Here is a 144,179-nt window from a genome sequence, read left to right on the forward strand (position 1 = left end):
ATACGTGTTGAAGATACCAGATCGCGTTCAATCTAAAGAAGTTTCTATTTTGTGTCCCTTTTGGGATCCTGCTAGGGCATGTGGTGTGTAGATAGGGATTGATGGTAGAACCCACAAAGATTACGGTGATAATCAACCTAGACGTGCCAAGGAATGTGAAACAAGCTCGTACAACCCTGGGGCATACCGGATACTATATGAAGTTCATAAAGATCTATGCCCAGATCCCTGTGCCCATCTAGAAATTGTTGAAAAAGCATGCTACATTCTGCTGGAATGATGAATGCCAAAAGAGCTTGGACGTGTTGAAAGAGAAAATGGTCACTGCACCAATCCTAGTCTTCTTGGACTGGAAGAAGGAATTTCATGTGCATGTGGATGCCTCATGTACAGGGCTGGGGGCCGTGTTGACATAGGTGGGTGAGGGGGAATCGAACCATCCTATAGCATTCGAGAGGAGGAATTTGTCCAAGGCTGAGAAGAACTATTCCACTACAGAGCATGAAGGACTAGCCATGGTATACCGCTGCAAACGTTTAGGCACTATTTACTGGGTGGAAATTTTAGGATATATACGGATCATTCTACGTTAAAATACCTGGTTAATAAGCTTGTTTTGGGGGGGAATATCTATAGGTGGTTGTTATTATTCCAAGATTATGATTTTGAAGTTATTGTGAAGCCTGGATGATTGAACATGGGACTAGATCATCTGTCGCGCATCGAAATGGGAGAGGAGCCCACTAATTTGGAGGAAGGACTGCCTGACGCATAGCTCTTTGTGGTACATGTCGCGGACAGTCACTTTGAAGATATCATACAATTCCTGACAACGGGGACTGCTCCAGAAGGGTATACAAGCCAGTAGAAGGAGTTAGTAGTGCACATAACAGACTTCTCCATCATTGCAGGACATTTGTACAAAATGGGGTTGGATGAAATATTGCGACGCCATGTACCTGACTTTGAGTGAAGCAGAATCCTTGTAGAGGCTCATGGAGGAGCTCCAGGAGGAAATTATGCAAGAAAAGCAACAACACAGAAGGTTCTGCATGCTGGATTGTCGTGGCCAAATTTGCATAAGGATGCGAATTGTAGGGCCTGTGACTCATGTCAAAGGACTGACAGGCCATCACGGAGGGATGAACTACTATTGATACTACATGTGACATTACAACCATTCGAGAAATGGGCGATTGAATTTGTGGGACCAATTCAGCTTCCGGGAAATAAAACAGGTGCGCTGTACATCATCACCGCGATAGAGTACTTGATCAGGTGGGTAGAGGCGCAACTTGTGAAGGACTGTACCAACATGACAGTAATGGATTTTCTTTTTGAATACATATTGATGAGATTTGGTTGCCCAAAGATCTTGATGAGTGATTTCGTTACGCAATTCCTTAATGAAACAATCAACGCGTTGACGGAATAATTTTAGGTGTATCATCAAAAGAGCACGTCTTATCACCCCCAGGCCAATTAGATGGTGGAAGCATTCAATAAAATATTGGAGAACGCACTGAAAAAGGTCTGCGATGCTCAGAGAAGTCACTGGGATGTGTGCATATGAGTAGTGCTATGGGCCTATAGAAAGACTTGCAAGAAGTTGACTGGGCAAACGCCTTTTTGACATGTCTATGGCATAGAAGCTGTGATGCCAATAGAATAAATTGTACCTTGTCTGCGCATAGATGCACTCACAGGAATAGTGGACCGTGGAGCCTTGGAAGAGAGGCTTGTGCAGCTAGCAGATCTTGAGGAGGACCGATTTCTAGTTGGATTTCATTAACAAGTTCAAAAGGAGTGCGAAAAGGCATGGCATGATTGACACATTAAACTGCGCACCTTCAAGGTAAATGATCTAGTTTTGCTATATGACAACAAGTTTGATAAATTTCCAGGGAAATTTAGGATGCACTGGCTGGGGCCCTATGTCATCAAAGAGATTACCGACGGTGGAGCAGTTCAGTTGGTTAAGTTAAATGGGGAGCCCTTCCCAGGAAAGGTGAATGGTAGCTGATTGAAGCCATACACTGGTGATTCAGCTAGGTGACTATATGAAGGAAGCATAGTCTTAGTGCTCCAAGCAGCTGAAAGGAGGCACGGTACTATAAACTGTTAGCTACCTATACCAATAGGTTTCATATTTCATGATTGACTATAGAAGTTCCAAATATGCTCTGCTTTGATCATGCAAAGATCCCATATTTCCAAAGGAGTGCAAGGTGTGCAAATAGCTTAATGTGTCCCAATTTTGATGGATGGTCCAACAGTCTAATCTGGATCATTCCATGGTTTAAATTTGCAGTTGTAGATTAGAGAAGAAAGTCTGTCCAAACTGTTTAATCTTGGCAGACAAGTAGCTTAGGTAGAGAAATTAAGGTTCCCAATTGCTTAATCTGGGACCTTGGAAGAAATAAGGGTAGAAGTAGATAGAAAAACAAAAGAAAAAGCCAAAGAAAAGAAAAGGCAAGTAAGGGTCTGCAAGTCCAAGTGCACCCTCCAAGAAGAAACAAAAAATGCTAGGCAAAGTAGCTGGGTAAGTAGTTGGGGTTGCATAAAGGTTATCTTTACCATTGCAAATGTGTTAACAATGTTTACCAGAGCAAAGTCAATCAGTTGGCAAGGCGTTCTTCTTCATCAAGTTACTGCAGAAAGCATGACTGACTTCCCTTTTCCCTTTTCCATGTCATTTACTAACATTCCCTCATCACTTGAGATTCATGGAAGAATTATGGTTTCATGGTGGTTCTTAGTCTTTTTTAGAAGCCACATTTCTTGTCTAAAATCTTTTCATTTTGATCTACTCCCTAAACTAAGTGAGTTTCAAGTAAACTTAGTGTTTTCCCCCTCCATTCACTCCCCCCATCCATATTAACTCTAACTCTATTATGTAAATCCCCTATATTGCCTTTCCCCTACTAGTATTAACACCATGGTGTATAAACCCCAAATTTTGTATAAATATCCCTCCCCTTGGCATTATAGCCATATGTTCTCTAAAAGGGATCAAATGACACCTGGTCATGTTGATAAACCTAAACCTAGCCTTCCTCCCCCTTTCTGAATCCATTGTTAAACCCATTGCACCCCATTTGCAAATATAAACCCTATACAAGCCCCTTTTTGACCCATAACCCCTTTGAAATCATGAAAAATCCAAAAAAAAAAAACCCACTTCCGCCCCTTAAACCAAAGTCCCGGCGCATATATTTGTTTTTCGAAACATATTGAAAAACCTACCAAACCACCACACCCCGATGGTCTTCAACCTAAGCGCGCATCCCGAAAATAAATGTTAAATAATACCGCCCCCGCCATACCCACCGATCACTTCGTTGATCCGGCAGCCGTCCGATCGGAGCTTGAACATCCAACGACTCTTATCGCATCGGAGCGGCTCCGACGTCCACCGTTTACCCGCCGTACCCACCGATCACCTCACTGCCCCGACAGCCGTTGGATCTGGCCCTCCAGATCTGATGGTCCTCACTGATATCGGAGCGGGTCTCACATCCGACCGATATCGTCCGATGTCCGTAAAAAGGTTACGTCACGCGGCAGCCACGCGTCCCCGCCACAGCCCGTCGGAGGTACGTCTGACAGATACCTCCCCCGTACCATGAGCGGTGCAATATGAAACCACTGGCGGTTTCCGGTTTTTGTTTCCCCGCCTATACTACGTCAGCTCCCCGTCACCCCACGTCACTGCCACGATGTCGTCACGTCAACCTTTGCGCTCAACCATTGGCCGATCTGTCATGCCACTTCATCATCCCCCTGGACCAATCAGAGCCCGCCACCTGGCCTGATGACATCATGCTGACGTCATCTGACCCTGACCCCACCTACGACGTCATGCTGACGTCAGCAGAAAAACGCGCCAAAAGTCCAAAAAACCAATATTATAGTGAAATTTCGCGTTTTTTCCATTTTTCTTCCAAAAAGAGTTTGTTGCGCCTGCATGCAATTTTTACGTCCGCAGTCCACCAACCTACAGAACCTGACCAGGGGACCTCCGGAGCACCAATCCTGCCTGCATATACGACCTTCGCTTGCTGTTTGCCAGGTATTTCTCGTTATCTTCCCTCCGTACGCCTGGAATTGTCTATAAATCACTCAGAAAGATTAAAGGACGCTAAAACTCATAAATTCACCGGCGAGTTCGCCCTGCAGAGCCTCTATTGTCAACTACCACCTCGAAAACTACTAGTCGAGCCTTGTTTTACCTACATTTTATTGAAAAACTAAGTTCTGTCTGCGCAATCGCGGCAGACTCATTCAAACCAAATTTAACCACTGAGAGAGACAAGGAAAGGCCAAACATTGGTCCTAGTTGCACTATAAATAGTATTTCAACTGCTATTTCCCAGAGCCACTCTCTGTTCCTGATAATCTCACCTCCCTGGTACAGAGGCATTCCTCTGTACTGTCCTGCTCAATCAAAATCACTTTGCACTCAACCCAAAATCCTCTTTTACAATGGAGACACCTGTAGTACTAAATGTTCAACCTCTGAATGCCCCTCAAAAGAACTTGAAATGGCAAACCTTGGCAGATATGGATTACCAAATTACAGAAGAGAAGCTTATGAGCAGCAAATTCCACATTCAGCTGTTGAATGAGTTGAAAGCCAAGCATGAAAATGGGACAGATATATTGGGCTTATGGGACTCTTTCCTCCCTATTTTTAAGCTCCCTCAGGTCAACCAGTTCCCTGAACTAATCCACCTCTGTGCTGAACAATATGATGTTTCTCAGAGAGCTGTGGTTGACCCATCTGGTTCAGTACTTTTCTATGTTACCCCTCAAGCTATCAGAGACATGCTTTGCTTCAACCCTCAGAAGAAGCTGGTTCCTTTATCACTGGTAAATTTGATAAAACAAGGGGATAAACTCACAGATGCTCAAATTGCCAAATTTAATCAATTATACATCAAAACTAACATTGTGATGGGCCCTCCAATTCTTCATGTATACCTCAATGAGCTGGGCAGAGACCTTGCAGATATGATTTCTCCCATCTTGGGATATAGTTCAATTGAGCATATTGATGCAACTGTGCTGGTATTAATGCTCATGTTTGCTCCTGGCAAGTCACCAATCTGCTATGACTACGCCACCTACATATCAGACAAGATTCATGAGCAATTGATTAATTTAAGGAGAGATAGGATGTTCAGATACACCTCCTACATTTACCATTTGATCTTGTACCATCGACATGAGAAGTTTCACTTTTCAATCAAAAGAATGGATGCCCAAGGCAATCCCAGATCAGTGGTCTACTGGTCATCTGTCTTCCACATTACACCTGAGTCTCCATACACTTACTGTGAATTCATGGATCTGTTCATCCATCCAACTATGGCAATGCTGATGAGCTCACCTCCTCCGAGACTCACTGATGACATGCAGAGAATTCTTCAGCTATCCAAAGTTTATAGCATTGGGGATTGGTACTTCTACCAAAACCACACTGTCATCAGGATATATGGATGTGATCTACCTCCTTTCAAATTACCCAAGTATGTGCCTATGAGGCTACTTGCCCTAGAGTACTTTAGGCAATTTGGCAGAGTTGATGTGCTTCATTTTTCAGGAAAAGGCAAAAAGGCACAGTTAAAAGTGAAAAGCCAACTTGGCCATTTTATCTATAATGAGAGGGAGCAAGGATGGAGGGAAGCAGAGAGAATGCTTGAGGCCCTTGGCCTGCAAACCAGTTTCATATGGGTACCCTATGACCCTAATCATTTTATAACAATGAGGAGGCTCAAATATAAGTTGTCTGCCTATGATCATCATAGTATCCCTCACATTGAAAAATATGCTAATCAAGACAAATGGAGGAGAGGGACCCTAGAAGAGCCTGTATCACAAGAAGAGCTAAATCTGAGGGCAGTAAGGAATCTAAAGAAGTTGGTTGACCTTGAGCTTTGTTCACAGGTATTCACACTTCCAAGTACACAAACGGGAGCAGCTGAATCCTCCTCAACTGCCAAGCAGCAAACTACCAAGGCCACTGAGAATATATCCAGCAGAGGCAAAGAAAAGAAAATGGAGACAGAGCAGACAGATAAAGAAGAGCAACAACAGCAACAAGATCTGCAGCAAGAGGAAGGGCAACATGACAGACAGCAGCCCTTACAGCAGGAGAGAGTAATTGATACTCCAACTTCCACTGAGCAACAGGCTCAAAACATAGTGCCTCCTAGGCTAGAAGTCACCACTGATGCCTCGGTCCTCCAAACTCCTCAAAAGGAGGACTTAAGCAGAAAGAGGGATAGAGAAACTCCCCTCACTTCATCTATCGACCAGGGAGAAAAGAGACAAAGATTAAATGATTTTTCAGAGGAGGATATAGCAATAAGACAGGCATTGGGCATGGGCCCACCCAGCAGAGAAGCTTCAGCAAGTTCCTTCCAGCAGGAACAGGACAGGACTATGGGAGGGGAGGTCAGCTCCTCCAGCCAACAAAAATAAGGACAAATAAGCATCAAACAGCAATTTATAGACATCAAAAGGAGGAATGATCCTATCAAAATACAGCTGTACAATCACCTGCTAAACATGGCTCCTACTAATCAGCAGAGACTTATGTCTGCCTTTGATGTAGGTGAAGGCAAAATGATTATGAGCCATTTTTTGCCCACAGCACTGCAGCCCCAATCTGCCTCAGATTACCTCAGGACCAACCTGGAGGTCATGGCCAAAGACATACACCCAATGGACAAAATTGAACTGCACAAACAAACTGGTGAGATGGTGTATGCCTCCTTAGCAGATGAAACATTGGAAAATTATAAGCTAAAGAGCAGCCTCAATGCCACAACCTCTCAACTGGAATTGGAGAAGGCATCATCCCACGCGAAGGACAACAGAATAAGGTCCCTGGAAGACATAATCGTTGAAATTGGGCATGATCCCAAAGATATTTCAGGAATACAGGAAATCTTGAAGTTGAGGGATGCTGACATGGCTGCCATGAGGAAGAAAATCAAACTCCCAGCCACCATGCACCCTCAGACAGATGAGGTAGCCCAACAAAGGCAGGAGAAAGATACCATAGATTTGTTGATCTCCATTTATAAAGAGCTTGTTCAAGCACAAGAGAAATTAGGAGAATCAGAGGCTGCAAAGGCAGCATTGCAAGCAGCATTAAAACAAAGAGAAGAGGGTCAGACCTCTCAGCCTCCTCCTCAAATCGTAAATCTTGAGGAAACTGCTCCTATCACTGCTCCTCCTCCTCAACAGACTGAACAGACAGCAACATCTACTTCAGCAGTGCCAACAACTACAGAGCAGGCCCAAAGCCTGGATATGCAAAAGCTGAAGAATGAAATCCGAATCCTGGAAGCTCAAATGACAGAGTTGAATGAGACCAGGGATAAGTTGGCCAAGGTAAACGACAGACATGATAAATTAAAGAGAGAGGTGGCAGAAAAGGGCAGGGAAATCAAAGCCCTCAAAGACAAGATCAAAGAGCTAGAGAATGAGCTCAAGTTAGACAAGGTGGTGGCTGAGATTAAAATAGTGCTGTGGGCTAACATTGGTCAATCTATCAATGAGAAATGGCCATATATTGAGACAATCCATGAGCAATTAGAGCTCATCCCAAAGGCACAGAAGGAGATTTACAGATCAAGAGCTTCATTGGGCAATATGCCTGAAGTGGCCACCAGAATGATCAATGTACTTAACCATAGAACAAGTTCTCAGTTGGCTACCATGGGAATTACAAACAGAACTGAGACTATCCAAATGGTCAAAAGGGTTCTCACACTGAGAAACTTAGTGCAAACATTGGAGAGAAGAACCCAGGATATGCAGACTGAGGTGAACAAGTTTTTGGAAAAGTTTCAAGTGTTAGAAAGCAGAGGACTCCCTGGCTTACTGAACAGCGCAGGAAGATTGTTCACACATGACCAGTATGCTAAAAGGGTCAATACATTTGCCACTAGCCAGATCAATGATAAGCCCAACACCTCAGAGAAAACAGGGCCAGCCACAGGACAGTCTCTTTACAACAGGGTCGAGAATCTGTTTTTTATAATGAATGAGATCAATCACCTGTTTGGGGTGGCTCCCAATTTCTTCAAGTACACAGAGGCAGAGGAGACAATGGATGCTATTCTTAGGCATCAACTCCCTACACAAGAATGGTGGACAAACGCAATACAGAAGATTTTGTAAACAGGGAGTCACTTAACAATTTTGTTTCTTAAAAATATCAGTGGTCATGCAAAGCAAAGTTTAACAAAATCAGCATGCACGGCGGATTAAAGCTGAGCCAACTCAGCAGATGGATCGGCCAACAAAGCAGAGATAGAAGACTACAGCTGGCAGGGCCGAAAAAATACAGCGCAGCAAGAAATAAAAGCGCATTTATCAGCATTAAAGCTAAGCGTTGCAACCGACTCAATGACCTCCAAAGGTCAAAATTATCCTCTGACAGACATAAAGGGCATTTATGCTGCATTTAAAGTTGTAATAACTTCTTCTCTACTTTCTGAACAAATTTTTGAAGATATTTTCTCTCTCAGATGACTCAATGCCTGAGATATTTTGTATACGCATTCCTATAAAGCCCCCTTCGCATGAGCTTGCAAGGGTTGTTGTTGATTTCTCCAAAAGAAATTCTTATGCTGTAATCCTTTCAGAAGTTTAATAAAGAAAGCGATGGAATTTCTCGGATTTCTGAAGTGTTGGATGCGTTCTGGTGTCTGTTGATAACTGCTGGATTCCTGTGTATTTCACCATACAATAAGTCTCTGTAACTCTCTCTGTCAATTAGTTGTTTTGTTAAAATCCATATATGTTGTCTGATTTTCAATACTAAGCAACAATGAAAAAGAATAACTTTCAGGATTTATTCACTGAGTACCCTGAGTTCAATCTGCGTTGTTTATGAATGTTTTCTTCAGCTGTAATCTAGATAAGTGTAATTCTTAATTGCTGCACTTTCAGAATACACCTTTCACAGTGGCCTTTGTCACAGGAATTCAAGTTTTGCTCCTGTGCAGTGTGTTCACCTTCACCTCACCAACTTAATAGAAAATTCTTAATTGCTTTCTGTTGGTTGACATACATCACCATTTAAGCTAATTTTGTTTGTCTAAAATACACAATAGGCCCTGCAGTTTGAACACCACCAATCCAGCGTATCAAACCATTTCACAACTCCAGACTCCATTGCCCAATGGTATTTCACTATGTAAACACTATATCATAAGACCTAAAAGAAATCCTTCAACCAAAACATAAACCAAAACCTGAGCATAATAGCTAGCCTAAAAACATCATCATAACAGAGACAAATCATAAAGAGAGAGCCCTCTCTGATCACAGTTTGGCTAGAAGCTGTGATCCAAAGATTGGTTAGTGGTTACCCCGGCCGTATTCTCTTGGGAGTCATAGGGAACAACCTGGGTGTTAACATAATTGGCGACTCCACTGGGGACTTTTTAGGATTCGTTAAATTGCTATTTATCTTCCATAGCTACCATCAAGCCTGAAATCAGCCAAGAGGCCTTAAAACTGTTTCTGCTATCACAGTGACAGCTTTAGGGAAGAGCTTATTTAGGGAATCTTCATCTTAGCTTTGAAATATACATAACCATTCCAAAATCTTCATCCAGTCCTTCCAGATAATAAAATTTCCTACAAAATCCTAAAAAACAATTAGAAGCTGGCTCCTAAGAAAAATCCACGGCATACTAGGGCAAATCCCGACCCTAATCCACCTATCATTGTTCATAATCCAAATACCATCCCAAGAAACATTAGGAGGCAGCAAAGGCAGGAGCAGCCTGCTGACTTAACCCCTCGTACAGTTCATCCCAACCCCATTTCTACTCCAATAAAAGTCCTTTTTAGGTCTACCCCTAGTTCCCCTAGTTCACCATCCACATCTCAAAGTCCCCCTCTCACATCTTCATCCACTGCACATATCCCCTTGAACCACACTTTAGGTTCAGCTTCACCTGTTACCCCTGTGGTACCCACTGTTCCTATTATCCCAACAGCACCTATTAATACACCCAACCCTCCAAATATGGCTAACAGATATGCTCCCTTGCGAATACCAGCTAATGCTGCAGCTCTACCTCAAGACTACCAAACCAAAATCTCATATTTTGACTCCAATGGCCCTTTGACAGCTGTCCAGCATGCGAAGAAGATGCAAGACCATTTTGAGACCTATGAAATAGATGATGACAGTGTCAGAATGAGGATGTTTGTTCAAAGCCTAACTGGGGATGTAAGAACTTGGTTTAGATCCCTGAATGCAAACTCCATTGCAACTCCTGATGATCTGTATCAAGCCTTTACCACCAGATGGGAGAAGAAGAAAGATCCCCTGCACATACTTGCTGAATATGAGACAATCAAGAGAGGTCCGCAAGAGACCGTTCTGGAGTATTGTGCTAGATTCAACAATGTGTACAATGCAATACCACAAAACCTCAGACCTCCTCCTGATTTGGCCTTGTACAAATTCCCTGATGGATTTGATCCTGACATGGCATATCAGTTGAAGGAAAGAGAACCTGAAACCCTTGAAGACGCCCAGAAGGCTGCTGTCACAGTAGAAGCAAACCTGATTGCCAAAAGAAACAGGGCAAGGTTAGAAAAGAGAAGCATATACAAAGAAGAAACTACAGCCTTTGATCAAAAACTTGATGCAATACTTAATGGTATGAAAAGGTTGGGTGATAGGGTAGAATCAGTGGAGAGAAAAGCATCATGGGAAGCACCACAAAATAATCCTCCTAGGAATCCAAATTTTAGGAGAAATCCAAACCCAAACGTTGGCAAGACCAGTGCTGACCAGGACATAAGACCCCCTTTCCAAGAAAATTATGCAGAAACTTCCACATCAGTTGAGCCCAATGAAGATCCTGAGATTAATTTAATGGGTCTAGATGGTGAAAGTCAAGTTTTCTTAACACAAGAAGATCAAGAAGATGATGAAATCAAACTATTCCAAACTAAATCAGGTGAATCCTTTGACTTCAAACAAGGCTATGACACTGTTGTTTATGAAGTCCATAAACAGTACAAGCTAAGGAGCAGAACTGTGAATGTCAACCAGCCTGAAAAGAAAAAGGATAATCAGCAGCCTGAAAGAGTTATAGTCATTGAACCTAATGACAAAATGACTTCACATACAGAAGAAGTGATTGTTGAAGAAATCACTGAGCCACTGTCCTTAAGACAGCAGTCTCTGGACACTTCATCTTCTCATCCTAATTTAAATGTTACTCCTCAAGAGATGAGTAAAAAGGATAAATCTCAAAGTCAAGATAAAAATCTAGAAGGAGACTTAGTGAACAAGGAAAGAACTGTCACCTATAACCCCAAGACCCAAGCTGAGAAACCTTTTGATCTTGAAACAGAAATTGGCAAAATAAAAATAGCTATTCCTCTCTTAGAACTTGCCAAGCATGACAGCTATAAATTGCAAATCAAAAGGTCCCTTCAACTCACTAGCAACAAAGATGATGTCAATGTACTGGATGACACCCCAGAACTCCTGTTTGGCCCAGAAGTGGATGGAAAAACAGTAGTCACAGGGGTACTGCCTTTTTATGTCAGTTTACATATTCATGACAAAATACTACATAATGCAATGTTTGACTCAGGTGGCTCTCACAATCTTATGCCAAAAGCAGTCATGGAGAGATTGAATTGAGACATAACAAGACCATACAAGGATCTGTTTTCCTTTGACTCCAGCCAAGTCAAGTGTCTAGGTCTCATAAAAGACTTATGTGTCTCTCTAGTTCAATACCCAAACAAGACAATCCTAATGGATGTGGTAGTTGCTGATATCCCACCTAAGTATGGAATGCTGTTATCAAGATCATGGGGAGCCAAACTCCAAGGTTCCCTACAATTAGACATGTCATATGCTACCATCTCTGTGTTTGGGCAACCAAAAAGACTGTACAGAGAAACACTAATGAAGTACATGGTCAGCAGTGAAGAAAAACCTCAAAATTTTCCTATATATGCTGTCCATTCAGACATAGACTCATACATTCTCTTCAATAATACAACTACTCCCTCAAAAGGTGAAGTTGAAACCAAGATGTTCATACAAGAGGAAGATGAAAATGAGAGTAATATCACTCATAAAGCAACAGTCAATCAAACATTAGATAGTGCTGCTGCCTTAGTTGTCAAAAACATTCAATTAAATGATGAGACTGCCCTAGGAGACAAGCTAGAGAAAAAACCACAATTGCTACTCACATTACCAGCTCATGAACATATCATCAAATCTCCTTCCCAACAGGACATTCTATGGTTCCTTGAATTTGATGGTGCAGTTAACAAATTAGGAGCAGGGGCTGGAGTTTGGGTACACAATAAAGAAAATAGCTATGCAGAAGGCAGAGCCTATAGATTGAATTTCAGATGTACTAATAACATGGCAGAATATGAAGCTCTTTTACTAGGCCTCAAGTTAGTAAAGTTCTTAAAAGCTGCTAGGGTTTCAATCATGGGTGATTCAGATTTAGTTATTCAACAAGTAAAAGGAAACTTTGTCACCAATGACAAAAGACTAAGAACTTATAGGTCTGCTGTTGCTGAGGTACTAAACTCCTTCTTGGAATTCCAAATCACCAAGATTTCTAGGACCCACAACCTACATGCTCATAGTTTAGCCACCTTTGCAAGTACCTGCAAGCTGCCTTTTGAGCCCCATCATTGTTTTATAGCTGAGATAAAACACAGACCCTCCATCCCAAACAATGTTAAAGATTGGCAAGTATTTGAGGATGACAAGCAAATAAACAATTTTTTGACTTTGCAGCAAGAATTTTCAGGACTAAATATTGACAATGACAGAGCAAGTCAATCACAAATACTTGAGATAGCAAGTCAATCACAAATACAGTTTCAACATACTGCTAAGCCAATATCACCTAGAACTGCAAAACAAATGCTGAATCCAACTATTTTCAATATAGAAAACATCCAGCAAATTCAACAAATTGACTGGGAAGAGGGAGTATCCAATGCTGAAACTGAAATCATTAAGCTAAAAGACAATTTTCTACCAACAGGCCTAACCCCTCTAGAAGACATCTTTGACTCAAATGATATTCCCAGAAAACCAAAAATGCAGCCCCTGAATGCAGCCATTGAAGAGTGCAACATAGGTACAATTGACAAACCCAAGATAATTAAATTATCTGCTTCCTTACCTCCTGACCAAAAGCCAAAATACATTGACCTCTTCAAAGAGTTCCAGGATGTTTTTGCATGGAGTTATGAGGACCTAAAGTCCTATGACACCTCTGTAATCCAACACACCATCCCTCTCAAACCTGATCAAAAGCCCTTTAAACAGAAACTGAGGAGAATCAATCCTATGCTTCTCCCAGCAATGGAACAAGAGGTACATAAAATGTTCAAAGCAGGCATCATAGCACCAATCAGATTCTCTGAATGGATTTCCAACTTAGTCCCTACAAGAAAGAAGACAAGTGAGATCAGGCTTTGTGTGGACTTAAGGAATCTAAACCAAGTATCCTTAAAGGACAACTACCCCTTACCCAAGATGGATCACATTCTTCAAAGGGTGGTGGGGGCCTCAAGGATCTCATTACTGGATGGATTTTCAGGTTTTAACCAGATCTTAGTTCACCCTGATGATCAGGACAAAACAGCATTTACAACCCCATGGGGAACTTTCAAATATGTAAAGATGCCTTTTGGATTGAAGAATGCAGGGGCAACATTTCAAAGAGCAATGGATATTGCCTTTGCCAAGGAAATTCATGACTTCTTAGTCATTTATCTAGATGACCTAACGCCTTTCTCAAAATCAGACCAAGAACACATAAAACATTTGAGACAGATCTTCCTAAAATGCAGAAAATATGGAATCTCCTTGAATCCCAAGAAGTCCCTCTTTGGTTTAGAAGAAGGCAAGCTCTTAGGACACATCATCTCAAAATATGGCATTAGAATTGACCCAGATAGGATACAAGCTATCCTGCAAATGCCTCACCCAAGGAATGTCAAAGAATTACAAGGATTCTTGGGAAAAATCAATTTCTTGAGAAGGTTCATCCCAAACCTAGCAGAGCTAACCAGATTATTAAATAACATGCTGAAAAAGGACTCAAAAGTGAAGTGGACTGTTGAAGCCAATCAAGCATTTGAAAGTATAAAATTGGCCCTTACCAAAACCCCAGTCTTGACCAATCCTCAGTTTGACAGAGAGTTTATTATTTTTTCTTTCGCCTCCCAGCATACTATTGCTGCTGTTTTATTACAAAAAGATGACCAAGGTAAGGAGAAGCCAATTGCTTTCTTTAGCAGAGCTCTCAGAGATGCACCTTTGAAGTATCAAATTATGGAAAAACAAGCTTATGCTTTAGTCAAAGCAATCAAAGACTTTAGGATTTATATCCTTTATTCCCATGTCAAAGCATATGTGCCAAGTCCTATTGTCAAAGACATTCTCACCCAAGAAAATTTAGAGGGCAGAAGAGGAAAATGGATTGCTAACATACTAGAGTTTGACATTGAAATAAAACCTACAAAACTAATAAAAGGGCAAGGCTTGGCCAAATTAATGACAGAAACAAATTTTCAAGCCTTAAACATCAATCAGCTGGACAGTGAAACAGAGTTGGCGACTCCAAAGATCAATGTAGCCTTTGAACAATCCCCCTGGTACTCTGATATCTGTTATGTGTTACAAAACCTGTGTGCTCCCCCAGGACTGTCCAAAACTAAGTGTAGGTTCTTAAAAATGAAAACATCAAGATTTTGTGTAATGGATGGCAATTTGCTTTGGAAAAACCATGAAGGTATATTGCTGCACTGTTTAATGGAAAATGAAACTAACAATATCATGCGAGAGTTTCATGCAGGAGACTGTGGTGGACATTTGTACTGGAAGTCCACTGTGGACAAAATACTGAGGGCTGGTTATTACTGGCCCACCATGTTCTCTGATGTCAAGAAATTCACAACTTCATGTCACAAATGCCAAGTGTTTGAGGGCAAAAGACAGTTGCTGCCACTCCCCTTAAGACCCATTGCAACAGAGAGACCTTTTCAACAATGGGGCTTGGACTTCATTGGGGAAATTCATCCCTCATCTTCAGGCCAACATAGATGGATTTTGACAGCCACAGACTACTTCACCAAGTGGATTGAAGCTGCCCCATGCAGACAAGCAAATGATTCAATAATCATTCAGTTTTTGGAGAACAACATACTGGCTAGATTTGGCTGTCCTGACAAAATAATAACAGACAATGCTGCTGCTTTCAGATCCAAGAAAATGGTGAACTTTTGCCATAAATTTCATATTACTTTGGGCCATTCTACTGCATACTATCCCCAAGGAAATGGCCTTGCTGAATCATCAAACAAAAGCCTTGTAAACATTATAAAGAAGGTACTTGAAGAGAACAAAAAGAACTGGCACAAGAAACTAGTCAATGCCTTATGGGCAGATAGACTAACAACAAAAAGATCGATTGGGACCAGCCCATATGAGTTGGTTTATGGACTAGAAGCCAAATTTCCCTCTTCACTAGGAGTACCTGTTATGAAGCTTCTTCAAGAAAGCCAAGCAGAACCAAATGATATGCAAAGAAGGATAAATCAAATCATATGTCTGCAGCAAACCAGAGATCAAGTTTTCGGCAGAGCTCAGGTATTACAAGAAAAACTAAAGAAGGCCTTTGACAGAAGAACCAAAGCAGAAAATTTTAATGTTGGTGACAAAGTCCTCAAGTGGGATGCAAGGAGAGAAGACAAAGGAAAACATGGAAAATTTGACTCCCTTTGGAGAGGACCATTTGCTGTCCAAGCAGTACAAGGAAACAACACTTACTTCCTTAAGAGTCTCAATGAAACAGACTTGGATGAAGGTCCTGTGAATGGCAGGATGCTCAAGCACTATTTTGACTATTTCCCATGAGTGCAGCCTGAGGTTCCCTTGTATATATGCAGATGTACATATTATTTTCTGTTTAGATTGTAAAAATGCAGTTTTCCAAGTTTATTGACTGACCAGCAAAAGGTAAATGGAATCAGAGGTCTACCAAGAAGAGAAGCACACAATTTGGGCATCTCAAAGCAGCAAACTTCAAAGATCGGCAAGAGCAGTCAAGAAGCAAGGCAATCTGACCTGCTGTTCTTGGTCTTTCAAATGAAAAACCATCCCCATGTGGAGCCACTGTTAGCTACCTATACCAATAGGTTTCATATTTCATGATTGGCTATAGAAGTTCCAAATATGCTCTGCTTTGATCATGCAAAGATCCCATATTTCCAAAGGAGTGCAAGGTGTGCAAATAGCTTAATGTGTCCCAATTTTGATGGATGGTCCAACAGTCTAATCTGGATCATTCCATGGTTTAAATTTGCAGTTGTAGATTAGAGAAGAAAGTCTGTCCAAACTGTTTAATCTTGGCAGACAAGTAGCTTAGGTAGAGAAATTAAGGTTCCCAATTGCTTAATCTGGGACCTTGGAAGAAATAAGGGTAGAAGTAGATAGAAAAACAAAAGAAAAAGCCAAAGAAAAGAAAAGGCAAGTAAGGGTCTGCAAGTCCAAGTGCACCCTCCAAGAAGAAACAACAAATGCTAGGCAAAGTAGCTGGGTAAGTAGTTGGGGTTGCAGAAAGGTTATCTTTACCATTGCAAATGTGTTAACTATGTTTACCAGAGCAAAGTCAATCAGTTGGCAAGGCGTTCTTCTTCATCAAGTTGCAGCAGAAAGCATGACTGACTTCCCTTTTCCCTTTTCCATGTCATTTACTAACATTCCCTCATCACTTGTGATTCATGGAAGAATTATGGTTTCATGGTGGTTCTTAATCTTTTTTAGAAGCCACATTTCTTGTCTAAAATCTTTTCATTTTGATCTACTCCCTAAACTAAGTGAGTTTCAAGTAAACTTAGTGTTTTCCCCCTCCATTCACTCCCCCCATCCATATTAACTCTAACTCTATTATGTAAATCCCCTATATTGCCTTTCCCCTACTAGTATTAACACCATGGTGTATAAACCCCAAATTTTGTATAAATATCCCTCCCCTTGGCATTATAGCCATATGTTCTCTAAAAGGGATCAAATGACACCTGGTCATGTTGATAAACCTAAACCTAGCCTTCCTCCCCCTTTCTGAATCCATTGTTAAACCCATTGCACCCTATTTGCAAATATAAACCCTATACAAGCCCCTTTTTGACCCATAACCCCTTTGAAATCATGAAAAATCCAAAAAAAAAAAACCCACTTCTGCCCTTAAACCAAAGTCCCGGCGCATATATTTGTTTTTCGAAACATATTGAAAAACCTACCAAACCACCACACCCCGATGGTCTTCAACCTAAGCACGCATCCCGAAAATAAATGTTAAATAATACCGCCCCCGCCATACCCACCGATCACTTCGTTGATCCGGCAGCCGTCCGATCGGAGCTTGAACATCCAATGGCTCTTATCGCATCGGAGCGGCTCCGACGTCCGCCATTTACCCGCCGTACACACCGATCACCTCACTGCCCCGACAGCCGTTGGATCTGGCCCTCCAGATCTGATGGTCCTCATTGATATCGGAGCGGGTCTCACATCCGACCGATATCGTCCGATGTCCGTAAAAAGGTTACGTCACGCGGCAGCCACGCGTCCCCGCCACAGCCCGTCGGAGGTACGTCTGACAGATACCTCCCCCGTACCATGAGCGGTGCGATATGAAACCACTGGCGGTTTCCGGTTTTTGTTTCCCCGCCTATACTACGTCAGCTCCCCGTCACCCCACGTCACTGCCACGATGTCGTCACGTCAACCTTTGCGCTCAACCATTGGCCGATCTGTCATGCCACTTCATCATCCCCCTGGACCAATCAGAGCCCGCCACCTGGCCTGATGACGTCATGCTGACGTCATCTGACCCTGACCCCACCTACGACGTCATGCTGACGTCAGCAGAAAAACGCGCCAAAAGTTCAAAAAACCAATATTATAGTGAAATTTCGCGTTTTTTCCATTTTTCTTCCAAAAAGAGTTTGTTGCGCCTGCATGCAATTTTTACGTCCGCAGTCCACCAACCTGCAGAACCTGACCAGGGGACCTCCGGAGCACCAATCCTGCCTGCATATACGACCTCCGCTTGCTGTTTGCCAGGTATTTCTCGTTATCTTCCCTCCGTACGCCTGGAATTGTCTATAAATCACTCAGAAAGATTAAAGGACGCTAAAACTCATAAATTCACCAGCGAGTTCCCCCTGCAGAGCCTCTATTGTCAACTACCACCTCGAAAACTACTAGCCGAGCCTTGTTTTACCTACATTTTATTGAAAAACTAAGTTCTGTCTGCGCAATCGCGACAGACTCATTCAAATCAAATTTAACCACTGAGAGAGACAAGGAAAGGCCAAACATTGGTCCTAGTTGCACTATAAATAGTATTTCAACTGCTATTTCCCAGAGCCACTCTCTGTTCCTGATAATCTCACCTCCCTGGTACAGAGGCATTCCTCTGTACTGTCCTGCTCAATCAAAATCACTTTGCACTCAACCCAAAATCCTCTTTTACAATGGAGACACCTGTAGTACTAAATGTTCAACCTCTGAATGCCCCTCAAAAGAACTTGAAATGGCAAACCTTGGCAGATATGGATTACCAAATTACAGAAGAGAAGCTTATGAGCAGCAAATTCCACATTCAGCTGTTGAATGAGTTGAAAGCCAAGCATGAAAATGGGACAGATATATTGGGCTTATGGGACTCTTTCCTCCCTATTTTTAAGCTCCCTCAGGTCAACCAGTTCCCTGAACTAATCCACCTCTGTGCTGAACAATATGATGTTTCTCAGAGAGCTGTTGTTGACCCATCTGGTTCAGTACTTTTCTATGTTACCCCTCAAGCTATCAGAGACATGCTTTGCTTCAACCCTCAGAAGAAGCTGGTTCCTTTATCACTGGTAAATTTGATAAAACAAGGGGATAAACTCACAGATGCTCAAATTGCCAAATTTAATCAATTATACATCAAAACTAACATTGTGATGGGCCCTCCAATTCTTCATGTATACCTCAATGAGCTGGGCAGAGACCTTGCAGATATGATTTCTCCCATCTTGGGATATAGTTCAATTGAGCATATTGATGCAACTGTGCTGGTATTAATGCTCATGTTTGCTCCTGGCAAGTCACCAATCTGCTATGACTACGCCACCTACATATCAGACAAGATTCATGAGCAATTGATTAATTTAAGGAGAGATAGGATGTTTAGATACACCTCCTACATTTACCATTTGATCTTGTACCATCGACATGAGAAGTTTCACTTTTCAATCAAAAGAATGGATGCCCAAGGCAATCCCAGATCAGTGGTCTACTGGTCATCTGTCTTCCACATTACACCTGAGTCTCCATACACTTACTGTGAATTCATGGATCTGTTCATCCATCCAACTATGGCAATGCTGATGAGCTCACCTCCTCCGAGACTCACTGATGACATGCAGAGAATTCTTCAGCTGTCCAAAGTTTATAGCATTGGGGATTGGTACTTCTACCAAAACCACACTGTCATCAGGATATATGGATGTGATCTACCTCCTTTCAAATTACCCAAGTATGTGCCTATGAGGCTATTTGCCCTAGAGTACTTTAGGCAATTTGGCAGAGTTGATGTGCTTCATTTTTCAGGAAAAGGAAAAAAGGCACAGTTAAAAGTGAAAAGCCAACTTGGCCATTTTATCTATAATGAGAGGGAGCAAGGATGGAGGGAAGCAGAGAGAATGCTTGAGGCCCTTGGCCTGCAAACCAGTTTCATATGGGTACCCTATGACCCTAATCATTTTATAACAATGAGGAGGCTCAAATATAAGTTGTCTGCCTATGATCATCATAGTATCCCTCACATTGAAAAATATGCTAATCAAGACAAATGGAGGAGAGGGACCCTAGAAGAGCCTGTATCACAAGAAGAGCTAAATCTGAGGGCAGTAAGGAATCTAAAGAAGTTGGCTGACCTTGAGCTTTGTTCACAGGTATTCACACTTCCAAGTACACAAACGGGAGCAGCTGAATCCTCCTCAACTGCCAAGCAGCAAACTACCAAGGCCACTGAGAATATATCCAGCAGAGGCAAAGAAAAGAAAATGGAGACAGAGCAGACAGATAAAGAAGAGCAACAACAGCAACAAGATCTGCAGCAAGAAGAAGGGAAACATGACAGACAACAGCCCTTACAGCAGGAGAGAGTAATTGATACTCCAACTTCCACTGAGCAACAGGCTCAGAACATAGTGCCTCCTAGGCCAGAAGTCACCACTGATGCCTCGGTCCTCCAAACTCCTCAAAAGGAGGACTTAAGCAGAAAGAGGGATAGAGAAACTCCCCTCACTTCATCTATCGACCAGGGAGAAAAGAGACAAAGATTAAATGATTTTTCAGAGGAGGATATAGCAATAAGACAGGCATTGGGCATGGGCCCACCCAGCAGAGAAGCTTCAGCAAGTTCCTTCCAGCAGGAACAGGACAGGACTATGGGAGGGGAGGTCAGCTCCTCCAGCCAACAAAAAGAAGGACAAATAAGCATCAAACAACAATTTATAGACATCAAAAGGAGGAATGATCCTATCAAAATATAGCTGTACAATCACCTGCTAAACATGGCTCCTACTAATCAGCAGAGACTTATGTCTGCCTTTGATGTAGGTGAAGGCAAAATGATTATGAGCCATTTTTTGCCCACAACACTGCAGCCCCAATCTGCCTCAGATTACCTCAGGACCAACCTGGAGGTCATGGCCAAAGACATACACCCAATGGACAAAATTGAACTTCACAAACAAACTGGTGAGATGGTGTATGCCTCCTTAGCAGATGAAACATTGGAAAATTATAAGCTAAAGAGCAGCCTCAATGCCACAGCCTCTCAACTGGAATTGGAGAAGGCATCATCCCAGGCGAAGGACAACAGAATAAGGTCCCTGGAAGACATAATCGTTGAAATTGGGCATGATCCCAAAGATATTTTAGGAATACAGGAAATCTTGAAGTTGAGGGATGCTGACATGGCTGCCATGAGAAAGAAAATCAAACTCCCAGCCACCATGCACCCTCAGACAGATGAGGTAGCCCAACAAAGGCAGGAGAAAGATACCACAGATTTGTTGATCTCCATTTATAAAGAGCTTGTTCAAGCACAAGAGAAATTAGGAGAATCAGAGGCTGCAAAGGCAGCATTGCAAGCAGCATTAAAACAAAGAGAAGAGGGTCAGACCTCTCAGCCTCCTCCTCAAATCGTAAATCTTGAGGAAACTGCTCCTATCACTGCTCCTCCTCCTCAACAGACTGAACAGATAGCAACATCTACTTCAGCAGTGCCAACAACTACAGAGCAGGCCCAAAGCCTGGATATGCAAAAGCTGAAGAATGAAATCCGAATCCTGGAAGCTCAAATGACAGAGTTAAATGAGACCAGGGATAAGTTGGCCAAGGTAAATGACAGACATGATAAATCAAAGAGAGATGTGGCAGAAAAGGGCAGGGAAATCAAAGCCCTCAAAGACAAGATCAAAGAGCTAGAGAATGAGCTCAAGTTAGACAAGGTGGTGGCTGAGATTAAAATAGTGCTGTGGGCTAACATTGGTCAATCTATCAATGAGCAATGGCCATATATTGAGACAATCCATGAGCAATTAGAGCTCATCCCAAAGGCACAGAAGGAGATTTACAGATCAAGAGCTTCATTGGGCAATATGCCTGAAGTGGCCACCAGAATGATCAATGTACTTAACCATAGAACAAGTTCTCAGTTGGCTACCATGGGAATTACAAACAGAACTGAGACTATCCAAATGGTCAAAAGGGTTCTCACACTGAGAAACTTAGTGCAGACATTGGAGAGAAGAACCCAAGATATGCAGACTGAGGTGAACAAGTTTTTGAAAAAGTTTCAAGTGTTAGAAAGCAGAGGACTCCCTGGCTTACTGAACAGCGCAGGAAGATTGTTCACACATGACCAGTATGCTAAAAGGGTCAATACATTTGCCACTAGCCAGATCAATGATAAGCCCAGCACCTCAGAGGAAACAGGGCCAGCCACAGGACAGTCTCTTTACAACAGGGTCGAGAATCTGTTTTTTATAATGAATGAGATCAATCACCTGTTTGGGGTGGCTCCCAATTTCTTCAAGTACACAGAGGCAGAGGAGACAATGGATGCTATTCTTAGGCATCAACTCCCTACGCAAGAATGGTGGACAAACGCAATACAGAAGATTTTGTAAACAGGGAGTCACTTAACAATTTTGTTTCTTAAAAATATCAGTGGTCATGCAAAGCAAAGTTTAACAAAATCAGCATGCACGGCGGATTAAAGCTGAGCCAACTCAGCAGATGGATCGGCCAACAAAGCAGAGATAGAATACTACAGCTGGCAGGGCCGAAAAAATACAGCGCAACAAGAAATAAAAGCGCATTTATCAGCATTAAAGCTAAGCGTTGCAACCTACTCAATGACCTCCAAAGGTCAAAATTATCCTCTGACAGACATAAAGGGCATTTATGCTGCATTTAAAGTTGTAATAACTTCTTCTCTACTTTCTGAACATATTTTTGAAGATATTTTCTCTCTCAGATGACTCAATGCCTTAGATATTTTGTATACGCATTCCTATAAAGCCCCCTTCGCATGAGCTTGCAAGGGTTGTTGTTGATTTCTCCAAAAGAAATTCTTATGCTGTAATCCTTTCAGAAGTTTAATAAAGAAAGCGATGGAATTTCTCGGATTTCTGAAGTGTTGGATGCGTTCTAGCGTCTGTTGATAACTGCTGGATTCCTGAGTATTTCACCATACAATAAGTCTCTGTAACTCTCTCTGTCAATTAGTTGTTTTGTTAAAATCCATATATGTTGTCTGATTTTCAATACTAAGCAACAATGAAAAAGAATAACTTTCAGGATTTATTCACTGAGTACCCTGAGTTCAATCTGCGTTGTTTATGAATGTTTTCTTCAGCTGTAATCTAGATAAGTGTAATTCTTAATTGCTGCACTTTCAGAATACACCTTTCACAGTGGCCTTTGTCACAGGAATTCAAGTTTTGCTCCTGTGCAGTGTGTTCACCTTCACCTCACCAACTTAATAGAAAATTCTTAATTGCTTTCTGTTGGTTGACATACATCACCATTTAAGCTAATTTTGTTTGTCTAAAATACACAATAGGACCTGCAGTTTGAACACCACCAATCCAGCGTATCAAATCATTTCACAACTCCAGACTCCATTGCCCAATGGTATTTCACTATCTAAACACTATATCATAAGACCTAAAAGAAATCCTTCAACCAAAACATAAACCAAAACCTGAGCATAATAGCTAGCCTAAAAACATCATCATAACAGAGACAAATCATAAAGAGAGAGCCCTCTCTGATCACAGTTTGGCTAGAAGCTGTGATCCAAAGATTGGTTAGTGGTTACCCCGGCCGTATTCTCTTGGGAGTCATAGGGAACAACCTGGGTGTTAACATAAACTACACTGCCCGAGTTGTGGAGCTGCACGATGAAGAAACTACGTGGAATGAGGAGATGTCACAGAGACCACACAAATGCATAGAAGGTTATGCCACCTGGGTTAAAACCGCGCAGGTCAGTTGGAAAGTGATTGTTAAAGTAACTTTTCATGATTTGAAGATGAAAAAACAACCAAATGGAGCGGGGGGGGGGGGGGGGGGGACATTTAAGATGAAATTTATGGGCAAGATCCTTGAAAATCTGCCGTCAATCTAGCATTAATGAACTGATTTTGGGGGGAACGGTTCAATTTGAATTCAAAATGGCCTATAAATTACATGTGGCTGCCCAACGAAGAACACTTGGAATTTTGAGAATTGAGTTGTTGAGCTCTCAGACGCATATGAACCATGAATTCTTTGAAGCTCTGATAGCGAGTTCGGTGTTTGAGCAATTGCCAAAGGAGACACAAGAACTGTTGAACAGTGTCATGTCGACAATGAAAGAAATCGTAGATATTGGGGAAGTAGTGACAATCGAAGGGGATGTGCCAAAGGTTGCTATGGAAACAGAGGGAACTACTCTAGAGGTTGTAGAGATAACCAAGTCGCCACGGTCGCCTAGACCAAGGCCTACCCCTACCGAGGAAGGCGTGAAAGGCAAGAAAGGAAATCAGACCACGACACCACTGGTGTGCGAGTCACCTAGGAGAAACCTACCGAAGGACAAGCCCACTGCTTAAGAAAAGGGCAAAACCATTAACGTAGAACTAGAGGAGGAAGAAATTAAGGATATCCCAATGGAAGATGAGGATCTTTGGATATAAATGGAGGATGTTGAAGTTGAGAGGTCTGACCCCATTACTAAATTTCCTGAGTACGTCCCTCTGCACAGGGGCAAGGCCAAGGTGCCGAAGGACATTGACGAGTGCAAGGTCACCATGTCCACACCTCTGTTGCCGGACAAGATTGTTTTTGAAGGACCATGCTTGGGGCAGATTCTAATGTTGAAATTGTAGGACTGGGACTTAGTTGACACTGAGCGATTCCCTCACTTGGTGATAGACCAGTTGATGCACTGCGTCCTCCATAAGACCACTGGGATGATCGCGTTGGAACTGCGGAAGTGGCTCAAAGGAGTGGATAAGGCAGGCTTGCTCAACCTGCTATGGGTGCCGCACTACAATCACACACCCATTACCTTGTTGGTAATCAAGCAGCTACTGTTCTTGGTACATGATGGGTGTCTGTGGATGGAGGAGCCAATACCCATCACTGATAGACTGATCCATAGGATCATGACGCTACTATATTTAGGGGAGAATCCGGCTATGGTGTTTGGTGAAAAGGCAGGTAAACTGGCCCTCGCGGAGGCCATGAAGAAGAAGTTTGGATTAGTAAATAAGCCACACGGCTATACAATTACAAGTATTTCTGACCCTGTGGTCAAAGTGGCCACACAAATATTAGTATGGAAGGTCATGTGAAAGTGTTGCTCCCATGAATAACTGAGGCTCGTCGTAGATCTAGCGGCCCAATGTGTGGAGGTGGCTCAGTTTAATTGGGCACGCTACCTCTGCAGTGAGTTCCTTGCCTTCTTTTGGAATATATCTTTCAAGGCATTTTGTCAAATAATGATTCTTGGTGATCATTGTTTTCTTCACATGCTTGATATCTTTCTTCATTGGCTTCTTCTTAGATAGATAGGTAAACCATCTAATGCTCCTTGTGAGAGCATTGCTTCATTTCCTTTTTTCCAGACTTGTCAACATTTCTTCTTGTTTCTTAGTCAATAATCTTATGCTCCTTATGGGAGCATATTGTTTTGTTGACCATCATTGCATTGTGGTACATTCCTTTGAGCATGTTCTTGGTGAAAGAGATTCTTTCATTCTTGATCATGTTATAGAACTATACCCATGACTTAGTAACATACAAATGATAACATGACTTAAAATTTGATGCATAAATACCTCATCTTGATTCTCCTTTGATCATATTTGGGTGTGGCCCTTCTTGCTTCATCTTATCTTGCCTGAATATCATTATTTTCTTGAAACCCATGAATGGGATTTCCAATGAGACATCTACTTTCCTCTATGAACCTTCTTTGGAAGATTCCATCATAGGATCTTAAAGATCCTTTCCTTGCAAATGTTTCCTTCCTCTTGATGATGTAGGTCTTCTAAGATTCTTATCATGATCAATTTTCTTTCAACATGTATGAGGTTCTATACTAGGTATGCTTCTTCTAAATGAATATCTTCATCTATATATGCCATTCTCCTATATTCTCGAATATATTTCTACTTATGCATTTTTTTTCTTATCATAAATACTACATCTACATGAGTATCTAGAACTTTATGTACATCATGCTGCTAGATTCTAGACGATGTTTCTAGTCATGCAATTTTAATTTATTCCTACATGCTACTATTCTACTCAAAACTTTGAAAGAAGTCTACAAGTAAAAGGTTTGACCTAGTCATATTAGAGATCCCAAGGGTCTTTCCTCTTTTGCTTCTTTCCTTCTTCTTTCATTTCTTGAGTCAAGTGAGATTCTTCCCTCTTTCATTTGTTTTTGTTATCCTTTTTAAGCTTAGGGAAATTCCTTTTGTAATTTCCATATTCTTAGCATCCAAAACATTGGATATTGGACATGACTTTGTTGTTTGTTCTTCATGGACAAAACTTTCCAAATTTTCCCTTTCTTTTGGCTATGGTAGAACATGCTCACTCCTTAGATCCCACATATTCTTTTGCCTTAATTCTAGTTTCCTTTGTTTTGCATAGAGACCACATTTCGCTGAGAGTGGTTTCTTCCTTCTTGGAATGTATGCTAGATGTGAAGTTTTTCCACTCCTCATGTAGAGCATTGAGTACTACAGTTGTCATTTCTTTGTCAGACGTGACTTCTCCAAGCTCTTGAAGTTGATCTCTCATTTTAGATATTTTCATGAAGTAGGGAGATATTTGTTCCTTTGTTATCTTCATCTTGTATAATTCATTCCTCAGGGATATTTCTTCTCTGGTTGTGGATAGTGAGAATAGCTCTAATAGCTTATCATAAATTTCTTTCGTTGTCTCAAACTTGGAGACATAAGGAATGAGAGTGTCTTTGATTGATTCTATCATAATCCTTTGAGCTCTTGGCTCATCCTTATTGTACTTGTCTAAGGCTTGGGTATGTTCCTTAGCAACGATAGTGATATTCCCTTTGACATTATCTAGGAGTTTATTATCCTTGAGTAGTAGATGAGTCCTCTTCTTCCATGCAAGAATTTATTGGTAACTACCAATTTATTTCTTTATTTGCAAAAAGACATTGATGTATATTCAGAAGGGGACATGTACATACTTGATATATTTTGAGATGTAATGGATTTTGTTCCTACTTGAATTCTTGACAACTTTTCTTCTTGGGATCTTAATGTTCTTCAAGTTGCCTTCTCCAAGTGGACTTGCTTGGTGATGATGTTTTCTTTAAGACCTGTAGGTTGATGTAGGTCCTGCTTCAATCTGCTCTCCTTTGTAGGTGCCTTTATATAAGGCTCTTCTTCTATATTTATAGACCTTCTTGATGAATGATGGATTGTATACCGTTCTTGACTTTAAAGTGATTGGGATTTCTTGGCTTGATGCTTCAACTTTGTAAACGCTTCCCCTCGATGAGTGACCCTATCCTTGATGTGTAACCTACCCTCTAATAGCATGTTGAAGATATAGGGCAAAGTAGTGTAGTGTGATTATTTGTTACTTAATAACAATTTGAAGAGTCTTTACTTATATTGTTATCTTATGCTTCTTTTTCCTATTATTAGTGCATATGTGTGTGCTTCATCAAACTGCTAAAAAAGCATAAAAGAAAGGACACGATATGTTGGCTATCTACCAGGACCAAAATCTATCTTCTCTTGAGAGGAGAACCCTTTAATGAATTTCTCTTATTAAAGCTTATAATGATCAATGAAAAACCCTATACCCCTGACAAGGAGATCCTCCAAGCAGAGGTCAAGTCTTCACTCCTTTCTACACCATATATTCTGACACTTCTTTCGACAATTTGTTCTTCTTTCAACTTGTTGGTAACCTTGTTTCTCTTTCTCTAGAGAATATGCTATTGATGAGACCCTTCTTATGACGGTTCCTTTATTCTATCAAGAAATCAACTAACTTGGGTTATTGTAATGTAGGTTTGTTATGAATTCATAAAGGGATGTGATTCTTGCACATGTGACTATTTTATACCATAGAAGACAGTCCCTTCAACTTCGTTCTTGTCCCTTCTTCCTTCATTTGTGAGGGCTTCTCCTACACTCTTAGAGGGAGGCCTTTTAGACCTCAAACTTTAACCCAAAAACTGATAAGGATTGAATTGAAGTATTACTATTCTTATAGTTGCAGATATACCTTCTTCATTCACACATGTGGTTGTATATGACCCTAAGAATAGCCTTCCAATCTTTGATTTTGTCTTCCCTTCCTCGCCGCACTGGAGGCTCCCTTACATTCTTTCTCAGCTTGTCTTCTTCACTTATTTCAGAACTTCCGTTTGCCTCTTTATGAGGGAGTTGAAAACCTCTATATATAGAGGACTATCCCTCCTCTACACTGACATGTAGGCTAAATAGTTTATTTTTTGTAGGCCAAATGGAAGAGTAGATTTCAGATAGTTTGATGGTGGTGCAACATGCGTAAAATAGCTTCTTGATGGTGCCATGATGATTCCTTAGCATAGGAGGAGACTTGAATTTGCTTGGAGGTATTCTGTTGAATTGAATACTTATTTATACAAGGTGTAACATGCCTTTAAGGTATTCAACCTTTTTCTTTTGACTATTTGACTTTCCTATAGCACTTTAATTAGTGTTAGACCTATTTCAATGAGAAAGAAACTCATTGAAATATATTATTAAAATAATATTTCTTTTCTTGAATAAATACAAATATCAAAATTACATTTATGAAGATCAAACCTAGTTACATTTCCTTCAACACTCTGTACATTTTAACCCTAGAAAAAAATTACCTCTATATGAATTTTAAAAACGGAAAAAGAATAATGGAAAGATCATAAAACATAAAACAGATATACACAAATATTTTCCCTCGGTTCCCAAAACCATAACTACCATATTAATTTTTTATTATGTATCTTTCAATGTTATAATACATATATATGCATGTCGAAGCATCCATAAACCCCAATCCATTAACCATGGATTAGAAAATAACCATAGTTCCCTTGACTGGATCTACAAAATACCATGGTCAAAAAACCATCATACACAAAACCATTTGCGAAATCAATGCACAAAACCATAGGTGATCCGAATTGGATCCATGAAAATTATCAAAATGATATGACTGTATCAAATCAAGACAGACTTCAAAAACTTGTGAAGAAAGATCTATCAGGAAGGACCTCTAAACGGTGGCAGTCTGTAGCCAGCAAGGAACAATGAGGACCTCGGTCAAAGCGCTCTGACCGAGGCCCATGGAGACCGTGCAGGATGCAAACTGGCAGTTAGGAAGTCTGGATCAGAAAACGGAGGCCATTTAATGCAAAACCCCTCGAGAAGGAAAGGCCCCGAGTGCTCAGTCGCATGGGAAGTTGCAAAACCATAGGGAAAGTGCTAAAGCGAAAGGCAGGTCCTGCACTCTAAAACCGATAGAATATCGGAGGCACTTTGGGTGGTAAGTGGATTTTGCAGAGAACAAGCGATTCCACACATTGCATGATGCGTGTCCAGCGGATGAGAGAGAAAACTACCTCTCATCATGGGCTAATGGACGAGCAAGTCACCGCGCGATAGGAGCGAACACCATAGGATACCGTTTGAGGAAGAGCTGGCGCAGTTCGTGAGAGTACAAGTGGCCACTTCCCTATGAGACTTTACACAGTGGCGATGACATAGAGGCAAGGAACTACAAGTGAACAATAGCAGGGAATCCGAAGGGGCGGAAGAGGAAGCGAACAGTCATGATACAACTTGGCTTTAATCCATGAATGAATAGACGGAGAATAAGCGAATAAGCGACTGAGAAGAAAGGAGACAAAGAGCCAGAACAGAGAAAAGGAAAAAGCTGAGAACAGAGAGCCAACTTGACCTCCAGAGTTAAGGCAGCATCGAGCAAACAGAAGGCTTGAGAGGTTCGATCAATCCCTGTGAGGATATCTTTCAAGAATTCAGTACCAAATTGGACTCATCCCGTTAAGACCATTTGAGGTCAATAATTGGTAAGGAAGAGTCTATGAACTCAAGTGGCTTGGGGAATCCAAGTACCACCCTGCTAAGCATCATCTGTTCCAGGAGACTCAGATTGAGCTCCTCCTTGTAAAACTCTGTTCAAAGACACAATAAAAGAAGGCCACCACTAAAAGCTCAACCGAAGACATAGCCCTAGAGGATAGGGTGAACTCCTTATTAATTTGTTATGTTCTTGCATTTGCTTACTATGTTCCTCTTACTGTTTTCCATTTTCCAGTGTCTGTGTATTTTGAAATCTGATCGATTTGTTGCCTAAGATAACATAGACACACAACAACACGTGAGTCAGTAATACCTTCATTCATTAATTAATTAACTAAGGTCACTCACGAGTGATTTTCAAATCAAGTGGTATCAAAGCCTTAGGTTGTTAAAGTTAGACAAGCTTGTGTTGGATTTAGCTGTTGAATGCTAACTAGATCAAAGCTCAAATTAGGAAAAGGAGAGTTGGTCAAAAATAATCCTATATTAGGGAGAGTCTACCCTCAGAAGATAATTTCAGAAGAAGGTTCTATGGGGTCAGACCCTCAATTCATAGATATTTTCCTAGCCATAAAGTCCATGGTAGAGGAAATGTATAGGGACTTTAGAAAACACAATGATGGAGATTCGTCAGGCTCCAAAAGGGACAAAGGAGAAGATGAGTCTCAATTCCATGACCACTCAAAAGGTAAAGGGAAAGAAGAAAGCATTCTCACACCTCCTAATAGCCTTGAAAATGAAAAGAAGGCATCTTTGATTAAACTAGATGTTAAATTTGATTTAACTATATATGATGGAGATTTGAATGCAGAAAAGCTAGACAATTGGATTAGACAAATTGATGTTTATTGCAGAATGCAGAGTATCGACTTAGACAATAGAAAGATTCAGCTGGCAAGCCTATGCTTTGGAGGCACTGCCTTGGTTTGGTGGGAAGGTAGGACCTAAGCTGACCTGAAGAGACATGATAAGACTATCTCTATCTGGAGTGAATTTGTTTCTACAATCAAAAAGCAGTTCTATCCATTGGCCTACATACAACAAGCCATGATGAGTTGGAAAACTCTTCGACAGTTGAAAGGGAAAAGTGTACATGGATACACTCAGGAATTTAGAAAGAGAGCATTGACTCTAGGAATCTCGTTAGACTCACCTGAGACTCTGTTGAAGTATATCGGTGGTCTACATAGCTACATGAGGCACACTATCCTCATGTTTAATCCCACTAGTATAGATGAGGTATCTATACAAGCTACTCATATAGAAGCTAGAGGAAAGAATGGAAGTCCAGAAGTTGGGGGATCATCCCAACCCACTGCAAGTAAGAATAAGGAGAAAAGAAAGAAGAAATGGAAAGCAAGGAAGGCTAACACTGCACAGAAAAGCAAGGCTTCATGCACTCACTATAAAAAGGATGGGTATGGTGATGAGAACTGTTGGATTCTACATCTGGAGCTGAGACCTAAGAAGTTCGAGGGAAAGAAGAAGAAGATTGCTACAACTATTCAAAAGTATTTGGGGTCAGACTCAGGAGATGAAACAACTATTGCAGCCACAGGTATAAAAGGTAAGAACTATGAAGCATCTACTAGTAATCCTGCACAATCTACTATTGATGAAGAAAATGAGAGAAAAATACATGAGCTTTTCCATATTCGAGTTATTTCCAAGCATCAAAAGATTGATACTTTGTTTGATAGTGGCTCACAAGTAAATTTAATTTCTGAAGCAATTGTAAAGAAGTTGGGATTAGTAACTACACCTCACAAGAAACCATACCCATTAGGATGGTTGAATGATAAAGCACAAATACAAGTGACTAGACAATGCAAACTCAAGTTTTCTTTTAGGTCAACATTTGTAGATGAGGTTGAGTTAGACATAATTCCTTTGGATATATGTGGAATTGTTTTAGGAAGTCCTTACTTGTAGGACAGAAAAGCTATTTTCGATAGAGTTGAGAACAAGTATCTACTTGTTAAACATGGAATCGAATACTTTGTAAGAGCTCACAAGCTCAAGAATAATTATACTCTCATAAACTCAGGGTAGATGAAACGAATGATAAATTCATTCAAACAATTCTTACTGATGGTTGTAAATGAAAGGAAACCTAATAAAACCAATGTATTTGAGGGTTGTAATTCTAAACAACAAGCTGATTTAGAAAGAGTTGTTTCAGAGTGTGATATCTTGTTTTAAGATCCTAAAGGTCTGCCACCCAAAAAGGAAATAGTACATGATATTATTTTGCAGCAAGATGCTCCATTGCCTAACATTGGAATGTACAGGTTGTCTGCTTTAGAGAATTTTGAAATCAAGAAGCAGGTGTAGGAGTTGCTCGAGAAAGGGTTCATCAGGCCTAGCACATCACCATGTGGGTCACTAATTGTTTTGGTGAGAAAGAAAGATGGCTCGTGGAGAATGTGCATTGATTACTAAGCACTGAATAAGATAACAATTAAAAATCATTATCCCCTTCCTTGCATAGACTTGCAAAGTAGATCCCATCATGTCAGAGTTGCAGAACAAGATGCATGGAAGATTTCTTTCAAAACAAAGCAGGGATTGTATGAGTGGCTGGTTATGCCTTTTGGCTTAACTAATGCTCCTGCTACTTTCTTGAGATTAATAAATTATGTAATCAGACCTTTTCTTGATGATTTTGTTATTGCGTATCTGGATGACATTATGATATTTAGCAAAAACATGTGAAGAACATTTAAAGCATGTTAAGCAGACACTGGATGTTTTGAAAAGAGAAAAAATTCATGTTAAACACTCAAAATGTGGATTTGGCAAAACATCTTTGAATTATTTGGGTCATATAGTAGGGGGTGGTGAATTGAAGATAGATCCCTCTAAGGTGTCAGTCATTGTAAACTGGCCTAAACCCAAATCTGCTACAGAGGTTAGAAGCTTCTTAGGAGTAGCACAATATTGGAGAAAGTTCATTTTTAACTTTTCCTTAATTGCAGCTCCCTTACATGCTTTAATAGGATTGAACAAGGTGTTTCAGTGGGGAGGAAAACAGCAGAAAGCCTTCGACACCTTGAAAGAAAAGATTAGTACAACACCTATACTAGCACTACCTGATCTTCAAAGACCATTTGAGATCCAAATGGATGTTATTGACTATGCCATGGGAGCAGTGTTGACGCAGCACGATAAACCCATATGTTATCATTCTGAGACATTTAATTCTGCAGTAGTTAACTATCCTACATATGAAAAAGAATTGTATGCATTAGTACAGAGTGTGAAAAAGCGGAAACATTACTTAATGGGAAAAGAGACAGCAATACATACTGATCATCAACCACTTCAATATCTACACTCCTAAACTAAGTTTCAGGAATCAAGACACTATAGATGGTTGGGGTTTCTACAACAGTTTCATTTAGTCATCAGATATAAAAAGGGCATACACAATAAAGTTGCAGATATGTTATCTAGACCCAATATAAATGCATCTACTATACTTAAGCATAATTATGTGTTACATGAGAGCTACGTTGAACAATATTATCAAGATATAGATTTCAAAGATGTATATGCAACTTTAAATCAAGGCAAGCGAGTAGAAGAATTGGATTATCATGTAAAGGACCGAATCTTATAACATTGTGGGAAGCTATGCATTCCAAAAACTGAAAGAGTAAAGATAATTTGAGAAGCACACACTTCTCTAATATCAGGTCACTTTGGGGTAAGTAAAACAGTTGCACAGCAGAAAAGATTTCGTCATTGGCCAAAAATGAACGAGACAGTTTCTAGATATGTAAGAGGGTGTACTATGTGTGCTAAAAGCAATCCCACCAATAGAAAACTAGGTTTGTACACTCCATTACCAATTCCTTCTCACCCTTGGGAAAGTGTTTCCATGGATTTTGTTGGAGGACTACCTAAATCTAGGAAAGGTCATGATTATCTGTATGTTGTTGTGGATAGGTTCAGCAAAATGTGTATTTTGATACCTTGTAATAAACAGATTACAGCTGAACAAACTGCAAAACTTTTCTTTCAACATGTATGTTCATTTTGGATTACCCACTTCCATTGTATCTAATCTAGAAACCCGATTTGTGGGGGAATTTTGGTCAAGTCTGTGGGAACTGATGGACACCAAACTGAAGAAAAGAAAAGCTTTTATCCACACACTGATGGCCAGACTGAAGTAGTCAACAAGACAGTTATCCAGTTGCTCAAAGGATATTGTAGAAAACATTCTAAGATTTGGGATGAACATTTATGTTATGTGTAGCATGCTTACAATAGAGAAAAACATTCTTCTACACGGATTCTCCTTTTGAGACCTGTTTTGGTTTCAAACTGGGGTCTCCTTTGGATTCTATTTTTGGTAAAGACACCACAGTTGAGGGACACAGTGATGTAGATAGGGCAACTAGGTTCATTGAGAAAATCCAAGAGATCCACTAGGCAGTATAGGAACAATTGGAAAAGAGCCAAGCCAAATACAAGGCAAGGCATGACAGGCATCGGATGGAGCATAGTTTCCAAGTTGGTGACCAAGTCTGGCTATATATCAGCAAGGATAGGATGCAAGGTGAAGGTAAAAATCTAAAGCCTATCAGGTATGGACCTTTCAAGATACTTGAGAATATTGGTGAGAATTCTTTCCGCCTTGATCTACTAGCTTACATGCAGATCTACTCAGTTGTAAATGCAGATTGCTTGAGATTATTTGAACCTTCACTAATTGAGGATCTCAAACAACAGAGTCAATTGCCTTCTATTGATGACTTGCTACCTGAATATCTTAATGAATTGCAGGAAGGTGAGGATGACACGCGGGGGAGATGTTGAGTACCTCAGAATTGGGCTCAAGGGTTCAAGCCGAGAAGTGCAAAGTGGATAGAGATTGTACAAGTGAGACAATTGTATCCTCACTTAGTCGATGCTTGAAAACAAACTTCTGGTGGTCCAAAAGCTTTTTTTAGTGGGAAGGTCATGATTCGAATTGGATCCATGAAAATTATCAAAATGCTATGACTGTATCAAATCAGGATAGATTTCAAAAACTTGTGAACAAAGAGCTATCAGGAAGGACCTCTGAACAATGGTAGTTTGTAGCCAGCAAGGAACGATGAGGACCTCGGTCAAAGCACGCTGACCAAGGCCCATGGACACTGTACAGGATGCAAACTATCAGTTAGGAAGTTCGGATCAGAAAACAGAGGTCGTTTCTGATGAAAAACCCCCCGAGAAGGAAATTCCCCGAGCGCTCGGTCGCATGGGAAGCTGGGAAACCATAGGGAAAGCGCTAAAGTGAAAGGCAGGTCTCGCACTCCGAAATCGGCGGAATATCGGAGGCACTTTGGGTGGTAAGCGGATTTGGCAGAGAACAAGCAATTCCACACATTGCATGACGCGTGTCCAGTGGATGAGAGAGAAAACCGCCTCTCATCCTGGGCTAATGATTGAGCAAGTCAACCGTGCGATAAGAGCAAACACCATAGGATCTGGGGGCTCCAGATCTAACGGCGGAGATTGCACTTGATTAATGACTGGATTTGGAGGAAGAATTAAGCTGCGACATATTAAAGTTTGAAGTTTAAACTAAAAAACTCCATTATGCATATGAATTTTCCTATAGTCAGGTAGAATTTATTTTTTTCGAGGAAATTGAAGCAAGTGCAATAAAGGGCTAAGGAATTTATATGGCGACAAACTAAACAAGCAGTCAGATGTGAAAAAAAATCTGATTATGGTATAAGTGGAGGCTATTTATTAACCTTTTAAGGTAGATAATATGTACCAAACCAATTGGTTGTTAGAAAAACTATTTTAGACTCGATCCATATAAGTCCTTATGCTTCCCACCGAGCATATCCGAAAATGCTTTCTACAATACTGAAGGATTAATTTTGACTTGGGACACATAAGGATATTGCATACTATTTGGCTAAATTCTTCGAGTGTCAGTATGCCAAAGTTTAACACCAACACCCAGTTGACTTACTTCATCAGTTAGCGATAACTGAATGTGTTAGAGTTGGTCTGGTCGTCCCTTCGTCAGAGATCAAAACTCTTTTTGTATTCCATTTTTAGGTGTCCCATTTTGCTTGATCAGTTGCATTCCATTAGGAGCATGCCATAATCTGACGGAAGGGCTTTGTCATTCATCCCCCTCATGCTATGCACTGCTGGCTCAGGTCTGTTCATCAAAATCAAGTTTTCATGTCTTTTGATCAGCAAGAGTTATTTTCAGTCACTAGGTCTAGGGTTTCACAAAATGTGTCTTCACAATGTCTAATAATGCCAGCAGGCCAAAGGGAAGTTCTACACTTGTTTTTTATTTCATGAATTTCATTGTCATGTTGATGGATTATGGCTGTCCTTCAAAAGTCTGTTTTGAAGAAAAGTCAAACATTTTGTCATTTTTTAATAATTTTCAAAGTTTTCAGTTTTTCAAATATTCAGGCGCAACCCTGGTCTCCTTTGCCAAATGCCATGTAAGCTGTCCCTGCAAAAATTGCCAAAACTTTCATCATTTCAGTGAAAAAATAAAAAAGGAAGTGTGAAAAACAGAGTTGCATTAAAGTGTGAAAAAATGCCAATGTCAAACATTATAAAAAATGGGTTTTGGAGAATAAAAAATCAAAACCATGTCTCCATGTCTTTATAAAGATTTCTCCATGAGGGTCAAGGTCATTTTGAATGCCAAGAGTAAAGAGGTAACATTTCAAAGCAATTGGGTGAGCAAGTGCATGTTTTGGGTGAAGTTGGAGGAAACTTGGCGGGTGCAGCGCATAGAACAGGTGGCACTACGCACTGGGGAGGCGCGGCGCATTGGGAGATATTGTCCAGTGCAAATATGAACGGGAATGGTGCATTGGCAGAGTGTGGTGCGTTGGGTATGCGGCGCGGCGCATACACCTGAAAGCTCGAAACTCGTTCAAAACTTCGCCAAATTGCCATTTAATCGTTTGGATTTTCCAGGTAGGACTGACAACGTAATGTTTCATTCATTTTTGTGCCAATGTGATGGTGGTTTATAGCTGCTATTGGTTGAAATAAAAACTCTCAAACCCCACCTCTAAAATTCCTCAAGCCAATTGCTGTTAGGGTTGCAAACTCATCGTTTTTTTACCAAGGTTCTCCCTCCATCCCATTTTTCCCTTCTTTCCATCACTCCCTTCTCCCTTATTTCATTTCTCCTGAATTTTATTCTTCCATATACCTAAAAATTACTAACTCATATTCCCAATTCCCTTCCACACCTTTACAAATGTAAAAACCCCAAACCCTACCTTAGATAAACTTTCCAAAACCCTCCTACATTTCCCTAAACAAAATGTATCCTAATATTCCCTAAACTCTTCATCTTTTCCCTCCCCTTCCTAACAGTCCCTTGTTGCATTTTTCCCCTTGGTGGTAGAATTTGAATACATCACTAAAAAGAGTAGTTCAACACAGTCTTCCTACACCAGCATCTTTTCTCTAAGGCAGTTGAAAAATAGCAGTCATGGCATCTGAGCATTCATCTGACTATGAAGTGGAAACCCAAAGTGACTCACCCTTGGAAGAATAGGCACCCCAGAGGCCTCATAAAGGTGGCAGACATGTTAGAGAAGAACCGACCACCCTTACAGAATTGCAGGCCTGCCCTCTTGCCATGTTTTGTTTTCAGCATCAGTCATGCTATGAGTTTTGTCAAAAGGTGGCTAGTGTTCAATTTCATCATGAGCTGGCTCGTCTTTTTGTGCTGCACTTACATGGAGATCAAGCTATCTTAGCCGGTGTCACCTTCACACTTACACCAGAATCTGTCTCATTAGCAACCAGCATACTGAACATTGGAGAACCATGGCACAAGAAGCAGAAGATTGACCGGCAGCATTATGAGCCATACATTAAAACTGGTTTCTTGAGGCAGCTCAAGAGAGTGTTCCCATTCTGATATCTGATAGATGAATATGCTCAACTGATGAAGTTGATCATGAATTATTTCAACTGTGAGGGACGGTTCTCTCGTCTCTATGCTTATCACATCAGGTTTCTCATGCATTTCACCAGGGTACGGATGATGAACATTCTGTATTTCATTTGCTGGAACATAGAGAGGATGACCACCCTTGTGCAGCATAAAACACCTCAGCAGCAACTTAACAGTGTCTATCATTTTTCTCTTATTAAGATTTTGGCGGTTCATCAGCTTGGAGTACAGGGCATCACATGGGATGATTTCATCTCCCGTGACTTCTTTAGAGCTTCACGGGGATTATCATAGGTTAAGAATGAAGGTCAACCTTCTCATCAGTATGAGTGCTATGAGATCGCTAGTGTGCCAGTATTCATCACATATCAGAGAGGCACCAAACATTTGTTTGCAGCGGCAAAGCGAGTGTTATCTCCACCCGAGGTGGAAGGGGCCTCATTTCCTCCATCAGCATCATAGGTACAGGACAAAGGCAAGAGGCCAATGCAGGATGAGGGGCCTTCAGGTGAAAGAGAGACCGACTTCATTCTCATTCATGATGATGATACAGATACGGGCCCACAAAGTGCCAAACTTAGGGAGATCATCCAGGAGCAACAAACAGAGATCCAAGCCTTATCCCTTGACTTGGAGAGAGCTAAGTGGACCATGAAATACTTGGAGCAGAGGAACAAATAGCTTGAAGATCAGCAAGCAATCATGGAGCTACAAAACATTCGCGAGCATCGCCAAGCTGCACAAAGGAGAAGAATTGAGCTCACGTCATTGGAGCAAGAGATTAATGAGGATCGGGAGGCTAATCTCGAGAGAGTTAACATGCACTTAGAGAGGCTGTTGGACAAGGCTGATAAGGATCATGCATTGTTGAGACACATGGCTTTCCACTACATGGCACGAAACAAGGTCTGCAAGGCCCGAATCAGGAATTTGAAGGCAAAATTGAGGAAGGCAATAAGGAAGCAAAAGAGGCAAAGGGAGCTTGATCGTCTTCAGATACTGGCTGAAGCCTCTTTAGCCCAGAATAACACTTAATGAAGAAGCTCCAGCCCAAATTTCAAGAAATTTGGGGCATTTTTGACATTTTGGAAATTTTTTGTACAAAAAACAGGGTTTTTCTCCTTGTGCGTCGCGCCACGTGGCGCGCGCTTTTGATAGGAAGCTCCAAATGGAAAAAAAGTTTATATTTTTGGATTTTTCATGAAAAATCATGACTGTTGGTGCATGGCCAAGAATTTTGAGCAAGTTTTGAGTCCCCAGGAAGTTAAAAAACACTCAAAAATGACCTTTCTGCCCCTATTTTGACACACAGGAAGCAATCTTGGGAGATTGAAGTTTTGGAGGGGAAAATTGGCACCAAATTCAGAAATTCCACTTGGGTTAGAAAGTAGACAAGCAATGATTTCCAAAAATAACACTTGGGCTCAATTTGGACTTCAGTAAGTGCCTCAAACTCAGCCTCAAAGTGATGCAATGCACAGAGAAATTGGCGCGGCGCACAGGGGATTTTTGCTCAATTTTTCACCTTCCAGCTCAGAAATTCGGCCAGTTTGACTAGTTTTTCTTTGTGATGTAATTTTTTATCTATCTTGATGTAATTGGATAAACATGGTATAATTTTGGCACTTATTTACTTGTTCTAGAGGATTCATTCACCAAAAAGTGAAAATTTAATGAATGAATCAGTTTCCTACATTATAGAGGCAAGTTGTTTTGATTGCCTAGATTTTAGTGCTTTGTTTAGAATTGGTTGAAACAGATCCTAGAACGATGAACTCAACCCCTAGAGGCAAGGGAATGGATTGGGCTAGTCTATATCATGTAATTCCTATGTCATTTTTAGGGTTGGACACTTGGGATTGCTTTGTCATATCATTGTACATTCTATCTCTGCATATTTTGCTAAGGAAAGACCAGGGTTTTGTAGCACTGTTTGGGATCCATGTGGCTTTATGTTTTGATGGTGTGCTTATCTGAGTAATTGTAAGTTCATTAGTGTTATGTGTATCATTTTCCTCTCTTTTCTTCTGAATTTGAACAAATGAGTGATTAAGGTGGAATCCATTAACTGTTATGCTCTGCCTTTGAATTTGTTTAAATTTTCATGTTTTCATCTGTTTAAGGAGAATTCTTGAGACTGTCTTGCTCTCCTTAGCTCCTCACCAGTCTGATATATCCATCTCACTCACTTTAAAGCATCAAAATGATTGCCTTCCTTGCCCCAATCAGAACTTTGCAGAAATTGTGCCTCATCCCTGAGCCCACTTTGTCTTTCCCTGTTTCCAACACAAAACCCCTAAAAACTCACAACAAACCCTTGTACTTAATACCTAGCCTAAGATTAGCTTTTATTATAGTCATCTCGAGCCCCGTCGATTGTGTTTTGCCGAGATCGACCTGGAGAGAGCCCTCGCCTGTCCTCATAGGGCTAGCTACGAGGCTGAGCATGGTTTGATGTGTACCTAGAACATTGTATTTTCAGCCTGAGACAAATCTAGGCTCTAACATAGTGGCGACCATACTGGGGAAGAAAATGGTTTTCTTGTTTATGTCATTTGTTTTATAAGCTACAGACAGAGCCTAAAGTTATGCCAGGAAGCCTTCGAAATTCTTTTGCTTTGCATTAGCGCAAGTAGATAAATGCTGCTTCAGTCAATCTCCGGTCTAGCTTGTAATCGTGATACTTGACTTGTAAATCGCCCCAGTACATTTGAGAATTCTAAGCTTTTGGATGATAAGTTTAGAATTTGAAAGGATGAACAAGTTGTTTATGTCCCTTTGATTTCTTGAAAATAACATGCTGGCTTCAAAGAGATATACCAGAGCTAATCCAGATCCAAATCCTCCTCCTTTCTACGAAAATCCCAATCTGATTTCAAGAATTGTTCGCCAAGAGAGCTCTGTGACTCCCGTGTTTAAATCTTGTTCATGTCCTGCAATTTTTAAGTATCTTGAAGAGCTTGATTTTGATGAAAAATTTGAATTGTCATTGTTTGAAACCAAATCCGAAAGTTCTCTTGGTTCTATAGTTCCAAATCCTGACTTTGCTGCAGCTCTTGGAGTTGAAAGAAATAATAAATCAATTGATAATTTTATCTTGAAGCACCTCCAAAGTGAAATTCACGCTTCAAATATCGTTGAATTCCTAAAATCCACATCTGCATCCCTCGGATCTTCCATAATGGTATCCACTTCGAAAATCCCTACCGAGCCTCCCTTCATTCCCACCCTTCCCCCGCAGCCTAATATTGCCGATCAAAAGTTTGCTATAAATTCACCTCCATCTACTCCTTCTACATCCAAAATTGCTTCACCTCCACATACACCTCCTCATACACCTCACACATCAGTTGCACCCTCTCCCCCAACATCCCCCAGACCAAATCCACCAAGAGCAATGGCTGCTCGGTTTGCACCACTTGCGTTGCCTCAAGTTTTGGGTGACATGCCCGCAGATTATCAGAGTAAAATTCCTTTGTTTGATGGTACTCCTCAAAGTACCACAGCTCAGCAACATGTGGACAAGATGATGGATTTCTTTGAGCTTCATGAGATTGATGCTGAAAACGTGACCATGAGATTATTCATGTAGACTTTCGCAGGTGAGGTGAGAAAATGGTTCAGAGCTTTGACAACTAGAAGTATTCCCACATTAGAAGAGCTTCAAAGGTAGTTTGTGGATCGCTGGATAGTCAATAAAGATTCTCTTCAGATCACTTCCGAATATACCAAGATCAAGCGGAACGCTGGTGAGTCCGTGCAAGACTATTGTACTAGATTCAATGCGGTTTATAATGCAATTCCTGATGATTTAAAGCCCACTAGAACGTCATCTTTGCTTAAATTCTTGGATGGTTTTGATCCGAACATGTCTTATCAGTTAAGAGAGAGAGATCCAACTACCTTAGAAGAAATGCAGAAAATTGCCATTAGCGTTGAGGCAAATTTGAATGATAAGAGAGCTAGAATGAAAGCTGAAAAGAAAGTCTTAATAAAGGAAGAAGCTTCTACCTCAGATCAGGTGCTACGCAAGGTGGAAAAGATGATTGAAAGGTTAACACTTGATAAGCCTGAACCACAGACCCGGAATCCAAATTTCCATGGACAACAACAACCTCAATTCAAGATCAAACAACATGAGGAGCGAGCACAAGAACCGACATCACAACAGCAGCAAGTAAAGACACCTCTTCAGCAGAATTTTGTTGGTCCCAAATCTGATGATGAAGACCATGTAATAGGGGAAGAAAATCACTTCTTTACTCCTGATGATATGCCCACTTTTATCACTGAAGATGATGAGTATGCAGAAAGTTCAGCTGTACAGCAGGATGCAGATTTTATCTTGGCAAATGATACAGCTCTTGAAGAGGAGTCGGATGAGTATTAGAGAGGGTATATGCATGCCTTGTCTGCCCAGCAGCGTCAGTATTCATTAAGAAACAAAAATTTCCCCATCAATCCAATCTAGAAGAGAAAGGAAGGTCCAGCATGTAAGAATGAGCTGCCTATTGCACCAAATAATGGAAAAGAAGTTGTTGATCCTATGCCTAACAAATCTCCATCAGCAAATGAAAGAGTCAATCAGCCCATTGTACCAAAGGATAAAGCTGAGAAGAAAGAGGTTCCAGCCAAAGAGGTAGAGAAGACTTCCACTTTTAGTTTAGAAAATGAAATTTCTAAATTGAAGGTATCTATTCCCTTGACAGAGCTGATGAGGAACAAAAGTTATAGAGGTCAGGTTTCCAAAATTTTGAATTTTGATCGAATGTTTGATATGGTGAGTGTAGAAGATGATCAACTTGAACTGATTTTTGGACCAGCATTGAATGGTGAGTCTCCAGATAGTGATGTGCGTCCTTTTTATATCAGTTTGAGAGTGCATGAGTTTGTGTTGCATAATGCTATGTTCAATTCTCGCGCCTCCCACAATCTTATGCCGAAGGCTATCATGGAAAAGTTGGGTTTGGACATCACCAAGAAGTACCATGATCTCTATTCGTTTGATTCCAGCAGGGTGAGATGTATTGGGCTCATTAAAGACTTGGTGGTCAGTTTGGATCAGATTCCGGCAAAGAACGTTTTGATGGATGTGGTGGTGGCAGATATACCTCCTAGATTTGGAATGCTTCTTTCCAGATCTTGGGGAGAAAATATCAAAGGAACTATGCAGCTTGATTTCTCCTATGCAACGATTCCTGTGTTTGGCCAAATGAGAAAACTTTATCGGGAGCAGAAAATGAAATACATGATTACAAGCAAGGAGAAACCAATTAATCATCCGATTAATTATGTACATACAAATTTAGAGTCTTTTGTTTTGTATTCAGATAGTTTCAATGAGATTGATAGTTAGTTAGTTGCAGCAGATGATATTCCATAAATAGCAGAGAATTTCAGAGAAGTTTTGAAAAAAGAAAGTCAAGAACAGGGCAATACCATTCAGCGATTGGAAAAGGATAACGAACAGCAAGCAGAAAAAATAGAACAAATAGAATTTCAGCACTTAGAAGAAGAGGAAGATGGCCTGTGGACTATGGATTTCGATGGAGCAGTGGGAAATGATGGTGCTGGAATTGGAATTTGGGTACGCAGTCCTTTTTCTGCTCCAAATAAAGTGCCGAGTAATGTGCGGGTATGTTCTTACAAACTTGCTTTTGATTGCTCAAACAATGAAGCTGAGTATGAGGCTTTGATTGCTGGCCTAAAGATCCTAAGAAAGTTGAATGCTAAGAGGATTGCTATGTATGGCGACTCTGAATTGGTGATTAAGCAAGTTAAAGGCGAATATCAAGCAAAGCATCCTCGGATGCGGGCATACCGGAATGCTGTTCTAGACATTTTGAAGCTGTTTTCATATTACACTTTGACGTGTGTGCCTCGTATTCAAAATAGTATTGCTGATGCACTTGCTAAGGCAGCGAGTAATTTGAAGATTCCTATGAATTCAAGTAATAAATTTGAAATCCATGTGAAACATCATCTGACTGTCCTGGACAATCAGAGATATTGGCAAGTTTTCCAAGATGATGAGGAGATTGATGATTTTCTGCAAAAAAAAAGTAAGTTCAAAGATACCTCAATTGATGTGCAACATGATGATAGAAAAGATGATGTGCAGATCAATCAAATGAAAGTGTTGCAGCTCAAGGATAACGTGATTCCTAAAGGCTTGATACCTTTGGAAGAACTCTTTGATCATGATGACGTAGCCCGCAAACCAATATTGCAGCCAACAGAGAAGGGAGTCGAAGAGGTGAACATTGGAACAACTGAACATCCGAATATGGTAAAACTGTCCAAAACATTGTCACCAAAGGCAAAATCCAAATATATCAGTTTGTTGTCATCTTTTGCCGATGTGTTTGCTTGGGACTATTCTGATTTGAAAACATATGACACCAATATAATTCAGCACACAATTCCTATTAAGCCTAATCAAAAACCTTTCAGACAGAAGTTAAGAAGGCTTAATCCAAAATTGCTGCCATCAATTGAGAAGGAGATAAATAGGTTGTACAAATCAGGAATCATTGTTCCCATCCGTTTTTCAGATTGGATATCTAATTTGGTGCCCGTGCGAAAGAAGACAGGTGAGATCCGTTTGTGTATTGATTTTCAAAATCTCAACAAAGTTTCATTGAAGGATAATTATCCGCTGCCAAAAATGGATCACATACTTCAGCGAGTAGTTGGAGCATCTCGCATGTCACTACTCGATGGCTATTCCGGATATAACCAAATTTTAGTCCATGAAGATGACCGAGACAAAACAACGTTCACCACTCCGTGGGGGACATTTCATTATGCTAAAATGCCTTTCGGTTTGAAGAATGCGGGTGCCACTTTTTAGCGGGAAATGGACTTGGCTTTCGCCAATGAAAAGGATGTCTTTTTGGTTGTGTACCTTGATGCTTTGACCGTGTTTTCCAAATCAGATGAAGAACATTTGTATCATTTGAAAGTTGTTTTTCAAAAGTGTAGAAAATATGGTGTGTCGCTGAATCCTAAGAAGAGCTTGTTTTCCATGGATGAAGGCAAAATTCTTGGGCACATTATCTCAAAGGATGGCATTCGTATTGATCCAGCACATGTGGAAGCGATTCAGCAAATTGGCTTGCCCCGGAATAAGAAGGAGATTCAATCATTTAATGGTAAGATGAATTTTTTGCGCCGCTTTGTTCCTAATCTTGTTGAACATATAAGGGAGATTACAAACATGCTTAAGAAGGATAGCCAAGTGACGTGGACGGAAGAGGCTGTAAAATCTTTCAATTTAGTAAAATTGGCTCTTTCTTCAACCCCAGTTCTAATAAGCCCCGATTATACTCATGATTTTATATTGTTTTAATTTGCTTCGGAGCATACTATGGTAGCTATATTAATGTAGAAAAAAGATGAGCACGAAAGACCCATTGCATTCTTCAGCCGGACTATGAGAGATGCTGCTTTGAGATACAACATTATTGAGAAGCAAGCCCTTGCACTTGTAAGAGCACTAAAAGATTTCCACGCATATATTCTGCATTCTCATATTTTAGCTTATGTTCCTAACGCTGTTGTCAAAGATGTTTTGGTCCAAACAGATCCTGAAGGAAGACGTGGCAAGTGGACTGCAGCTTTGCTGGAATATGATGTGGAGATAAGGCCCACAAAGCTTGTTAAAGGACAGGGATTGGTGAAGTTAATGGCTGAATCAAATCTGCACATCTTGGACATAAATCGAATTGCTGCTATGTTCGATGAAAATGAGCAAGGTCCGTCAATTCAGGTAGCTGAAATCTTTGTTCTCTCTCCATGGTATTCAGATATCATATATGTCTTTCAGAATTTGTCTGTGCCACCGGCTATGGCTAGAAACAAAGCTAGAACTCTTAAATTAAAGGCTGCTAAGTTTTGTATTTTGAATTCTGCACTTTATTGGAAAGATCCTGGTGGCATTTTGTTAAATTGTTTGGTGGAAGAAGGGAAGCAGGCCATGGAGGATTTCCATAAAGGAGATTGTGGTGATCACCTTTTTTGGAAAACAACGGCAAATAAGATTCTGAGAGCTGGATACTATTGGCCGACATTGTTTGCAGATGTATTCAAAACTGTCAGGAGCTATCATAACTGTCAGATTTTTGAAGGAAAGCAGAAATTACAGCCTTTTCCGCTTAAGCCCATTGAGGTGAGTGCTCCTTTTCAGCAGTGGGGGTTGGATTTCATTGGTGAAATTCATCCTTCTTCTTCAGGTCAGCATAGATGGATCCTCATGGCGACAGATTATTTCACGAAGTGGATCGAAGCAATTCCCACTAGGCAAGCTACGGATGCAGTAATAATTTCATTCCTTGAGAATAATATTTTGTCTCGTTTTGGTTGCCCGAATAAGCTAATCATTGATAACGCAACAACTTTTAAGTCAAAAAGGATGGTTGAGTTTTGTAATAAATATCACATTACTTTGGGGCACTCAACGGCCTATCATCCACAAGGCAATGGGTTGGCGGAGTCTTCCAACAAATCTTTGGTTAATATCATTAAGAAGATGCTAGAAATCAACAAGAAGAGTTGGCATAAGAAGTTGGTTCATGCACTTTGGGCAGATCGAGTGAGTCAGAAGAAATCCATTGGTATGTCCCCCTTTGAGCTAGTTTATGGAGTTGATACAGTGTTCCCTACCTCTCTTGCAGCTCCGGTAGTCAAACTTCTTCAGGAGGCTAGTAGTGAAGATGACCCAATGCAGAGAAGACTAAATCAAATGATTCACTTGCAGCAGACACGGGAAGATGTTTTTCAAAACACATTCAAGTTACAGGAGAGAATTAAAAAGATTTATGACAGAAAAGCAAAGGCGGACACATTTCAGTTGGATGATGTGGTTTTAAAGTGCGATGCAAGGAATGAAGAAAAGGGCAAGCACGGTAAATTTGAAAATCTTTGGAAAGGTCCTTTCAATATTGCAGCATATCGAGGTCAGAATGCCTTTCTTTTAAAGGAGATGAATGGGGAAGATTGTCCCGGAGGGCCAGTCAATGGTCGGCTACTCAAGCGGTACCTTTTTTGAGTTATTTCTACTGTTTACATTGTCATTGTAAATACCATTTTATTTCAGTTTCACTGCAAGTGTGTGCTATGATCTTTTCTTCAGTCTGGGGCCCGAAGTGAAGACTATAATTCTGAAGAAATATTTTAGTCTTGAGTTCAGTTTGTCGAGTCAGTTTTTCAGTCATTTGAGTTTCATAATCGAGTTGTTTTGAGTCAAGTTTTAGTTAAATAAATGAGTCAGAGTCTTGTGTTGTTTGTTGAAATAATGACTCCATATCCCAATGGATGAAGGCACTATCTAGCTCTCCCAGAGATTTTCCATTCTTGGCACCTCCAAGGAGCTACCATCCCCATTGGAGCCAATGTTAGAGTCGATCTGGTCATCCCTCCGTTAGAGATCAAAACTCTTTTTTTATTCCATTCTTAGGTGTCCCATTTTGCTCGATCAGTTGCATTCCGTTAGGAGCATGCCATAATCTGACGGAAGGGCTTTGTCATTCATCCCCCCCATGCTATGCACTGCTGGCTTAGGTCTGTTCATCAAAATCAAGTTTTCATGTCTTTTGATCAGCAAGAGTTATTTTCAGTCACTAGGTCTAGGGTTTCACAAAATGTGTCTTCACAATGTCTAATAATGCCAGCAGGCCAGAGGGAGGTTCTACACTTGTTTTTTATTTCATGAATTTCATCGTCATGTTGATGGATTATGACTGTTCTTCAAAACTCTGTTTTGAAGAAAAGTCAAACATTTTGTCCTTTTGTAATAATTTTCAAAGTTTTCAGTTTTTCAAATCTTCAGGCACAACCCTGGTCTCCTTTTCCAAATGCCATGTCAGTTGTCCCTGCAAAAATTGCCAAAAAGTTCATCATTTCAGTGAAAAAATAAAAAAGGAAGTGTGAAAAATAGAGTTGCATTAAAGTGTGAAAAAGTGCCAATGTCAAACATTATAAAAAATGGGTTTTGGAGAATCAAAAATAAAAACCATGTCTCCATGTCTTTATAAATATTTCTCCATGACAGTCAAGGTCATTTTGAATGCCAAGTGTAAAGAGGTAACATTTCAAAGCAATTGGGTGAGCAAGTGCATGTTTTGGGTGAAGTTGGAGGAAACTTGGCGGGTGCGGCGCATAGAACAGGTGGCGCAGTGCACTGGGGAGGCGCGGCGCACTGGGAGAAATTGTCCAGTGCAAATCTGAACGGGCGCGGCGCACTGGCAGAGCACAGCGCGTTGGGTATGCAGCGTGGCGCATACACCTGAAAGCTCGAAACTCATTCAAAACTTCGCCAAATTGCCATTTAATCGTTTGGATTTGCCAGGTAGGACCGCCATCGTAATGTTTCATCCATTTTTGTGCCAATGTGATGGTGGTTTATAGCTGCTATTGGTTGAAATAAAAACTCTCAAACCCCACCTCTAAAATTCCTCAAGCCAATTGTTGTTAGGGTTGCAAATTCATCGTTTTGTTACCAAGGTTCCCCCTCCATCCCATTTTTCCCTTCTTTCCATCACTCCCTTCTCCCTTATTTCATTTCTCCTGAATTTTATTCTTCCCTATCCCTAAAAATTACTAACTCCTATTCCCAATTCCCTTCCACACCTTTACAAATGTAAAAACCCCAAACCCTACCTTAGATAAACTTTCCAAAACCCTCCTACATTTCCCTAAACAAAATGTATCCAAATATTTCCTAAACTCTTCATCTTTTCCCTCCCCTTCCTAAAAGTCCCTTGTTGCATTTTTCCCCTTGGTGGCAAAATTTGAATACATCACTAAAAAGAGCAGTTCAACACAATCTTCCTACACCAGCATCTTTTCTCTAAGGCAGTTGAAAAATAGTAGTCATGGCATCTGAGCATTCATCTGACTATGAAGTGGAAACCCAAAGTGACTCACCCTTGGAAGAACAGGCACCCCAGAGGCCTCATAAAGGTGGCAGACATGTTAGAGAAGAATCGACCACCCTTACAGAATTACAGGCCTGCCCTCTTGCCATGTTTTGTTTTCAGCATTAGTCATGCTATGAGTTTTGTCAAAAGGTGGCTAGTGTTCAATTTCATCATGAGCTGGCTCGTCTTTTTGTGCTGCACTTACATGGAGATCAAGCTATGTTAGCTGGCATCACCTTCACACTTACACCAAAATATGTCTCATTAGCAACCGGCATACTGAACATTGGAGAACCATGGCACAAGAAGCAAAAGATTGACCGGCAACATTATGGGCCATACATTAAAACCGGTTTCTTGAGGCAACTCAAGAGAGTGTTCCCATTCCGATATTTGAAAGATGAATATGCTCCACTGATGAAGTTGATCATGAAATATTTCAGCTGTGAGGGACGGTTCTCTCGTCTCTATGCTTATCACATCAGGTTTCTCATGCATTTCACCAGGGTACGGATGATGAACATTTCGTATTTCATTTTCCGGAACATAGAGAGGATGACCACCCTTGTGCAGCGTAAAACACCTCAACAGCAACTTAACAATGTCTATCATTTTTCTCTTATTAAGATTTTGGTGGTTCATCAGCTTGGAGTACAGGGCATCACATGGGATGATTTCATCTCTCGTGACTTCTTTAGAGCTTCACAGGGATTATCAGAGGTTAAGCATGAAGATCAAACTTCTCATCAGTATGAGCACCATGAAACCGCTAGTGTGCCAATATTCATCACATATCAGAGAGGCACCAAACGTTTGTTTGCAGCGGCAAAGCGAGTGTTATCTTCACCCGAGGTAAAAGGGGCCTCGTTTCCTCCATCAACATCACAGGTACAGGACAAAGGCAAGAGGCCAATGCAGGATGAGGGGCCTTCAGGTGAAAGAGACAACGACTTCATTCTCATTCATGATGATGATACAGATACGGGCCCACAAAGTGCCAAACTTAGGGAGATCATCCAGGAGCAGAAAACAGAGATCCAAGCCTTATCCCTTGACATGGGGAGAGCTAAGTGGACCATGAAATACTTGGAGTAGAGGAACAAACATCTTGAAGATCAGCAAGCAATCATGGAGCTACAAAACATTCGCGAGCATCGCCGAGCTGCACAAAGGAGAAGAATTGAGCTCACGTCATTGGAGCAAGAGATTAATGAGGATCGAGAGGCTAATCTCAAGAGAGTTAACATGCAATTAGAGAGGCTGTTGGACAAGGAAGATAAGGATCATACATTTCTGAGACACATGGCTTTCCACTACATGGCACGAAACAAGGTCTGCAAGGCCCGAATTAGGAATTTGAAGGAAAAATTGAGGAAGGTAATAAGGAAGAAAAAGAGGCAAAGGGAGCTTTATCGTGTTTAGATACTGGCCAAAGCCTATTTAGCCCAGCATAACACTTAATGAAGAAACTCCAGCCCAAATTTCAAGAAATTTGGGGCATTTTTGACATTTTGGAAATTTTTTGTACAAAAAATAGGGTTTTTCTCCCTTTGCGTCGCGCCACGTGGCACGCGCTTTTGATAGGAAGCTCCAAATGGAAAAAAGTTTATATTTTTGGATTTTTCATGAAAAATCATGACTGCTGGTGCATGGCCAAGAAGTTTGGGCAAGTTTTGAGTCCCCAGGAGGTCAAAAAACACTCAAAAATGACCTTTCTGCCCCTATTTTGACACACAGGAAGCAGTCTTGGGAGATTGAAGTTTTGGAGGGGAAAATGGGCACCAAATTCAGAAATTCCACTTGGGTTAGAAAGAAGATAGGCAAGGCTTTCCAAAAGGCACATTTGGGCTCAATTTGGACTCCAGGAAGTGCCTCAAACTCAGCCTCAAAGTGGCACGATGCACAGAGAAATTGGCGCGACGCACAGGGGATTTTTGCTCAATTTTTCACCTTCCAGCTCAGAAATTCGGCCAGTTTGACTAGTTTTGCTTTGTGATGTAATTTTTGATCTATCTTGATGTAATTGGATAAACATGATGTAATTTTGGCACTCATTTACTTGTTCTAGAGGATTTGTTCACCAAAAAGTGAAAATTTAATGAATGAATCAGTTTCCTACATTATAGAGGCAAGTTGTTTTGATTGCCTAGATTTTAGTGCTTTGTTTAGAATTGGTTGAAACAACTCCTAGAATGATAAGCTCGACCCCTAGAGGCAAGGGAATGGGTTTGGCTAGTCTATATCATGTAATTCCTAAGTCATTTTCAGGGTTGGACACTTGGGATTGCTTTGGCATATCATTGTACATTCTATCTCTGCATTTTTTACTAAGGAAAGACTAGGGTTTTGCAGCACTGTTTGGAATCCATGTGTATCATTTTACTCTATTTTCTTCTGAATTTGAACAAATGAGTGATTAAGGTGGAATCCATTAACTGTTATGCTCTGCCTTTGAATTTGTTTAAATTTTCATGTTTTCATCTGTTTAAGGAGAATTCTTGAGACTTTCTTGCTCTCCTTAGCTCCTCACCAGTCTGATCTATCCATCTCACTCACTTTAAAGCATCAAAACGATTGCCTTCCTTGCCCCAATCAGAACTCTGCAGAAACTGTGCCTCATCCCCGAGCCCAATTTGCCTTTCCTTGTTTCCAACACAAAACCCCAAAAAACTCACAACAAACCCTTGTACTTAATACCTAGCCTAAGATTAGCTTTTATTACAGTCATCTCGAGCCCCATCGATTGTCTTTTGCTGAGATCGACCCAGAGAGATCCCTCTCCTGTCCTCGTAGGGCTAGCTACGAGGCTGAGCGTGGTTTGATGTGGACCTAGAACCTTGTCTTTTCAGCCTGAGACAAATCTAGGCTCTAATAGAATGGAAATGGGATATCATTACATTATATTTTATGATAGGTCTACCCAAACATAAGAAGCAAAATGACTCAATTATGGTCCTTGTGTATAAGTTTTGTAAGGTGGCCGATTTTATTAATGTACAATATACATATAAAAATTTGACATTTTTATGAAGGAAATCTTTTGATTTCATGGAATACCTAAAGTAGTCATCTATGATAGGGACATAAGATTAACTTCTACATGTTTGAAAGCTCTTTTCACTAGAATTGGAATACAAATCTAATTTAGTACCTCATATCACCCACAAAGATATGAGGAAACTGAATGGGTGAATCAAATACTAGAAGATATGCTGAGAATGTATGTTATGCAACATCTGGTCAAGTGGGAAGAATATCTCGATTTATTGAGTTTGCATACATTGATAGATCTCATTAATCGTTAACAATGTGTACTTTTGAAGTCTCATATGGAAGAAAATGTAAGACATTTACTAATTAGATCAGTTCATAATATAAATTGATTCTAGGATCTAATATGTTATCTGAAACGGAACATGCAATAAGGAAAGTTCACCAGAATCTTAAAGTTGTTAAAGGTACGTATAAAGCATATGATGATAAAAAAATAACTTATATAGATTTCCGAGTAGGAGATGATGTCGATGTATGCGTTAAACTAAGGAAAATCATGTTGAGATGGGGCGACTGTAAAAAAATAGCCTCGGATATAGTATTCCATACCAAATCTTAGCACATATAGGACCTATATATTATCAACTTGGGTTGCCTAGTCATATACAACTTCATAATGTATTCCAAATTTCACTATTAAAGAAATATGTGTATGACCGTCAACATATTATTAAATGGAAGGATGTACATGTAATTTTTTTTATAAGTATATGTGAACAAGATTGATAATGAATAGCATAACTGATGATAATTTTGTGGTTGTGGACTGTTGAACCTAACAATGAGTTTCTGGTAGATCTCCTACATATACTCTAATGGAGAGAAATAATGATATGAAGGCGAGCTATCACCCTAGTTAAAGTGTAGCGGAGGCACTTTAGCCTCGAAGAGGCCACGTGGGAGGATGAAGGCTTTATGCTAGAGATGTACAACCATGACATATTTCGTGCGAAAGAATAGACACCAAGGATGGTGATTCATATAAGGGGGGGGGGGGGGGGGGGAGATGTCAGACCCCTAGTTACTTAGGATATTACTTTACTTTTTTTCACTTTGGAAAAACTTGGCAAATATTGGGTTGAGATAAAACATAAAAAAACATTATATATATATATATATATATATATATATATATATAAGTTTTGGGGTTAATTTATTTTTTAGCAAAATTTGGTAATCATTGAATTCATACAAAGAGACCTCGAACGATAATGTTATTTTTTTAGACATTTATAGACAGTTACTCCTTTTTTCTCTCTAAAAATAAAAGAAATGGTATCGAGTAGGTTGTTGGAGGAAGAGGAAGAGGAAGAGAGAAATTGAACAAAGAACAACATGTAAGGTTAGGAAGGACACTACAAAGGGTATTCTTGAGTTGGAATGTGAGCTAGTGGAAGCCTTGAACCAAACCTGAGAATTTGAAGGGAAAATCTGGAGGGAATGCAGCCTCGATGCGAGAAGAACGAGAGTATAAAGCAATGTGTATTAATCAAGTATGCAAATAAAAATTTCTCGGTGGAGAGTACTGGATGTAATATCCATACTCAAAGGATGGGTAGAGAGGTCCTTTCTAGAAAGGAATTTCTGATATTTTCAAAATATTAAGATAATGATATTTTCTCTAAGTATAATTATTTTTTAGTTGTTGTAAAAAGGTTTGATATGTTTCTTTTAAGTTGAATGGTAATGAAAGGATGACACCATGTCCTTGCTTGATAAGTTGTTTGAGAAATATTGTCTATTGAAATGAAATGTGTGCTATGAAACAATACCGTAGTTAAAAATGATTTAGGTTCATGAACAATACTTCATGAAAAAAGAAAAAGGAAAATAATCTCTCTCTCTCTCTCTCTCTCTCTCTCTCTCTCTATATATATATATATATATATATATATAGATATATAGTGCATACTCTCTCTCTCTCTCTATATATAGAGATATATAGATATATAGTGCATAAAATTTACATGTTGGTGTAGTGTCGGGTCCTTATTTTAGGAATATAGGGCTCAAGAGACAATGTGTATTTAGAGAAAAGATATGGTCAGTATATCAAGAGAATGTGTGTTCCACATGTAGGACAATATCCTTTAGGAAAGGGGATATTCGATAACGAAATAACAGATAATATAAGGGATTAGATTCTATATTGAAGTGGATTATGTACAAATAAAATGTAGGGGAGTAGTTTGGTAAGTAACCGTGGTTAGTTAGTTGAAAATTCTATTAAGGTACAATAGTGAAACAATAAGGAAACTAACTTGAGGAAAGAAAATAGGTAAAGAATTTCAGAGAAACAACCTACTGTAACGTGCATTATATCCCCTTATCTCAAAGTATGCTATAAAATGAGATTTCAACTGTGGAATTCATTACTTTCCAACCTTATGACTGAGGGTCATGCAACAATTGGTTTAGCCCTGGTCGACCGACTTGGGTTAGTCAACCCAAACTGTTATGAAGTCGCGATATTCCTTCTAAAATCTAGAGAAGAAAAAAAGACTATTTTTGACTAGGGTAGGTCACATATATAATCAAATAAATCTAAATAACAATATATAAAAAAAGTAACAACAAATGTATCTATGAATAGTATATAGTTAGTAATGATAACCAAAATATTAACTGCAAATATCTACTGGAAACCAAACAATAACAATTACCAAATAATGTATTATAAGACAAGTTGTTAAAACCATTAGAAGAGATAAATAAGCATTGATATATATATATATATATATATATATATATATATATATATAGCGAGAGAGAGAGAGAGAGAGAGAGAGAGAGAGAGAGAGATGGAGATATATATATATATATATATATATATATATATATATATATATATATATATATATATATATATATATATATATATATATATATATATATATATATATATATATATATATTTCAAAAAAATTATAGTCCCTTCTCAACCCTAAGTTAGGTTATATAAATAAAGAGTTTTCATAACTTAGTACAGATTGCGAGTTCCTAAAATAGAGATACATAGCCATTTAACACTATGCCAACACAAATATACAAACGATGGTTCAAATGCTATTTAGATTTTTGACCCTTCATTGTCTAATCTAAGTTTTCATCACAGTATATGGAAATTAACCTAGCCATTATTGACCCTGGGGTCGAGTCGAAGAGAAAGCTTTTGGTAAATGGACGAAACTTGTGGCTAAGAAGGTCTAAGTTTTTCCAACACTTTTTAGGCTACATCTGTATAAGGACAAAGGTGAATAGGATTATTCCCTTTACACAATGTACATGGAAACTTAACTTTACCCTTCTTCCCATGAACCTTATGATCACTAGTCGATGTTTTTTCACTAACACGATGTCTAGAAGTTTAAGAAAAAGCATGATGTGAGCCTCTGGATCACACTTATAATACCTTGGGAATATAAGAACAATCTCTAAGAACGTGGCCACCCTTAGATAAATTGTAAGGGAATTTAACTTGGTGGGGATGATTGGAAGGATTTTCCATACTAGTTGCATGTGTAGCAATGGTTTCTTGGTTTCCCCCTGCTAATTTTTCTACTTATTTGTCCTTTTCTTCTTCTTCTTAGCTTCCTCATTACTAGAATCAAGACTTTCACTGGGCGAGGAGGAAGAAAGGGATGAATAAACAACAAGTGATGAAGGAAACGGGTCAACCTTAGGATCAAATTGAGGTTGATGTTGTTCAGGAAGAGGGGAACTTGGTTTAGGAGAAATTTGGACATTCGGAACCATAGGGGTCGAAAACAACCAAAATAGAAAACCAATGGTAAATTAGTGAAGGGACAATGTTGCTATATAAGGAGCACTAATATTTCCAAAATAAGGAAGAGGGAAAAAATTCTCACCGAAGGGGTTTCCTTGATAGGATGACTTGGGAACCATCACAATTAATCTCAACCTAAAATACGCTAAGGAGTTGTTCCATAGTGATGATGTTGTTCCGCGGTGAATTGATTGATTTTAGAAATTAAAGACACAAAATAAAACAAATGAGTAACTAGGAAAAAGGGGTTTACCAAGTCATTGCGAGCTGCAATATACCACCTTGGTGAACTAAGGATTTATGTACGAGCATGAAATCTCCTTGAATGTGATTTTCAGTTTATCAAAAGCAACAAGGGGCTCACCACAAATTCCTCAGGCTAGATTGCATCATATAGTAGAATTCCAAAATATACCCAAAGGTACGTGGAAGCGTAGTCTATAGTATTGTTGTCTAGTGCATAACTATTTGCTAAGAATGTTCCCATATACTTATCATGCATGGAGCACCATCTGATATACCGGAAGGTATGTGGAGAATGATACTATAGACTTATGTACGTGGAATGAGATATGACCCCTGGAATGTAACCCTGGAAAAAATGATAGCTTCTATGTTTAAAGATGTTGGAACATGTCTCTAGCCTAGACCTCTATTGATGTTGTTAAGTTTCAAATTCTCCTTAGTATTGATTCAGTAAATTTTAGAGTTTATCTTGAATTATCATTCGATTTCAAGGCTTAAAAATTGGTGTCACCTGAACATACCTATGATGCAACTAATATGACAAAAATAAATGTTTTCATTTTCCTTTCAATAATGAAATGCCTAACTAAGTAGGGTGAGAAGAAATTAATCAATGATGAAATAGACAAGTGATGCAATAATCGATCTCCTACACTTCACTATTCCAATCAAAATAAAAGCCCTATATGCAAATAAAAGAACTGTTTTTCTTTTCTTTTATTGTAATTTCTCAAATGAAAATAAACATTTGAATGCAACTTGATCGTTGACGAAAATAAAACACACAGGCATTAATTGTAATGTAAAAGTTACTTTCCAGATTCAACCAATCTATGCATACAAACTCGAATTGACAAAAAGAAAGAAAGAACGAAAGAAAATCTTATCAAAAAAGTGATGACACTGAGAGGTGACTAACACCCATACACAATTTACCTACCCCCCTTTCCCCCATTCCCCATTGCCGATTGAGGGGAAAATGTTTTTGCAAAAATGAATGTAAAAACGGTAAAAAATTGTTAAGAAACTGAAATAAACCTTTGAAAAATGACCAAAGGAAAATTCACTCAATTTCACACAAAATCAAGTGTTGTATTAGCCTTAAGGATACGAGGACACACTAAGAGACACTAGCTTGTTGGACAAAACAAAATCAAACAGAAAGGAAAATGAATGTAATTTTGTGCATCTTATAGGATTCAGTGAAGGTGCAGAGAATGCATGAGTGCTCTGCAATGTAGGTACAAAGAAGGAGGAAGGGCACTGAAGCGCTTTGTCTCTAGACAAACATCTACTCTTGGGAAGTTTCAATAAAAATACGAGAAAAACCAAAACAAGCCAAAAGGATGTTTTCCTAAGGTCAATAAATCTCTAAGTGAACCAATCAATATCAATTTAAGAGGTAGCAAGCTTTCCTTTTCTCCTCGCTTGTAATCTACAATTTTAGCTCCAAATGATATAATTATAACTTACACATACAACTAAAACAATAAAATAATCCAAAAAATCTACATAGAATTTAATAATCTCTCTATTCAATGAATCAACATGGGATTGATATACATGAGTGCAAACATGACACAAAAAATATAGGAAAACAAGTTACTTTTTGTATTCAAAAATATAGGAGAGAGTTTAAACCATAAATAGTAGCTGACATTGTAGATATCGACCCGAGTTGACTTTTCCTTCCTTGTGACAAAGCAAACCTCAAGACAAACCATAATTCATGAATATGATAACTCTTCTATATTCAAAGTAGCAAGATAAGGGTATTATCAATCTCCAAAAGCCAACCCAGACCTTATGGGAGGCAGTAAATTTATAGGAGGACTATGGTAGTTTCGAATTTATAATTTGTAGAAATTTTGAATAATATAACACTTATTCACAGAGATTATCCTAATTATACACTATTTGCGAAATGCATGCATAATACATAACCTCCTCTACGTTGATCATCAATTTTGCGGAATTAAAAACAATGAAACATCAATCACATGCGCACATTAACACAATATGTAATGGGGAAAGCATATAGCTGAAAACCTTGAACTATCTATATATTATAATGATAGAGAACATGTAACAATACATAGTACAATACTCCTCACAAGTACTCAGTACTATCTCCACCTGCTACACACAAACTAGCTCAGATCTGAATCAAGTCACAGGTTCAAATCTCCTCCACTATTTTCCTGCCTCTACTGCGCAATCCAATGTGAGAATAGGAATGATCCAAGCTCGTTTTTCCTTGTCTTGTACTGCACAATCCTGATTGGCAATCTCAATCAATGATTGTGCAAATCTCATGCACAGCTATAGTCACAACTGATAGTAGTCTCACTCTGTCACCCACCTCTAACACTTGTCTCCACTGAATTGTCCATGCACTGAGTTAACTGATGTATTATTTAGTTGATTTATGAGTTAATAATTAGTGAATTAATTAATAATTAATTCACATCACTCATCAATAGTGTATTTGGTAGTTAGACTAAATACAACTAGTTCAACTTAGTCAAACTGAACACAACTCCATCAACTACTCAATCAACTCTGCCAAACTCAATCACTTGAGTTCTAACTAAATTCCATCATGCAATAGCTCAACTAACCATAAGAAAAGCGTATTTCCTTCTGGCAGTTTCATGTGCCACATCCGTAGCTCGAACTGAAGTGCTGCAAGAGGATAAGATAATGTTTATAGTCCAAATATTATTAAGAGCTAATAATATTTGATTGTTCTATTTTTAGACTGACAGTCTAAAAATAGACTCCACCCATATGTCTAAAAATAGAAGTCCATCTATTTTTACCAACATGACCAATCATCCATAAAGAGCATCATGCAACTCATAGACCATGATCCATATGTCTAAAAATAGACATAGTCTAAAAATAGACATAGTCTAAAAATAGACTTTGCGCCAAAAATGGCCTGCGGGCCCACTTAGTGAAGGCGACTTCTTTTCACTAAGCTCCATCATCTTGTTGCATTTTCAACACTTCCTCTCAACAAGATATGGATTATCTGCAACCCCTATCCTGCCTCTATGGTATTCGAATTTTCTCCTGGTGAGCGCCTTCGTTAAGATATCAACATCCTGATCCTCCATGGGAATGTATGAAAGTAACATGATTCTCCACTGCACACAATCTCTGATATGATGGTACCTGATGTCAATGTGCTTGGATCTATCATGAAATACTAGATTAGATAAGAGTTTAGTGCAACTCTATTTATCAAAATAAATCACAGTAGGCTCCAAGTGTGACCCGAACAACCCGACCAAGATCTTCCTCATCCATATAGCCTCGCATGCAGCCAAACTTTCTGCCATATACTCGGCCTCTGCTGAACTGAGTGCCACAGATCTCTACTTCCTGATGTACCAAGAAACTACTGTTGACCCGATACCGAAAATCCCTCCAAATGTGCTCTTTCTGTCCGTTGGGCTCCCTGCCCAATCTGTATCCGTGAAGCCACATAGCTTCACCTCATCCTCTTGTCTGTACCACAATCCATATCCCAATGTGCCTCTGAAATAATGCAATACATGCTTGCCTGCCTTCCAGAAGAGCTTGGTTGGCTTAACCATAGCTTGTGAAAGTTGGTTAATAGCATAGCATATATCGGGTCGTGTATTGACCAGATACATAAGTGACCCAACCAACTATCGATAAACAGTGGCATCCACTACCTCTGCTGAAGTAGCATCCTCCTTCCTCCAACCTCCAGGAAGAGGAGTATCAACAGGCTTGCAGCCATGCATGTTGAACTTCTCCAGTATCTCCCAAGCATACTTACCCTAAGAAACAAATAGTCGATCACTGCACTGCCAAATTTCCAATCCCAAGAAATAATGAAGGAGGCCCAAGTCCTTCATCTCAAACTCTCTAGCAAGATCCTCCTTGCATGAAAGTATCAACAACTCATCTCCTATCAAAATCAAATCATCTACATAAAGTACAATGATAAGCAACTTAACCTCCACCACAATCTGGTATGGGTTAGGATCCACCTCACTCTTGGAGAATCCAATTCCAGTGAAATAATTGTCTATCCATGTGTACCAAGCATGAGGTGCTTGTTTCAACCCATACAACGCTCCCTTGAGCCTGCACATATGCGACTCGCTGCTGAAGATCTCGAAACCTTCAGGCTGCTCTATGTACACCTCCTCCTCAATGACTCCATTGAGGAACGCAGTATTCACATCCATCTGATGGATGTACCACCCCATCTGCGCTGAGAGAGAAAGAATCATCCGTATGGAATAATACCTTGCGATAGGTGCAAATGTCTCCTCATAATCGATCCCCTCTATCTGTGAGAAGCCTCGGGAAACAAATCTTGCCTTGTACTTCTCCACACTCCTGTCAGCTGCCTGCTTCACTTTGTAGATCCATCTCCAACCCACCACTGATTTCGCCTCTGGTCTTGGGACAATCTCCCATGCACTGTTTCTGACAATCGAATCATACTCTTCCACCATGGCATCTACCCATGCGGGATCCTCCATAGCTTCCTCGAAAGAGGATGGCTCAGTCACGACACATTTTCTCACAAGAGCCATGTATCCAGTGTACCGATCAGGTGACTTTCTCTGTTTGCGTTGTGTTGTAGGTGGTCCTACAACCTTCTCTGCATCTTGAGCCAGTCGCTCAGCTTCTGTAGTGCACTTTTGCCCTCTGATGGTTGGCGTTGCATGAGTGGTCTCTTCCACTCCATGAACTTCATCTTGTGGTTGATCCATGTCTTGAAGCTCATCCTTAGGAACTAATAGCTCCTCATCTGCATGCAAGTGTGGCTCCCTCTCAAGAGAACACTTCATGGCTTTCTCCTACTGAAATTTGATATCCCATCGCACAACAGTCTTGCGACTATCTGGAAAATACACAGGATAGTTGTGGGGCGTATCAGTGTACCCCACAAATATCCCAACCTCTGCGGCCAGCTCCAGCTTCTTCGTGGCATCCTTCGTCACATGCATGTAAACAGGAGAACCAAAAATCCTCAAATGGGAAATATCAGGCCTCTTACCAGAATAAGCCTCCTCGAGTGTACTCATGCCAAGTATCTTGTGAGGACAACGGTTCTACACATATACTGCAGTATTGCATGCCTCCACCCACAAGTGAAGGGGTAGGCCCTGATCATGCAACATCGCTTGTGCAACACCCACGATCGTTCTGTTCTTCCGCTCAGCAACCCCATTCTGCTGTGGGTTATGGGGAGCTATGAGCTCTCTGCGAATCCCTTCTATGCTGCAGAAGTCCTTGAACTCGCCAGAGACGAATTCACCACCATTGTCGCTCCTAAGAGCCTTCACCTTCTTCCCTGATTCCTTCTCGACCAGTTCTTTGAACTCACAGAACTTTGAGTATGTTCGCTCTTCTTCTACATGCAGAAGATCCAGCACTTTCGAGAGAAATCATCAACAAAGATCACATAGTACCTGTGCTTTACTGTCGAAGCTACTGAGAAAGGTCCACACACATATGTGTGAATTCTCTCAAGGATCGTCGTGGTGCGACTATCCTTCTCGTGAAAGGTGGCTTTCACAAATTTTTCCAAAGTACACCCCTTGCACTGATTTGACTGTGCAAGAGTGCCTTTAGGAAGCCCAATAGAAATCTGCTGCAGTATCTTCAAGGCCCCATGGTGAAGGTGGCCCAATCTCCTGTGCCACAACTTGCCATCATCCCAGCTCACCAATCCTTCTACCTTGCATGCCATTTCTGCGCAACCATCTACATGCAATTGATAAAGGTTCTTGACTCGAACCCCTATCTTCTAGGTTTCTCCAGTTATCTTACTGTGCAGGAAAGCCTTTCCCTCACTGAAAACAACATCATCTCCCTTGTCTTCTAACATCGCCACGGAGATAAGATTCTTCTTCAATCCTGGAACATGCATCACTTCCTTCAATACGAAGGGTTTACCAAACTCCCTCTCAAAGGAAATGGTATCGATACCAGTCGCACTGTATCTACCATCATCGCCCATCTCGATGTGCACTCCAAGATCTTTCTCATCCAGATCAGAAAAAAAATCTCGATCTCTTGTCATGTGAAAAGACGCACCACTATCCAAGAACCATACCGATCCCTTCACACTTGATTTCAAGCTTGCGATCAGTGAAAAATCCAGCTCAAACTCCAAGGCTAAGGCCTCTCCTGCTACAGATCCAGCAGCTTGCTTATTTTTCTTCTTCTGTGGACAATTTGTGGCATAATGTCCGTGCTGGTGATAGTGAAAGCACTTCACCTTGGACATGTCCTGCTTCTTGACTTTTGCACCGGAATGAGAAGCTTGCTTGTTCTTCCCATTCTTTGCTTTGGCAGCCAAAGTGCAATTTTCTTCATTAGATGCTTTTGATGAAGATTCGTCCCTGGTATTCCGCCTGATCTCCTCCTGCACCAGATCAGACCAAAGTCTCTCCCATCCTGGAAATTTCTCCCGACCATTGAAAGAGTCCTGATAGGAATGCCAACTCTTTGGAAGACCAAGGAGAGCCAAGCTCACCAAGTCCTCATCATTGATAGTCACCCCCACACTTCCCAGCTCATCCGGGCATTGAGTGAACTTCGTCAGATACTTGGGTATATTGTCTCCTTTCTCACACTTAATGTTTCCGAGTTTAACCTTGAGTGCCAACTTCCTCTGGTCGCTCTTGCTTTGGAATAAATCTGTCAACGCTTTCCACATCAAGTATGGAGAAGCCTTTCCATGCAGGCTGGATACAATGTGATCCTTCATGCCCTCCAACAGAATACTTCGACACTTTGTTGTCTTCTTTTGCCAAGCCTCAACGTGAGCAACATCAGTAGGCTTTGGGACCTCAGCCTCTATTGACTCCTTCAACCCATTGTCATCTAACACCACCTCCATCCTGTCTTTCCATGCAATATAATTCGAGCTGCCTTCAAGGGCATACTCCAATCGCAATCCGTTGAAAGAAATTTCAACATTGACACCAAGAAAACAATGCTGCAAATTCGAATTCCACCAGCTCCAAAATCAACCACTTCTAATCTAAAATTCGTGAGAACAAAGTATTTCTTGTACAAATATTGACTGTATGGTTATTTACCAGATATCTCACCTTCCAAAAGAAGGATGAACCTAGAGGCTACCTGGCCCGATTACAGACTCTGCCTGAAGAAATAAAATGTAATCACTTTCTGAATAATAGATCTGATGATCAACTCTGCTCCGATACCATGTAGAAATTTTGAATAATATAACACTTATTCAAAAAGATTATCCTGATTATACACTATTTGCGGAATGCATGCATAATACATAACCTCCTCTACGTTGATCATCAATTTTGCGAAATTAAAAACAATGAAACATCAATCGCATGCGCACATTAACACAGTATGTAATGGGGAAAGCATACAGCTGAAAACCCCGAACTATCTGTATATTATAATGATAGAGAACATGTAACAATACATAGTACAATACTCCTCACAAGTACTCAGTACTATCTCCACCTGCTACACACAAACTAGCTTAGATCTGAATCAAGTCACAGGTTCAAATCTCCTCCACTGTTTTCCTACCTCTACTACGCAATCCAATGTGAGAATAGGAATGATCCAAGCTCATTTTCCCTTGGCTTGTACTGTGCAATCCTCATTGGAAATCTCAATCAATGATTGTGCAAATCTCATGCACAGCTATAGTCACAACTGATAGTAGTCTCACTCTTTCACCCACCTCTAACACTTGTCTCCACTGAACTGTCCATGCACTGAGTTAACTAATGTATTCTTTAGTTGATTTATGAGTTAATAATTAGTGAATTAATTAATAATTAATTCACATCACTCATCACTAGTGTATTTGGCAGTTAGACTAAATACAACTAGTTCAACTAAGTCAAACTGAACACAACTCCATCAACTCCTCAATCAACTCCACCAAACTCAATCACTTGAGTTCTAACTGAAGTCCATCATGCAATAGCTCAACTAACCGATAAGAAAATCGTATTTCCTTCTCGCAGTTGCATGTGCCACATCCGTAGCTTGAATTGAAGTGTTGCAAGAGGATAAGATAATGTTTATAGTCCAAATATTATTAATAGCTAATAATATTCAACTGTTCTACTTTTAGACTGGAAGCCTAAAAATAGACTCCGCCCATATGTCTAAAAATAAAAGTCCATCTATTTTTACCAACATGACCAATCATCCATAAACAACATCCTGCAACTCATAAACCATGATCCATATGTCTAAAAATAGACATAGTCTAAAAATAGACTTTGCGCCAAAAATGGCCTGCGGGCCCACTTAGTGAAGGCGACTTCTTTTCACTAAGCTCCATCATCTTGCTGCATTTTCAACATAATTATGGGCTTGAGATCAACAAATGATGGGAGGATAAGCTCAAGGGGCGAGAGATAAGTCTCCAATATAGGATCAGGAAGGAATCCGAGCTCTGTATTTAAGGTAAATCGTTAAAAGTACATTGGATGCTTGATGAAGAGGAAGCTTCAAAAATATTTTTAATTTTCCCAAATTTCTAGAATCGACGCACTTGCAGAATAGAGAAACATGTGTTGGTCAGTGCTGGCGCACGATCATGGAACATGCGATGAACACAGGTGACCAACCAGGAAAGGAGCATTGGGGCTAAACATAATGTTTTTGAGAAATAATTCCTGGAAACTCAGATTTTTTTTATAATTGATGATTAGATATTTGTGAATGGATGACGACAAAATGTTCATGGATATTGATTGATTTGGTTTGTGGGCCTTTTAGGCTGATGTGAAAAATTTGTCTATAACAATAGTCTTACTAGTTTATTTAAGCAATTGAATCTTAGTGCTCTCCAAGATAGATGGACTCTGTTTTTAAGTGAATTTGATTTTGAAATCAATGACTTAAAATGTAAAGAGAATGCAGTAGTTGTCGCTTTAAGCCGAAAAATTGCATTATGTATATGAATTTTCCTACAATCAGGTAGAATTTAATTTTTTTGAGCAAATTGAAGCAACCACAATAAAGGGCTAAGAATATGAATTTATATGGAAACAAACTAAAGAAGTAGCCAAATATGAAAAATTTGGTATAAATAGGGATAATTTAATAACCTTTTAAGGTAGAGTATATGTTCCAAACCAATAGGGTGTTAGACAAATAATTTTAAATGAGTTCCATAGAAGTCCTTATGTTGCGCATTGTGGGTATCAGAATATACTTTCTGCAATACGGCAGAATTACTTTTGGTGTTGGATGCGGAAGGATATTGGTACTATTTGGAAAAATTCTTGGAGTGTCAGCAAGTCAAAGTTGAACAATAACACCCATTTGGCTTAATTCATCAATTACCTATAACTAGATAAAAATGGGATGTCATTACATCATATTTTATCACAGGTCTACCCAAATCTAATAAGAAAAGTCACTCGATTATGGTTGTTGTGGATAAGTTTTCTAATGTGGCCCATTTTTTCTTGTACAATCTACATATAAAATAGTCCAGATTATTGACATTTTTATGAAGGAAGTCTTTTGATTGCATGGAATACCTAAAGTAGTCATCTCTCATAGGGACGTAAAATTAACTTCTGCATTTTTGAAAGCTATTTGCACTAGAATTGGCATGAAAATATAATTTAGTACTGCATATCACCCACAAATATATGGGAAAACTGAATGGGTTTATCAGTTACTAGAAGGTATGATCAGAATGTATGTTATGCACAATCTAGTAAAATGGGAAGAATATCTCCATTTGGTTGAGTTTGCATACAATATCATGAGTCATTAAAGATGAGTCCTTTTGAAGTCTTATATGCAAGAGAATGCATGACACTGACTAATTAGAGCAGTCCATAATATTAATTGATTCTAAGATGCAAGTGCTAGCTAAAATGGAACATGTAATAAGGAAATTCAGCAAAAATCTTAAAGCTGCTCAAGATAGGCATAAAGCATTCGCTGATGAAAAACTAAATTATGGAGAATTCTGAGTAGGAGACCATGTCTATGTATGGGTTAAACTAAGGAAAATCATTTTAAGATGGGGCAACTGCACAAAACTAGCCCTTGATATTATGGTATATTCCAAATCTTGGCACAAATAGGACCCGTAGCTTAGAAGCTTGTGCTGCCTATTCATATACAACTTCATAATGTATTCCAAATACCATTATTAAAGAAATATATGTATGACCCTAAACATATTATTAACTATAAGTATTTCTTTTTTTATACATATATTTGAACCAAATTGATAACGAATAGCATAGATGATGATAATTTTTTGGTTGTGAAGTGGTTGAACTGGACAATGAATTTCTGGTACTGCCCCTACATATACTCAAATGGAGAGAAGTAATGCTATGAAGGTGAGATATTACCTAGGTTAAATTCTGCTTTTTTGAAAGCTATTTTCACTAGAATTGGCATGAAAATATAGTTTAGTACTGCATATTACCCATAAATAGATGGGAAAACCGAATGGGTTTATCAATTACTAGAAGGTATGATGAGAATGTATGTTATGCACAATCTAGTCAAGGGGGAAGAATATCTCCATTTGATTGAGTTTGCATACAATATCATGAGTCATTAAATATGAGTCCTTTTGAAGTCTTATATGCAAGAGAATGCAAGACATTGACTAATTGGAGCAGTTTGGAAGATAATTTGATTCTAAGATCCAAATGCTAGCTAAAATGGAACATGTAGCAAGGAAAGTTTGCGAGAATCTTAAAACTACTCAAGATAGGCATAAAACATATGTTGATAAAAAAATAACTTATGGAGAATTCTGAGTAGGAGACCATGTCTATGTATGGGTTAAACCAAAGAAAATCATGTTAATATGGGGCAACTGCACAAAACTAGTGTTGAGTGCAGGAATTACACTTAAGTAAACTCCTCAACACTTAAATTGTCAACTCGGGGGATTCTTAACTTAGAGACGAAGCACATGCAATGCTAGAGATGGTATGAATATTTATAATAAAAACTCCTACTTTCTTTAAACGAAAATTTGTAGAATCAAACTATAGAGGAAAAAGGCAACTCGAACCATCAAAATAATCCAAGGCTAGAACAAAAAGAAATGTACTTACAAAAGAGATTCAGAAATTAAGGGAGACAATTACTCTAGCTGACTATTGATTAACTACTGATAATGTGTTTTCTTTATCAAAGGCACCTTAGAAGTCTTCAACATATGGGCCCCTTCAAGCCTGCTTATGTAAAGAAGTCCATCTCGTAGGAATCAATCTTGCACTAGTGCAGTCTGCTTGCACTAGTGCAGGAACAACGATTTATGCAGAAAGTGTAAAGTAATGTCTGTACGTTTTCTTCATGCAAGGGCTCGAACTTTCTCAAGTCCAAAGCACTCAGATCTAGTACCAAGAAACTGGTTCTTGTACCCGATTAGAGCTTCTTACACTTTAACTTTTAATTCTTGAAATCAATGCTTGATTACTGCAAGTGTTATGAAACTAGATTGCATATCAAGAAAGTTGTTAGAAGTAAACTAAAGAGGCTTACTGCATCACACTATCTAGCACAAGTGTAGGAACAGTTCTCCTACTCGGACCATGAGGAAACCAAACGAAATGTCCAAAAAGTGAATAGCACACCAAAGTGCACTGTTGCAGGTAATTTCTCCTACTCAAACCAAGTGGGGAGAACCAAACCAATCGTGAAGAAAGTGAATAACACACCAACATGCACTGGTGCAGGTAATTTCTCATGCTTGAACCAGGTGAGGAAAACCAATTCAAAATTAGATGCAGAAAAGGAAATTAAACTATGATTTGGATTTAAACAGGAACGCAACAAATTACAGAGATAACCATATACATAAAGATGCAGCGGAAATAATACTTCATTTCATTAATGGAAAATACTAAAATATGCTTACAACTAGAAATGGAAATAAACCAACTAGGGCGATGGTAGCTTATCTCTGAGAAGAGATGTGGTGGCTACATGCCTCTGAACTGTGTTACAATGAGGCTCGAAGGCCTATTTATTGTTGAGAAACAATGGAAAACCCTTAACATTCCAAAACCTAACCCTAGGAGATGAAACGCAAAACTGTGAGCCCTGTTTGGGTAAATTGGTACATCAACTTCCCGGGGTCGTAACTTTGGCATACGATCTTCGTTTGACGCGTACAATAGCTCGTTAGAAAGATCTATTCGAGCACTACCACTTTGGGAAGGGAAACATCGGTCCATGGACCCATGTTGCCCCCAGATTTCCCAAAAAACGTCGTTTAGGGCCTCAAAACGACTCCAGAAGTTCAGGACCCGAAAAACTGCTAAAAATAGTAAGTTGTGCTACAATTAAGGAAACTAAAAATGCTGAGAGAAACAATGGTGGGGGTCCAAGTGGACTTGGCAGGTGGCCACCAATATCCACCTGGATCATTCCTCCCCCCTTAGGAAGCAATGGTCCCCATTGCGTTGAGTTCCTCCATGAGATGAAGAAACTTTTGCTGAACTTGTTCCCTGGTAAGCCACTTGCCTTGCTGAAGGAGTTGGCCTGCTTTGACAACTCGATACAGTTGGATATTCTGTTGGCGAGTGTTCTTGATCTGTGTGTCCATGATCCGATCAGTTGCAGCTTGTTCCATGCAATATGGATTTAATTCTATGGGTTTGAGCTGTTCTGTAATGTCGGATGTGTCTAGCAATGGTGGAAAGTATGGCCGAAGGCGGTCCACATTGAACACTGGGTGCAGGCCAAGGAATGGGGGAATGCTGAGCTCAAATGCATTGTCTCCCATAGCCTTATTAATGGTGTAAGGACCATATCAAAGTGGTCACAATTTCCGATAGGCTCCAGTAAGGCGTTCCTTTTGCAAATGCAACCAGACTTTGTCGCCCACCTGAAACTTGTGTGGCACCCGATGTTGATCATGTCGCTGCTTGTACTTGGCATTTGATTTCTCCAGAATGTCATGGACCTACCGACGAATATGTTGGATGTGCTCAATGAAGCTGGTGGCCTTATCTGTTTCGGACTGGACATGAGCTGAATTTATGTGAGTAGCTGCAAGTGGCATGGCCACATCAATGGGGCATAGTGGCTGGAATCCCAAACCCACCTGAAAAGGGCTATGGCCAGTGGAGCTGTGAAGAGCTCGGTTGTAGCTGTGCTGAACATAGGGGAGGCTATCGTCCCATGTGCGTGGATGCTTTGAGTTATACATGCGCAGAATGTGCACAATCATCCTATTGACAACCTCTGTCTAGCCATTAGTTTGAGGATGGAAGGCTATGGACTTCGTGAGTTTGGTGTCCAGCATTGACCAGAGACTGGACCAAAATGTGCTGAGAAACTGACTGTCACACAATACCACATCCGTGAAGGGCTTGATGTTGTATGGAAGGCGACACTGCTGGCTCACGCGAAGATCTCATCCTTGGTGAAGCCACCCAATGGTGTATGGTTGTGGATGTGCTGTGGTCGGTAAGCTCAACTGCTTCACGACCTCTGCCAAAATGAGGTTCTTTTGACTCCCGCTATCAACAATGAACTGTATCGAGGAGCCCTTTACCCACATCTGGGAGTGGAAGAGACGCTCCTCCTCCTCTGGATCTTCGAGTTCATTTTTCTGGATCTTGGCAGTAGCAACAGTGGCGTTGGATCTGCATCAATGATCTGCTTCCCTTTGTCATTCCCCTTATCGGCTTCTAACTCAGAGTCAGAACATGCATCTGATTTTGAAACTTTTAGCTCAGCCACCAGTGACTGCTTGCCCCGACACTCACTTGTGTTGTGAGTGGAGCTCTTATGGAACTCACACCATTTTCCAATGTCCTTTTTCAGCTTCACGGCGTTGTTCTTTGCTTGCAGCTTCGGCGGGTTGTCTTGGGTTGTCCTGCCTTGGCTTTGTCCTTTGTTCTGTGGTTTAGGGGCACCTTTCCCCTGCTTTGGATTCGTAGATCCAAAGTCTCGCTTCTTTTGTTTAAACTTCTGCTCGACCTTGATGACATATCGGTATGCTACGCCGAGCGAGGAGATGTTCAGGAATTGTATTTCTTCCTGGATGTACTTGTGCAGGCAGCCACGGTATTTGAGTATCAAATGTTGCTTCGAATCCTTGATACCCAACTTTATGCGAAGGGTATGGAAAAGATTGGTGAACTCCGGCACGTCTTGATCCCTTCCCTGCCGCAGCGTGGTCCACTTTATGTATTCATCCTCATGGCTTTCGACAGGGTAGTACTGCTCCTTGATGGCATCCCGGAATGAATTCCAGGTGGGTGCGGCTGAAAATAGTGAGCCAGTACTTTCATCCTTCTGCTCGCAGTAGGTTTCCCACTAGTCCTTGACGTGGGGGGCTGCTTTGAGAAGAGCGAAAACAATCTTTTCCCGACTCGAAAATTCATGAACAGAAAAATAACCCTCTAGCAGATTTAACCATTTATCTACGGCATCTGCATCTATCTGACCCTCGAATACGGGGATTTCAAAATTAACTTGTACCTTAAAGGGCGTGGCATTTCCAGAGTAGCTGCTGGAAGCCGATGCGTTGCTTTTGGGTAGCCGCTGAAGGATCTGGGAAAAGCTGTCCATCATCGCGTTCCATTGTCACTTGAGGGCTTCTTCAAGTAAGATTTATATGGGATCTCTTGCCCCCTCGTCTTTCTTCTCATCCGCCATGGGAGGCCGTCGGGATTTGCGAGGCTGGTCTTGCAAAGGTTCGACAAGTTCAAGACCTAACTCCTTATATCCTGACCTTGTTGGGGACATGCAAAGAAAAACAGAGAAAAAGCAGACTGCTCTGATACCACTGATCCGGATTTAAACAGGAATGCAACAAATTACAGAGATAACCATATACATAAAGATGTAGCGGAAATAATACTTCAATTCATTAATGGAAAATACTGAAATATGCTTACAACCAGAAATGGAAATAAACCAGCTAGGGCGATGGTAGCTTATCTCTGAGAAGAGATGTGGTGGCTACATGCCTCTGAACTGTGTTACAATGAGGCTCGAAGGCCTATTTATTGTTGAGAAATAATGGAAAACCCTTAACATTCCAAAACCTAACTCTAGGAGATGAAACGCCAAACTCTGGGCCCCGTTTGGGTAAATTGGTACATCAACTTCCCGGGGTCGTAACTTTGGCATACGATCTCCATTTGACGCATACAATAGCTCGTTAGAAAGATCTATCCGAGCACTACCACTTTGGGAAGGGAAACAACAGTCCATGGACCCATATTGCCCCCAGATTTCGCAAAAAACGTCGTTTAGGGTGTCAAAATGGCTCCAGAAGTTCAGGACCCGAAAAACTGCTAAAAATAGTAAGTTGTGCTACAATTAAGGAAACTGAAAATGCTGAGAGAAAAAATGGTGGGGGTCCAGGTGGAATTGGCAGGTGGCCACCAATATCCACCTGGATCAAACTACTTTACACTGTAGATATGCTTTCACTCAGACAAAAATTCAAATGATGTAAATTAAATCACACTTGGCAGTTCAAAAACATAAATTACAGGATTAGAAAAGAGGGAGAATGTGCTGGGTTGGTTGGGCCCTAGCCAACCAGCATGTTTCCCTTTCGAATGGAAACGCTACTCAGTGCTGAATCAATTCGTCAACTGTTAAACATAAAAAATAAAATTCATGAAACGTAAGGCAGATCTCTTCTTATTAAATCATCAAAGCAAATACATGCGTGATTACATATCCAGCCCAGATTTGGGTGATAACAAAAGACAAGGCTGTTACTGCCTTCCTAGTTCTATTCTCTATTCTATACAATTCTATCAACCATTAAGCATTTCGTCCTATTTACATTTCTCCTTATATAGATCCTTGGCCGAATGCCAAAAGGATCATTTAACTCATTACATAGCCGATTGCAGAATAAGCTTTCGTTACAACAAATTACATAACCAATTACAAAATAAGCTTTTGTTACACCAGATTACATAATCGATTGCAAAATAAGCTCTTGGCATTCAAAATAAGTCATTTTAATAGAACAGGCTGTGGCTATTTCCATATGTTCATTCCTCCTAAGTCCGATCTTAGCTACTCCAGATTGACTTGTTGTCATAACTGGGACTCAGCTGCCTTCAGATATGTTCTGTTTTTTGTGGCTAAGGCAGTGCAAAATTAGGTGGAAATCAAAGAGATCTAGATTTGCTGCCAAGATTTGCGGCGCTAGCACTAGTGTGAGATCTGATCTACACTAAAATCAGCGGTCAAGGTGAGCATTTAACTATTAAATAACATAGGAGGTAACGATAACTTAAAAAAGTAATTCTAAGTATGAAATAACATAATAAATGGTTAATAAATGCTAAGTTAAATTAAAAAATGTAAAATATGAAGTTAATGCAAAATGTGTCATCATTCTCGCACTAGTGCAATATGAGGGTGCATAAGATGAGTAAAACAAGGGTAAATGGTTATGATTTGGGAAGGGAAAAATGGTAAAAAAGGATGCAAATTAGAGGACTAACATCCTCCCATCCCTATATTGTTGTGTCCTCACACAACTCCTTACCTTTGTAAAAAAATTCAAAATTTTGAGCTCTCGAACTCAATCCTGTTCTGGCACGTTGTCCTTAAGCTGCACTCTTTCAACCTTCTTATTCTTGATGTGACTTAACTTCTTTACTACCTTTTTTAATTTCCTGAAATAGCATCGAGCCTGATATTTCCAAACTTTGACCTCAATTTTCTTTTGTTTGAGCTTTGCCATTAATTCTCCTCTGCTTTTTTCTTTCTCCTCCTGTGCTTTGGTGACAATTTGCTCCAAGTTTTGCACTTGGAGCTCTAACTCAACTATCTGAGCAGCAGGAATGATTTATTTTCCTCACTCTATCTCAGCAAGGGCTATCACATTCTCAGGGACTTCCATATCTACCTCTTCTTCTTTTGTGGGTTCCGTCTCTTCTGCAGCTCCTCCTTCTATCTCTGGTTCTTCCTCTCAGGTTGGAGCTTCTTCTTGTACTGGTGCAGGATGGGGTTCCATACCCTGTGGGGGTTGTGGTTTTTTATCTACATCAAAGATTTTACTCTTTTTATGGGGCCTTTTGATAAAATCTGCCAACGGAGTATTGCCCCCGACTTGTGCAATATTCGTCGCATCTACAACGACTAACAAATTTTTGTGTTCAGAGGCCTGTGCTTGTGTAGAAGGGGTTTCTTCAATATGTGTGCCAGCTATTTCCTTAGTGGAAGATGAGGTCATCTCTTCTATCGATTTCTTTGACCGCTTCATTTTCGTACTAGTGTGAGAAGGAATTCCCTTTTCGCTTCTGTTCGGGCCCTTGCTTGCACTAGTAGGGGCCTCTATCTTCTTCTCCTTGGATGAATCTTCATGTAGCTATTTCAACAGTGTCTACTTTCCAGCTTTTGGTTCTTGAACCACTTTTCTCTCATATTCTCCAAACCCGTTACTGCTACTACAAATTTCTTCGTGACTTTAAATTTGAGCGGCCTAATTCTCACTTGGTCGTTCTTAAAACTTCTTGCATATTCTAGGGCGACCTCTCTATCATACCCGTCGAACTTCTGCAGGAACTGTAGAAATCCTAACTCTCGCAACAGTGCAACACTGTTGCGATACTCAGCATTTTGCTCAATTTTGTTGAGGGACAGGTGTTCATTTCAGACAGGCAGCATTGCTGCTAGCAGCTATGAAAAGTTGAGCTCTGAGACTTTTCATGCAATACTAGGGAATCAGCCTTCATAAATAAAATCTAACCATTCATCCATCATATCTTTGATTTATTTACCGTAGATACTCATCATTTCTGGTCAGGCCTAATTGGTACGCGCGGCAGTGGTTTAACGGTTAAGTGCAATAATAATCATGGTGAAGGGACATTTAGGATAAATGGAGGAGTGGGGGAATTATGAGTGAAAGATGTTTCAAATCATTGCGGAGCAAGGTAGATTATATGCAAGCAACGATTAACACAATTCTTACATTTCTTTATAATTACAAAAAAGGAACTTAGCATTCATTAAAAAAGATCACGATTTCTACTTAAAAACTTTGTACTTTTAACTAATTTCCTCCTAGGTAATTTAATAGCATAAACACTTGTTGATGACATGAAAAGGCGTCATATAACTTTCCATAATGACCATTTTCTTATGTCATATGATAACATGTACTATGTTGCCGATGAAGTGCATGCTCGTACTGATCTTTGTACTGCTTAAATCATATTGTTCTGCTGGTACTTTTCTGTTCATCTTATCACATAGGACAACATGCTTGCACTAGTGCAAGCATAATATTAAGACAAAGAATTAAAATATAGGCTGGATTTCACATGATTTCCTCAACTTTGTTCTGAAGTTTGCTTCACCCTTTCTGATGTTTCAGAGCACATCCTTTTGCTCTTCGTATGCAAGATCCTGCAATGAATTCATGAGGGAATAAAGGAGTGGGAAAGGGAAATTTTTAGAATGGGAAGGAATTCTATTACAAGGATTCCAGGGAAGTACCAAAGAGGGAATAAATAGAAGTGGGATAGGGAAAAAAAATTCAATGTTAAAGTGGGATTTCTTTGAAGCGGACAGGGTAAATTTAGAAGAATGTGGGAAGGTAAATATTCTTGGATCAAAGAATAAAATGAGGGAGTATTACAAAAGTGGAATATGAAGAAAGGCAAAAAAAATTCTGGAAAATATGCCTGCACTGGTGCAAGAGAAAAATAACTGTAACGAAAATTAAGCGTTACTTGAAAAAAGTATCCATGCTAATTACCCCAATTGTATAAAGGTTGGTTCTACTAAACCTGCTTCTACTTGGTGGTAGCTTAGCACATCTAAAGATCAAGCAACATTTTATTTTTATTAGGAGTTTTTTATCTTCCTGCCAGCAAGCTGGTTTTCAGGTCGATCCTTCTGCAATCATGTCAGCAAACAGATTTTCATAATTACAGGAAAAGATATTTTTTCTATTTAATATAATATTTCTTGTTTTTGTTTTTGAGAAGAAAAAGATTTCATGTCTCCAAAAAGTTGGTATTACCATTCTCCACTACTGTCCCAAATTGTTGTTGGACTTGTTGTGAAAAATCTTTCTTGGTAAGTGGCTGAAAGTACTTTTTTAACCTGTGTCCATTTACCAAGAATACTGAATCTTGTCCATCAATAGTTTTAACTTCGACTACTCCATTCTTGAATACTCGGATCACTTCATAAGGTCCCATCCACCCTGTATGGAATTTCACTTTAAAATTTTTAAATCTAGAATCATAAAGGAGCACCCAATCACCTGGTTAAAACTGCTTTTTCTGAATAAACTTTTCATGCCATTTCTTATGTTGTTGCTTAATTAGTATGTTCTACTGAACAACATCCCTTCAAAATTTGTCTAGCCCATTTAATTGGAGAAGACGTTGTTGTTGTGCCTCAGAGAGATTTAGTCCTAACTGGACTACAATCCTGAAAGTTTTGATTTGGAATTCAATTGGTAACAGAACCTGTTTACCATATGCCAAATCATATGGTGTATGTCCCGTGCTATTTCTCCAAGTGGTTCTATATGCCTACAAAGCTTCTGGTAATATTTCAACCCAGTCTTTTTCATGCATATTGATTGTCTTTGTAAGAATGGACTCGATCAATCTGTTTGTAGATTCCACCTGGCCATTTGCTTGCGAGTGATATGGCATGGACTTCCTATGCCAGATCTTGTATTGCTCCATTACACCCTGTACCAGATTAGAAATAAACTATGGACCATTGTCAAAAACAATTTCTCTAGCCAGACCAAATCTAGTAAAGATTTCAGTAAAAGGAAAATCAACAATAAATTTTTCTATCACAAAAGAAACAGCTTTAGCTTCTACCCATTTTGTAACAAAATCTGTACAAACCAAAATATGTTTTTTCTTAATGATGTTGGATTTATTGGCCCTATAAAATCAATAGCCCATTTTTCAAATGGCTGAATCATAACTTGAGGGCATAAAGGCATTTCATTGGTTTGATTAGGTTGGCCCATTCACTGACAACTCTCACAGTACTTGACATAGTGTTTGGCATCCTTAAACAAGGAAGGCCAAAAGTAACTAGCGTGCAATACTTTATATGCAGTCTGCTTATCAGCGAAGTGGCCTCCACAAGGTTCATCATGAGTAGATTTCAAAATATCAAGCACTTCCTCCTCTCTTACACATCTATGGATAATCAGATTTGGGCCTGTGTAAAAGATATCTCCTTGAATCCAGGAGTATGCAACACTTTTCTGAATAATATTCTGCTTTTCACGAGTGGACAAGTGGGGTGGTGTTTTCCTAGTAACCAAATAATTAGCAATGTCAGCAAACCACGGAGAATCTGTTGACATAGCAAAAAGATGTTCATCTAGAAAATCATCATTAACAGGAGTTGTTTCACCAGGATTATCTAATCTAGAAAGAAAATCTGCTACAACATTAGATTTTCCTGGTCTATCAACAATAGTAATATTAAACTCCTACAACAATAGTAACCACCTAGTCACTCTACCACTAGTTAAAGGTTTATTCATCAAATATTTAATTGCGGAATGATCAGTATGTACAAATACTTCATATCCTGTAATATAGTGTCTGAACTTATTAATTGCAAAAATCACAGCTAAAAACTCTTTCTCTGTAACTGTATAGTTTAATTCAGCAGAAGACAAATTTTTACTAATATAATCAATAGCATAGGATTTCTTATTTTACTCTTTTCCTAGAGCTACGCCAATAGCTGAATCTAAAGCATCAGAGGAAATATGAGAAGGCAGAGACAAGTTAGGGCCTCTCAAAACTGGTGCCTATACTAACTTTTCCTTCAATATTTCAAAACATTGTTGGCAAGCTGTAGTCCAAGAAAATTCACTATCCTTAGCTAGAAGTCTAAAAAGAGGAGTAGCTATCTTAGAAAAATTTTCAATGAATCTTCTATAGTAACTAACATGTCCTAAAAAACCTCTTACTTCCCTTTGAGTTTTGGGTGCAGGAAGATGCAAAATGATTTCAAACTTTGCTGGATCGACCTGGATATCTTTACTAGAAATCAAATGGCCAAGTACCACCCCTGCTTTACACATCAATCTGCATTTCTTGTCGCTCAAAGCGAGATGGGATTCCTCTCACCAAAGAAGTACTTTTTCCAAATTTTCAAGGGCTTCCTGAAAATAATCACCAAACACAGAAAAGTCATCCATATAAATTTCCACAAATTCCAGATCAACAAAAGTAGACAAGACTACCCTTTGAAAGGTAGCCGGGGCATTACATAAGCCAAAGGGAAGTACTCTATAATAAAATGTACCCCATGGACATGTAAAAGTAGTTTTATCCTGATCTTCAGGTGCAATTTGTATCTAGTTATAACCATTGAAGCCATCCAAAAAAGAAAAGTATTTCTTTCCTACAAGGGTATCAAGCACCTAGTCAATGAATTAGAGAGGGAAATAATCTTTGAGAGAGGATTTGTTTAATTCTTGACAATTAATACAAATACGCCATCTTATATCTTTCTTAGGTGCTAGCACTAATGGAGAGACCCACTGACTCTTGGAAATATGACAGATAAAATCGACATCCAATAGTTTCTGTACTTCTTCTTTCACAATATCTCTTAGAGCTGGATTCATTCACCTTTCGGGTTTTCAAATAGGTTGGGCTCCTTCCTAAATATAGATATGATGTGTGCAAGTTTCAGGAAGGATACCCTTCATATCTCCATAACCCCATGCAAAGGCACTAAGATGGTTTCGCAACAAATGCACAAGTTGCTCTTGCTGAGATGAGTCCAAATCTGAAATAATATACAAGGATTTACCAGGGCTAATCTCAACAAGAGTAGTATCAGGCTCGGGAGTACTCAAGGGAGTGGTCAAATGCAGTGGTGCAGAAGAATGGGGATCATGATCATCTTAAAATATAGGCTAAAAATTTGGCTCAATGGCTCAAAATTAGGCATAGTGTCTAGATTATTCAGGAAGTCTTGAATCTCATGTTCTTGTGAAGACCCAGTATAATGATGGATAAGGGAGATGGGTTGAGTCTCGTCATCATTACTTTGATCCAACCATAAATTATCTTGAAGGTCCTGAATGGATCTAGTAGGGAGGTTTAAGGTAACTTTGTTCCTAGAGTCTCCATGTGAAATATACATATCACCAGAATGACATCCAATATATGCATTGGCGATAGCAAGCCATGGTCGACCCAAGATCAAAGGATGTCCTCTTATTGGGTTCTTTGGCTGAAGCACAATGAAATCAACAAGATATTCCTACGAATCTAATGAAATGATCACATAATCCAATACTCCTTCTGGTCTATCTACTAATTCAAGCACAGTCGGAGTAGGGCAAAGGTGGGTTAACTGAAGTTGATCCATGGTTTGCTTAGTCATGACATTAATGGCTGCCCCCAGGTCTATAAGAACATTAGAGACAAGGACATTACCAATCTGAACTGAGACAACAGGGTTTCCAGGATCAATATATTTTTCCATAGATACACATCCTGTCATTAACTCTGTTTCCCTACCAACAAATTGAATGGTTTGGGGTTCCAATTTCTTCCTCCCGAGTTTCTTGAGACAGAGTTCCTTAATAATATTAGTGAAAATAGGGATCTCTTTGATGGCTTGAAGCAAAGGTATCTTAATGAAAAGATTCTGAAGCTTTGATGCCAAGCTAGTCTCAGAAATAGGCTCACTTCTTTCCATAACTAGCCTCTCTGGGAAGGGAGGCTGGTTGGAAGAAGGTGGCAAGGATCCAGAGGGTAAGGGTTGTTTGGTGACTGCTTTCAGAGAATGGTTAGGAGTTTCCTCTTCTCCTTTCTCTTCAACAATCACTGTGGGTCGGTTCTGATTTTTTGATGTTACAGTCCTTCCCAATCTTAACTAGATATCATGAACCCCAACTGGAATAGACTGGTACTCAAATGATAAAGGTGGGTTTGTTACATAAATCATTTGCACTGCTTTGTTATTGTTAGGATTAGGCATAGGTTGAGCAGGCAATTGAGGAGGTCGAAAGGGTGGAGGTAAAGGCAATGGTGAATTAGAATGACTCGAAAGTTGCGGAATTGAATTTTGTGTATGAGGATATGACTGCATAGGTGGCTGGTAGGAATATGGGGAATGAGTTGGCCCTCTCCAACCTTGCTACCATGGTTGAGAAGGTTGTCCATGCTAATATTGATTTCCATACTGCCACTGATGATTAGTGTTAGGATAAGAATATGCATGTGAATTATAACCAAAATAGTGTGGAGAAAATTCAAGAGCCATACCTGCACCTACCTGAGGCCAATTTCTTCTTGCTCCCATAACATTCAAGTATTTAGCTTCAGGTTGTCCCCCTATGAATACAACTTTAAGTCTTGAAATGGAGGGACATTTTTTGGTGATATGGTATTCTGCACAAATAGCACACTTATTAGTTTCTTTTATATTAAGAGGACACTCTTTAGGCAGATGCTTATCTCTACATTTAGGACAGAAAATACATAGTGACTCTTGTTCCTTTATAAGTTTTTGCTGAAATTTTAAAGAGTCCAACTATTTAGAAATATCATTCACTATATCAATTTTCATGTTTTCCATTTTATTTTCTTGTCCAATAATCATAACATCGGTAGATTCAGTTTTTCTATTTCTATTTTGAGTTCCTCTACCAGATCTATACTGATTTCTTGAAAATTTCCTACATAATTCAAAAAGTTTATCAAAATTTTGCTGAGAGATGTCACCTTGTCCTAGCAGATTTAGATTATTTCTAGCATTATCAGTAAGTCTTCTTAAGAACAAGGTTCTAATAATGCTGGAATCAAGTTTAAGTTTCGACCTTTGTAGAATATACAGAAATCTTTCCAAGTAATCTTCAAGAGTTTCATCATCATCCTGTATGATCATAAAAATTTCATCCTGCATGTCCCGAGTTTTGCAATATTCCCGATATTTAGACAAAAACACTCTTCATCTATTTCCAAGAGGTTATAGAGTTTCCTCTTAGCCCCACGAACCAGCGCAAGGTTGAGTTCTTCAGGGTAGCAGGAAATAATCTTAACTTCTGAGCATCAGTTGAATAATCATAAATTCTACACAAAATATCGAATTTGAATAGAAAAGAGTCAGGGTCTTCATGAACGTTACCATGGAAATGGGGGAGAGCTGATGGTGGAATATTCTTCATCTGCACCACAATATCAAGATCCACAATTGGAAACACAAAAGTGGATTGTTCTTCGCTTACCTGGTCCTAGTTTTCACCGGACCCTTCCAGATAATTTTCATGATCTTCCATTGTCTCTTTCTTACTCTTGACATGATGAACCACACCTGAGTTGTTGTCACCAGAATCCAGGTGGATTGTTCCTACGTGATGGGTTTGATTGGGCTTCTTGCTTACAGAAGGAGACCCAACATGAGATTTTTTTTCAAAATTCTTTTGACCCTTAGTGGGCTTTGAACCCTTACCTTTCCTATGCATTCATTTCAAATAAAGAAAAACAAGAAGTAATTTCTAATAAAAAAATGTTGTCAGAAATCAATTAACACCATTAAAATTCCTTCAAAAGAAAAATCTTTCCCAAACATTGCTGAAAGAAAAAATTTACCTCTATTGTACAATAAGAAAAATCTTACCAAATCAAATTGCCTCCCCGGCAATGGTGCCAAAATGTTGAGTGCTGGAATTACACTTAAGTAAACTCCTCAACACTTAAATTGTCAACCCGGGGGATTCGTAAACTTAGAGACGAAGCATAGGCAATGCCAGATATGGTATGAGTATTTCTAATATCAACTCCTACTTTCTTTAAAGGAAAAATTTCAAAATCAAACTATAGAGGAAAAAGGCAACTCGAACCATTAAAATAATCCAAGGCTAGAACAAAAATAAATGTACTTGCAAAAGAGATTCAGAAATAGAAGAAGGCAATTACTCTAGCTGACTATTGATTAACTACTGAGAATGTGTTTTCCTTAGCAAAGACAACTTAGCAGTCTTCAACAGATGGGCCCCTTCAAACCTGCTTACGTAAAGATGTCCTTCTCGCAGGAATCAATCTTGCACTAGTGCAGTCTGCTTGCACTAGTGCAAGAATAGCAATTTATGCAGAAGGTGTAAAGTAATGTCTGTACTAAAAGTATTTTTCTTCGTGCAACGGCTTGAACTTTCTCAAGTCCAAAGAACTCAGATCTAGTACCAAAAAACTGGTTATTGTACCCGATCAGAGCTTCTTACACTTTAACTTTTAATTCTTAAAAGAAATTCTTGATTACTGCAAGTGTTATGAAACCGGATTGCATATCAAAAAAATGAATGTTTGTAGAAATAAAGAAACAATCTTTTCAATTTATCCTGTTGTGAAATGTTAATGAAAGCAAGAAAGCTATTAGAAGTAAACTAAAGAGGCTTACTGCATCACACTATCTAGCATTGGTGCAGGAACAGTTCTCTTACTTGGACTAGGGGGAAACCAAACCAAATGTGCAAAAAGTGAATAGCACACCAACGTGAACTAGTGCAGGTAATTTCTCCTACTCAAACCAGGCGGGGAAAGCCAAACCAATCATGTAGAAAGTGAATAGCACACCAACGTGCACTGGTGTAGGTAATTTCTCCTGCTTGAACCAGGTGGGGAAAACCAATTCAAAATCAGATGCAGAAAAGGAAATTTAACTACTTCACACTGCATATCTGCTCTCACTCAGACATAAATTCAAATGTTGTAAATTAAATCACACTTGGCATTTCAAACCATAAACTACAAGATCAGAAAAGAGGGACAACGTGCCGGGTTGGCTGGGCCGGAGCCAACCAACGCATTTCCCTTTCAAATGGAAACGCTACTCAGTACTAAATCAATTCATCAACTGTTAAACATAAAAAATAAAATTCATGAAACGTAAGGCAGAGCTCTTCTTATTAAATCATCAAAGCAAATACATGCGTGATTACATATCTAGCCCAGATTTGGGCGATAACAAAAGATAGGCCTGTTACTGCCTTCCTGGTTCTATTCTTTGTTCTATACAATTCTATCAACCATTAAGCATTTCATCCTATTTACATTTCTCCTTATATAGATCCTTGGCCGAAGGCCAAAAGGATTGTTTAACTCGTTACATAGCCGATTGCAGAATAAGATTTTGTTACAAAAAATTACATAATTAATTACAAAATAAGCTTTCGTTGCACCAGATTACATAACCGATTGCAAAATAAACTATCGGCCTTCACAATTAGGCATTTTAACAGAACAGGTCATGGCTATCTCCAGTTGTTCGTTCCTCCTAAGTCCAAACTCAGTTACTCCAGATTGACTTGCTGTCATAACTGGGACTCAACTGCCTTCAGATATGTTTTGTTGTTTGTGGCTAAGGTGGTGCAAAATTAGGCAGCAATCAAAGAGATCTGGATTTGTTGCCAAGATTCGTGGCGTTGGCACTGGTGCGAGATCTAATCTGCACTAAAATCAGCGGTCAAGGTGAGCATTTAACTATTAAATAACATAGGAGGTAATGATAAGTTACAAAAGTAATTCTAAGCAGGAAATCACATAATAAATGGTTAATAAATTCTAAGTTAAATTAAAAAATGTAAAATATGAAGTTAATGCAAAATGTGTCATCATTCTCACACTAGTGCAAGACGACGACACATAAGATAAGTAAAACAAGGGTAAATGGTTATGATTTGGGAAGGGAAAAATGGTGGAAAAGGATGCAAATTAGGGGACTAACAAATAGCCCCCAATATTATGGTCTATTCCAAATCTTGGCACAGATAGGACCTGTAGCTTAGAAGCTTGTGCTGCCTATTCATATACAGCTTCACAATGTATTCCAAATATCATTATTAAATAAATATAGGTATGACCCTAAACATATTATTAACTACAAAGATGTTCACGTATTTTTTTTTATACATATATTTGAACCAAATTGATAATGAATAGCATAGATGATGATAATTTTTTGGTTGTGGAGTGGTCGAAGTGGACAATGAATTTCTAGTAGTGCCCCTACATATACTCAAATGGAGAGAATTAATGATATGAAGGTGAGCTATTACCTAGGTTAAAGCATTGTGGAGACACTTTAACCGAGAATGGGCCACTTGGGAGGATGAAGCTTGATGCGAGAGATGTAGCCTGACCTATTTCGTGTGAAATAATAAACAATGTGGATGGTGTTTCATCCAAGAGGGGCAATATGTAAGACCCTAGTTACTGTGGATTTTAATTTACTTGTTTCCACTTTGGAAAAACTTGGTAAATGTTGGGTTGAGATAAAAGCCTAGTGAAACATTATATATATAATTTTTTTAGTTAATTTTTTTTTTAGGAAAATTTGGTAATCATGGAATTCATAGAAAGAGACCTCAAATGATAACTTTATTTTGTCAAAAATTTATAGACAGTTGCTCCTTTTTCTCTCTAAAAATAAAAGAAATGGTATCAAGTAGGCTGCTCGAGGAAGAGGGAGAGAAAGAGAGAAATTGATCAAAGGACAACCTGGAATGTTTCGAAGGACACCATTGAGGGTATTCCTGAGCTAGACTATGAGACAATGCAAGCCTTGAACTAGAGCTTAGAGTTTGAAGGGAAACTTAGAGTGGATTGTGGCCTTGGTGCCAGAAGAACGGAAGTATAAAACACTCTCTACTAATGAATTCTACAAATAAAAAGGGAATAGGGAGAGTACTATACATAATATCCATACTCAAAAGGATGGGTGGAGAGGTCCTTTCTAGGAATGAATTACCCAAATTGTCAAAATATTAAGATAATTATATCTTATCTAAGTAAAATTACTTTTTAGTTGTTGTAAAAAGGTTCGATATGTTTATTTTAATTTGAATGGTAAGGATGACACCATGTCCTTTGTTAATAAGTTGTTTGAGAAATGTTGTTTATTGAAATATGACGTGTGCTATTGAACAACATTGTAGTTAAAGATGATTTAAGTTAATGAACAATACTACATGCAAAAAGAAAAAGAAAAAGAAAAACAATGTATATATATATATATATATATATATATATATATATATATATATATATATAGTGCATAAAATGTCTGTGTTGGTGTTTTGTAAGTTCCTTATTTTAGGAATATAGGGATCACGAGACAATGGGGTATATAGTGAAAAAATATGGATCATCAGAACTCGATATGGGTTTTAAGAGCTTGGTCAATATATATAGAGAACATGTTCTCCATAGTTAGGACATTCACCATTCATAAAGGGGATATTCAATAAGGAAATAACAGATACTATAAGGACGCACATTATGTATTGAAGTAGAGTGTGTACAAATAAAATGTAGGAGAGTAGTGTGGTAAGTAGTTGTGGGTATTTTGTGAGAAATACTATTAGGGTACAACAACGAAACAATAAGGAAACTAACTCGAGGAAATAAAACTCGTAAATAATTTCATAGAAACAACCAACTATAAAATGCATGATATCCCTCTATTTCAAAACAAGTATTATTATTATTAAAATAGGCTATCAAATGAGATATCATCTCTGGAATTCATTTCCTTCAAACCATATGACTCATGCTCATGCAACAATCGGTTTAGCCCCAGTTGACCGACCAATGTGAGTCAACGGGAAATGGTCTAGAGTCACTAGAATCATTCTAAAATCTCTAGAACACAAGAAGACTATCTTCGACCTCGGTGGGTCACATATATAATCAAAAGCATATAAATAACAGTATATAAAAGGGTAACAACAAATGTACCTATGAATAGTATATGGATAGTAAAGATACCCAAAAATCTTAACTAAAAATATGGACGAGAAACAAAATAATAACAAATACAAAACAATGTATTACAAGACAAGTTGTGAAAACCCTTAGAAGAGGTAAATAAGCATTGATATATATATATATATATATATATATATATCTATATATATATATATATATATATATATATATATATATATATATATATATATATATATATCTATATATATATATATATATATATATATATATATATATATATATATATATATTTCAATAAAATTATAGTCCCTCCTCAGCCGTGAGTTAGGGTATATAAATAAAGAGTGTTCATAACTTAATACATATTTCTAGTTCCTAAAAGAGAGAGACAAAGCCATTTAACAGCATGCCAAAGTAAATATAGAAACAAGGGTTCAAACCCTAGTTAGACTCTCAACCCTTCATTGTCAAATCTAACTTTTCAGCACATTATCTTGCAATTAACGTAGCCTTTATTGATCGAGGGTTTGAGTCGAAGATTATATTGTTGTGAGACCAAATCTAACCTTGGAAAAGGCTTATGAAATGAAATAGAACTCTTATAATAGAAGAAATTTACTTGAAACCCATTGTGTGCAATGAGTGGAGGCATGCCCCAACATGTGAACATGAAAACATTGAGATGCCACTTCCATTAACAAAGTAGGAAGGTAAAAATTCAAGCATAAGGTAGCCGCAAAGGCAATACGTTAAGGACTCTGTGATTAGAAAAATCAGACACAAGCCATCATATGTCATAGAAAAGCATTGGAAACCCTTGAGCTTTAGGATCCTTAACCCACCTCCACCAAAGTTTTGCTCCTAGGGCCTTGTTGAGAATCTGTGGATTATCCAAACACAGTCCTCCTTGGTTTTTGGGTTTGCAAATCTTTTCCCATGTGACCAAAGCCCATTTCTTCCTTGTTTCCTCTTTGCCCCACAGAAAATCTCATTGAATATTCCGAAAATGCTGTAAGACTCCTAATGGAGTTGGGAGGAGTGATAGCATAAAGATAGGGATAGCTTGGAGAACTGCTTTAGTGAGCACCAATCTGCCCGCTAAATTTAGATTTATGTTTGTCCATTTCCTGACCTTGTCTTGCATTTTAGTAACTAGTGGATCCCAAATGCTCTTGTGTTGGGGTTTAGCTGTAAGAGGAATTCCAAAATACTTGGAAGGAAGGGATTCTTTTTGAAAGCCTAAAATTCTGGAGATATTTCTCTGGATGGCGATATGAGTGTTAAAGAAAAAGACTTTTGATTTAGTAAGGTTGACTTCCATACCTGTAGCCTTCGCAAAGTCCTTCAAAATTTGCTTGTAGGCCTGTGCTTCTTTAACTGTGGGAATTCCTTGTAACATAGTATCATCCACAAATTGTTGATGCATCAGAACCTGCCCATTCTCCGTGAGTTGGAGTCCTTGAATTTTTCCTGTTTCTCTTGCATGTTTGATAGAACGCCCCAGCCCTTCCATCATGAGGATGAAGAGAAACGAAGATAGTGGATCTCCCTGTCTAAGACCCCTGGAAGGGAGGAAAAGTTCAGAAGGAGAGCCATTCACCAAAATTGAAAAGCTGGAAGAGGTCACCAGGGCCATGACCCATCTGACCCAATTATGATCAAAACCAAACACTGTGAGCACTCTTTTGATATGTATCCAATTTACTTTGTCATAATATTTGGCTATGTCCAGTTGCATGATCATGCCCGCTTTCTTGTTGCATGTTAACGAGTGAATCAAATCGTGAGCTTGAATTATGTTGTCCTGAATTTGCCTTCCTTCTACGTACCCTGTTTGTTCCCTGGAGATAAGCCTGGGTAGCAGGGGTTTGAGTCTATTAGCCACAACTTTGGAAATTATCTTGTAGACAACATTGCATAAGGCGATGGGCCTATATCTCTCTGGAGTTTGAGCATTGTCTTGTTTTGGAATAAGGGCAATAAAAGAATTATTGAGAGCTTTCAAGATGGTCTTGTTCCTTCTGCAGTCTTCCACAATCTCCACTGTGTCCCTTTTGATGATAGTCCAGCAGGTTATAAAGAAATACACATTAAAACCATCTGGCCCTGGTGCCTTGCCATTTTTCATTTCGTTGAGGACCTCACTGATCTCCTTTTCAGTTATAGGTCTATTAAGATTATTGTTATCCTCTCTGGAGATTAGGTATATGTTTAATTATGTCCTTGATGAAAGGTTCTCTTTCAGAGATGTTTTCTTTGGCTATGTCCCTAAAGTTCTTTACCAACACTCCGTCGATCTCCTCATGGAATGATGAATTTGGCCATTTTCATCCTTGATTGAAGAGATTCTGCTGTGAGTTCTGTTCGCAATGGTAGATCTGTGAAAAAATTTGGTATTACGTTCTCCTTCTTTTAGCCATAGAACCCTATATTTTTGTTTCCAAAAAATTTCCTCTTGTTCGCTCATTGGTGTTTCTCTGCTTGCTCATTTTTGTGTTTGTCAAAGCCATTTCTGATCCAATCTTGATTGAGCTACACAATTTTGTTTTCTGCAATTTTTTTACTTGTGAAAATATTACCAAAATCCTTCTGGTTCCATTCCTTTAGCCTCTGCTTAATGTGCTTTAGTCTTTTATGCAGCAGGAACATAGAAGATCCCTGAATCTGCAGGTCTTCAGCCCACCATTTTTCAATATTGCTGTAGAAATCCGGGTGTGACAGCCATATATTTTCAAATCTAAACGGTTTGTTCCTTGGGGTGCCAATGCCCATGATCTCCATCTGAATTGGCCAGTGATCTGAGCCTCCAAAAGGAAGAATATCTGCTATTATTTCCTTGTCAAGAAGCATGAGCTCTTCAGAGATCATGAATCTATCCAGCTTGGAAGCTACCTGAGAATCTCCTCCTCTTTTGTTGTTCCATGTACAAAGGCCATTGTTTGTTTCAATGTCCACCAGCTTCATGTTTTCAGAAAAACATTGGAAAGCTGAGGAATCTTTGTTTAGTGCTCTTGTACCCCCTTTTTCTGAGAGAGATCTAATCATGTTGAAATCTCCTCCTATAACCCACGGTAGCCCTGCAAATCTGTTTCGGAGGTCTACTAAGGAATCAATAAACCTGATTTTGTCATCTAGCCTTTGAGGGCCATAAACATTCGTTACTAGATAAGCATTCCTGTCACCTACAGGCTGAATAACAACTGATAAATAATTCCTTGATGCCTCCACATCAATAATACCTATTTTTTGGGGATTCCAGAGGATAAGGATACCTCCTGAAGTATTTTCTGCTTTGACTTCTATGAACTCATATCTGCTGAGCCATTTGCTATGTATTTGTCTTATCTTTTGAACAAAGCATTTTGTTTCTTGGACAAAGATTATATCTGGAGCTACCTGCTTCATTCTGTTATTCAATATTCTCTGCTTTCTTTTGCTTCCTAGACCTCTAATGTTCCATGTTGTAAACTTCATAATTACAGATTGGTAAAGGAGTAACTGGTTAGATCTTTCATCTTACCTGAGTCTATCATGAGCTTTCCACATTCCATTAGTAGCTCGTTCTGCTTTTTTCTGCCCCTTTTTTTCCCCGGGATTTTTGGAGCTAATCCTGGAGTCGATTTTACTGCTTTTATTCCATGGTTGGCTTGTTTTTCCATGCTGTAATCTTCGCCTAAGTTCTTTGCCTGAGTTTTCCATAAGAATAACTGCCTTATTCGATTGCATTCTTCTTGTGGTAGAGATTCTACCCCTCCCGTCGTTCCCTTACTCAAGAACCCTTCTAGATCTAGGTTTTCTCTGTCAAGAATCTCTTGCAACTCATTGTCCTCCATTTCCATCTCACTCTAGGTCATTTCCTGATCCATATCCATCTCTGATTCACTCATGATGATCTCTTTCTACTTTTCCTTTACCTTTTCTTGATCTTGTTCTTCTCCCTTGTCCTGCTTAACATATCCCTCCTTCATTACTTGATTTTCAACTGCTGTATCTTCCTCCTCTTCAAGAACTTGGAACTGGTTCGGCCTCACTTTTTGATCTCCGCTTTGGTGTTGTTTGGATTTTTTATGCTCTCTATCTTACTGAGAGAGCAGTCCCTAAGAAGGTGCCCATGTTCATGACATTTTCGACATCGAAAAGGAATATGCTCGTAGTCAACCGTCTGCACTCATTCCTCATCATAAACCTCCAATATCACCTCATTCGGAAGTGCTCCAAATAGGTCCATCTCTACACAAATCCTAGCAAAGGAGGTATATTTTTCCCTTCTCGTGGCTTCAGAAGTTTTGGAATACCTCCCTAATTTATTGCCTATAGCTATTAGTGATTCTATTTGCCAATAACCCAGAGGTAACGAATAGAGTCTTACCCAAACCAAGACGGAGGTAAAGGTTTCCCACTCCGGCACGAAGTTCATCATCCACGGCCACATATAGAGCCCTGCTGCTGCAAAGAAGTAGGGCCCACCTTCAAACACTCTATCTTTGTCCTCAATGTTTGCAAACACCACAGTGAAAAAACCCTTGGATCCTAGATGAAGATCAATGCTTCCTTTAGGCTTCCAGTGGTTTCTTATCCATGTTTGTAACACCTTTTTGGTGGGCCATAGTCCCATGATTTTTCATATGGTAGCATGAGTCTGCATGTGCTCCCTATGGGCCTACATCTCTGGGTTATTTAAGATTACTCTGGGCATGATATCAGCTTTGGGCTTGCACAGTCCCTTTTGGTTCTTGTTTTCTTTTTCCTGTTTTTTGTCATTTTCCTCCTTGTCTTTTGTACCATCATTTTTCTTCTCCTTGTTGCTTACTGTTTCCTTGTCCCTGTTTTCTTCTTCTGCTGTCGAGTTACCTCTGCCTGAATCCAGGGGTTTCTTGCCCTTGTTAGCCACTACCTCTCTGAAGGAGGGAGTGGAGCTCCCTCCTTTGCTCCCATCCATGGAGAAACCCACGCGCAGAAGCTTCCCGCCCTGGTTTTCCGCAACCTCCCGCGCTCTTTCCTGGTCTTCCTCTACTCCGCTCCGGTCGTCTCCAATAGTTAATAGTTAAACAAAGTCTTCCCTCTAGCTAACTATTGATTAACTACTAAGAATGTGTTTTCTTTAACAAAGACACCTTAGCAGTCTTCAACAGATGGGCCTCTTCAAACCTGCTTATGTAAAGATATCCTTCTCGCAGGAATCGATATTGCACTAGTGAAAGAATAGCAATTTATGTAGAAGGTGTAAAGTAATGTCTTTACTAAAAGTGTTTTTCTTCGTGCAAGGGCTTGAACTTTCTCAAGTCCAAAGAACTCAGATCTAGTACCAAAAAATTGGTTCTTATACCTGATCAGAGCTTCTTACACTTTAACTTTTAATTCTTAAAAGAAATGCTTGATTACTACAAGTGTAATGAAACCAGATTGCATATCAAAAAGATGAATGTCTATAGAAATAAAGAAACAATCTTTTCAATTTATCCTGTTGTGAAATGTTAATGAAAGCAAGAAAGCTGTTAGAATTAAACTAAAGAGGCTTACTGCATCACACTATCTAGCACTAGTGCAGGAACAGTTCTCTTGCTCGGACTAGGGGGAAACCAAACCAAATGCGCAGAAAGTGAATATCACACCAACATGCACTAATGCAGGTAATTTCTCCTGCTCAAACCAAGAGGGGAAAACCAAACCAATCATGCAGAAAGTGAATAGCACACCAACGTGCACTGGTGCAGGTAAAATCTCTTGCTCGAACCAGGTAGGGAAAACCAATTCAAAATCAGATGCAGAAAAGGAAATTTAACTACTTCACACTGCATATCTGCTTTCACTCAGATAGAAATTCAAATGTTGTAAATTAAATAACACTTGGAATTTCAAAAACATAAATTACAAGATCAGAAAAGAGGGAGAACGTGCTGGGTTGGCTGGGCCCAAGCCAACCAGCGCATTTCCCTTTCAAATGGAAACGTTACTCAGTACTGAAGCAATTCATCAACTGTTAAACATAAAAAATAAAATTCATGAAACGTAAGGTAGAGTTATTCTTATTAAATCATCAAAGCAAATACATGCGTGATTACATATCTAGCCTAGATTTGGGCGATAACAAAAGACAGGCCTGTTACCGCCTTCCTGGTTCTATTCTTTGTGCTATACAATTCTAACAACCATTAATCATTTCATCCTATTTACATTTCTCCTTATATAGATCCTTGGCCGAAGGCGAAAAGGATTGTTTAACTCGTTACATAGCCGATTGCAGAATAAGCTTTTGTTACAGCAAATTACATAATTGATTACAAATGGGATATATTGGCTTCGCTCGAGGACTTTAAAAAATACAAGCAAGTTAACAAGAGTAGAATAAAAGAAGGATGGCATTTATCTCTTTAATCCTAGATATAGATTCTTTAGAATAACAGTGGAAAGGTGATGAATATGAATATTATCCATGCCCACCACGGGCAATTGGGAGGTGATGAATATGAATATTATCCATGCCCACCATGGGCTATTAGGAGTACAAGAATTTCATATTTTCATACTTTGAGAAGATAATAAATAGAGGCTTCATTAGACCAAACTTAAGGTTGAAGTAAAGTGGGCACTAGTGTAGAGGGAAAAAAACATGAGAAAGAGCTCCTTGAGGTAAGGGGTAAGGTGGGTTGTGGTGTGGCGAGATAATGATTATATATATATATATATATATTTGGTTTTCTTTATATATTGAAATTAATTTAATTGGTAAGCAATTTTTAATTTTCTAAAGACGGAGAAGAGCTAGCTACTTGCTGATGCAAACAAAAGTTTTCCCATTTATTCAAAATCAGTTATATGAAATGTCTACCGTTTTATCAATCTCAGAAAGATATTGAAAATACTGTTGGAAATTAGGGAGTGGAGTCCATGGGCGATGTTGAAAATACTGTTGGTGAGCGACGTGATTATTTATTTTCCTTCACTTAACAACTCTCTGATTATGTTTAAGGTGAGGCGTCATCCGAAAGGGTGCACCCAAGGAGGCGTGTGTGCAGGCGAATTAGGTATAAAAAAGAAAATAGAGAGCGAGGGTGTCTCTACTATGCCAAGTGGATCGAAATAGAATACAAATACCTTCCACGAGGAGAGGTTGAGGAGAAGAAAGCAAATCTAATTTGTAAACGTAGAAGAGGAAGAAGAAATGGGGGGAGGTAGTGATGAAAAGATGGTGCAGCAGCAGGAGGGTGAAAAAATTGAAGAATTGAAGGATGATTATATTCCGGTGTTGCGCTCCGGTAGCTGGGCTGACATAGGGCTCCGGTAGTTGGGCTGACAGAGGAGTAGGAGTAGGAGTTGAGAAGGCCCTCAAAAATGCTTTCCTCAAGGCCGACGATGCCCTGGCGGAGGCCCACATCATCAGTTCCGGGACGACGGCACTTGTGGCCATGGTGTCGGGAAAGTCGCTCGTGGTGGCCAATGCTGGCGATTGTCGGGCGGTTTTGGAGAAAAGGGGCGGCATAGCTGTTGAAATGTCCACTGATGACAAGCCCACCACGAGCGCCGAGAGATCGCAGACCGAGTCCCAAGGGGGTTTTGTGACTCACGACGGGTATCTCAACAGGATGCTGGCGGTCTCCAGGGCACTCGGGGACATGTACGTGAAGGCCCGCAGTCCTTTGTGCGCGGACCCGGATGTGCAGCAGGTGGAACTGAGTGAAAAAGATGAATTCCTCGTCATTGCCTGCGACGGTCTTTGGGATGTGATGAGCAGCGAGTCAGCCGTAGCCATCGCCAGGAGAGAGCTGATGTCAAGCAACGATCCCGAACGTTGCTCCAGAGTCTTGGTCACCGAGGCTCTCAGCAGGGATGCCGGTGACAATCTCACTGTCGTCGTCGTCTGCTTTTCAGCCAGACCACCGCGATCTACGCCTGACTTCTGACTTCTCCGTTATGATACCATCGCTGTTATCTGTGCCGCCCTTTCGATGCTTTTAACAAGGAATCCATCTGAGCATCATTAGTCTTAACACGCCAACGCAATGCAAAATTTGTGTGTATCACATTAGTTCTGAAATTGAAATTGAGATTGAGATTGAGATTGAGAGATTCTAATTTTATCTCATTCATTTTACTTTATATCAATAATATTATTTAAATTGTTTTTTTACATGCCAATCAACATTACTTAAATGTTGTATCTAATTACAAAATTCAAAAAGGAAAAACTATGGTATTATGATAAACTAGGTCCACATTACTTGATGTCATGAATCCAAAATGATTAAGTTAAAATAATAATTATAATTAGCTGAATTTATATTTTCAATCTTTTATAATAATTTTTTTTGACAACATATTTTACAAATAAATATGAAAGAAATGTGTTTTGTAAAAACATATTTCTTGTGCAACAATGAATGGAAAAGGTCCATTGTTATTGCTTGCTCCAACTGGTATTGTTGCTCTTAACATACATGGGAAAACAATACATTCTTCTTTAAAAATTCTTATAGACGATATGAAGCCACTGTGTATGCATGTTTTTACAGTGTTCCAAGAGGAAATGAGACATGTTCGATATATATTGATTGATGAGATGAGATTTAAAGGTCCAAGGCTATTCACACAAATAGATTCTTGTTTGCAAGAAGCCTTTCTCAAAAATAAGGATTGTTCTTTTGGTGCTAGGTCCATCATTCTTGTGGGTGACCTTTCCCATCTTCCTCTTTTTAAGGATAAAACCGTGTACGCATGTAGAACAACTCAGAAAGTTTTTTGGGAAAGCTTCAACATTGTGGTGGTTGTGGAAAAAAATTATAGGCAGTAAGGAGATGATCTGAGACAAGCATCTTCTCACAATCTTTTAACCAATATTAGAAATGCAAAGCCTTTTCTTTTTTATTGGGATTTTCTTATGACTCGTGTTGATAGTTTCTTGGATCGATAGAAAAGGACTTTGTTTGATTCTTTTGTTCACTTATTTGTGCTGAATAATCTCATCAATTTTCACAATCAAAAAATTCTTAAACCGTTAAATTCTCCTATTGCGAGATATGTTGCAGAAAGTAGTAGAAGGACAAAAATAAGTTATACTCGTGATGATATATTGGAGCGTGAAGTATTTCTATGCCACGGAGAGTGCGTGATATTAATGCGTAATTTTTCGATTGAAGTTCGTCTCGTTAGTGTTGTGCTTCGATATATTGAAAATATTTTCTTTGAACAACCGCTACACCTTCCACAATTTTTTATAGTTATGCTTGAAAAGTATTGTGGTGTTCCATTGGATAAGAACTTTCCAATTCTCGTACCCATTTCAACTGTTCTTAGGGTGAATATGAAGAAAATTCCTTTGAAAATGGCATGGGTATTAATAACACACAAATCACAAGGGATGACTTTGCAACGACCCATTGTAGATATTGGAGACAGAGAAAGGCAAGGTCTAACATTTAAAACTATATAGAGAGTGAAATGAATGGATTTCTTGCATATCTCTTTTCTCATAGAAATTGAATGATCTTTATTGATCATTTGGGAGCGGAGCCGAGGAGGAAAAACGGCGGGAGCAAGCAGCGACGGTTCAGAGGAGAGCAGAGATGGTTTCTGATGGAGGGTGGAAAAGGAGGGAGCTCGACTCCCTCCTACAAAGACGCGGTATCCAACAAAGGAGAAACAACGGAGTTGAACAACAAAGTTGTGGCTAGGGAAAAAAATAGAGATAATGATAAGGGGACATAGGGGACTAAGACCAAGGTAAACAACAACATAAAGGACAAGGAGGAAGAAGACAAAAATCTTGGTTCACGAGACCACAGGCAAAAGGGACCTTGCAAGCCTAAAGAGGAAATTACTCCCAGAGTAATATTAAATGACCCTACTCTGCAAGCGCACAGAGAACACATGGGGAACTATGCCATTATTTGTAAATTCATCGGACTATGGCCCATTGAATTTAAGCTTTACAAATGTGGATCAAGTATCACTAGAAGCCCAACAGAAGCATTGACCTACATCTTGGGTTAAAGGGATTCTTCACAGTGGTGTTCTCAAACATCGAAGACAAAGACATAATATTCGAAGGAGGACCCTAATTTGATGTAGCAGCTGGTCTCTGTATGAGGCCTTGGATGATGAACTTCATCCCAGAGTTGGAGACCTTCACATCAATTCCAGTATGGGTAAAGCTATATTCTCTACCTCTTGATTATTAACAAACTGAATCACTAGCAGCTATTGGTAATAAACTAGGGTTTTTTGTCAAAGATTACCTAATAAAGACTCTGAATTATTCCAAACCTTTACAGATGATATGAATCTAGTTGACTCTGCAATGCATAATGGCCTTTATACTTGGAACAACAAAAGAGGAGGTGAGGCTCAGGTTGCCTCCAAGTTAGACAGATTTTTGATCTCAGAGGAGCTTATGCTAGCAAATAGAGAAATAACAGCTAAGGTTCTCCCCTTTGGAGGTTCTGATCACTGGCCGATACAATTAGAACTCAAGGGGTTTGATTCTCCCAAAAATAGACCCTTCAGGTTTGAGAATATCTGGCTCTCCCACCCAGATTTCATTAGCAACATTGAAAAATGGTGGGCAGAAGATCTGCAGATCCAGGGCACGAATATGTTCATCCTACACAAAAGACTTCAGCGTATTAAATTCAGACTCAAAGAATGGAACAAGGAGGTTTTTGGCAACATTTTTGTGGAGAAAAAGGTAGTGGAAGCCAAACTACAGGAACTCAATCAAGCATTGATCACAGAGGGTTTTGATAAAGTCAAAAGTTAGCAAGCTGATAAACACCATCAAGAATGGGAGAAATTATGCAAACAAGAGGAAATCTTTTGGAGGCAAAAGTCTCGAATTCAATGGCTCAAAGAAGGGGAACGTAATACTAAATTTTTTCATAGATCCACCATAGCCAATAGGGCTCACAACAGAATCTCTACGATTTTGAATGACAAAGGGCAGCTCCAGACCTCTCACAAGAATATCGAAGAAGTGTTGGTTCAACATTTCAAAAGTGTAACTAAGGAAAATAATCTAGACGGGGAGCAATGCATCAGAGAAATTGAAAAAAACATCCCTAAGCTGGTGTCAAGAGAGGACAATTTTAACCTAAACAAACCAGTCATTGAAGAGGAAGTCAGTGAGATTATCAACGACATGCAGAGTGGAAAAGCTCTAGGTCTAGATGGTTTCAATGTGGATTTTTTTAAGGCCTGCTAGAACATTGTCAAACAAGACATTCTGAATGTTGTGGATAATTCCAGAAGAAGCAGGACTATTTTGAAATCCCTCAACACCTCCTTCGTCTCTCTGATCCCAAAACAGGATTCATCCCTAACTGCTGATAAGTTTAGACCCATTGCTTTATGTAATGTGGTATACAAGATTATATCCAAGGTATTGGCTAGCAGACTCAAACCTCTTCTTCCTTATTTAATCTCAGGTGCACAATCTGGTTATGTGGAAGGCAGACAAATCCTTAATAATATCGCTCTAGCACATGAGACAGTTCACACGCTAACCAGAAAAAAGCAGGCCGGTATGATCATGCAATTAGATAGCCAAATCTTATGACAAGATAAACTGGAGCTATCTCAAGAGGATCCTTGCTGCTTTTGGGTTTGATCTCAACTGGGTCAGATGGGTTATGGCATTGGTTACTTCTTCTAGCTTTTCTATTCTGGTGAATGGATCTCCCTCAGCTATCTTCACTCCTTCTAGAGGTCTCAAGTAGGGCGACCATCTCTCTCCCTTTCTCTTTATCCCCATGATGGAAGGATTGGGTAGAGCCATTAAGCAGGTTAAAGCCTTGGGAAAAATTAAGGGACTTCAATTAACCGAGAATGGTCAAACAATGACTCATCAACAATTTGTGGATGACACAATGCTGCATGGAATTCCTACAGTCAAAGAAGCTTCAGTGTACAAACAAATCCTGAATAATTTTGCCTTGGCCACAGGTATGGAAGTCAATCTCTCCAAATCAATTTTTTTTTTCTTAAATACTAACATTGCAATTTAGAGAAATATCTCAAGAATTCTGGGCTTTCAAAGGGATCCCCTCCCTTCAAAGTATTTGAGAATTCCCCTTACAAATAGACCCCTGCACAAGAGTATTTAGGAACCGGTGCTCAATAAGATGCAAGAAAAAGTTAAAAAATGGACCATCAGATCATTGAACCTAGCTGGTAGGTTGATTCTGACAAAAGTTGTCCTACAGTCAATCCCAGTTTTCTTTTTATCAGCCCTCCCAGCTCCCAAAGGGGTCTTACAGCAATTTAGGAATATCCAGAGAGACTTCCTCTGGGGCAAGGAAGAAACAAGGAAGAAATGGGCACTTGTTTCTTGGGATAAAATCTGCAAACCTAAGAGTCACGGGGGACTAGGATTAGATGATCAGGAAATTTTAAGTAATGTACTAGGAGCCAAACTCTGGTGGAGATGGGTTAAAGAACCAAAAGCTCAATGGGCTAAAACCTAGAAAGAAAAATATGCAAGTTCATGGAAAACTAATGATATTATTAGAATGTTTGGAAACATAAAGGGCTCTTACATCTGGAATAAAGCCTAGGAAAACAGAAGCCTAGTACAAGACCACAGTTTCTGGGAAATCAGAGCAGGAGATCTTGCTCTCTTTTGGGAGGACAAATGGCAACAAGAACCAATGCTGCTAAAAGAGGACTATAGGTACCTCAAGCAGGAAATAGATTCCCAAGGACTAACCAGAGTTAAAGATTTCTGGAATCTTCCTCACAACTCCGAAAAATGGAGAAATTGGAGAAGCATAGACTGTAGTGATGATAGCCCCCTAAAAATAAAAGCCGAGGAAATTATGAGCATACTAAAATAAAGGAAAATCTTGGTAACAGATGGGCAGGATCAGTTAAGATGGGGCCTCAATAAATAAGGCTACTTTAATCTTAAAGAAGCTAAGAGGATTATCCTGAACTTGGATTCCAACACTGCAACGAATTCTTGGCAACAACTCTGGAGCCAACAAGGGTGGATGAAGATCAAGCTATTCATGTGGTTAGTTCACCATAAAAAAATCTTAACTTGGGACAACATTAGGAAAAGAGGGATTATTGGGCCTTCTAGATGTCAGCTATGTGAAGCTCAAGAGGAAACAATGGAGCATATTCTTAACAGTTTCACCTTTACCACCTGGTTGTGGGACTCTTTTGCCACCATTTTTCAACAGACAGACAGAGATAAAGGAAGCATCACAAATACCCTGAACAAGTGGAGAAGGAACTTTTTGGAGAATGAGATTCTCAATCTGGCCTGGGCCTTTACGCCAAGCTTCATCATCTGGAATGTTTGGAAAGAAAGGAATAAAATAATTTTCAAGGATGAAAAATCTAGTCCTCTTCGCTTGTTGGATCTGATCTTGAAGCAGATTAGAGAGATAGTTAGTACCACTATTCACAATTATCCCAAAAATCCTCCCATAGTAAATGAGATGAGAACCCTCAGGCAACTGAGAATGCAAGAGATCATTACCAATGGACTCAGTAGAAAAGAAGGAAATTTGGGAAAGGAAAAGGATTTGTGGTAGCCTCCTCCGAAAGGATACCTGAAATGCAATATTGATGGTGCTTCAAAAGGCAACCCTGGAATAGCTGGATATGGAGGGGTGTTAAGAGATGAAGATGGAATTATAAGCTTCATTTTCCATTGCCACTTAGGTAAAGATGCAAATAACATGGCTGAATTAATGGCCTTAGAACAATGCCTAGAACTACTGAATCTAAATCATAGCTCAAATGTCATCATAGAGGCAGACTCAGAAATCTCTATAAAAGCTGTTAAAAGAATCAGTTGTGGAGCAGCGCCGGAGAAGGTCTCAAAACACTGGAGACTAATACAAGTGTATCAAAGAATACAAAAACATCTCCTGAGTCTAAGAACTATTAGTTTCAGACATGTTAGATGAGAAGCCAACAAACTAGCAGACACTCTCGCCAACCAAGGAGTGATTAATATAGAGCGCAGATTTGAGATGAAGTGGAAGGAAATGTCTCAGGGCAGAGTAAAAGCTCTTTCTGAAGAAAAAGTGGCAAAAGATAGAGAAATTTTCAAACATTGGGCCAGAAGGAAAGATATTGTATGATGATGTCTAAATAGGCTCGATCACAGTTCTTGGGGAGGCACCGGGAAGACGGACATGTTCAAAGTTGTCTTTTAACACCCTGGTGGAAAGTGACCAGGTCCCTTTCTCTTCAGATTGCTCTACAGGGTTCTATCCACAGTCAATGGTGGTATTTGTTGCATGTACTGAGGCGTGAGTGTCCGGACAAGGGCAGTTCTAGTTTCCCGGCGAAGGCAGTTCCCCTTCATTCCTCATCCTGGTTGGAAAACCAGGCTAAAGCAGTTTACGGGTGATCACGTAGATTTGGGATGGTAAGTGGTTTAGTTTTTTTGGGAGTGATACCATTAGGCTCCCGCCACGTGGCCAAGGTGGGGTGATGAAACCACCCTCCATTGCGAGTTAAGTTTCGCACATTTTAAGTGGTGTGATACTTCGCTGTGCCGTTCGATTTCGTGGGGTTGTGTTAATGGTCAAATCTGTATGTGTTTTTTTGTGGGGCCACAAGTCTTGTTGGGCTTGTCACAATAAAGACGTGGGTGCATAGTGGAGCCTTTGATTAGGCTTTTTGTTTTTCATGGTTCGTCCTAAGGTTTGTTTTGAGATATTATTGTTGTTTGTTTTAGTGGGGTGGAGCTTTACTTTGGCAGCATGCCCTTGGCTTTCCTGAGGCCACTCAGAGTTCATGGTTATTGTATATTCTGTAAATTTATTCTTGATATAATGAAATAGAAGGAACTACTCTTGCTTAAGAAAAAAAGAATAGATGTCTTGAATATTTTATTGTCTTTTTCTTTTGAACGTTATGCAGAAACGTAAGATAGTGCATATGTTACACTTACAATGAAAGAGGAGGAGCAGTTAAAGTCAATATCATTTTCAGGGTATTTATCTTCAATATAGTTTACTGTTTATGAATTCCTTTTTAAGGAAACTGAATATTTTACAGCAATTGTTGTTTGGTTTCTTGAATTGTAGTTGTTTGCATTTTTTTCTCTCGTTGTTTTGAATCCTTTTATATTTATGTTTGTATTGGTCTCGTAATTTTGATATATCATGTTTCGTTTCTTCCTCTTCTTCATGTGTCATAGTAGAGCTTTTGGGTTCCTTATTAGGTGTTTCCATTTTATTTTTTTGGGGCATCAACTAATGATAGTTTTCTTCACTATGCCCTTTTAATCACTTCAAATTAATTTTTCAAGCAAAACTTATGCAAATTTTTAAGAAGACTACACAACGTTTTTTGCTTTATAGGAGTTTGATATTGAATCTATTGTATCTATGTAATTTTGTATCTCCAAGGTTTGAAATTTCATTGAAATAGAATAGAAATACCTGCCACGAGGAGAGGTTGAGGAGGAGAAATCAAATATAATTTGTCAATGTAGAAGAGGAAGAAGAAATGGGAGGAGGTAGTACTAGAGTAGATCAGTAGGGTGAGAAAATTGAAGAATTGAAGGATTATATTCCGGTGTTGCACTCCGGTAGCTGGCGGAAATAGGGCCCACCCGAGCACAGATGGAAGACGAGCACATCCGCATCGACAAGGTAGCGGGTTTCAAGTCATTGGCATTCTATGGAGGGAGTAGTCTACCTAAGCACAAGAATTACCTGGTTTCCGTCGCTGCCCAGAAAATTGTTCGGCTCTGGCTGCCGGCAATCCCTCCACCCTCCACCACCCTCCCCTAGCTCCACCACCCTCTTCCTCCGCTCCGCATTCACTCCCTGATTTTTCCATGCAGATCGGATCAGAGCTGGCAGTCCTGAAATTTCGCTGACAAATCGCCGCCGTAGAGGAATAATGCCTTTGCCAATTTGAAATGGAGGAATTGCCTGATCGCGGGATGCTCACTCACCTTCCTCCTCAACTCAGCACCTCCAGCTCTGCAATTCCTCTGCTCTGCTGCTCGCCATCCAAGTACACTCACACTAGGTTTGTTCGGTTGTTTAATTTCAATTCTCTGCATCATGGATAATATAGCGATGTTGTTGCGAATTTCCTGTGCCTCCTATGGCGGGCTGCAACACTCTGAGGATCCACCGACAGCTTTTTCGTATTCTGTGATCCCTTTTGAGTTTTCTTCTTCTTTTTTGACACAAATGAAATCTCCTGCCTGGAAACCGAAGCCGAAGCTGAAGCCCCGCTCGCGCAACCGCTGTTTGGTGTCGAATTGGGTGCATTATATTCTGGGCGGCGATGGAAACCGGGCAATTCCTCCGCCTAGGTAGACTACTCCTTAGAAATGAACTGGGGTTATCAATCTTTGGAATCAGTGCAGTAAAGGTAGCATTATAGGATGCCATGATTTTTCCAGAGAATCTGGATTTCTCATTGACTTTCCACCAGTCTTCTTCTATGAAATGAAAGCATCCTCAAAATAATTCCATAGGCAGCCCATCAGGCCTGGGGCTCGTATATTTTAAAAACTTTGAAGACCGGTAAGTAATTCTTCCCTTCTCTCACCTCCTCCATTAGATTTTGGTTGCCTTCAGGATTCACAAAACTAGGGAAGAATGTAGACATTCTTAAAACCTCAGCTATTGTTGCTCTTCTCTCAGCCTCATAAATAGATCCTAAATAAGTCACACTCTCTTGTACTATATATTTGAAGCTAGTTGCCAGTAATCCATCTGATATTTTACCCTCCACAGTGTATTTTTTTCCTAGGCAGAGGAATTTCCCGGTTTCTGTCGCCGCCCGGAATATAATGCACCCAATTTGACACCAGACAGTGGTTGCACGAGCGGGGCTTCGGCTTCGGCTTCGGTTTCCAAGCAGGAGATTTCATTTGCGTCAAAAAAGAAGAAGAAAACTCAAAAGGGATCACAGATTATGAACAAGCTGTCAGTGGATCCTCAGAGTGTTGCAGCCCGCCATAGGAGGTACAGGAAATTCGCAACAACACCATTATGTTATCCATGATGTAGAGAATTGAAATTTAAACAGCGGAACAAACCTGGTATGTTAGCCTAGTGTACCTATATGGCGAGCAGCAGAGCGGAGGAATTGCGGAGCGGGAGGCACCGAGTCGAGGAGGAAGGTGAGTGAGCATCCCACAATCAGGTAACTCCTCCATTTCGAATTGGCAAAGGCATTATTCCTCCGTGACAGCGATCTGTCAGCAAAATTTCAGGATTGCCAGCTCCGATCCGATCTGCATGGAAAAATTAGGGAGTGAATGCGGAGTGGAGGAAGAGGGTGGTGGAGCTAGGGGAGGGTGGCGGAGGGCGGAGGGATTGCCGGTAGCCGGAGCCGGACAATTTTCTGGGCGGCGATAGAAACCAGGCAATTCCTCCGCCTAGGTAGACTACTCCTTAGAAATGAACTAGGGTTATCAATCTTTGGAATCAGTGCAGTAAAGGTAGCATTATAGGATGCCATGATTTTTCCAGAGAATCTAGATTTCTCATTGACTTTCCACCACTCTTCTTCTATGAGATGAAAGCATCCTCAAAATAATTCCATAGGCAGCCGATCAGGCCTGGGGCTCATATATTTTAAAAACTTTAAAGACCGGTAAGTAATTCTTCCCTTCTCTCACCTCCTCCATTAGATTTTGGTTGCCTTCAGGATTCACAAAACTAGGGAAGAATGTAGACATTCTTAAAACCTCAGCTATTGTTGCTCTTCTCTCAGCCTCATAAATAGATCCTAAATAAGTCACACCCTCTTGTACTATATATTTGAAGCTAGTTTCCAGTAATCCATCTGATTTTTTACCCTCCACAGTGTATTGTTTTCCTGTAGGTTGCAAATGATGGAAACATTGACACGTTTTCAACCCCAGCTTGTAGCCATAATGCCCTTCTTTTTAGACTCTAGGAATTTTCTTTATCCAAAAGTAGTGCCCTCTTCTTTGCTTACAACTCATTCACCTATAATTTTGTGGCTCAATTAAGAAACCAAAACCATCACTTTTGTACAGGGATTCTAGTTTTTCCTCCACTTCCTTAAGTAATCTCTCCTTCTTATGTATTTTGTAAATTGCCAAATCAGTGGACCTGTTTAGTCCTTTTGAGGTTCTCCTCAAATTGTACGGAAGCTGATCCCTGAGAAGAACCATCAAATGGAATCCATGCATCCTTTAGTTTCTTGACATATTTTTCCTCCTTAACCATTCAGGATTTAGGTTGAAGTGATGAGGGGTCTTTTCTTTATAGGAGCCAATTCTAGTATTACAAGGGAGTGGTCAGAATCCCCTCCACATAAGGCTGAATTTGGATCTGATAGCTTCATCTAAAAAGAGGTCTGATATAAGAAAATGGTCCAACCTTTTCATAATTCTATATACTCCAACCCTCTTATTTCTCTAAGTAGGGGAGAGCTTTATTACCTCAATAGCATTGGAGAATCCTCAGGAATTTCTATTTAACATGTGAAAATTTATAAGTGGGATTTTGTTCCCCTTCTAAAACAAGTTGATATATGGGGTAAAAAGAATGCAACAATACTCTTTTAATTCACTTGATGCTTCATAATTAGAATAATTATTAGTCATTAGAAGAGTGTGAATTGCATCCTCACTACTGGAGACCTTTTTATTGATTGGGTCCTAGGGAGATTCTATGAAACCTGTGAGAAATGAAAGGTGGGATTTTTTTACTTTATAAAGAAAATTGATATCTAGGTAAGAAGTGTGTGACAATGGTCTTTTAATTTTCTTGAAGCTCTATCAGTACTCTGTGAATGGTGGTAGTTGGAATGCAATGGTTTTCATTGGTTTTGATTATGCCTTTGTTAGATGTTTAAAGAGTGAAACTAACATAGTGGTTCTTCTTGATGATTATATTATACCTAAGTAAATCTGATGGTTAATGGGTTGGCTCTCTGTTATTTTCTTCCATTGATTTCTTGGGTTGACTAATATGGCTTAGATGGTGTTGCAGTGTATTTCTAGTTTTCTGATTTTTGAATTTACTTTTTCACTATTCCCTGAGGGTTATATGAAGTAGAAAATAAAGTAACTCTTTTGCGGCCAGGCTATACTATTGATGGCCTTTTCAACTGGTATAAATGCTTCATAGAAAATTTATATTGTTCCTATTTCAGGTTTCAAATTTCAATTTGCTCTATTACTTTATTTACAATTTAACCACTTTACTGTGTTTGTTGCTCATATGTGTGCATTAGTTTGTTGGTTGAAAACTAGTGTAGTTGTCCTTGCTGAGAATACTTTTGTTTCCTTGTTATAATATTGATGGTCCTTTCGATTAAAGTACTTGGGTCCAAAGAGTTTGTCCAGAGCAGTGATTTATTACAATTTACAATGCATTACTGCAGACAACTTCAAGTACTGCAAAGTCGGATTTAGCACCAACTCATCCAATCAGGCTTGGATTGGCCTTGAACTTCTCTATTTTCTACTATGAAATAATAAATTCACCTTAAAGGTATGCATGTTTCCCTTTTTTCACTGATATAAAAAGTATGCTTAAGTAGCCTAGTGCATTTAGAAAGTTTTAGAAGTGAGTATATGCCAAATTTGCATGCCTCTCACAAGCACTTCCCTATTACATGAGTAAATAATTGTTCTTCTGAGATCCTCCAATAGCCAGCATCACACCATCACATCTCTAAGATGCAATACAAGTGATAACAAAGACAATCTCCTCCCTTTATATATACTGAGGTGAGAGAGGCTAACAATAAAACATGGACTAAGTCCACAAGCAACATTATTGCTTAGTCAACAACAATGCCTCCAGTGCAGAGCTACTTTAAGCATGAATGCCACAGGGCACAATAGGATTTCTACCATAGATGAAGATCTTCATCTAATCTTGATACAGTTAACGAAAAAATTATTTTTAAATCATCTTGATTATTTTGTGGAACAATACAGGTGTGTGCCAAGATTGGTCAATTTTCCCTAATTATTTCCCAATTATTATTGATTTAATCTTTTCAAGACTTTTTGTCCATTATCTCAGAGTTGATGGATTACCCGCACTAATGTTCAAAGAAATTCGAAAGATCAAGTTTTGTTCTAGCTTTGGGTAGCTGATGAAATAATGATGATCTAGACACCAAATTTGCCGGTGAATGAGACTTCTTTGCGTGTGAACTAAAGATTAGTATAATAATTTGAATCATATAATCATATAACAATTTGATTAAATACTATAAAATAATGGTATTTAATAACTATAATTAGGTACAGTATTTGAATCATATAATCATATAACAATTAGGTCCAACCATTCTTCTCCAGTTCACCCATCCAGTTGAAGAAGCCTTATACTCTGTACTAGGCCTCTCAGACCCCACATTGTCAAGTAGAGGGTTGCAGGAGCTCACTTGTGCAAACAAACAAACCAACACTGCAAACAAAAGTGAATTTGGCATTGAAATGACTTGTGATCATTACATAATTATATACATGAAACAATCTCCTTGGATGAAGTTTTGACTAAGCTAACCTGTGATATAAAGGATTTATTTTCATGTTCTCTCTGTAGCTAGAGAGGCAGGGGATGTGTCCTTATTTCCTTGTGATAATGCAATTTTTACAAAGGAAAGCATTGAAGAAGAGGAAATTCATATTGTGGTATGTGGAGAAGATGAAGCATGTAGCATTACTCATGCTATCCCTAAAGAACAGCTGTATGGAGGATATTCTAGGGAGAATCCTGAAGTAATTCAAGAAGATTTTTCAGATTTGGAAGGACAGGCTTTCATTTCAAATTCAAGCAATTTTCTTTCTTGCTTCCAAGAGTTGGTAACTTCCCCCCCCCCCTTGAATTTGCCTGAGAAGGTTTTGGTTTCTTGGAATTCAATCATTGCAGGATATTCAATAATGCTGTTGAGTCATACCATTGTTACCCAAAAACAACATTTCTATCTGATAGAAGGAAAAAATGTGCCCAGAGGATGGATTGGTTATTGCATATGTTACTAACAACAGTTGAACCTTGTTATCGGTTTAAGGAAATCTTAAAAGAAGAAGGATTTCTAAACAACTACAAGAGAGAAAAGCAGCTAGAATCATCAATGGAACGAGCAAGAAAAATTATGGATACTGATTGTTGTCCTCATGAGAACATAACCTGTGCTTATTGGGTGAGAATTCAAACAGATCGAGGTAAAAAATACCTTGTCACCTGGTATTGTAAGGATTTTATAACGTGTGAATGTCCATGGTCTATCCGTGGAAACATTTGCAAGCATGCCATAAAGGTTAATTGGTTGTATTTCCACTCGGATAATTCAAATCCATTGCTTCATCAGCATGCAGAGGATAACATATGCAATGACCCACCTGAGATCAATATAGAGCCTCAAAACCATGATGCAGATGTCGATGCTACTCTTATGGCCACAAATGTTGTTGATGCAGATGCCGAGGCACTTCATTTGGCAATGGAGGAGTTGTTTAGCTATACACATCTTATTTTCAATAACCCTCCTACTACTTTGGCAAAGACAATCCAGTTGACTGGTATGCTTAAAAAAATGTTGGATGAAGCCAATAATTTGCACGTTACTGATTTTGACTTCACACCTGGATTGGGTTCTCTTGATCCATCTTTGAAGAGGAAGAAGAGTTTCCTTAGCCCCACAAAGAAAAGAAGAAGCAACAGAAAAATAGTGGTTTGGAAATTGATTTAAATGTTGATCCATCAGAATATGAACCATGTGAGTTTTGATACCTCAATAAGCGAGGACGTCATAGACCAAATAATGTCGTGTCTACGGTTCCAGGTTAGTTTCATGTGTTGAATAGAGTCATGGTTTTAGATTTAAGTATTTAATCATCACTATTCTCTAACATGTGGTATGTTTATTTTTACAACGATGCAACAATCCCCAACCCTGGCGATAACCCAAGACCAAAGGGAGATGCAAGACCATCCAATCTTACCTGCTGTTATCACTTAGATTTAAAAAAAAAAAAATTATGCATATATTTGTTTGTCCTAGTCCAAGTACAAAGGTCTGTGTCAAGTTGATTTCATTTTATATGTCTTTCTTAGGATTTGAGTGTTAAAGTTCTTAACTTAAACCATACTCGACTCCCATTGGTTCTAATTCATCCATCATTGTTCCATAGTCATGTCTTATCCATGCCCGAGTCATCGTGTCTTTTAGTGATTTCGCAGCATAAATCCTATTGGTCAGTTTCGCAGCGCAATTATGGTTTAGCAATTTCGCAGCGCGTCATGATTAGGCCATTTCGCAGCGCATTATTAGAATTTCAAACTAACAGCGCTGCGAAATCATGGATTCGTTCTTTTTGCAGCGAATTTTTCCTGAAAGGTCAAGTCTGTTATCCAAGTCATCAGTTGTGTCCACTCATGTCAGTTTTTGTACCTCTCGTATCATGTTTGAACATTCATTTGCCACTATCCCACTACTAGCTCTGTCAACATGCACAGAAATACCATTCTTAAGGGATTTTACCGTGCATGTACTTAATGATAGTCGTAAGTGCTGCATGAGTGACAAAGAATTTGGATTTCAAGCGAGGCTATTTTCAAGCGAGCCTGATTTCAAGCGAGGCTGAATTAAAAGGAACTGAACTATCATTGCAACTGAAGCTGTTAGACTCTGTGTGTGTGAAGATTTTGAAAGGAAAATGGAGAGGAAAGAACACAGATCCGGTAAATGCCAGAGGACTGAACCTGAGGGCTTGGATATAGCGTTGAGGGATGAAGGTGTGAAGAAAGCGTTCAAAGATGTCGGCTGCTGGAACTTTTGCAAGAAGCTACAAGGAGGACATGCGCAGGTAACCAAAGAATTTGCGCTTAATTTCACTGGGTTAAATTCAAAGATTGCTATGCTAGACGTCCAAGTTTCTCCAGAAGCCATAGCTGCAGTGACAGAGATCCTAAGAAGGTGGGAAGAATGGTTTAAAAATTTTAAATTTGATATGAACCCTTGTAAAGAGTTTTTGAAGGAGGCATATGTAAACGAAGACTTAACAAAAGCAGTGCCCAGAAATTATGTAAAGGAGCATTATGCTCTTCTTCTCACCTGCATTCAGAAATACTTGACCTGTGAAGGAAGGTACAATAAGGTCTATTCTTACCATTTCAAACTGCTCTTGCATTTCACGGGAAAAATCTCCATAGACATTCCTTTTTACTTATTTCGCAGTTTGAGTAAGATGTGTGACAAGGTGCAGTTAAGGAAAGAGGACTGTGAAACCTCTTTATTTCATCATGGGTTGATTAAGTTGCTAGTTTTAGATGGTCTCCAAAAGATAGGCAGAGACTGGAATTCGTTTATTTTCATGGCTGGATTCCAAAGCAAGACTGGCCTTACTCCACAACCAGTCAAAGAATTCACAATAGCTGAGCTACAGAAAGAAGCAAGAGCTAAAAAGCAAATCAAGTTACAGCAAAGGAAACCAGTGAAGCCACTAATCATTCAAGAACAACCTGAGCAATCAACAAAGGAAAAAACTCATGATAAGAAGACTGTTCCTGAAACAAGTAGATCTGAAGCAGTTTCAAGAGTAAGGACAAGAAGCCAGATAAACAAAGAAAAGGGCAAAGCCATAGCTGTTGAAGAGAGCCCAACATCCAAGGCAAGCTTGAATGATTTATTACAGGCCATTGAATTCGAGCAGTCTGAACCAGTCCATATTGATTTGACACAGTCATCACCAGAAACTGCCAAGAAGTCTAAAGCCTCAAAAAGACTCAAGTTCGATGAGCCAGGTGAAGAATTCATTGTAAAACCCAGAAGACCTATTACAAGGAAGCAAGTAAAAGAAGCACTGTCAAAGATAGAGGCAATCGAGAGAGTTAGGCAAAATAATGCAAGCAGAACAATCATCACATCTCAAGAAGATAGTATAGCAGTCATGAAGAGCCAATTAGAAGCAGCCCAATATGAGATTGCCAGACTGAAGCAAGCAGTTAGAAAGCATGCAGATGTGTATACAAAATATCGTAAAGCTCTGTGGGGTGAAACTAAAATTTTTCAAGATCAGATGAATTCAGTAGTTGATGGCCATGCACAATTTCACACATGGACAGTACCAGCCATCAAAGAGGCCCAGTTCGTTAGAAAAATAAATATGCAATTAAGGGCTAAGAATAAAGCTCTGAAGAAGAAGATTGAAGACCTGAAGGTACAGCTGTACCAATTATCTGCTAAATGAATTTTCTCTTCAAGAGAGGTTTTGTTCCAAATTTTTGTCAAATCTGCTTAGTCTTATTGTTTTTAAAGACATATAAATCCCTGCTATACATATGTAAACTCAGAGGAAGTTTTGGCAATCAAATATTTCGGTGATAAAGGTCTCGGGTAAAGGCATGCTGTTTTAAATAATTCAGCAGTTTCGTAGCGCGCTACGAAATTGCTGAAGGTGATGATTTTAACACAGAACAGGCAGTCTTGTATTTTGAGCGGAAATTTTGAAAAGAAAACGCCAAAAGGGTATACAAGATATCAATGGGAACGACAATAGCCAATCAAAACAAGACAAGTGGAGGATTTAAAAAGGTGGAATATTTCAACCCATTTTTAAAGTTCTGGGATATCCCCGTTGTCACCGTTCAAGAGGTAGCAAATCTTTAGCATACTAGGACCTTTTGCTGGCACATATGTCAATCGATGCAGCTCACAACACATCCAGAACGTGGCAGTGTTCCATATCATGGGTTATTAAAGGCTAGAAACATGCTTGGTACATTCGAGCATTTTGAGGAAAACTGGAGCCGAGAAGTAAGGGAAATCTCCTAATACTTCTGAGCAGTTGAAAGGTTCAGCGTTCAAGATCACTATGGAGTATTAAGCATCCAGCTCAGCCAAGTCGAAAGAGGACCAGGTGTCAGAGAATAAGAAGAAGTCATTATGCATGCAAAGTGGAGTGCCGAGAAGTAAGGGAAATCTCCTAATACTTCTGAGCAGTTGAAAGGTTCAGCGTTCAAGATCACTATGGAGTATTAAGCATCCAGCTCAGCCAAGTCGAAAGAGGACCAGGTGTCAGAGAATAAGAAGAAGTCATTATGCATGCAAAGTGGAGTCAGAGTCATAGTTAATTTAGAACTCTTAAACACTACAATCAGTTCCTTATTGTATTTATTAGTTAGTTCAATAGCTAATAGGTGTCATTAGAGGCAGTTATCGAGTTCCCCTCATGCTGGAGGAGGAAGCTCGAAGTAGTTAGAAATAAGGATTCTATATATAGTTGGAACATCTATGTAATGATGGTTGGAGATTTTATAAAACAGAGTACTGTTTTGGCTTATGTAGAAAGACAGAGTTCAGTAAAATAATAGAACTGCTTTTCTTCTCAGGATTCATAAAGTGTTTATATGTTCAAGATGTGTGGTTTTACTTTATCCTTGATTTATTTTACAGTTGCATAGATGTGTAATCACTCAGAATTCACTTATGCTGCTCTGATTTCCTGTACACATTCATGAACTGTGGTTTTATAAGAGTTGTGTTTTGAACATTTAAATGTCACATGCCCTGACTTCTATGTAAAGGCTGTATCATTATTTGCTGGGGTTTTATTGACTCCATAGGCCCAATGGAAACTTATGTAATGTTTGTCCAACCTTCATATTTGTCACTGTTATTTCACAAGAGTTAGCCCTCTTATTTTATAATCAAAATCAATAACCTGTTTGAGAGAGCCCTCTCATGGCTAAGGAGGCTAAACCTTAGTCAAAAGATTGGTTTGAAACAGTTACTTTAAGTCTTCCTGGTCAGCAGCCTTCCAGGGTCTGATTTTGAGATAACATCTGCCATGGCAAGTACATTTGACACTCTTTCATTATGTGTGCATATATACCTTGATGCTCTAGAAAATTTCTTTGCGATAACGTTTGACATTTTTCTAGGTAACTATAGAATAAGTGGAGAAGCATCATCTTCTACCATGACTGATTATCTATGGAAGGACTTCAACTCTAGTGGGAATCAATGAGGTATGCACAAAGAATAGATAAGCTAGGTTATCATGGCATCGTCAGGTGGCCCTTTATCATATGATAAGTATATTTATGTTTTCCCATTATTATGTTGTTATGAAAATACCTTTTTGATAATCTGTTCATGGTCACTGAAAAATTTGCTTGTTGTCAAATAGAATCTCTTTACTTATTTATGTTCATGCAACATGTTTGATTTTTATACTTAAACATGCAGTTACTATGTTCTCATACCTATGTTCATGGTTCGATGTTTATTATATTTATAGATCTTTATATTTTACATCTTTATAAAGTTATGGTTAGATGGTCAAAGGCCAACGAGGTTCGGACCTTATCATTGCGTTTTTTGTTGTTGGATTTTTGATTCCTTGCCTCTAGTCAAAGATCTCGTTGGATTTTCATGACTTCATCAAGTTGATTTTGCCTCCATGGAATAGTATATGATAGAATAGTAGATTGTTATGTTATTTTAAACATGCCCTCTTCATGATTTGTTGATGTTCACTGAACAATGTTCTGTCCTTTTATGCTTGTGACAAAGTGTTAACTGTCTTGTAGACTACTCATTATTTGTGGTCCTGAATTTTGTAGGCATAGGAACTCCTTCCAGAAAGGGCAAAGAAAAATGGAAACATGTATTATGCAAGAGAGCTAAGAGATGACTAAATAGCAAAAGCCCTGAAGGTGCTTGAATGCTCTTTGAAGAGACCAATGGAAGGGACACAGATTTTTGTTGATTGAAGTGGACAGATTTGAGTCGAGGAAACTTTTCGGGCTGTTGACTTATGCACTGTATTGGATTCACTACTCCTTTCTTTGAGCTATTATGTTCTCTAGCCTCTAGTGTGCCTCTTTTACTGTCATAGTGGTTGTTTCTATTCACTTAAAAAGTGATGATTTGTAAAAATTTGAACTCAGATCAAGAAGCAACTATATATATATATATATATATATATATATATATATATATATATATATATATATATATATATATATATATATATATATATATATATATATATATATGGCCATAGTAAAGTTTCCCTGTTTATGAATTTTTTGTGTAAATTCCCATAAAAAAATATTTTCTAATTGTTCCTAATAGAGTAGTAAAAAATGTGATCTTAAAGTGCCACGATGTGACTGTGTATCAATTAAAATACATGAAATAGATATCGCTAGTAACCCAAATGATAAGCATGTTCCATGTTTTCAGTAAAATTAAAATGATATTGAAGGGTAGCTTGAAAGAGACCTTAGACGAAGGAAATCAAAGCAACAACATTTTGTGGCAAAGGATTACTCTATTAGAGTACACATAGCTGGTAATATTGATTACAAAGTCTGAGTTGGTTAGAGCATTGCATCAGCCTTTGAAACAGCAATGGCCAAAACCTGCACACAGGTAAAATATATATAAATCCACTCTTCACTTCACTACTTTGTGAATTGTGACAAAGCAGAATCTTACATCATCTAGAGCTGAATACTGTTTAGATACTATTAAGTTGAGCTTCTCAAAACTTGACAAGGACATTTCATCAAGTGCATGGGCTAGATTATGCATATCTTTGATGCCATAATTGTATGTTGTCTTCAATTTCCCCACTCTCTCTGTTAGTCCTTATGTAACCTTCAGCAGTATGTTATAAGATGACATTGTAAATGAGGACTGCTTATATTAACAAGGAAATGGAGCCAAAACCAAAAGTCAAATTCTTGTTTACAGTCTTGTGTTAACTGCTTTTTAGTAGAAACAAAAAGCTGCAATTGTTCTTCCATACTTCTTAGCTATTGTTGTTGTTGTTGTAAGAGACCTGTCACAGGGTCTGCTAATGGATCTAATTTTTCTGAATTAAATACGATAAGAGGTGATAACTTACTTACTTACACGACTTTTAAACAAATAAAATTTTGTCATTTACATTATAATCAACATAAATTATGGTGAGCATTCCATTGATATCAACTTAACAAGAGTAGTCCATGGAAAAATACCTGTTCCGGCGGTTGATGATGATACCTTTGTCTTATAGCTCCAACCGAACGCTCCTTCTGACCGACCCAACCGGATTTACCTCCCAGCCAACTAGGAAATAAATTCCTAGCCCAGGAAACCTCCACAGGTTCCCTAGCCCTCCGTGCCCAAGTCCAACCAGATATAGTGTGTCCTCAAGAAGAATGTGCAAAAATAGATAATGATACTTTCCTCCTCTCAAACCCAAGAAACCTCCACAGGTTTCCAAGGTCTCCCCAAAATCCTAACAAGGCCAAACAATCACAACCAACCACCACCATCCAAGCAAGACTCCCCCCCCCTTTTTATACCCTCTTTCCTCAACCACCTCTCATTAATGTCATTAACTCTCACCCATCCTTGGTTGACTTCTCTTCTAAGCTAGGAGTACATTTGGAATTGTGATATGAATATAAAATTGAGAATTTAATGGGAAAGGATCATGTCTTCTCCCAAGTAAATCTGAAAGGTACATTTGGGAATGTGAAGTGTAATTACATGGAGAGGACCATGTCTTCTCCTTAGTAAATGTGAGGGTACATTGGGGAATGTGAAATGAATAAATATATATTGATGATAAGATGGAGAGGACTATGTCTTCTCCCAAGTAAATGTGAGGGTACATTGGGGAATGTGAAATGTGCTTACATGGAGAGGACCATGTCTTCTCCTTAGTAAATGTGAGGGTACATTGGGGAATGTGAATGAATAAATATATTTTGAATTAATGGAAGGAGACCATATCCTACACAATATTCAAATTGAGAAGGTAAGTGGGGAATTTGAATAATGGAAATCATAAATTATTTTAGACCAATATTTCTCAATATTTTCAGATAATGTAAATATTAACAAAATTTGTAGGATAAGATTTAAGTGGGGCATTACACACACCCCTCCTTCAGAAAACTTCGTCCCGAAGTTAGAATGAAAAGATACAAGGAGTTTGAAAGCATAGCAAACCAGAGAGAGTTATAGCATTAAAATTTGATAAGTTAGACAATGATATTAATTCCCATCAAGAGTCTCCAACTGATCTATATCTTCCTATCCACCTTGGCCTACTTCCATTCCTGCCCTATCCATCCTCTGCTGCCTTATCAGTGGCAAAGGAAATACTGACCACTGATAAAACCGACATGGTGGAAGCGTCGAATGCCTCGACCAAACTTTCCCCAGTAGGAATCTAGAAATTGTCATCACACATCTAGGGGGAGCGTTCAGCTGTCCTCCCCACGATTCTAGGTTTCGGAGGATACACGGTGGGAAACACCTCCACCCCTCCTTTAGAGCACGGACCACACTACAGAGCTGGTTGGACTTGTCATCGAATAATCCAGTCAGGTCATCTTGCCACCTGTCATTTGCATTTTGCTCATGTCATAAGAGTGCATATCAAGTAGATACAAAATGTAATAGAACAATGTACATCGTACCTTTCCTCATTGGTCGTCTCAACCTTCCCCAATGGAATAGTAGATCTTGGTTATCATACAGTTCTTTCCAACCTGTAGTTTAGTTCTCATCCATGCATATATACAACTACAAAATAGATATAGATACATGATCTTAAACATCATGTTCATTAAGCCCAGTGTCCACGTGTCAATTTTTGTTGTTCATACTGGAAATAAATCTTACATCAGATAAATCATAATTTCACTAGGTCATTGATTAGATAAATCATATCTATATAAGCATATACGATGCAACAATAGCTCTGACAAGTCATGCACTAGATAAATTGTAACCAAGTAAGTCACACATTTGGTCATACATCCAACATTTCCATCATCAATACCAAATCCATCAATTGATTTTCACGTGTCCAACCAGATGTGTATAATGTTCATAAATAACAACATGGAACTGCAAAATAGAACCTTAACATAGGTGGCTATCTACGTTAAAATGGGCATCCTTGTGCAACCCCTCAATAACAATTAGAGTTGAAATAGATTCAACTGTCTGTCATGGAAAATAGCATTTGAACCCGGATATGCTATAAGGTGGTACCAAAACCAAAATAATGGCAAGCAACGGATTAGTGCACTATCAGTTCCATTAAAAGGTGCTAGTATAAGTTTTATGCATATAATTTCTTTAAAACCTTAGTGAATATAAAAGTCCCACTCTTCCAATTTGATGGTTTTTCATCTTCCAAACCCATTTAGTTAATCTTGAAAATAAAAGACTCAAAACATCAGAAACTAATTCCAACATGATTTTCATACTTTATATATATATATATATATATATATATATATATATATATATATATATATATATATATATATCTATATATATATATATATATATATATATATATATATATATATTAATTGAGAGAAATGTCCTCGAAATGTCAAAAGGTTCAAATTTATTATATATTTAATCATTGTTTACTAGTACTAAAACAATTTCATGATATATATTGCAGCTCTCAATATGACCAGACAAATGAGAAATAATTAAACGAATGGAATAATTTCCTACTATCCGAATGGAAAATCTACGTTATTTTTAATAAGAATAATGATAATCTACTATCAACAGAATTAAAAGCCACCCTCGTATGTAAAATAGAATTGACTAAATTCTTTAGATTGGGACACATTTTGGGCATGAATTATTGGCTCCATTGTAAAGCTATACATGGATGCTAATGGTCCTTGCTGTGCACGTTGAGGAAAAGCGGTCAGATCAGGTGAAAGTTTGGGAAAATTTTTGAAAGATAACTCTACAACCTATTAACTAAGCTAAAGGAAGTCTATGTTATGCATTGCAACATTGACCTTGGGGCATACTTCTCGAAAAAATTTCGAAAAGAAAAAATAAATAAATAAATAAATAAAAATAAAAAATCCTATGAAGAATGTGGTCACATCTTGCACGTGACATGTGGAATGTAAGGCATGATTGTACAATCCATCATATAGGAATCACACCACTAGGGCTAGGTATGAAACCTACATAAGGAATTTCTTACACACAACTATATTCTTCATTGTATCTTCATCATGTTGTATCCCCTAGATGAGGCTTGAGATTACCTAATGGAACTCTTACTTGACTTCACATTTTGTTTCTTTGCTTGATTCAAAAGATCCTATAGCCATATAAGTGGGAAAAGTGCTACGGAAAACATTGATTCAGGAAGATTTATTGAATCAAATGGCGTACTCAAATACCATTACTGTTGTAAAGAGGCAGGCACTCTTTTGCAACAGGTCTGTGAAATAGTGCTAAGGATTAAATCTAAACCTTTTCTTTGAAACTAAGCTGCATGAAATGTGGAAACATGTACAAGTTTCCAAAATAGGAATGCCTGGAAACATGCCACCCCCACACCCAAGAAAAAAAAAAGAAAGAAAGAAAAATGGTACGCAGGGGAAACATGATACACACATTATCTTGCAAGAAATAAGCAAGAAAATAAAAATGATACACATATTTGACATTTTAGAGGGAAAGCCATGTCTATATTAACTTTTGTAGATAATTACATGTGCAAAATCCCATAGCTTGGTGGTCTTGACTAATCTCTATCCCAAACCCCCATGGATGATATAATCCAGTGGAAATGCTACAATCCTGCCAACCCTAAAGTCCTTAAATCTTTTAAATCTGCTGAATTCTGAATGGAATATGAAATTATACTTCTCCATATAAAGTCCAATGAGGTTGGAACCACTCTCAAATATGCTAAATCAATTAATGGCAATGTTAAATATTTCAGCAAAAGGATAGAGAAAGTAAGAAAGGAGAATTTCAAAATTTACTTTAAACATTTAATATTACTAGTAATTACCAAAAGGACAAACACTTCATAGCTCAATCCATATCTCTATTTTGTCTTGAAAGGGTCATTGGCACAAATATGGCGATGTCTTTCTGTGGATACCGTGCCCCTGATTGCTTATGAGCTGGGTTCAGAAACTTCCATAAAAACACCAAAATGTCATTGGAAATCTGGTGAAATGCCTTGGAAAGTGCCACCAGCTGTACTATACAACGAGCAGTGTTTCTAAGGCATTTTAGGTAGGGCGATGTGGCCAAAGTTCAAACTAAGCATTTCCTGCAATTAATCTTTGAAATTATGTTAAAATTAGAACAAATCATGAAAATATTTCTAAAAAGAGTAGTATCTTTATATGAAATGAAAAAAAATGTTCTTTTACCAATATTTTCCAAAGCAAAAATCTAGGGGTGAACAAGTTCCCAACGCTTATAAACTTGTCTACAATGCTTTTCCAAAAACGAAACAACTAAAAGCAATTGACCAACATGATTGAAGCATGTGTCCACTTAACAAGTCAACGAGCAAAGAGAACTTTGGGGCATGGTTATGAATGGGGCATTTAGCACATGGCAGCACAATATCTCTACCACTATATAAGCAAAAGGGCAAGGGCAAAAAGAGAAAGACATGGACCTAACAAATTTTGCCTTATTGTGTTATGCTTGCCAAGTATTCATTTCTGCTAACTAGTACTTTTTATGAGAAAGCTTCCTCTTATCATGATTGAGCCTAACACACCCATATTTAGCTTTACGCGGATCCCTTGGCCCAATTCAAATTGGTTTCTCTTCAGCGAGGCAGCTGGTGGTAGCGTATATCTATTTTAACAAAGTCTCTCAGGACTTGTACTTAGCCCCAACCACTGTTGTGTGCTTTAGCGCACATCCAAAGCATGAGCACAAGCACTGGCTTGTCATTGGCAGGACTTGAGCCATGCTAGGGGCTATATTAGTTATCCATTTTAACTGTCTAGGCAAGCTGTTGTTGATACTAAATAGCTTTTTACATTCTCTTTCTTTTGATATTTTGCTTTTTTTGTTCCTTAGATCCAAAAGGTCCCTTCTTCATTTTCTAGTAGATGCTTTTGTGCTTATTTGTGAGCACCTACAGATTTTGAGTTCTGGTTCTAATTGTAACAATTTCTTTGCTGGTATGGCATAGGAATTATTTCTCTTATGCGGGAAAATGATCAATTGTATTTTTAGCATTCTCATATTAAAATTGTCACATTAGGAAAATCAATCAGTTTGATTAAGAAATTAATCATAGCACCTTCTCCCTTATGAAAGTAAGTCAGAGTACTAACATAAAAGCATCATAAAGGTGACTTTAAAACCCAGAATCTAAAGCAAAAATACCATAAGAGCACTCGAAAAATTATGAAGACGTTGCAGGTTCCATTTCAGTCTTGTTCTTGATTTTATAGGGTGAATTTTCCCTGATATTGTTATGGATAAAATATTTAATTGATAGTGTAAAGCTATGGTAATTAGATTTCAGATTTTTTTTTGAAACTAAGTTGGTGTCATGAAAACTACAAGGGTTTATACCATGACATTTTCAAGAGGTTTAAAGTTTAAACCTTGACAGCCACATATGTTTAAACTTTTTACTTTGATTCTAAATTAGAGAGGGAACCTTTGGCATGCTATATGGCTGTCACGAAATTGAATTCCTGTCAGAGTCAGACCTTCAATTGTGATGAAATCATTTTGAAAACTTGAGTAGTCTGGAAATTGAGAATAGTTATACCTTCATTCCTGGTTGAGTTCAGAACACTGTCACTTAAACAGGCATAAATTCCTGTGAAGTCATCTAGACCTCTAGTCACTTAACTCTATTCCACATGCTCAATTATTGGTTTCTAAATTCCCTTCTACTTTCAATATAGCTTCTCATAGGATGAAGTTTAGGTAAAATATATTGTACTCTGCCCACGTGTATGTTAGAAGTTTGTGCAATCACACAAAGTGTTTTGTATTTATGGCCCCTTATTACTGTTGAGTAGCTGCTAAATATGCTTGACCATGCTAAGAGATTTTTTTTTTGAGATGCAATCAAAGTCGAGGTTACCTTATATTCTAGTTTTGTTTGATTTGGTATAGCTGTGATAGAGAAGTGTTACGAATTACTAGTCATGATATGTTGTAATTTGTGAATAATTCCACATGCACAACAATAGTGAGACGGTTTACAAGGCATCACCTGCACCAAAAATTTTCCCAATTTGAGAACTGGATTTGAAGTGCAAGTCCTCGGCTCCTAACGTTGCTAGCTTCCATGTCATCCCTTATGGGCCCCTCTCATTGGCTTGTTGTTGCTATTTGTGCGGTGTACATAATAGAAGGCTTGCTTACAAGACAATATGTTTTACACAAGATGATTCAGTGCTTCTTTCTAATTCAGCTTGAGTAGCAATGGTTATCCCATGTAGAGGTATTTCAAGAAGGTTGCTGGGGTAGCCAACCCCTCCAGCACAGCCTGCTCCATGCTCAGTTTTTAAAATTCAACCCACAGGTATTCAAGGAGAATACGCATAAGTTTTTAGCATGTTCATATCCAGTTATAGCAAACAACTCACCCATAGACCCCAGTTGTAGAAATTATCAATGGGAGATTCTATTCTTTACAATTTGCATGTAGACAAAGAAGACAATGTTAATCCTAAATTTCTGTTTCTTAAACAAATTAAATATTTTCTATATCCAACGGATGTCATTTGCTAGAAACCGAGGTTGGTGTTTACATCTAAAATTTTCTGGTTATAATGCAGAATGAAACTCTCCCTTTAAGGCAGAATCTGTTTACACAGTGATAGCAGGTTTTGCCAGGGAGCAGTTTTTTTCTCGAGTGATTAAAGGATATTGGGCAGAAACTGTAATTATTTACTTCCAGAATGGAATGGAAGAATTCGGTGATTGAGGTTTGGTTGATGAGGGGGAATTTAAATATTGTTTTTTATTCATATTCATTCGGCCCTTTCCTATGACCCAAATTAATAACTATCCTAGAACTAGTTATGAGAGTCATTAAGGACCTGATTATCAAAAGTATCAATCCAAAGCCGACTGTAAGAAACCCCGTACTTCACTGCATCACCAATAAATCCTACAAAAGCAAAATCCCTCCTTGTAAAAAATGGAAATAATTGGCATCCCTCACAATTATCTCTTGCCCAATAATCTTTAAAATGACTTTTAGCATAGTGTGGCAGTCAGCACAGAATTTATTTTTAACTATTCGGATAGGTGATCCATGGTAAGTGTTGATAAGGCCAAAAGCTATAGCCGGCTTCTTGGTACGGTAGAGAAGAATGTGTTCCTTGTTTTCCTCTTCATTGTTCTGTAAACAAAGTTGGTGTGTCTGGCCCATAACCTGCCATCTCCATCAACCCAGCCAATTTCTTCATTGTTGAATAAATCTCCTCTTTGTGGATTTGATCTATCCTTTACCAACGCATGAACTTTGTTTTTGGTCTCTATCCAGCTACATCCATACTCTATTTCCACACCCATCTTTCCTCATCTTTCTCACCTTTAGGCTTTGCCACATAGACCACCTGTTGGTTACAACATCAATGTTTGAAAGGAGAACATATGGTGTTGCACCTTGTGCTATCAACTCAAAATGGTGCTCCACACCCCATTTAGTTAATCCAGTATTCCCATGAGTTCAGCATGAACTAAGTAGAGTCCCTCATATGACTGCATCAAGTTTAAAAGGAATTTTATTAATCATATCCTCTGCCTAATTAGGTGCCTAGAGTGACCAAAAGTTAAAACAGTCAACCATGCATGTATGGTGCTCTGCTGTTGGTTAAATGTCGTAGTTGTGAATTGTTAATTCAAAGTATGGGAATCCTTTGTGCATTACGTCTGCACGGCTACATCCAGAGAAAACCCCAACAAAGGTGATGTAATCGGGTTTTATGCCTGCTTGTTGCATTTGTTCAAATATTTCAAGCACCTCGTTGCTTAGACCATGTTGGACATAACCTGAAGCATTGCATTCCATGATACCAAATACCATTCATATATTTGGTTAAAAGATTTATTTGCATCTTCTATGCTTCCACTTGGCATACATTGTAACAATGACATTCCCCAGTGATGAATTTGGCATCAATCTTGAACTGATGATTTGCTAATCTACCTGTTTGCCCTAGTCCAAAGCTGCTACATTGGCAGATACACTCAAAATATCAACAAGGATGGAAATAGCAGGCTTCATGCCTGCCACTTGCATTTTGGAGAACAGTGGCAGTGTAGCCTGGCCTTGTCTATTGTGTATATCCTGCTATCAACTATCATTGCAATCAAGGCAACAACATCATGATGTGGTAATCTGTCAAACAGTGCCCTTGCATCCTCCATTTTACCATTCTGAGCATATCCTGAAATCACTGAAGTCCATGAAACTCGTCCTGACACTTTATCAAACAGATACTAAGCCTCTACCATTTTTCTTTCTTGAGCATATCCTACAATCATAACATTCCATCAGACTAAGTTTCTCACAGGCCTTTTGTCAAATAACTACTATACATCTTCCACTCTCCCACTCTAGGAATGGCCTGAAATCATCAGTCCATCAAAAATCTCATTCAGTCATTTTTATCAAGCATTTGGGATGCATCATTTACATTCCAAAGAAGACCGAGTCCAGATCTTCTCCTCTGGCCTACATTTGATGGGCTTGAGGGGTTTGTCTCTCAACCAATGGATGCTAGACTTTAATCCAACAACATAAATTGCTTCAGCCCCCCATGGATTCACAATTACTCAGGAAAATGGGTGCAAGCTAGCTAGACAATAGGTAAGTAATAGTTCAATATGGTACCAAATGGATTATTATCGAGAAAAGACAACAAATTGTAGATGATATAAATGGAACACCAGAGAAAAATGAAAGCCTAAAAAAGTTACAGAATGTGTTATTAGACTGCTTCCTGAGTAATTGGGTAGCCCTGTTACTTCGATCATGGCCAATGATACTTGGTACAGGGAAAATAGACATCATTCAATTCAAGAGATGTAAATACCATAGAACACTACATTAATTTTGTTTCCATTTTTTTTTTTTTTTTTCTCATATTCAGAAGCAATTGCAGAAACAAAGGGAAGACTGCCCAAAAAAATGTTTTTCATCTATAGAAAAACTTGACTGCAACAAATTATTAAACCCTATAAGTCCAAAAATCTAAATGGTTCCCATCTTTTTTTTTTTTCTCTGGGGAGAGTCATCCCTTCTGCATCTAACCCTACAGGTAAAATTTGATCCAGAAGATCATTTGGGAGGCACCATGCAAGAAGAAGAGGACAACTTCTTATTAATATTTATTGGGCCCATGCTAAGTAAGGATCCAACGACATTAGGAATCGAGACAAAGGAAGGAAGCAATGATTTGTCACAGAGTCAAACATGCATCAGAAATTATTGCAATGCAATCAAATTTTCATAGTGACTAGAGTTATATTTAACAATAGGCATGATTGAAGAGGATCTCATTCCACTATCACTAGGATAGTTATTGATAGCAGGAATAAAATTCATTGCCATGAAAATTTCCCCAGCAAAGAAACAGAAATGACAAAGCACGCATGAGAGTCTTGCTTTAATTCAACTCAGCATATCAATAGTAAACAAATAGTATCCAATCTTTAGCTTGTATTTAAGATATGCATTGATTCCAGTTGACTTTTAGTGATATGGCTGATCAGAAACAACAATTCATGCCACTGTAAAGAATATCAGAACTGCAAATTGTGAAGAGATTTAACTGTGCTACTAAATGACAGGTCAGTGTCAGCCCTCAATAGCAAGAATTAAACTAGCTGGGAGAATGGATGAGAGCATTATTTAACATCAACAGTCTTTGGGACCACTTTATCAGAAGGTCGACTTCAAGGCAATTTTACGGTTTATATTCATTCTTCATGATATTTTTGTACCAAAATCAATAACAGGTCACTGTCTTACATTGTAATATCTCCCATTACGAATGCTACAGAAAAAGCAAAAGCAGCGGAAATCTCTCCTATTACAAAGGCAAGATAAAAGAAAAAGCAGTAGCTTATAAAATATATAAAACAGGCAACAATCTTTTAACTGTGAGACATTATAGCTAGCTGGAAACAGTTGTTAAATGGCTCGATACTTGAAATTTCGGTGTTATTAGACATTAGTTTACCGGTCTATTTTCCTTCTCCGTGTTTCAAGGCTAGTCCTTGCTAGCTACGGTAATGCCTCACTTGGGTGGATTTGTTTGGGGTAGCTAACTGAAGATGGCGAAGAATGGAGTTATGAGTGCTAAGATGGGAGCAGAAAAAGAAGAAGAGATCGAATTAATTTCTGGATCAACAGCACAAAAGAAATGGATCGAGACGGCTTTGCGGTAAATCCCCGCAGGACTTGATTCCAATTATTAGAGCCTCAATTTCGAGAACTGAAAGACAAATTGTGTCAACAAGGTGTTGCTGTATTGGCAAGGTTCCCATGAGGAGCCCAACAAGAGATTGGTTCGTTGGCAAGGCAGGACCAATCCTGTGTGTCAGAAGGGTTGCTCAGGATATTTTTAGTTCGAGAGTTGATCAAAACTTTACCGGGATAATGAGGACCTTACTGCATGGTTGGCTGGGTGGGTTAATGCAGAACCCCATGTTACCAAAAACCAGAACAAGAAGCAGAACACCAAACGAGCATAATAAGAAACAGGGCTATAGAATTTCGGGGGATAAGAAACATGAACCGACACCCCCTCCTAGAATATATTATGCATATAAAACGTATCAGTAATGTACTAATTTAATATCAACGGGGAAATGGAAACAGAACAATAAACAGATCTCCTGCTTTAAGATCCCAAGTGGGTGATTGTCCCTTCTGTGAAGCTGCACACCTATTTTCGAAAAAATTGAATCCGGCACATTGTTTGTTGGATCATTCTCCCTTACTACATTATCTTTGCTAATCTTGACACCACCCGCTTCAAGTAAAGTCGACACGATTTCTCCAGTCTTTCTGCGGGGCTTTTTTTTGAAGAAACTAGCACGGTAGAAACCCATCTATTAAACCCTAAACCCACATTCGCTGCGCTGTGAGTGCCTGCCCTTTTGACCTGTACCGGAGAACTTCGAGAATGAAAGACGGGAGGCGAAGTTGAAGAGAAAGAGGTCACTACTTGATTGAGTCTGGTTTTTCATTGGGCAATAAGGATTATTCAAGGAGCCTGTCTGCTAATAGTCGCCACTTCCAGCCAGTCTACACAATTTTATTTGCCCGAGAACAGAAAATTTTGTTGCAACAGAAACTAAAGTGTTATTTTAGCTTAGATGGAAGCTTCTACCGAATTGCAAGGAACATTTTAAAGTGCAATTTACATGTTAGTAATGTCATGGTCTTCAAAGATTCAACTAGATTTGAAAAATCTCGAATGGGTAGGCTTCAAGGTCCAGATTTTGAACCTAGGCTCTGATACCATGTGTAAGAGCCCTATCATAGGGTCTGCTAATGGATCTAATTTTTTTGAATTAAATACGATAAGAGGTGATAACTTACTTACTTACACGGCTTTTAAACAAATAAAATTTTGTCATTTACATTATAATCAACATAAATTATGGTGAGCATTCCATTGATATCAACTTAACAAGAGTAGTCCATGGAAAAATACCTGTTCCAGCGGTTGATGATGATACCTTTGTCTTATAGCTCCAGCCGAACGCTCCTTCTGACCGACCCAACCGGATTTACCTCCCAGCCAACTAGGAAATAAATTCCTAGCCCAGGAAACCTCCACAGGTTCCCTAGCCCTCCGTGCCCAAGTCCAACCAGATATAGTGTGTCCTCAAGAAGAATGTGCAAAACTAGATAATGATACTTTCCTCCTCTCAAACCCAAGAAACCTCCACAGGTTTCCAAGGTCTCCCCAAAATCATAACAAGGCCAAACAATCACAACCAACCACCACCATCCAAGCAAGACTCCCCCCCCTCTTTTTATACCCTCTTTCCTCAACCACCTCTCATTAATGTCATTAACTCTCACCCATCCTTGGTTGACTTCTCTTCTAAGCTAGGAGTACATTTGGAATTGTGATATGAATATAAAATTGAGAATTTAATGGGAAAGGATCATGTCTTCTCCCAAGTAAATCTGAAAGGTACATTTGGGAATGTGAAGTGTAATTACATGGAGAGGACCATGTCTTCTCCTTAGTAAATGTGAGGGTACATTGGGGAATGTGAAATGAATAAATATATATTGATGATAAGATGGAGAGGACTATGTCTTCTCCCAAGTAAATGTGAGGGTACATTGGGGAATGTGAAATGTGCTTACATGGAGAGGACCATGTCTTCTCCTTAGTAAATGTGAGGGTGCATTGGGGAATGTGAATGAATAAATATATTTTGAATTAATGGAAGGAGACCATATCCTACACAATATAAATTGAGAAGGTAAGTGGGGAATTTGAATAATGGAAATCATAAATTTATTTTAGACCAATATTTCTCAATATTTTCAGATAATGTAAATATTAACAAAATTTGTAGGATAAGATTTAAGTGGGGCATTACAGTTGTGAGACTTAATCCTAAACCGATCTATGTAGCATATGTATTTTCAAATCCTGGAGTATCGTCAAAAAGGGAATGGCCATAATAATTAGAAATAAAAAAGTTCCATGGGATGGGCATGCATTTGTGAAGCATGTAGAGGGAATTATTAATTTTCAATTATCGATTTTCACCATGCATTTATCAAGCATATGGATTTTAACCATGCATTTATGAAGCATATAGGTGGATTTATTATTTTTGAAGCTATGGGTTTGGCATTATGGATAGATTCATTACCTTACATCAAACAGCTTTGAGAGGTTTTATTCTTTTAAATTTATGAAAAGTTGACATTACCTTATCTTAAAGATTTCACCCTGCATGCGGTCACTTTTTTCCTTTCATGGTATTGCATTATGTAAGGGTAACATAGGAAATCTCTCAATGAAAAAGAAACGACGTCAGAATTTTTTTTGGGTAAGAATTTGGCGATTATTTTTTTCAGAAAAACTGATCATATAGCTGTTTGAATGGTTTTTTTTATGGTGGAAATGGATTCAAAACCATAAAAAACCACCTGGATACCCAAAATCCTAAAGTTTGACAATTATAACCATAGTCCAATCATAGTCCAATCTATGATAGAAAATAATATGTTGAACTCTCCACCCTCTGCCACCCTCCCCTAGCTCTGCCACCCTCTTCCTCCGCTCCGCATTCACTCCCTGATTTTTCCATGCAGATCGGATCGAAGCTGGCAATCCTAAAATTTCGCTGACAGATTGCCGCTGCAGAGGAATAATTCCTTTGCCAATTCGAAATGGAGGAATTGCCCGAACACAGGCTGCTCACTCACCTTCCTCCTCGACTCAGCGCCTCCCGCTCTGCAATTCCTCCGCTCTGCTGCTCGCCATCCAGGTACACTGGACTAACACACCAGGTTTGTTCGGCTGTTTAAATTTCAATTCTCTGCATCATGGATAACATAGCGGTGTTGTTGCGAATTTCCTGTGCCTCCTATGGCGGGCTGCAACACTCTGAGGATCCACCGACAACTTGTTCGTATTCTGTGATCCCTTTTGAGTTTTCTTCTTCTTTTTTGACGCAAATGAAATCTCCTGCTTGGAAACCGAAGCCGAAGCCAAAGCCCCGCTCGTGCAACCGCTGTCTGGTGTCGAATTGGGTGCATTATATTCTTCACTAAAACAGAGCACAGCATTTGATTGGGTTGACATTGGAGAGTTGTGGAGGACATCAGGCAACAAAGTTGGGGTTCCGAGTAGAGAATTGAAATTCCTGCTACTCTCAGATGGGAATTTCACATTATTGAAGAATAGAAAATCATTATTTTTGAGGAGGGAATAATCTAAACTTGCGAATGTCAGTTTTGGATTAGTTATGGATAAAGTGCATATTCGAGGGCATCATGGATAACATAGCAGTGTTGAGGCAACGTATGGTCTGAACAAAAGTGCAAACGAAGTGGCTATTGTCATAGAAGCGTATTGGACTCTCAGAGATCGGGCACCCTACCCTGCAGATCAGGTCGTCAGAGATCTCTCTAGAAAGTTTGCCTTTGTTCTTTACGACTCCACCTGCCAAGCTTTCTTCACTGTCCCTTCAACCTAAATCCTGAAGGGTTAAGGAGGAGAAATATGTCAATAAACTAAAGGATGTCTGGATTCCATTTGATGGTTCTTCTCAGGGATCAAATGCCCTACAATTTGAACAGAACCTCAAAAGGGCTAAACAGTCCATTGAGTTGGCAATTTACAAAATACATAAGAAGGAGAGATTGCTTAAGGAAGTGGAGGCAAAACTAGATTCCATGTACATGAGTGATGGTTTTGGTTTCTTAATTGAGCCACAAAATTAAAGGTGAATGAGCTGGAAGCAAAGAAGAGGGCACTGCTTTTGGATAAAGAAAAATCCTGGAGTCTAAAATGTAGGGCATTGTGGCTACAAGCTGGGGTTGAGAACTCATTAGTTTTTTCATCATTTGCAACCTACAGAAAAATAATACACTGTGGAGGGTATAAAAATCAAATGGATTACTGGCAACTAGCTTCAAAGATATAGTGCAAGAGAGTGTGAGTTATTTAGGATCTATTTATAAGGCTGAGAGAAGAGAAACAATAGTTGAGGTTTTAAGAATGTCTACATTCTTCCCTACTTTTGTGAGTCTTGAAGACAACCAAAATTTAATGGAGGAGGTGAGAAGGGAAGAATTACTTATAGGTCTTCAAATTTTTTAAAATATAAGAGCCCCAGGCATGATGGGTTGCCTGTGGAATTATTTTGAGGGTGCTTTCATTTCATAGAAGAAGACTGGTGGAAAGTCAATGAGAAGTCTAGATTCTATGGAAAAATACTGGCATCCTATAATGCTCCCTTTACTGCACTGATTCCAAAGACTGATAACCCCAGTTCATTTCTAAAATTCAGGCGCTTTCATTCTGCAATTTCATTTATAAAGCCATCTCCATGATAATTGCCTGCAGGTTAAAGGAGATTTTGTCAAACCAGATTTCTGGTGAGAAATTTAATTTCCTGGAGGTGAGGTAGATCCATGAGAATGTGGGGGTGGCACAAGAAGAGTTATATTCTATTAAAGTGGAGAAGCTCAAGGCTATGGCGGTGAAGGTGGAAATTTCAAAGGCATATAACAGTCAGTTGGCTATACTTGCGATTAATGCTAAGACATTTGGAATCCTCTGCACATATTGTTACACTTGTGATGAGTTGGGTCACTTATGTATAATTCTCCACGTTTCATAGAATCTCCCCATGACCCGAACAATAAAAAGGTCTCTAATACTGAGCATGCAATTCAAATTCTTCTAATGATGGGAATTCTTCTAATTATGGTGCATCAAGTGAGTGATGGTGGAAAGTGTTTATGAGAAGCAGCTAGACTACTCCTTATCTTTCCACCCCTGCAAATACAGATAAATAGAGATCGCACCCCCATTCGCTTCAAATTTTTTGGGCCCCCTCCTCTTCCTCTTTTTCAGGTTGTTTGGATAGCATGGAGTATGGAACCTATGACTTCTCAGTGCCCGGTTTAGATTATTCCCTCCTCAACAATAACGATTTGTTATTCTTCAATAATGTGAAATTCCCATCTGAGAGCAGCGGGAATTTCAATTCTCTGCTTGGAACCCCAACTTTGTTGCCCGATGTCCTCCACAACTCTCCAATGTCGACCCAATCAAACGTTGTGCTCTGTTTTAGTGAAGAATATAATGCACCCAATTCGACACCAGACAGCGGTTGCACGTGCGGGGCTTCAGCTTCGGATTCGGTTTCGGTTTCCAAGCAAGAGATTTCATTTGCGTCAAAAAAGAAGAATAAAACTCAAAAGGGATCAAATAATATGAACAAGTTGTTGGTGGATCCTCAGAGTGTTGCAGCCCACCATAGGAGGCACAAGAAATTCACAACAACACCGCTATGTTATCGATGATCCAGAGAATTGAAATTTAAATAGCGGAACAAACCTGGTGTGTTAGTCCAATGTACTTGGATGGCAAGCAACAGAGCAGAGGAATTGTAGAGCGGGAGGTGCCGAGTCGAGGAGGAAGGTGAGTGAGCAGCCCGCGATCGGGCAATTCCTCCATTTCGAATTGGCAAAGGCATTATTCCTCCGTGGCGGCGATCTGTCAGCGAAATTTTAGGATTGCCAGCTCCGATCCGATCTGCGTGGAAAAATCAGGGAGTGAATGCAGAGCGGAGGAAGAGGGTGGCAGAGCTAGGGGAGGGTGGCGGAGGGCGGAGGGATTGCCGGCGGCCGGAGCCGGACAATTTTCTGGGCGGCGACGGAAACCGGGCAATTCCTCCGCCTAGGTAGACTACTCCTTCTATGGAGTGCTCGATGGCCATGGCGGTGGGGATGTAGCCACATTTATTAAATAAAACCTCCTCAATTTGATACCCCACGAGGGCCACGTGGATTTTTGGGACGGAGGAGTAGGAGTAGGGGTAGGAGTTGAGAAGGCCCTCAAAAATGATTTCCTTAAGGCCGACGATGCCCTGTGGAGGCCCGGAGGCCCACATCAGTTCCAGCACAACCGCGCTTGTGGCCATGGTGTCGGGAAAGTCACTTGTGGTGGCCAATGCTGGCAATTGTCGGGCGGTTTTGGGGAAAAGGGGCGGCATAGATGTTGAAATGTCCACTGATCACAAGGCGACCACGAGTGCCGAGATCCAGTCCCAAAGGGTTTTGTGACTCACGATGGGTATCTCAACAGGATGCTAGCGATCTCCACGGCACTCGGGGACTTGTACATGAAGGCCCACAGTCCTCTGTGCACATACCTAGATGTGCAGCAGGTGGAATTTAGCGAAGAGGATGAATTCCTCGTCATTGCCTACGATTGTCTTTGGGATGTGATGAGCAGCGAGTCCGCCATAGCCATCGCTAGGAGAGAGCTGATGTCAAGCAACGATCCCCAACGTTGCTCCAAAGTGTTGGTCACCGAGGCTCTCCGCAGGGATTTTGGTGACAATCTCACCGTCGTTGTCATCTGCTTTTCAGCCCGACCACCGCGACCTATGCCTGACTTCTAACTTCTCACTTACGACACCATCGCTGTTGTCTGTGCCGCCCTTTTGATGCTTCTAACAAGGAATCCATTTTAGCAGCATTAGTCTTCACAGGCGAAATTTGTATGTGTATCACATTAGTTCTAGTTCTGAAATTGAAATTGAAATTGAGGTTGAGAGGCTTTAATTTTATTTCATTCATTTTGCATTATTTCAATAAATGTTATTTAAAATATTTTTTTTTTATACGCGTCCAATTCTTACCATAAATCAACATTATTTAAATGTGTATATACAACCGTATTATTATTATTTAATTATAAAATTCAAAATTTGTTATAATAATGTTATTATAAATGATAAAACATTATTAGTATTTTAGTTTAGCTATAAAATTCAACAATCTATTATGAGTGCTCCGCGTACAACCACATTAGATCTCAGTTTCACAATCTTTCTTACAATACAGATCTTCCTAGCCTTTTACAATGTCAAACTTATAGTGATCTTGGAAGGCTTCTCTCCAAGCTTTTTGAGCATAGGAATAAAATCTTTATAAATAATTTGTTTTTAGGTCTAATAGGCCAATGTTTAGTCGTCGTCGTCGTTGTCGTCGTCGTCGTCGTCGTCGTCATCGTCGTCATCATCATCATCATCATCATCATCATCATCATCATCATCATCATCATCATCATCATCATCATCATCACCATCATCATCATCATCATCATCATCATCATCATCATCATCATCATCATCATCAAATTATGGAATTATCATAAAATTATATATATTATTATAAAAAAGTTAAATTATAGAATTATTATTATAGAATTATTTAAATACTTAATAATTTAAATTAAAATTAATTAGTTGGTAATGATAATTTTTAAGTTGAAGTGGGTAGAGTATGAACCATATAAACATATTGTACTTATTCTAGTGGCATATACATAGGTAAAGCTTGTGTGCTTCCATCATAGTCCAATCTATGATAGAAAATAATATGTTGAGCTCTTGCGCTCTAATTGATATGATGTTTCATTACCTAAATATGGAAAATGAGCACATTATAATTTAGTCTTTTTATCTATATTATTATATAAGGTTGATAGAAAATAATATTTTGAGCTCTTGCATTCTAATTGATATGACATTTCGTTACCTAAACATGGAAAATGAGCACATTATAATTTAGTCTTTTTATCCATATTATTATATATGGTCTTTACATTAGAAAATGATTTTTCAAGAGCTTACAACATTATATAATTTAGTTAAAGATTTTGATGATTGTATAATTTTTTTATGATTTACTCAAATAATATTCACCGAAAGGCTATATATACATATTATATTATTGATAAAATTGCTTATATATTTTCCTATGTATCATGGGGATTTCTTCATTTTTTATCCATATTTATTATATATAGTTTTTAGATTGGAAAAGGATTTTCCAAGAGCTTCCAAGATTATATAATTTAGTTAAAGATTTTGATGACTATATAATTTTTTATAATTTACTGAAATATTCGCCTAAAGGCTATATATGCATATTATATTATAGATAAAATTGCTTATATATTTTCCTATATATCATGGGGATTTCTTCACTTACTATATATATATATATATATATATATATATATATATATATATTGGGGAGTTTCTTAAAAGGATTCTTTTTGTGTGTTTCTAGGGATTACGTAGAGAGACAAAGAAGGAGAGATTGATGGAGGTATAGATATAGAGGGTGGTGTGAGAGAGGGGGAAGAAGGGAGATATAGAGAGAGGGTGGGGTGATAGAGAAGAGAAGGAAGAAGAGAGGTAGTCACACACAAACCCAAAATTTACATAACATTTGTATGCAAGTGTTTAAGTGTAATTTCAATTAAATAATCTACATTATTTAAATTTATCTTTGAATTTAAAAATTAATTAAAAAAATAGAATATTATTATTTTGATAACAATATTTATCTTTCTAGTGTAAGGAATGAAGGTTACATCCTTCTAATGGGTGACTTTAATGCTTGAACTTCAAGAAACTAAGCTATTCTTCTAAGCAATCATTCCAACCCTAATCCTCTTTGGTTAGACAAGGACCTTACTCTTGCTAGTCGGTACAAAAGAATCTCTCAAGACCTCGGTGATAATTTTTTTGGGTCGAAACTAGTCGAGCTCTATAGTGCTCAGGATCTCATAATTTGCAACGGTATAAAGAAGTGGCCCAATTCTAGCCAGATGACTTGCATCCATGGGCTTGGTAGTAGCTTGGCAGGCTATGTTATTTCCGATCTCCCTTTATACAACGAAATAATAATTTTTGACATCTTAGATGACCGCGAGCCTAAATTTGATCATAGGCCTTTACTTATAACTCTCAATTTTGTCATACATAGAGATCCCATAGAAGATAATCCTTATAGCCAAAAGAACTTAATCTTTGATAGAAATAGCAACAATCTCTTTTTAAATGAATTAAAAACTACTTTGCTTCCTTTATCTAGTATAGACAACATAGAATACCTCTATCATAATTTTACTACAACCCTCTCATATTTTATTAACAAGTTCTCAATTGAAGTTTCAAGTAATAAAAGAAATAGAAAAACAACCCATGGTATGACAAAGATTGTAAAATTGCAAGGAGAGCAATTAAGGAAGTTGTTGACCAATCTTTTAAATTTGGCAAGATAAAAACATAGAAAGCCCTAACTAATAGGAAAAAAGGGAAGTATATTCATAAAAGAAAAGAGAACATCTTACACCTCTCTAAGGTAACTCCTAAGAAATTTTGGAGGCAGATTCTAACTAGGAAAACTAAAGATAATAATAAAATTGCTTTACACGACTGGAATTCCTATCTTAAAAATATTTATGAATCTCCAAATGTCATGGATAACTTCGAAACCCTGCTCACAACGAAGGAAGTTTTCTCTTTAGAAGACATTGATTTTGTGGTTAAACACCTCGCAAATGGGAAAGCTAAGGACATTGAAGGTATTGGAGGTCCTATCCTTATCCCCCACATCCACATTGCTTTCAGTTAAGCGGTCAAGCAAGGGTTCCCTAAATTGTGGACTCCAAGCCTCATTATCCCTATTTTTAAAAGTGGGGATACAAATAACCCCTCTAATTATCGGACAATTATGATCAACCCTCTCTTAGCCAAGTTATATGGTATTATTTTGGAAAATAAGTTGAGCATATGGCTTGAAAGTGAAGGTAAGCAGGCTAACAACGGACCACCTCCTTATGCTTAGGATCATTGTGGAGGAATGTCGCAATGATAAATCCAATATCTTTTGTTGATTTGTGGACTTTAGAAAGGAATTCAATACGGTTCTTAGAAACAACTTATGGAATAGATTAGAAGAGCTAAAGGTTCCTTTCGAGTTGAGAGCTGCCACTATAAGGTTATACGAGAATGTAATTTTCAAGTTAAGGAGAAACGAGGGGTGGTCGAAAGATATTAAGTGTAATATCAGAGTTAAACAAGGTTGCCCCCATCTCCCCTACACTATTTGGAATTTACATCGACAAGCTAGAAGGTTTTTTAGAGGATGCAGGTCGTGATGGCACGATCTTAGCTAGGATAGTCATCATCCTTGTTCTCTATGCTAACAATATTGTTCTTCCCGCAAGGTGCCCATCTAATCTTGATAAGCAACTTAGACTTCTTAAGGATTTTTGCTCTACCATCAGTATGACTGTTAACACTGACAAACCAAAAGTTATGATTATCAAATCCAAGAAGGGCACTTACGCTAATTTTATGTATGACAATAGTAACTTGGAGGAAGTGTCTTATTACAAGTACCTAGGAATTCATATTCATCACAAGCTCAACTGGAACTATAGCATTGAGAAAAGGATTAATGGGGAGTGCAAAGCTTATTTTTTTCTTGAAAATAATTGTAAAATGACAAACCTCATCATGTGGGATAGAAAGAACTTCCTCTTTGAAACTTTAGTCACTCCTATTATCTTATATGGATGTGATGTTTGGAGTTGCAACATCTCTAGAGAATCATGGAGAAAGATTGAGAAAATCTAGAAGTGTTTTATAACATATAACCTCAAAACAATGTAAACTTTGAAACGAGAACTATAAACTCAAAACAGGAACTCTGGCCAAAAAACGCCAAAAAAACATCAAAAATAGTGCTAAAAACGAAAAGTGTGTATACTGGAACAATTTTTTTTTAGGGACAATTTTGAGCATGTTTTAAAACTGGAAGTGAAAAGAAAATTTTCGTGCAAAATATAGCTTGAAAACGAAAAAGTGATTATACTGGAACGATGATTTTTTTTTAGGGTCAATCTTCAAAATGTAAAAAAATTCTAGTTAAATGATCCAACAACATAAAAATGACTCATAACTTCTCATTTAACACCATATGGAAATCATAAATTTTATTTCAAGATACAATGCATACATCAGTTAGATAAACTGTCTTAAACAATTATTCAAAATCACTCATATTTTCACGCACACCATCGGAATTCACATCTTCAGATGAGTGACTGGATGCTGACGAAGATGTTCCATATTCTTCTCTTACATCAACTAGTGCCCCATCTGAGTCCACATGCATGCCCATCATTTTAGGTTTCAAAATTCTTCTAGATCTACGACTAGTTTCAACAAACTCCCATCTCAACACTGTTCCTTCTGGTAACAACCTTTTAAGAATCTCTATCATCTTGAAGCAAAGAGTTCCCCTCTTTGTTAAATTGAAGTCATAAACAAGTATGTCAACATCCTCCAATTTCAATATGTCTGTGCTGTGATGATTTATATTCGTACCCTTTCTTTTTCTCTTTCCGCCATTTTTTTTTTCAACTACTATCTCCGGCTTATACACACCATTGAATGGGTGTGTATTTGTGGCATACCAATGTACTTCAACACTTGTAACATCCTCGTTTTCTGTAAAGACCTTTATAACTTTAGCAACCCAGAATGGATAGCCATTGAGATCTCTATCTGCTAACACTGTGATCATGCAACCCTCCTTAATATCCTATACTGAACCCCTGTAAAGGTCTTCCATGGCTTCACGTTGTGCATTAGATCTTCTGGAACCAATATACATCTCTCTTTCCTCTGCCTGTGAAGAATTAATGATACCTTGAGATTGTTGTTGTTCAACAATGTTTATTTCCTCATGTGCATTCGACACATTTTGTGGCCAAATAAATGGATTTTTCAAAGGTATATCTTCATTTGTTTTTCTTGCAATGATATCACCTTGATTATTGAAAAATGACTCCCACCAAACTGAATCAACAATGTCAAAGTACTCATATGTATATCTAATACATTTTTTAATCTCTTCTAGGCAATCAGAATAATTTATATCTCTATTTTGTTTGTGTGCATTATGAACTTCACCAACTGATTGTAATAACAATATCTTTCATGCAAATATTGGATGATCTGGAATGAACTTCAAAAATTGCAAACCTGATGACAGTGCCCATTCTGTACTAGTTGAATACCTCTTGCCCCATATTAATGTTTTCCCATCAATTTTTTTGATACGAAATTGATGTTGGAAGCTAAGGTCATTAAGTTGTTCAATGCATTTCCCCTCACCATATGATCCCATAATAAACCTTCGCATGTCAATAGTTTCTTCCAACACATCAAAAGTAGGCTCTAGCATGTATGATTTCTTAATACATTCAATTAATGGTGGCAAGATCCCAGCTTCCTTCCTCCTCAGTGTGACTGAAAAACAACTGAACATCGGATCAATATGGTCATGAGTGTGCTCAATGGGAAGGAAACCAACCTTTACCTTCTGAAAAATTCTCAATTCAACAAGCATGTTTAGATATCCAAAAACAACCTAATTTTTGTTTTCACGGCAAGTGTTGTCTAATTGTAGATACAAAACTTTAGGAAGATTACCAGACCAATGAGAAAGAACATCATGAATTATGGTTATGGTCAGATTTGCATCATTATGAATATTTGGAGCTGCGAAGTACACCTTTGGCAACATTTTCCCATTGAATACCATACAACCGACCAAGTGATACTAAATAAAATTTTCCTCCTGTAAATTTTTTAGGTGTGCGAACAAAATGTGGTAAAAGTGTTTTCTTTTGGTGAATACCATCAATTATCAAACCCAAATATTTATTCAGATTATCATAACACCTCTTTCGATGCTTGTAAAACCTTTTCCATTCATTTGTTTGTTGTTCACAATGCTCCCAAAGTTCTTTGACAATTGAATCTACACAACATAAAAGAAAGCCATTAAGAAATATTTTTTATACTTGATGAATATACAATTTTAAAAGTTAAAGTTATGAATGCCTACCTCTTTCTGACCCTTCACATTTGTCCCTTTTCGATTTAAGAGAAGCACATGTACTGCAAATCTCCATCCTTGTCTTGTTAGGAATACAAACATTGTTGAATTATTTCTTCCATATCTTCACAAAATATTGATACGTAATAAACCAGCCATGTCCCTCAGCACCTTCTGCATATCCTTTGTATAAGTTGTAGATTTGATGTCTCGAAAAACTATCTGGAATATGTATTGTCTCTCTATTTGGCATACACTCTCCATGCTTTGAAAAGAAATCTTTGATCCATGACATTGTAGTGTTTGATAATGGCCCAAACTGTCTTTTATGACGTACTTCAGAATAAAATGTGGGATCCTTTTCCAAATTTCATTGAATCCTCAAGAGATGAAAATTCCCAGTCAAATGAAACATTTTGAAAGCTTTTCTACAGATAAATAAAGTCTTAATATGATAATCATAACCTGACAATGAAGATTGCATGCACCCAACTAAATATGAATTTTGCATGGTTTTATTCATTGAAAAGTATCTCTTCCTGCTCCCTAATGCAAATTTGAAATCCATATGTTTCAAGAAATATTTTTGGCAACATTCACTTGAAATGAGTGTGCTGATAGAACTTCTTCTTTTCAGATATTCTGCTCTACCCCTTGTATAACTAGAACATCTTGCATTGATACGAAAAGTTCTGCTCCTACTCCTCGATACAATATTTCTTGGCAACATCTCCATCATTAGATCATCATTTGTATAAGGATTTTCATCATCATTAAGAGGAATGTTATCCACACTATGATCAACTATGCTTTTCAAATACTGACTTGGAGGATATTCTTCATCTTCCCCTTCTTCAGCGTTATTGTCATAGTCCATAGAATTCAGACTCAATGGAAAATTTGACTTGATGTTTATTGGATATTCTTCCTCATGTGCATTTTCAGTGCTGCTCTCATAGTCCATAGAATTAGGACTAAGTGTATCATCCTGTCCTTCATCACTACTACCTTTATACTCATTAGAATTAGGACTAAGTGCATCATCCTATCCTTCATCACTATTGCTTTCATAGTCCTTAGAATCAGGACTAAGAGGACATTGTGACACTCCATTCTTTTGAAATGCATCATCGCGCTCTTCATCATTGTTGCTCTCATAGTCCTTAGAATTAGGAATAAGTGGACACCGTGACACTCCATTCTTTTGAAATTCATCTTCCCACTCTTCATCATTGTTGTTGTCATTGTCCTTAGAATTAGGACTAACTGGACATTGTGGCACTCCATACTTTTGAAATGCATCATCCCGCTATTCATCAAAGCTACTCTCATAGTCCTTAGAATTAGGACTAACTGGACACCGTGACACTCAATACTTTTGAAATTCATCATCATGCACTTCATCGCTGCTGCTCTCATAGTCCTTAGAATTAGGACTAAGTGGGCACTTTGACACTCCATTCTTTTCAAATTCGTTATCACGCTCTTCATCACTGCTACTCTCATAGTCCTTAGAATTAGGACTAAGTGGACACCGTGACAATCCATTCTTTTGAAATTCGTGATCATGCTCTTCAACATTGCTTCTCTCATAGTCCTCAGAATTAGGACTAAGAGGACACCGTGACACTCCATTCTTTTGAACTTCACCATCATGCTCTTCATCACTGCTACTTTCATAGTCCATAGAATTAGGACTAGGTGGACACTATGTGACTCTTTATTTATTTGAAATTCTCCATCCCATCTTTCATCAGTGCTGCTCTCATAGTCCTTAGGATCAAGACTAAGTGGAAGAATTGAATTTCTATTCATAGTGGAAGAATTCCCACTATATTCATCTATGTGAATAGAGTTGTTAAGCGATGAAGATGTTGATACTGTATAAATCGAAACTTCACTATCAGGACAATACATCCCTTTCAAATAGAAGATGTTGAATGATACAAATGTAGAGTCTCCTAAAGATATTATATATCTTAGAGAATGAAATTTTCCCTCCAAAATCCCCCCCCCCCCCCCTCGCCCCCCCAAAAAAAAAAAAATGCGAAAATATTTCCCTCCAAAAATTTTCCTCCCAAAAAATTTTGCGAAAATATTTCCCTCCTAAAATTTTGTGAGATTTATTTCACTTCATTATTTTATTCTGCAATTTAATGAAAAATGTAAACTAAATTTTTTTATGAAATAAATCATTAAGTTAAAATTGTAAGCTAGAACTTCTATCTAAATTATTTTAATAGTCAAAGTATATAATACTTACTAAACAATTGAATGTTTTATTTTTATTTTTATAATACATTCTGAAACAAATTAATCCCACATTCACCCTGTTGTAAAACAATTCCATACTACTCATTTTATCATATTTTCATTCATCGCCATGAAAAAATTAACATGTTAAAATTTATTAAAACTAATTAATCCCGCATTCACCATATGGTAAAACATCTCCGTAATTTCACCTATATATTCCATTATCACTATTACTCACTTTACATCAAGGTTTTCTGAGGTTTTTTGAAATATTTGGAGTGAATTTGTGGAGCAGCTACATTGGGATCAATAACATATTCAACGAATATTTCTCGCAATTGAAAGGTCAGTTAAATTTTTTTCCTTGAAATTTCTCATATTAAATTAGTTTAATGAAGTAGTTTTTTTTCTCTAAACTTAAAATTTTTTGTCAACAAAATTAAGAAATATTTCTGCCATGAGCATGGTGGGCCCAGGGCAACCCCATCATGCAATCAGCCGGCCACCAGATTTTTTTTTATAAACTTAAACTTTTTTGTCAACAAAATTAATAAATATTTCCGTCGTGAGCATGGTGGGCCCAGGGAAACCCCATCCTGCCATCAGCTGGCCACCCACTCCCTCCGCACACCCTTCCGGCCCCCTCCCCAAACTCAACCACCCCTTTCCCCCTCACCCCTCAACCCCCCTCTCACCCCTCAACCCCTATCCCACCCCACCTCCCTACCCCCCACGGCCCCCTCACCCTTACCCCGCCCAACTACCTCACCCCCCTGACCCACCCCCTCCCTCCACCTGGCTCCCCCCCTCCCCCATACCCAGCCCTCCCCCTCACCCCTTGTTCCCCCCCTCACCCTACCCCTTCCCTCCCCTTTACCCCCCTGTTCCCTCCCCCTCACCTCATCCCTTCCCCCCCTTCCCTCCCCCTCCCCCTCACCCTCATCCCCCTCCCCGCATCCCCCTCGTTCCCCCCCACACCCTATCCCTTACCCCCCCTTCCCTCCCCTTCACCCCTCGTCCCCCCTCCATCCCCCTTCCCTCCCCCTCCCCCCTCAGCCCCCCTTCCTTCGCCCCTCACCCCACCCCTTACATCCCACTCCTTCCTCGTCGCCCCTTCCCTCCCCCTCCTCGTCACCCTCACCCTCACCCGCCCCTCCTTCCTCCCGTTCCCTCCCCTCCCCCTCACTTCCCCTCCCCCTCCCTCTTGCTCCCCCCTCGGTCCCCTTCCCTCCTCCTCCTCCCTCTCCCCCTCCCCTGCCCCTCCCCCTCCCTCCTCCTCCCCCTCCCCCACCTCCCACCTCTCGACCTTCGCCCCCTCGGACGACCTCCCAGGCATGCCAGCAGGCCGCCCAGGTGGCGTGAGGTGGGCGGCCGCGCCCCACCCTGCGCCACACCGGACCACCCAGGGTGGCCATCCAATTCCCTCTTAACCTGGGACTCTTTCCTTCATCAACAACTTCTTCTTTGTGGGTCCTTTGGCTGCTTGATCTCATTCCTTTCTTTATGTCATGAAGTATTTGTTCGATCTTCTTCTAGGTAGGCACCATCCATCAATTAATTTCCTTCTCAGTTTGTCATGGCATTGCTTCATGCAAAGTGACTATCAGGTTTTTCTTGTCATCTTGGCTACTCCTTTGTCATCTTGTGCATGCTTCGGAATACTCTTCTCATGGATGCTTCATTGAACATTCTTGATTAGATTTTTTGACCTAGTAGTCCATCATGACTTCATCTTGATATTTCTTCAACATTAACTTTTATTTTGTTGGATGGCTTCTTCATCTTATCTTGCCTGAATATCATTCTTTTCTTGAAACCCGTGAATGGGATTTCCAATGAGGCATTTGCTTTCCTCTATGAACCTTCCTTTTAAGATTCCATCATAGGATCTTAAAGATCCTTGCCTTACAAATGTTTCCTTCCTCTTGATGATGTAGGTCTTCTAAGATTCTTATCATGATCAATTTTCTTTCAACATGTATGAGGTCCTATACTAGGTATGCTTCTTCTACATGAATATATTCATCTATATATGCCATTCTCCTATATTCTAGAAGATATTTCTAGTTATGCATTTTTGTTCTTATCATAAATACTACATCTACATGAGTATCTAGAACTTTATGTACATCATGCTACTAGATTCTAGAGGATGTTTCTAGTCATGCAATTTTAATTTATTCCTGCATGCTACTATTCTACTCAAAACTTTGAAAGAAGTGTAGAAGTAAAGAGTTTTACCTAGTCATATTAGAGATCCGAAGGGTCTTCCTTCTTTTTCTTCTTTCCTTCTTCTTTCATTTCTTGAGTCAAGTGAGATTCTTCCCTCTTTCATTTGTTGTTGTTGTCCTTTTTAAGCTTAGGGAAATTCCTTTTGTAATTTCCATATTCTTGGCATCCAAAACATTGGATCTTGGGCATGACTTTGTTTTTTGTTCTTCATGGACCAAACTTTCCAAATTTTCCCTTTCTTTTGGTTATGGTAGAAAATGCTCGCTCCTTAGATCCCACAACTTCTTTTGCCTTAAGTCTAGTTTCCTTTGTTCTACATAGATACCACATTTCGCTGAGAGTGGTTTCTTCCTTCTTGGCATATATGCTAGATGTGAAGTTTTTCCACTCCTCATGTAGAGCATTGAGTACTACAGTTGTCATTTCTTTGTCAGACATGGCTTCTCCAAGCTCTTGAAGTTGATCTCTCATTTTAGATATTTTCATGAAGTAGGGAGATATTCGTTCCTTTGTTACCTTCATCTTGTATAATTCATTCCTCAGGGATATTTCTTCTCTAGTTGTGGATAGTGAGAATAGCTCTAATAACTTATCATAAATTTCTTTTGTTGTCTAAAACTTGGAGACATAAGGAATGAGAATGTATTTGATTGATTCTATCATAATCCTTTGAGCTCTTGGCTCATCATTATTGTTCTTGTCTAAGGCTTGGGTATGTTCCTTAGCAACAATAGTGATATTTCCTTTGACATTATCTAGGAGTTTATTATCCTTGAGTAGTAGATCAGTCCTCTTCTTCCATGCAAGAATTTATTGGTAACTACCAATTTATTTCTTTATTTGAAAAAAAGACATTGATGTATATTTAGAAGGAGACATGTACATACTTGATATATTTTGAGATGTAATGGATTTTTTTCCTACTTGAATTCTTGACAACTTTTCTTCTTGGGATCTTGATGTTCTTCAAGTTTCCTTCTCCAAGTGGACTTGCTTGGTGATGATGTTTTCTTAAAGGCCTGTAGCTTGATGTAGGTCCTACTTCAATCTGCTCTCCTTTGTAGGTGCCTTTATATAAGGCTCTTCTTCTAGATTTATAGACCTTCTCGATGAATGATGGATTGTATACCCTTCTTGACCTTGAAGTGATTGGGACTTCTTGGCTTGATGCTTCAACTTTTTAAATACTTCCCCTTAACCAGTGACCCTATCCTTGATGTGTAACCTACCCTCTGATACCATGTTGAAGATATAGGGCAAAGTAATGTAGTGTGATTATTTGTTACTTGATAACAATTTGCAGAGTCTTTTTACTTATATTGTTATCTTATGCTTCTTCTTCCTATTATTAGTGTATATGTGTGTGCTTCATCAAACTGCAACCAAAGCATAAAAGAAAGGACACAAGATGTTGGCTATCTGCAAGTACCAAAATCTATCTTCTCTTGAGAGGAGAACCCTTTAATAAATTTCTCTTATTAAATCTTATAATGATCAATGACAAACCCTATACCCCTGACAAGGAGATCCTCCAAGCAGAAGTCAAGTCTTCACTCCTTTCAGCACTATATACTCTGACACTTCTTTCGACAATTTGTTCTTCTTTCAACTTGTTAGTAACCTTGTTTCTCTTCCTCTAGACAATATACTATTGATGAGACCCTTCTTATGACAGTTCCTTTATTCTATCAAGAAATCAACTAACTTGGGTTATTGTAATGTAGGTTTGTTATGAATTCATAAAGGGATGTGATTCTTGCACATGTGACTATTTTGTACCCTAGAAGACAGTCCCTTCAACTTCGTTCGTGTCCCTTCTTCCTTCATTTGTGAGGGCTTCTCCTACACTCTTAGAGGGAGGCCTTTTAGACCTCAACCTTTAACCCAAAAACTGATAAGGATTGAATTGAAGTATTACTACTGTTATAGTTGAAGATATACATTCTTCATTCACACATGTGGTTGTATATCACCCTAAGAATAGCCTTCCAATATTTGATTTTGTCTTCCCTTCCTTGCCGCACTGGATGCTCCCTTACATTCTTTCTCAACTTGTCTTCTTCACTTATTTCAGAACTTTCGTTTGCCTCTTTATGAGGGAGTTGAAAACCTCTATATATAGAGGACTATCCCTTCTCTACACTGACATGTAGGCTAAATAGTTTATTTTTTGCAGGCCAAATGGAAGAGTACATTTTACATAGTTTGATGGTGGTGTAGCATGCTTAAAATAGCTTCTTAATGGTGCCATGATGATTCCTTAGCATAGGAGGAGACTTGAATTTGCTTGGAGGTATTCTCTTGAATTTAATACTTATTTATACAAGGTGTAACATGCCTGTAAGGTATTCAACCTTTTTCTTTTTACTATTTGACTTTCCTATAACACTTTAAATAGTGTTAGACCTATTTCAATGAGCAAGAAACTCATTGAAATATATTATTAAAATAATATTTATTTCCTTGAATAAATACAAATATCAAAATTGCATTTATGAAGATCAAACCTAGTTACATTTCCTTCAACACTCTATAGGTTTTAACCCTAGACAAAAATTACCTCTATATGAATTCTAAAAACAGAAAAAGAATAATGGAAAGATCATAAAACATAAAACAGATATACACAAATATTATCCCTCGGTTCCCAAAACCATGACTACCATATTAATATTTCATTATGTATCTTTCAATGTTATAATACATATATATACATGTCGAAGCATCCATAAACCCCAATCCATTAACCCTGGATTAGAAAATAACCATAGTTCCCTTGACAGGATGTACAAAATACCATGGTCGGAAAACCATTTGCGAAATCAATGCACAAAACCATAGGTGATCCGAATTGGATCCATGAAAATTATCAAAATGTTATGACTGTATGAAATCAAGACAGACTTCAAAAACTTGTGAACAAAGAGCTATCAGGAAGGACCTATGAACAGTGGCAGTCTGTAGCCAGCAAGGAACAATGAGGACCTCGGTCAAAGCATGCTGACCGAGGCCCATGGAGATCGTGCATGACACAAACTGGAAGTTAGGAAGTCCAGATCAGAAAACAAAGGCCATTTCTAATGCAAAACCCCTTGAGAAGGAAAGGTCCCGAGTGCTCGGTCACATGGGAAGCTGGGAAACCGTAGGGAAAGCACTAAAGCAAAAGGCAGGTCCCGCACTTCGAAACCGACATAATATCAGAGGAAATTTGGGTGGTAAGCAGATTTGGCAGAGAACGAGCGATTCCACACATTGCACGATGCGTGTCTAGTAGATCTGAGAGAAAATTGCCTCTCATCGCGGGCTAATGGTCAAGTAAGTCAAGCACACGATAAGAGCGAACATTGTAGGATACCATTTGAGGAAGAGCTGGCGCAGTTTGTGAGAGTATAAGTGGCCACTTCCCTATGAGACGTTACACAGTGGCGATGATGCAGAGGCAGGGAACTCCAAGCAAACAGTAGCAGGCGATCCGAAGGGGTAGAAGAGGAAGCGAACAATCACGATACAAATTGGCTTTAAGCCATGAACGAACAGATAAAGAATAAGTGAATAAGCGAGTGAGAAGAAAGGAGACAGAGAGCCAGAACAAAGAAAAGCAAAAAGCTGAGAGTAAAGAGCCGAGCTGACCTCCAGAGTTAAGGTAGCATCGAGCAGGTAGAAGGCATGAGAGGTTCGAGCAATCCCTGTGAGGATATCTGTCGGGAATTGAGTACCAAATTGGATTCATCCCATTAAGACTATTTGAGATCAAGACTTCGTAAGGAAGAGTCTATGCACTCTAGTGGCTTGGGGAATCCAAGTACCACCCTGCTAAGTATCATCTGTTCTAGGAGACTCAGATTGAGCTCCTCGTAAAACTCTGTTCAAAAACACAATAAAAGAAGGCCACCATTGAGAGCTGGACCGAAGACGTAGCCCTAGAGGATAGGGTGAACTCCTTATTAATTTGTTGTGTTCTTGCATTTGCTTACTGTGTTCCTCT

At 38.9% G+C, this 144,179-nt stretch overlaps 2 pseudogenes; both read left to right on the forward strand.

Annotated features, from left to right (window-relative positions):
• The first annotated feature begins 24,351 nt into the window (after positions 1 to 24,351).
• Positions 24,352 to 92,390, forward strand: LOC149148415 (putative protein phosphatase 2C 27 pseudogene; annotated as a pseudogene).
• Positions 92,391 to 101,535: 9,145 nt separating this feature from the next.
• Positions 101,536 to 129,396, forward strand: LOC149148416 (putative protein phosphatase 2C 27 pseudogene; annotated as a pseudogene).
• The last annotated feature ends 14,783 nt before the right edge of the window (positions 129,397 to 144,179 follow it).

This window comes from Pinus tabuliformis, chromosome 9 (assembly GCF_031772625.1).
Source record: "Pinus tabuliformis cultivar Carrire ecotype Pingquan chromosome 9, CPIR1, whole genome shotgun sequence".
Lineage (NCBI taxonomy): Eukaryota > Viridiplantae > Streptophyta > Pinopsida > Pinales > Pinaceae > Pinus > Pinus tabuliformis.